The 144179-nt window shown below is 39.6% G+C and overlaps 1 protein-coding gene across 1 annotated transcript; it reads right to left on the bottom strand.

Moving 5' to 3' along the window:
* Positions 1-57472: 57472 nt before the first annotated feature.
* On the bottom strand, positions 57473-143319 carry LOC126259469 (serine/threonine-protein kinase VRK1-like). The gene is made up of 12 exons (XM_049956297.1): positions 143225-143319; positions 137809-137879; positions 115366-115597; positions 111724-111849; positions 104664-104860; positions 104351-104582; positions 100907-101086; positions 89462-89640; positions 78745-78839; positions 62817-63110; positions 61530-61789; positions 57473-58238 (listed from the first exon to the last, which is right to left on the bottom strand). Exons 3-12 carry the CDS (start codon positions 115550-115552, stop codon positions 58150-58152), a joined length of 1839 nt encoding a protein of 612 aa, XP_049812254.1. The 5' UTR covers positions 115553-115597; positions 137809-137879; positions 143225-143319; the 3' UTR covers positions 57473-58149.
* Between the last annotated feature and the right edge of the window lie 860 nt (positions 143320-144179).

The raw sequence follows: 144179 nt of genomic DNA, 5'->3' as shown, positions 1-144179 counted from the left end.
ATCTCTTTCAACTTCTTTTTCTTCCAAAAATTTTTGGCATTTAAGCTCCAAAAATTGATACAGAACTAAAGAAGTGAGCATGTGACTTCTGCGTGGTGGGTTGCCTTGCTGCATCTGCCACTCCATTACATGTAGGCATTTTACACTCATACTACTGATATTTAAAGTATTATACGGAGTGGTACATGTATACACATTTTTAGGTGGATGATGTCTGCCTTAATGTACTCCACAAAATTCATTCATAAAATCACAGCAGGATATCACACTTGCAGTCGAATTAAAGTTTTTTCACAACAGAAAATTCTTCTTACTTTTTGCATTTAAGCTGCTATTCAACTTGTTTAGCTGTTACTGATTCAATAAGGAAAGCACCATTCCAAGGCAGTTACACACTCTAGAACTTCTAGAATACAGAAAATTGATATGTTGTCAAATGTCCCGTCTTTCCTCCAATTATGGTGGATACATATTGATAAAGAGGTACCCTATTGCCATTCACTTTTGAAACTGCTTGTAATTGCTCTCTAATTGCTTGACAAGATCTCTTTGGTGATTGTAAGGCAGTTTCAACCAGTTGTTCACTTGACTCATTTTGAAGCATTTTTGGTTGTTAGGTACACCAGTGTTCCTTCCCAGATATAAGGAAATACATCTTGACTCAGTAGAACCCAGTACATGTGAGTTGCAGCATGTGTCCTTAGGCTTCCTGCTAACAATTGTTTCACCTCAAAAGCCACCTACACCACCTGCACATAGAATGACATGAAGTTCAGTAGTCTTTCATAGATGTTTATACTACTAAGGGACTTCAAAAGTTAAGTTACAGTGTGTGTGTTGGGGTTTATGGGCGCTCAACATCGAGGTCATCAGCGCCCGTTTAGTTACACATGTTTCACCACTCGTAAGACCTAGAACAACAAGAGTTATATGAGGTGTGTCAATAAAGAACCTGGACTCATATTGTAACTCTTTATTTAAAAAAACTTACACAACTGAAATGTTGTCACCTTCAATGCAGTCCCCTCCCCAATCCCTGCACTGCTCCCATATGAATCTTCCACTGTTGCAAGCAGTGCTGCAAGCCTTTTTCTGTTACACTGTTGAGGAGGCTTGTTGCTTTTTCCTTCACCGCATCCACAGACTTGAATGTGTTCCCTTTGAGTACAGACTTCAGTTTTCGGAAGAGAAAGAAGCTGCATGGTGCTAGGTCAAGTGAATACCGTAGATGTTCCATCACTGGAATGTTGTTTTTCACCAAAAACCTCTTCACAGACATTGCATTATGGGCTGGAGCATTGTCCTGATGAAGAATCTATGAGCAATTCTTCCACAGATCCGGTTTCCTTCATCACACACATTCACGGGGAGTCCTCAGAACAATTATATAATAAGCTTGATTGACAGTCTGATCTTCAGGCGCCCGATTGATGTACATAACCCATTGGATATTGAAGAAAACAATCATCACAGCTTTGAATTTTGATTCGTCCATGCGCACTTTCTTCTTCCTAGGGGAATGAGGCCTCTTCAAATGCTTCGATTGTCACTTAGTCTCTGCTCTTGTTGGAATATCCATGTTTCATAACAAACAATTAACTTGCTGAAGTAATAAGGGTCATTTTCAGTGTTTTCAAGTGAGTCAGCACAGCAGTCCACCTGATGCTGCTTTTGCTCATTTGTGAGGATTCTTGGTACCACTTTAGCATAAACCTTTGCCAGTACAGATTATCGTGCAAAATCTGTCTAATGGTTTCCTTATTTATGCACGCAAGTTCTGAAATCGTCCAAATGCTCAGGCTTCTCAAAAAATTCTACTGAACTTCTCTGTGGTCCTTTTAATTTTCAAAGTGGAAGGACGGCCCAATTTCTGGATCATCTTCAGTGTCTTCCCTAGCATCCTTGAACCTATTAACCCACTTGAACACTTGTGTACAAGATAGATACTGATCACCATAAACTTGTTTCAAAAAATTTTAAGTTTCTGTGGTGGATTTTCCATGTTTTGTAAGTAATGTGATTTTGACATGTTGTTCCACTTTAGAGCATGGAATATTCCACCAGATCAGGTCAGACACACAATCCATTTCTAAGAAGGCTCACAGCCAGACTAACTACCACAGTGGCGTGTAATTTAGTACGCATGTCAGGGACAGTCCCAAGGTTATTCCCCCACTCTTCTCTTTGTCATCAACAAAGCTGGAAATGTGCATAACAACCAGTCAAGACATAATTTTGCTGTGGCATGGCTAATAGGTGCATCATAGTGTAGGAGCAAAATTGTGCAGCAATTGGAAACATCAGTCAAAGTTGGAGTACATGGGACAGTACAATTCTTGTGGGCAAAACATCTAATTACACACCAATCCACTATGAAATTCTGGAAGCATATGGACCAAATGCAATGTCAGATCCAGATGTAGTGTAATGGTGCCAACAATTTGACCAGGGCCACACATACGTAGGTGATGCTGATTGGGAATGAAGGCCATCAACATCAACCACAGATTTTATGACAATGAGGACGTCCACCCTGGTTATTGAATGGCTCCATTGCGAAGGTGTGGATTTCTATCACCGAGGAACTGGACAATTGGTAGAATGTTTCGACCATTGTTCACAGAGACTATGTTCAAAAATAATGTAATGTATCTGTTTCACTTCAAAGTGTACTGCAGAACCCAATAAAAGTTGTTAGGCCCTCCACAATAATGTGTAACTTATTTTTTTGAAGCCACCTAGTATCATTCTTGCAATCTGGGTGGTCCAGCTGAGATTCCCTTTCCTTTTGATACACAATGTTCCACTTCCAAGCCACATAGCTCTTTCAGTCTGTTATTTAATACAGTCTCTGGTTTCTGAGCATTTGTAACTAAGAATTTTTGATATTTATATTGTCTTGTGAATCAGCTCTTTCTAGAGACACTTAATACCTGCTGAATAGGATAGTCACTTTTTAAGGAATTGAACATGTTCAATATTTTGGCAAGATTTTAATTATGTCTTTGTTGGTACAGTTTTCATAGGTGTATTTTATATTAACAATAATTTAATATCTGATAATTTTAATGAATTACACAAACTGCATTATAAACTGTTACAGACTTTTTATGTCTATCAACATATGACAATATCATATTCTCATGATAGAAATTCAAGTTACAATAAACTTTAACTTGATTGCTATACTGTAGTATAAGAGATGTCTCCCTTACAAATCACATGAAATCACTATGATAGAATAAATCTGCTTTACCAGCAATAAGCAGCCAGCCTTTTACAACAAATGTTCTTGCAGTTGCAGGCTTTGATAAGAAACCTCTCATGCAAAGTTGTTCAGCTTAGCTCACCACAAACTGTGATGACTGTATCACCATGTTCATTCACAAGCTCCACATGAAACAGAAGAATTATAATTTCATTAATAGCATAAGATATAATGTTAAATAAGATTTAAGTTAAATACACTACGTACTGTATTAATTACAAATGCTCCTTAATCTTGGTTTGTAACTGTCATCACTAAGGTTGGATGGACCTCAATGTGTGGTGCATTTATATGAGACACCACAATAATTAAAATATTTGCAGATGACTCATCTTTCTAAACCATTAGAAAGGGACTAACACTGAAGATAGTTTTCTTTTTTCGATTAGTCATAAGGTACTTACCTACTACGGTGTTTCACATTTATGAGAATATATTGGCAAATCTCTTCCAAACATCCTGTGAAGGCACTCTGAGTACAAGGGCACCTAACCACACCTACCTTTTTCCTGTTGCCCAGATATTATGTTAATGGATACCTCTTAAACACACTAACCTTGACACTGTATCACCATGCTGACTTAAGGGCCGGAATCCTGCAACACCTACCTGCTTGCTGTTTACCAAAAGCACGAGTATGCAATGCACTCTCTCCATCAAGTAAGTAAAGGGGTAAAACGAGTGCTTGTATTAAGGAAGGATTTTTATTGATGATCCAATCAAAACTGTTTTTGCTCTTGAAAGGAAACACTATTTAGTTGGAAGCAGGATGGCTTCCTGAAGCAGGATGGCTTCCTGAAGCAGTGCAAAGAACAAAGCACTTCCCCAATTACAATGCGCCTCACAGTAAAGAAAAGAGTCAAATCTTGGTCCTGCCATGCGAGTCTTACATACTACTTTTCAACTCGTAAAAGATCACCACATATAAGAGCACTTTAAAACATAACATTATTTATTGCAACAATGTGACCCTTAGTGATTTCAGTATGACTTCCAAAAAGACACAAACACCGACTGCTGGTGCACTGGAAACTTACTTGTGGGGTGAAGCAAGTTTTGAAGCTGTGTAGCCATCTCTAACACCAAGGGATCACATTACATTAGCTGCTGGAATTCTTTACCAATAGTGAATCTGTACCCTGTGTTTTACAACACGATAGAGTACAGAAGAGTATGGCAGCATCCCTGGAACTCTAGTAACAGTTCGCTACAAAATGCCTATCTTAGCTGTATCACTGTTTTCTTCAAGCACTCTTGTACAAACTTCTGTCAAGTGCCCTGTTGAACTTCCTCTCCCTGAAAAAAAGCCTCCAATCAATGAGGAGTAACCATTATTCTGAATAGATCTTTTTCTGTAAGTAAATATCGAGAATATAATAGAGGGAAACATTCCACGTGGGAAAAATATATCTAAAAACACAGATGATGTGACTTACCGAACGAAAGTGCTGGCAGGTCGATAGACACACAAACAAACACAAACATACACACAAAATTCAAGCTTTCGCAACAAACTGATGCCTCATCAGGAAAGAGGGAAGGAGAGGGAAAGACGAAAGGATGTGGGTTTTAAGGGAGAGGGTAAGGAGTCATTACAATCCCGGGAGCGGAAAGACTTACCTTAGGGGGAAAAAAAGGACAGGTATACACTCGCACACACACACATATCCATCCACATATACACAGACACAAGCAGACGTTTGTAAAGGCCTTTTTTCCCCCCAAGGTAAGTTTTTATGCTCCCGGGTGGAATGACTCCTTACCCTCTCCCTTAAAACCCACATCCTTTCGTCTTTCCCTCTCCTTCCCTCTTTCCTGATGAGGCAACAGTTTGTTGCGAAAGCTTGAATTTCGTGTGTATGTTTGTGTTTGTTTGTGTGTCTATCGACCTGCCAGCACTTTCGTTTGGTAAGTCACATCATCTGTGCTTTTAGATATATAAATATGGAGAATAATGAAGTTAATTTATGCACCAAGCCCACACCTCCTCCTTTCCAGCTCTAAGAAGAGTTCTTGTAAAATATATAAAAAAAGGGTATGCACTATTTTACATATTTTTGCTGCTCAGGAAAATAGACGGCCCCATTCTCACACAGATGGGAGTGTCAACATATGGAAACTGCCTCATAGCATAGGGAGTCTGTAGATTTACCACTCCACACTCCACTCCTGGGAGCTTCAGATGCAGAACATGACTGTCAGAGGCCTCACAATATATCCCCCTCCAGCAAGCATGGGCCTAAAGTAGGTCACTTTGGCTCTCAATGCTCTTGATATACCACACCCCTCTGATGCAAATTTTGAGCTAACATTAATCAATTACATAAAAACAAAACATTTGTTAATGATTTCCTCCTACATTATCTTTCATACATTAATTACTCCATAATTATTACCGAAGTGGAATGAGACAGGATGCAACACGGACTCCAGCTTGGTGCCACACTACACTCAGCGGAAATTCTTTTCAAGTTTTCCTTCACAAATTGACTTTATGATGCATTAAGTAAGTATGACTGACATTTGAGTGTAAAAAGGTCTAAGTTAAAAAAATGTTTCTGCATGACATTTGTTTACTGGCTTTACACATTATAAGACTGCTTTCTATTGTATAATGAGCATGTTACTTCTGCTTTAGTACATCTGCAGATTGTCCTGTAACATAGAGGGAAGATATGCAAAATATATCAGAACTTTTATCTGCAGGTGAGCATTGATACAAAACAAAACAAACTGAACATCTACATTTTCTCTGATGCTGAGATATTTAAAAATCAGTTAAATGGAACGTAAGATAGTTATAACTGACCAAGACACACTTAAACTTACACAGCATATACATCATTTACCTTCCTTTGACCATGGTTTCTTTTCACAAAAAATGTCTCAAGTTGGTGTAGTTGTCGTCAAAGGTCAAATGTACATCTTTCTCTTTCTGATTTATATGTAATAAAATTATTAAAATTATTGAAAAAATATATATGTTCTCCAATACGCACCTCTTGGTTACATATAGAAATTATTGTTATGGTATTGCTACTGTGGTAACAATCAACAACTAATTCCCTTTCTTCGTATCTTGGTAAGTAACCTTAGTAGCTTAGAGCTGCCTGAAAACTTAAAATTCTTCACATTATATTCTATGTTCAAAAATCAATGCAACAGGGTCTTTAAGATTGCACTATTACCACCTTGAAAATAACTTCGGCCTTCATTAGCCCTTCAGGCTGAGTTAGACAAGGCCAGGGGATATCTTGACAGGTTAAGGAGGGAGAAGGGTAAAGAGAGGTGGGAAGTGGCAACAGGCAACAGGAGGAACAGGCCTAGAACTTTGTCTGACAGCTTTATGGTGAATGTGGAAAATAGATTTGACCTGTTGCTTCAGTTAGAAGCTGGTGAGCCTCAAGCAGTTGCAGGTGTAGACAGGGCACAACAAACTTTCAGCAGCAAATTGAAAAGTAAGAATGTAGGGAAATCAGTAAAGAGAAAGAAAGTGTTGTTGTTAGGTAGTTCCCATGGAAGAGGTGTTGGCCAACTTTTGCAGGATGAACTAGGATCAGAATACCAGGTCACCAATTTTTTTAAACCTAGTGCTGGTCTGGAGCAGGTGACAGAGGATTTAGGATCACTTTGCAAAGATTTCACTAAGGAAGACACCGTGGTTATAGTGGGTGGGGCAGGTAACAGTATTGACAGAGATCCTGGGTACAGTATATAGTGTGACCTGGCGAAGATTGCATCAGCATTGAAGCATACTAGTGTTGAGTTTGTATCTGTTCTTGGGCGCCATGACCGACCTCATTTGAACTCTTCTGTCAAGAGAGTTAATTTGGAGCTGGAACGGCTGCTCATGTCGGGTGCAGGGTCACACATTGGTGTGGTTCATGTTGATTCTCTCAGTAGGTGGGATTATACTAGGCATGGCCTTCACCTCAACAGGAAGGGGAAGGGTAAATTGGCTGGGGAAATAGCAGGAAAGTTAAAGGGGGGATGCACTGTCATGAGTGGTAAAATACCAGTGGTTATAGGATTCAGAAAAGACCCTTTTTTAGGGTAGGGAGGACAGAAAGAAAGCAAATTTTAAGAGAGGTTAGAACTGAGACAAACCTTCAGTTTGAGAAAGAAATCAAAAAACATAATTCCAGCTTATTACATCAGCATAAACAGGCATTGGTTAAGAATTTTCAACTGTCAGCAGATATTTTAACTCCACCCAATTTTAACTCAGTCAATGAGAAATGTCAGCTATCTTTATTGCATCAAAATATTCGAGGACTGAGAAATAAAATTAATGAATTAACTATCTGCATAGATGAATTAGAGTCTTCAAACCCAGCTGACATAATCTGCCTCTCTGAACATCATGTGACCACTGGTATAGAACTTTTAAGTGTTACAGGGTTTAGGTTAACATCTCACTTTTGTAGATCAGAAATGGAGAAAGGAGGAGTTGCCACATTCATAGGAACTGTCATAAATTTAAGAACATAGACATTCATAAATTTTGCCTAGAACAGCATATGGAAGCATGTGCAACAGAATTAGAATTTCACAAAAAATCCTTCATAATATTAAGTGTATATCGAGCATCTGCAGGTAACTTTAATCTGTTTGTAAACCACCTTGAAGCTGTACTGGCCCATTTAACAACCAAAAACAAAGAAATAGTGGTTGCTGGTGATTTCAATGTAGATTTCCTTAAAGATTCTCCCAATAAGAACTTATTTGAGTTAGTAACACTATCATTCAATTTAATTCCCACTATAAAGTTCCCCACTAGGATAGCCACTTGCTCACAAACAGCCATTGATAATATCTTTATAGAAAAGTCCAAAGAACAAAATTATATTACAAAACCAATAGTCAATGGCCTCTCAAGACCATGGCATGCAGTTCCTTCTGTTAAATGTTAATACTGAACAGGATATAAAATCTGTTAAATCTGAGCTCAAGAGGGTAATCAGTAAGCCAAAAATTGATTATTTTAGGACACTCCTCAGAGACATTCACTGGACTGATGTTTACAGTGCTCATGGCATGAATGAAAAATATAACACTTTTGCTAATAAAGTGCTTACCTTATTCGAACACTGCTTTCCCCCAAAACTTACCAAGGTTAGAGCAAAGTCTACAAAGAAGCCATGGATTACTTGAGGAATAGGGGTATCTTGTAAAACAAAAAGAAAACTGTATCTGTCAATTTCCAATGTTGATGCTATAGCACATTATAAGAAATACTGCAAAATATTAAATACTGTAATACGGATGTCAAAGCAAATATATTACAAGGAAAAGATAGTCATATCAGATAACAAAATAAAGACAATATGGGATATAGTGAAGGAGGAGACCGGTAGAACCAGACATGAAGAGGAACAAATAGCATTAAGAGTAAATGATACGTTGGTGACAGATGTGTATAGTGTTGCAGAACTTTTTAACAAACATTTCATAACTGTTACTGAAAAGATGGGGTTGTCCGGTTTGGTAGATGCTGCTATGGATTACCTTAGACCAGACATTTCAAGTAACTTCCATAATATGAATTTGACCCTCACTACCCCAACAGAAATAATGTCCATCATAAAATCTTTAAAATCAAAAACATCTAGTGGGTATGATGAAATATCAACAAAGTTAATTAAAGAATGTGATTCTGAGCTAAGTAACATATTAAGCTATCTGTGTAACCAGTCGTTTATTAGTGTAATATTTCCTGAATGGCTGAAATATGCTGAAGTTAAGCCACTGTTTAAGAAGGGAGATAAAGAAATAGCATCAAATTTCCGTCCAATTTCACTGTTGCCAGCATTCTTAAAAGTTTTCGAAAAAGTAATGTACAGTCGTCATTATAACCATCTTATCTCAAATAACATACTGTCGGAAGTCACAGTTTGGATTTCTAAAAGGTTCTGATATTGAGAAGGCTATCTACACTTACAGTGAAAATGTGCTTAATTCATTAGACAAAAAATTGCAGGCAACTGGTATATTTTGTGATCTGTCAAAGGCATTTGACTGTGTAAATCACAATATCCTTTTAAGTAAACTAGAATATTATAGTATAACAGGAAATGCTGCAAAATGGTTTAAATCTTATATCTCTGGCAGGAAACAAAGGGTGTTATTAGGAAAGAGACATGTATCAAGCTATCAGGCATCATCCAACTGGGAACTAATTACATGTGGGGTCCCACAAGGTTTCATTTTGGGGCCCTTACTTTTTCTTGTGTATATCAATGACCTTTCATCAGTAACATTACCAGATGCCAAGTTTGTTTTGTTTGCCGATGATACAAACATTGCAATAAATAGCAAATCAAGTGTAGTCTTAGAAAGATCAGCCAATAAAATATTTGTGGACATTAATCACTGGTTCCTAGCCAATTCTTTGTCACTAAACTTTGAAAAAACACACTACATGCAGTTCAGAACTTGTAAGGGGTGTTCCAAGAGTATATGTCTAACATACGATGACAAGAAGATAGAAGAAGTGGACAGTGTTAAATTCTTGGGATTACAGCTTGATAATAAATTAAACTGGGAGGAGCACACCACAGAACTGCTGATACGTCTTAACAAATCTCTGTTTGCAATGCAAATTTTGTCAGACATAGGGGATATAAAAATGAAAAAGCTGGCATACTATGCTTACTTTCATTCCATAATGTCATATGGGATTATGTTTTGGGGTAATTCATCAAGCCAAGCTAAAGTTTTCCGGGCACAAAAACGTGCAGTGAGAGTTATATGTAGTGTGAACTCAAGAACATCCTGCAGAAGCCTGTTTAGGGAACTAGGGATACTAACTACTGCTTCCCAATGTATTTATTCCTTGATGAAATTTGTCATTAAAAATATATCACTTTTTCAAACCAACAGCTCAATTCATGGAATCAATACTAGAAATAAGAATAATCTTCACAAGGATTTAAAGTCACTTAGTCTTGTACAAAAAGGTGTGCATTATTCAGGAACACACATTTTCAATAACTTGCCAGCAGCCATAAAAAGCTTAACAACCAATGAAATTCAGTTTAAGAGAAGCCTAAAGGATTTATTGGTGGCCAACTCCTTCTACTCCATTGATGAATTTCTTAGTAAAACCAACTGATTTGTATATAAGTACAACATAACTTCTGCATAATTTCAGTGCAGTAATGTGTTCATTGAAAATTTGTGTCTGTGTGTGTGTTAGTATAATCTAACTTCTGCACCTCAGTGCAGTAATGTGTTCATTGTAAATAAGTATTACAGTAGTTGTATTTCCTTATAAATAAATAAAAAACTTTTTTTATTTTAAATTCAGTGCATTAGTATTTGTAAAATGACTCTTAGTGTTCATTAAAAATGACGATCATTCCACTTGGGACCTGTGGAATGGTACATTAGCTTATTTGTTTTAGTTGTAAATATTTGTCATGTATTGTTGTTTTTCTGACATGTTCCACATCCTGGAGGACCTCCTCACTACGGATCAATTGGAATGAAAGTAAATCTAATCTAATCTAAAATCTAATCTAAAATAAAAACACAATTGTCATTTCTCTCACTTGAGCTCTTCTAGCAACACGTAACACAGAAACACAACACTTTAATATGAATCATCATTTCTGATATTCACTGCACTGATTTACTTGCCTTTTCAACAGGGCCAGCAGTAAGGCTAGCTAATGTAACTTGCATAGGCTAATATAAGGCTTCAAGTAAATTACATTAAGTAAACCAAATGTTTTTCTTAGTGAGGATACACCAGTTGGCATGAATTAGGATACAGTGAGCTTTCTATGATGAATGGTCCATGGTGCACCTAAGAAAACTTTTTAATTTTTGCAGTGAACTTTCTCACCAGTTCTTTCATTTTGACTAAAATCAAATCATTCTGTTTAGATATTATAGCTTTATCTTTTTGTCATGTAATTTCCTTTGTCCTGCAGCTTTCTTTTTCATTCTACATAACGGTTTATGTTTGATTTGTACCACTGTTAAAGTTTGCAGTAATAGAAAATTTGCCTCCTCCACAATGATCGTCATACGCTTTCCTGCAAACATCAGTTAGAATCGAGTAAAACCCCTGACTTATGCCACAGATTATTTATAATTTCTGCATGTGTTCAAAAGTAATTAGCCCAATTTGAATTATGCTTACAACAATAGGACCTGCATACGCTGGTTCAGTTCCTTGTGTTAACTTCCTTGAGGAAAATAGAACAAAATGTAAAAATGTTTAACATTGCTTTCAAACAGAGCCATGAATTTTCTGGCAACTAACTGTGGTCTACAGTCTGATAAAAGTACCACTGGCAAGCCCACATACATGAAATAATCCTCCTTTAGTTCATCTACTAGTACCAACATTGTAGTCACCCTAATCAAATAAGATCTGACTTATTTTGAGTAAATTCCCAAGACAAAAAATATATAAAAACAACAGCCCCAGGAAACAGGTAAGAGATCAAAGAGATCATCCAAAATCAGCTATTTCAGTCCATGAGATACGACACTTTGCGTATCCCCTCGAATAGGTATGGATGTAGCTGTGGTTCTTTGACACAAGTAACAGAAAATTAGATGGGCACAGGAAGTCACCTTTTTCTGTATTCTACATTCTAAGTCATTGTATCCTTGTCTCACGCGGTTTGGTGATGCATTTCTGAACCCTGTAAAGCCCATAACTCTGGCGTATGTAAACTAAATGAGAATCCACATGCTGACTAGGAAAAACACAACATCCATCCTCCCCTATCAGCCTCCTCCTAAATAACATACCGTTATTCAAATTCTAATAGATTTTAACTTTTGGTTGTTCCTTTGAATCCAGCAGCTGTTTTATGAAATAAATATGTTCATCTGTGCTCCCTCCATAATTCCCTACAAACTTTGCATATCTCTGCTACAACTTACAAACTTTTTAAGTAATAAGGGTGTAACCTTGAGTTGATGGCTCCTCTATGCATAGGTTTTAGTACTGACGCAGAACCTTCTTTTATACGGTTTTTTATATCTGATGATTGCAGCAGCTGAAATACTGTAACAAATAAATTTTTTTTATAAATGATGGAGACTATTTATTAAGCTCCCTGTCAGGGCTGTTGTTCTGTTTTATCTCGACAAGGTATTTAAATTTACTAACAATTTTGGTATTGCCCGAGTGCATGAAATTTAGAGCATCTTTCATATTTGTCGTCTATTCTTTCTATGCATACAATATTTTAAGACTTTTTTTTTTTCTTTCTCATCCCACGTAAGTCTTCCCTGGCATGTGGTTCTGGGTGACTTTCCCCAAATCTACCTCTTTTCCTAGACCTCTCCAGTCCTTTTCCTTCATCTCTCTTCCTTCTGCCTGAAGGAGGAGCCACTGGCTCCAAAAGCTTTCCAATTACAACTGTCTTATGTGTGTGTTCTGCCACCGCTTGGTGAGTAGATTTTTTATCCATCCAATTAAATAATTTATCTAAAAACAAACATGACGTGACTTACCGAACGAAAGTGCTGGCATGTCGATAGACACACAAACAAACACAAACATACACACAAAATTCAAGACAAACATACACACAAAATTCAAGCTTTCGCAACAAACGGTTGCTTCATCAGGAAAGAGGGAAGGAGAGGGAAGGATGAAAGGATGTGGGTTTTAAGGGAGAGGGTAAGGAGTCATTCCAATTCCAGGAGTGGAAAGACTTACCTTAGGGGGAAAAAAGGAAAAAAGGACAGGTATACACTCACGCACACACACACATATCCATCCGCACATACACAGACACAAGCAGACATTTGTAAAGGCAAAGAGTTTGGGCAGAGATGTCAGTCGGGCGGAAGTAAAGAGGCAAAGATGTTGTTGAAAGACAGGTGAGGTATGAGCGGCGGCAAATTGAAATTAGCGGAGATTGAGGCCTGGCGGATAACGAGAAGAGAGGATATACTGAAGAGGAAGTTCCCATCTCCGGAGTTCGGATAGGTTGGTGTTAGTGGGAAGTATCCTGATAACCCGGACGGTGTAACACTGTGCCAAGATGTGCTGGCCGTGCACCAAGGCATGTTTAGCCACAGGGTGATCCTCATTACCAACAAACACTGTCTGCCTGTGTCCATTCATGCGAATGGACAGTTTGTTGCTGGTCATTCCCACATAGAAAGCTTCACAGTGTAGGCAGGTCACATGCCTTGGTGCACGGCCAGCACATCTTGGCACAGTGTTACACCGTCTGGGTTATCTGGATACTTCCCACTAACACCAACCTGTCAGAACTCCGGAGATGGGAACTTGCCCTTCAGTATATCCTCTCTTCTCGTTACCTACCAGGCCTCAACCTCCGCTAATTTCAAGTTGCCGTCGCTCATACCTCACCTGTCATTCAACAACATCTTTGCCTCTGTACTTTCGTCTCGACTGACATCTCTGCCCAAACTATTTGCCTTTACAAATGTCTGCTTGTGTCTGTGTAAGTGTGTGTGTGTGTGTGTGTGTGTGTGTGGGAGGGGGGGGGGGGTGCGTGCGTGCGTGCGCGAGAGAGAGAGAGAGAGAGAGAGAGAGAGAGAGAGTATACCTGTCCTTTTTCCCCCTAATGTAAGTCTTTCCGCTCCCGGGATTGGAGTGACTCCTTACCCTCTTCCTTAAAACCCACATCCTTTCATCTTTCCCTCTCCTTCCCTCTTTCCTGACGAAGCAACCGTTGGTTGCAAAAGCTTGAATTTTGTGTGTATGTTTGTGTGTCTATAGACATGCCAGCGCTTTCGTTCGGTAAGTCACATCATCTTTGTTTTTAGATATATTTTTCCCATGTGGAATCTTTCCCTCTGTTATATTCACGCAATTAAATAATTTTGTCAAAAACTGATTGTTTTCATTGTGATAATTACACCTGGAAGAGGTGTTTTGACTATCCATTGCTTAATTCGTCAATAGGCATTGTGTGTTAAAACAGCAGAACTCAGGAACATAATGAAAATTGTGGTGACGTGTGTACAACTTGTGTGGTATCACTGTCAGTTCAAACAACTTCTGAAAGATACAGCAAAGGTACGGTGGCGGCTCGTGATTATACATTCTGGATGTTCTCAAATTTTTAGATTCAGATAAATTTGAGAGTGTGCAATTAATAGCATCTGCTGTGTAACAGTTACGCTTATCAACAGCATTATACAAGTACAGCCACTACCAATAGTAATAATAATAATAGTGGCATCAGGATACGGTTGACATTATACCAATTATACTATCAACTACAGGAGTCATACCACACAAAATCCACCAGTACATCAACGCAATACAGCTACATCCAAACATATATATACAACTACAGAAATCTGTAATTATTGATACATGTTCAATTACCCGAAAGTTCCTAAATGCAATGTAGCATATACCGTACAGTTAAAAGGAAGTCACGCTTTATCAAGGTCCGCGTCACTTTCCGTTTTTAACCAGACATAACGTCTGAGAAAGGAAAGAATACTACTACTACTACTACTACTACTACTAATAATAATAATAATAATAATAATAATAACAATAGATAACACACACATTAAAATAGACAATCCACCAAACATAACAGACATGGAACACTTCTGGAGCAACATATGGTCAAACCCAGTACAACATAACAGGCATGCACGGTGGATACAAGCAGAAACAGACATATACAAGATGATACCACAAATGCCTGAAGTGATAATTTTGCAACATGAAGTCAGCAATTAATTCTACTCACAATTGGAAAGCCCCTGGAAAAGATAAAATAGCAAATTTCTGGCTAAAGAAGTTCACCTCAACACATTCACATCTAACTAAATTATTTAACAGTTACATTGCAGACCCATACACATTCCCTGATACACTTACACAAGGAATAACTTACCTGAAACCTAAAGATCGAGCAGACACAGCAAACCCAGCTAAATATCACCCCATAACATGCCTACCAACAATATACAAAATATTAACTTCAGTCATTACACAAAAATTAATGACACATACAACACAGAACAAAATTATAAATGAAGAACAAAAAGGCTGTTGCAAAGGAGCACGAGGATGTAAAGAGCAACTGATAATAGATGCAGAGGTGACATATCAAGCTAAAACTAAACAAAGGTCGCTATACTACGCATACATTGATTACCAAAAAGCTTTTGATAGCGTACCCCCTCATGGTTACTACAAATATTGGAAATATACAAAGTAGATCCTAAATTGATACAGTTCCTAAACATAGTAATGAAAAATTGGAAAACCACACTTAATATCCAAACAAATTCAAATAATATCACATCACAGCCAATACAGATTAAGCTTGGAATATACCATTAAGTCCTTTCTGGTTCTGCCTTGCTCTGAACCCACTATCCAACATGCTAAACAATACAAATTATGGATACAATATTACTGGAACATACCAACACAAAATCACACATTTGCTATACATGGATGATCTAAAACTACTGGCAGCAACAACTCAACCAATTACTAAAGATAACAGAAGTATTCAGCAATGATATAAATATGGCTTTTGGAACAGACAAATGTAAGAAAAATAGCATAGTCAAGGGAAAACACACTAAACAAGAAGATTACATATTGGATAACCACAGCGACTGCATAGAAGCGATAGAAAAAACAGATGCCTATAAATATCTAGGATACAGACAAAAAATAGGAATAGATAATACAAATACTAAAGAAGAACTAAAAGAAAAATATAGACAAAGACTAACAAAAATATTGAAAACAGAATTGACAGCAAGAAACAAGACAAAAGCTATAAATACTTATGCTATACAAATACTGACCTACTCATTTGGAGTAGTGAAATGGAGTAACACAGACCTAGAAGCACTCAATACACTTACACGATCACAATGCCACAAATATAGAATACATCACATACATTCAGCAACAGAAAGATTCACATTTAGCAGAAAGGAAGGAGGAAGGGGATTTATCGACATAAAAAACCTACATTATGGCCAGGTAGACAATTTAAGAAAATTTTTTATAGAACGAGCAGAAACTAGCAATATACACAAAGCAATCACTCATATAAATACATCGGCTACACCACTACAATTTCATAACCACCTCTACAACCCTTTAGATCACATAACATCAACAGATACGAAGAAAGTAAATTGGAAAAAGAAAACACTACATGGCAAGCATCCGTATCATCTAACATAGCCACACATCGATCAAGACGCATCCAACAAATGGCTAAGAAAAGGCAATATATACAGTGAGATGGAAGGATTCATGATTGCAATACATGATCAAACAATAAACACCACATATTACAGCAAGCATATTATTAAAGATCCGAATACCACAACAAATAAATGCAGACTTTGCAAACAACAAATAGAAACAGTAGATCACATCACAAGCGGATGTACAATACTAGCTAATACAGAATACCCCAGAAGACATGACAATGTAGCAAAAATAATACATCAACAGCTTGCCTTACAACATAAACTTACAAAACAACATGTTCCCACATACAAGTATGCACCACAAAATATACTGGAGAATGATGAATACAAATTATACTGTAACAGAACCATTATAACAGATAAAACAACACCACATAACAAACCTGACATCATACTCACCAATAAAAAGAAGAAATTAACACAACTAATCGAAATATCCATACTCAATACAACAAATGTACAAAAGAAAACAGGAGAAAAAATTGAAAAATACATCCAACTGGCTGAGGAAGTCAAGGACATGTGGCATCAGGATAAAGTCGACATTATACTAATTATACTATCATCTACAGGAGTCATACCACACAATATCCACCAGTACATCAATGCAATACAGCTACATCCAAACTTATATATACAACTACAGAAATCCATAATTATTGATACATGTTCAATTACCCGAAAGTTCCTAAATGCAATATAACATATACCGTACAGTTAAAAGGAAGTCACGCTTGATCAAGGTCCGCGTCACTTTCCATTTTCGACCAGACATAACGTCTGAGAAAATAAATAAATAATAATAATATGCATAACTTATGTGACAAAAGAAAGAATTGCTTTAGTGAAATTTTGTTTCTTATGTAATTAAGCATAGTTTAGGACAATAACAAAATAATGGGGAAGCTTCCGCAACTCACCATTTAACATTTTTGTGTAAGTGGTAGTTTCCGTGCATTTCCATTTCTTTGGACAAATGTACAAAATTCCTAACAGATGTATTAGTTCATGAATTTACTCCCAGGCTGAAAGTCAGATAATCTTACACTACACCCTAACAACAACTCGTGCTAACTGTACACTTCCTTGTTAAATGTTTGCTTGTAGTCATGCTTATTTGATTTTATCACTCTCTTAATCAAAGGATCCATTCTCGGAGGCCCTAGTTTCTTTGCAGCTAACTTTTCCTGGTAATTTACTTTTCTTTTCTCAGAATGAGATTTTCATTCTGCAGCAGGCTGTGCTGATATGAAATTTTCCTGGCAGATTAAAGCTCTGTGCTAGACCAAGACTCGAACTCGGGACCTTAGCCTTCCGCGGGCAAGTGCTCGGCTGACTGAGCTACACAAGCACAACTCATAACCCATCCTTACAGCTTTACTTTTCTGTTAGCATTTAAAATAGATTCAACATAATTCATGATTACACTGCACACGAAAGCCAATTCCCGCACGGTAAACAACCAACTCCAAATACAAAGTGCCATTTGTGGAAATGATTGCACTCAGGTAGTAATGTCTACCAACATGGTTATTTGACTAGAATACAAATGAGGCACTGAGATCCATGAGAGCCTAAAGCAGACTGCCGTCAATCCCACATTTAAGTGAATATCAAAGAACCAGTTATACTGCTTTTTGTGAAATTTCATATATACAATGTGGGCCCACAGCACAGATAAACCTGACTTACCATTAGATCAACAGATTTCAGAATCATGAATAAGTGCTATAATCTCACAATCAATGGGATGTGCTTTAGACCATTAGAATTCTCAGAGCCACAAATGGATTACTGTATGATGAAATTCATAACTTAATATATATTAACAGAAACAGACAAAATAGGTTTACTGTCAGTACAACTTTAACATCTAATTTTGCTACAGTATATAGTGAGTGAATTAGCGTATCTGAGGAGTGTGCTGTCATATAGCAGGATTTATGCCAAGCGAACATACATAAAAGCCTGCCACAGTGTGCTACCACCTGGTGGTACTGATGTAAACTTCTAGTTGAGTGGCAAGGGCTAGCTGTGCACATCGCGAACCGTGCACATTGCTTATCAATTCCATATGTATTTGGCTCATAAGGCAATTATGTCACCAGAGTTACGCATGCACAAAAGCTACTTAAAATGTGCAAAACTGAATGTGTGCTTGCAACCCTGATGCCAAGTTTCACAGAGTCTAGAGGAGCAGTAGTGCGGTAGATTTAAGAGCTGTATCTTTCAGATTGCAACTTCTATGTTACATTTAACAGCATTGAAAGAAAAATAACCAATAAATCTGCAAGGTGTCAGAAGTTGACATGTTCACATGCTCTTGTGCTCTCACACAGCAGCTGCCATTGCAGAGGAGTATAATAACCATTGGCAGCTGGAAGGGGTGGGAGAAGGGGGAGGGGCAGCAAGAGATGGCACTTGGCCCCCTGCTCATTGAATTAGGACTGTTGTTTTAGTCTTCAGTACAGAGACTGGTTTGATGCAGCTCTCCATGCTGCTCTATCCTGTGCAAGCTCCTTCATCTCCAAGAACCTACTGCAGCCTACATCCTTCTGAATCTGCTCCGTGTATTCATCTCTTGGCCTCCCTCTACAATTTTTACCCTCCACGCTGCCCTCCAATGCTAAATTGGTAATCCCTTGATGCCTCAGAACTTGTCCTAACAACCAATCCCTTCTTCTAGTCAAGTTGTGCACAAATTTCTCTTCTCCCCAACTCTATTCAATACCTCCTCATTAGTTATGTGATCTACCCATCTAATTTTCAGCATTCTTCTTTAGCACCACATTTCAAAAGCTTCTATTCTCTTCTGGTCTAAACTATTTATCATCCATATTTCACTTCCATACATGGCTACACTCCATACAAATACTTTCAGAAACGACTTCCTGACACTTAAATTTATACTCAATGTTAACAAATTTCTCTTCTTCAGAAACACTTTCCTTGCCACTGCCAGTCTACATTTTATATCCTCTCTACTTCGACCATCATCAGTTATTTTGCTCCCCAAATAGCAAAACTCCTTTATTACTTTAACTGTCTCATTTCCTAATCTAATTCCCTCAGTATCACCTGATGTAATTCGACTACACTCCATTATCCTCATTTTGCTTTTGTTGATGTTCATCTTATGTTCTACTTTCAAGACACTATCCATTCCATTCAACTGCTCTTCCAGGTCCTTTGCTGTCTCTGACAGAATTTCAATGTCATCGGCAAACCTCAAAGTTTTTATTTCTTCTCCATGGATTTTAATTCCTACTCTGAATTTTTCTTTCATTTCCTTTACTGCTTGCTCAATGTATAGATTGAATAACATCGGGGATAGGCTACAACCCTGTCTCACTCCCTTCTCAACCACTGCTTCCTTTTTGTGCCCCTCAACTCCAATAACAGCCATCTGGTTTCTGTACTAATTGTAAATAGCCTTTCGCTCCCTGTATTTGACACCAGCCACCTTCTGAAATAGAAAGAGAGTATTCCAGTCAACATTGTCAATAGCTTTCTCTAAGCCTACAAATGCTAGTTGCCTCATGTGTTCCAACATTTCTATGGAATCCAAACTTATCTTCCCCGAGGTCAGCTTCTATCACTTTTTCCATTCATCTGTAAAGAATTCGTGTTATTATTTTGTATATGTCAACACCTGCTTTCTTTGGGATTAGAATTATTGTACTCTTCTCGAAGTCTGAGGGTATTTCGCCTGTCTCATACATCTTGCTCACCAGATCGTATAGCTTTGTCAGGGCTGGCTGTCTGAAGTTCTATGGAATGTTGTCTACTCCCGGGGTGGAATGTTGTCTACTCCCGGGGCCTTGTTTCAACTTAGGTCTTTCAGTGCTCTGTCAAACTCTTCACACAGTCTCTTATCTCCAATTTCATCTTCATCTAAGTCCTCTTCCATTTCCATAATATTGCCCTCAAGTATACTGCCCTTGTATAGACCCTCTATATGCTCCTATGGAATGTTGTCTACTCCCGGGGTGGAATGTTGTCTACTCCCGGGGCCTTGTTTCAACTTAGGTCTTTCAGTGCTCTGTCAAACTCTTCACACAGTCTCTTATCTCCAATTTCATCTTCATCTAAGTCCTCTTCCATTTCCATAATATTGCCCTCAAGTATACTGCCCTTGTATAGACCCTCTATATGCTCCTTCCACGTTACTGCTTTCCCTTCTTTGCTTAGAACTGGGTTTCCATCTCATCTCTTTATATTCATAAAAGTGGTTCTATTTACTCCAAAGGTCTCTCTAATTTTCCTGTAGGCAGTATCTATCTTACCCCTAGTGATACATGCCTCTACATCCATACATTTGTCATCTAGCCATCCCTGCTTAGCCATATTGCACTTCCTGTCGATCTCATTTTTGAAACATTTGTATTCCTTTTTGCCTGCTTCATTTACTGCATTTTGATATTTTCCCCTTTCATCAATTAAATTCAATATTTCTTCTGTTACCCAAATATTTCTACTACTCCTCATTTTTTTTTACCTACTTGATCCTCTGCTGCCTTCACTATTTCATCTCTCAAAGCTACCCATTCTTCTTCTACTATATTTCTTTCCCCTGTTATTGTCAAACGTTCCCTAATGCTCTCTCTGAAACACTCTACAACCTCTGGTTCTGTCAGTTTATCCAGGTCCCATCTCCTTAAATTCCCACCTTCTTGTGGTTGCTGCAGTTTTAATCTACAGTTCATAACCAATAGATTGTGGTCAGTGTCCACATCTGCTCCTGGAAATGTCTTACAATTTAAAACCTGGTTCCTAAATCCCTGTCTTAGCATTATATAATCTCTCTGAAACCTTCCAGTATCTCCAGGCTTCTTCTATGTATACAACCTTCTTTCATGATTCTTGAACCAAGTGTTAGCTATGATTAAGTTACGCTCTGTGCAAAATTCTACCAGGCGGATTACTCTTTCATTTCTTACCCCAATTCCATATTCACCTACTGTGTTTCCTTCTCTTCCTCTTCCTACCAGGGAATTCCCGTCACCCATGACTATTAAATTTTTTATTCTCATTTCTTTTATCTCATCATACAATTCATCACACTCTTCGTCATCTGCGGAGCTAGTTGGCATATAAACTTGAACTACTGAGGTAGGTATGGGCTTCGTGTCTATCTTGGCTACAATAATGTGTTCACTTTGCTCTTTGCAGTAGATTACTCACACTAGCATTTTTTTATTCATTATTAAACCTACTCCTGCATTACCCCTATTTGATTTTGTAATTATAACCCTGATTTCACCTGACCAGAAATCTTATTCCTACTGCCACTAAACTTCACTAATTCCCACAATATCTATCTTTAACCTATCCATTACCCCTTTTTAAATTTTCTAACCTACCTGCCGGATTAAGGGATCTGACATTCCATGCTCCTTTACGTAGAACACCAGTTTTCTTTCTCCTGATAATGACATCCTCCTGAGTAGTCCCCACTCAGAGATCCAAATGGGGGACTATTTTACATCTGGAATATTTTACCCAAGAGGATGCCATCAACATTTAACCATACAGTAAAGCTGCATGATCTCAGGATAAATTACAGCTGTAGTTTCCCCTTGCTTTCAGCCGTTTGCAGTACCAACACAGCAAGGCCGTTTTGGTTTATCTTGCAAGGCCAGATCAGTCGATCATCCAGACTGTTGCCCCTGCCTACTGAAAAGGCTGCTGCCCTCTTCAGGAACCACACGTTTTTCTGGCCTCTCCGCAGATACCCTTCCGTCATGGTTGCACCTACGGTACAGCTATCTGTATTGCTGAGGCACGCAAGCCTCCCCACCAACGGCAAAGTCCATGGTTCATGCGGGGACTACAGTTTTTTATTCATTACAGAATTTTCATTTTCTTCTAGAAGTGATTTCCTGTGGTTCTAGTAAACATCCCATATTTCCCTTAGCCAACAGTAGCGCAACTGTGGCTTGTGGCATGAAAAACTCAAAACTGACCAAGTCATTGAAGTCCACTATGCCCAAGTGGAAGTGAAGAAATAATTATGCATACAAAGACAGTTCATTCTTGCAGATGAATATGACCCAGACATAGTGAACACCATATATAGCAAAATTAAAAAGAACATCAAGAAGAGAAATAAACTACAGGTACAGATGGCATCCAATAAGCTCAGTATGCCTACATGAAATACAAAGGCAGAACATCAGATAGAATGGAGCACATATTCTGGAGAATGGGCGTTAAAACTGTATTCAGGGAATCAAATAATCTAAAAACACAGGAAACTGGGGTCTACAAAATATCATGGTGTGACTGCGATAAAAAACCGTATTGGTCGGATGGACACGTCCTTTGCTTGAGATTTAAAGATCACACCTATGCCAGCAATAAAACAGCATTAGGCTTACATATACAAAAGGAGGGACATTATATCGTTAGCACTGATAAGTAACTACATATTTTACGTAATGTTGAAAAAAGTAAACAAACATTTTAGAAGAACTGAAGATTTATATTATACAATGCTAGGAAATCAATCAACTCCTCAGTGAGCAGAATGAGTTTGTGACTAATGCATATTTTAATGTAACTCTTCAGGCTTTCCCGGCGAGATCTTGACATGTGGAATAATCGGGTCTACTGCCGGATGTTTGTGTCGCTCTGGCACAATATTTCGGCCACGTAACTCGTTGCCTTCTTCAGGTGCTACCTGAGACTGCCGTGTTGGAGGATCTTGTCCAGTATTTATGCCCAGAGGGCGCTGGGTGCTCTCTTTGCCGTCTGCGCCCGCCTGGCGCTGCTTGTTATGTGTTGTCTCTTCCCCGGTGTTCCCTCGGACGTCCGCGCCCGACTTGGGCGCCATCTGTGGCAGCTCTCTGAGGCCTGTCCTGTGTCGGGCGTTCCATTCACGGTTCGCGCCTGCCAGGTGCAAACATCTACCCAGATAAGATAAAACACCTTACAGCCAGAAGAAGAGTGCCAACAAGCTGCAGCAGGGAACTGCCCAGGTCCCCAATTCTGTATTGTCTCTCCCAAGCGTATGTGCAGTGGCATAGATGTCTAGCAGGCTGAAGTGCAATGCATCAGGCATTGAGAATATGCACAATAAGAACCGATACTCTGTCTCATTTACATCTACATCACTACTCTGCAAATCACTTGAGTGCATAGAGGAGAGTTTTTCATAAAACCTTCAGATTATTTCTCTACTGTTCCATTCTCAAACAGTGTGTGGGAAAAATGAACATTTAAATTTTTCTGCATGAGCTATGTCAGTTTATTATAATGATGATTTCACCCTATGTGGGTTGGCAACAATAAAATATTTTCACATTCAGAGGAGAAAGTTTGTGGTTGATATTTTGTGAAGAATCTCACTGCAACGCAAAACACCTTTGTTTTAATGACTGTCACCCCAGCTCACTCACAGTATTTGTGATGCACTTCCTCTACATACGTACTCCACAAGCCACTGTATGGTGCATGGCAGGGGTACCTTGTGCCACTGTGAGTCACTTTCTTTCCTCTTCCACTTGCAGACAGAGTGATGGAAAAAGAACTGTTCATACATCTCCATACAAGCCTTAGTTTCTTGTTTCTCACCTTTGTGGTCCTTACACAAAATGTATGTTGGTGGCAGTAGAATCATTCTGCAGTAAGCTTCAAAAGCTAGTTCTCTAATTCTCAATAATGTTCCTCAACAAGAACCTTTTCTTCCATTCTGGGACTCCCATTTGAGTTGGCAAAACATCTCCATAACACTTGTGTGTTGTTCAGACATACTGGTAACAAATCTAGTACCCCACCTCTGAATTTCTTGAATGTCTCTTCAGTCTGACCTGATGCCGAACCAAAATACCCAAGCAGTACTCGAGAATAGGTTGCGCTACTGTTCTATATTTTGTTTCCTTTACAGATGAACCACACTTTCCTAAAATTCTCCCAATAAACTGAAGTTGACCATTCACCTTCCCTATACATACACACACAGGTATTTAAACAACATAACTGTGTCAAGCAGGACACTACTAATGCTGTATTAACATGATGGGTTTGTTTTTCCTACTCATCTGCATCCTCTAAATTTAGAGCTAGGTTCCATTCATCACACCAGTTAGAAATTTTATCTACATAATCTTGTATCCTCCTACAGTCACTGAATGATGACACCTTCCCATACACCAAGGCATAATCAGCAAACAGCTGTGGACTGCTGCTTACCCTGTTTGCCAGATCATTTATGTATACAGAAAATAATAGTGGTCCTAACAAATTTCCCTGGCACAATCCTGACAATACCCTTATCTCTGATGAACACTTGCCCATGAAGACAACATACTGGGTTCTGTTACTTAAGAAGTTTGAGCCATTCACATATTTGGGGACCTATTTGGTATGCTTTAACCTTTGTTAAAAAGTCTAGAGTGGGGTACCATGGCAATGGCTTCTCAGAAACTTAGAAATACAGAATCTGCATGTTGCCCTTCATTGATGTTTCACAACGCGTCATGTGAAGAAAGGGCAAGTTGAGTTTCACATGAGCCATGCTTCCTACGACCATTCTGATTCATGGACATAAACTTTTCAGTTTCTAAGAAATTTATTATATTCGAACTCAGAATACGTTCTTGAATTCTGCAGCAAACTGATGCTAAGGATACTGGTCTGTAATTTTGTGGGTCCGTTCTTGTATACAGGAGACACCTACGTTTTTTCCAGTCACTTGAGAATCTGCAGTGGGAAAGATTCGCAATACATTCAAGCGAAGCATGGGGCCAATGGCGCAGATTAGTCTTCATGAAACCAAATTGGGATTCTATCTAGACCTGGCAACTTATTTGTTTTCAACTCTTTCAGTTGTTTCTCTGCAAGGGATACTAATTACTATGTTGTCCATTGAGGACTCTGTATGATGGTCAAACAACAGTGCATTTGTACAATTCTCCTGCGTGAACAATTTCTTAAACATGGAATTTAAAACTTGGGCGTTCATTTTGCTATCTTCAACTGCACTAACAGACTTGTCAAAGAGTGACTGCATGGAAGCCTCGGACCCACTTCGTGGTTTTACATTCTCAGGTTCTCAGCCAGATCTTTTATTAAGGTATGACAGTTGTAGTAGTTGTATGCTTCATGCAGAGATCTTTTCACAGATGCATGACTCTCTACTAACTTTTGCCTGTCTTAATAATTTGCTTACTCAGCATTTTCTGAATTTCACTGATGAACCACAGCAGGCTTTTCCATCCTTAATCCGTTTGCTACACACATACTTGTCCAGAGCATGATTTACAATATGTTTAAACTTTTCCCATACTTCCTCTATGTTCATCATAGTTGTTGTTGTGGTCTTCAGTCCTGAGACTGGTTTGATGCAGCTCTCCATGCTACTCTATCCTGTGCAAGCTTCTTCATCTCCCAGTACCTAATGCAACCTACATCCTGCTTAGTGTATTCATCTCTTGGTCTCCCTCTACGATTTTTACCCTCCACGCTGCCCTCCAATGCTAAATTTGTGATCCCTTGATGCCTCAAAACATTTCCTACCAACCGATCCCTTCTTCTAGTCAAGTTGTGCCACAAACTTCTCTTCTCCCCAATCCTATTCAATACCTCCTCAGTAGTTACGTGATCTACCCACCTTATCTTCAGCATTCTTCTGTAGCACCACATTTCGAAAGCTTCTATTCTCTTCTTGTCCAAACTGGTTATCGTCCATGTTTCACTTCCATACATGGCTACACTCCATACAAATACTTTCAGAAACAACTTCCTGACACTTAAATCTATACTCGATGTTAACAAATTTCTCTTCTCAGAAACGATTTCCTTGCCATTGCCAGTCTACATTTTATATCCTCTCTGCTTCGACCATCATCAGTTATTTTACTCCCTAAATAGCAAAACTCCTTTACTACTTTAAGTGTCTCATTTCCTAATCTAATCCCCTCAGCACCACCCGATTTAATTTGACTACATTCCATTATCCTCGTTTTGCTTTTGTTGATGTTCATCTTATATCCTCCTTTCAAGACACTGTCCATTCCGTTCAACTGCTCTTCCAAGTCCTTTGCTGTCTCCGACAGAATTACAATGTCATCGGCGAACCTCAAAGTTTTTACTTCTTCTCCATGAATTTTAATACCTGCTCCGAATTTTTCTTTTGTATCCTTTACTGCTTGCTCAATATACAGATTGAATAACATCGGGGAGAGGCTGCAACCCTGTCTCACTCCTTTCCCAACCACTGCTTCCCTTTCATGCCCCTCGACTCTTATAACTGCCATCTGGTTTCTGTACAAATTGTAAATAGCCTTTCGCTCCCTGTATTTTACCCCTGCCACCTTCAGAATATGAAAGAGAGTATTCCAGTTAACATTGTCAAAAGCTTTCTCTAAGTCTACAAATGCTAGAAACGTAGGTTTGCCTTTTCTTAATCTTTCTTCTAAGATCACCTGACCAAAAGTCTTGTTCCTCCTGCCACCGAACTTCACTAATTCCCATTATATCTAACTTTAACCTATCCATTTCCCTTTTTAAATTTTCTAACCTACCTGCCCGATTAAGGGATCTGACATTCCACGCTCCGATCCGTAGAACGCGTTTTCTTTCTCCTGATAACGACGTCCTCTTGAGTAGTCCCCGCCCGGAGATCCGAATGGGGGACTATTTTACCTCCGGAATATTTTACCCAAGAGGACGCCATCATCATTTAATCATACAGTAAAGCTGCATGTCCTCGGGAAAATTTACGGCTGTAGTTTCCCCTTGCTTTCAGCCGTTCCCAGTACCAGCACAGCAAGGCCGTTTTGGTTAATGTTACAAGGCCAGATCAGTCAATCATCCAGACTGTTGCCCCTGCAACTACTGAAAAGGCTGCTGCCCCTCTTCAGGAACCACATGTTTGTCTGGCCTCTCAGCAGATACCCCTCCGTTGTGGTTGCACCTACGGTACGGCCATCTGTATCGCTGAGGCACGCAAGCCTCCCCACCAACGGCAAGGTCCATGGTTCATGGGGCATATTAAACATTATTATAGGACACACAATTTAAACTCAACCAGAATTTAAAAAAACTTGGTTAACCTCATCTTTTGCTAAAGGTGTTTGACACTTTGTACCTGGGCAGCAATTGTTTTAGTAAACATTTTTTTCATCTTATTTATACACATGCTCTGTCTGGACAGTTTTGCCATGATGACCATTTGTAATTCCAGGTATATCCTGACGACCCATAAATTACCTGAATAGGATGATGAAATGTGGGACATGCTACGGTGACACTTTCTGTATATGTGTCAGGGAGTAGACATGTTGCCAAATAAATATTCTTATTACTGTCACATGTAAATAGTACTGATATGAAATATAAAAAGTTCTGGGAGTAAAAGTCACTTATCCTGTAAAATATATCTTGCATGAAAATTCCAAATTAATGTTAACATTTTAATGTATGCTGTAAATTAGCAACAATTCAAAATGGCTTGTTTGTACAATGTGTAAGATTATTAGCTGACAAAATTGTTTACGTAACCCTGTAATTTATGATGCAAATAATTTGAACAAATCCATGAAATTATAATTATAATATTACATAATATTAGCAAAACCACTTATATAATATATTAAAAAGTTTTAAACCGAAAATGAGTTGATATCATTATTTAAGTACTTATGAATGCCACATATCATCTGATACGTTTGTTTAAACCACAGGCAAGATTCTTGTAAATTTAAATTTGTTGTGAAAAAGTCCTGCTATTGTAGCAGCATTACATCAGACAAGTTACATAAAGGTTCAGGAAAGCACTTTAAACTAGAAAAGTATCTGTATCAATAAAACTGAGGGGTTATTAATGGACAAGCATTCTACCAACAAATACCAATTGCAAAAGGTGGTAAATATTTTGTTACAATTCCATTTTTTAACATCCATGTGGAAAAGAGTGACATGTGGAAAATATCAGACAAATGTGCCAATTGTTGCACAGTCAGCTGTGAGTGGCCAGTGTGAAGAAGTGCACGTATGTCAATAACGTGTCACTATCCTCATGTAATGAATCAGAAGCGAGCGACATCGAAAAATCTTGTGTTCGAGACATTCGCCAAAATGTTTTGAAGAAAAGAAAGGTGATCACAAAGTTTTTCTGCACACTTTGACTCCCAAATAAAAATGACAATGCTTGGTAGGCTGCCGAACAGAAACAATTATTTCCTGGAAAAAAAAAAAAATCATCATCATCATGTGTGAAGAAATCTGCTACAAAATGACAAAGTGCAGAAATTCACACAAAGGCTAATATGAGGGTTGAAACCTTAACAGCGGCAACCATCCATTCACAGCTCCCACAAAATGGATAATTATTTCAAAGTTCCACTGACCCTCGAAGTAGTCACCGGCACTGTGCACAACCCGCTGCCAGCGATGCGGAAGTCGCAGGATAATCCCAGCACTGCCAGCCGTGCCGACAGTCGGAGCGGCGCGGTCCACCGCCCGACGAACCCGTAGCAGCTCTGAAGCGAATGCCGAGAAGCGCCTCCCTCAGCCCAGAAATCATACTGGGACTAAATTATTGCAATTCATTATGTAAGTGAGATGCTAACTACTGCTTGATTGCTCTTTCTAGGAGAAACACTTTCCTAGCCTTCTTAACTGATTTATTAACTTTCATAACGACACTCACTACGATACCATGATCTCTAATCCCTGTCTCTACACTGATGCCATCAATAAGGTGTGGCCTGTTTTTAGCTGCAGGACTGACTGTCTGCACCCCCTGAAATGAATACAAAGATGTCACAATCTATAATCTGTAGGTTAAAGTCACCTCCAACTAGTATGCATGATCTGGGTATTTATGCAATACTGACCGCTGACTTTCTTCAAATGACTCTAGAATTGTCACAGTGGAACCAAGAGGTCAGTAAAAAAAAATCCAATAATTAAGTTTGTTTCACCTACATCAGTTATAAGTGACCAGAGAACTTCATATCACACTCAATAGACAAAATGTTTTTTTCAGCTGTAGTGAACACTCCCTCTCCTATGTCCATTTAATCTGCCCTGATAAAATGTTCCATGACATGTTAAATGTCTCAGAGCTTTCTACTTTGTGTTTCAGCCAGCACTTGGTTCCAAGAATAATGTGAGAGTGAGAACTTTCCTGGAAGGCAGTAAATTCTTTGTTACAAATACGTCAACAACTTAGTGAAAATTTTGAAATTTGAAATGTCTTTACTGTGAATAATACATGATGTCCCTATCTGTGTACAGACTGGCAAGTGTTCATCAAAATATTTCAAACTACCGCATAACCTAGAAAAATCTCCATGTGCACTCCACAAGTAATCAGCCACCTGAGTAGCTACTTCCTTTGCGTTATGTACCCCTGAGGTATCAAGGTGTGCCCTACAATTCCTCACTCGATAACACATGTCTAGAAATTTGCAGTCACAATTGACACAGAGTCAACTGAAACCTTTGGTCGAGACCCTCCACTCAGCTCCAAACCAAAGGACCCCGAATATCAGCTCCAAACCAAAGGACCCCGAACAACTCTGGAAACAACGCTGCAAATCGCAAGCTCTGCCTTTACCCTGCAAGCGAAGCCAGCAATCTCCACCAGCTGCCTGTACGAACTGACGATGGGCTCAGAAATCTTGCAACAGGAATCATGAGCCCACAACTTGCAGACGACAGCACCCTGCAAATCTGAAACCCGCAAGAAAGGCCACCTCCACATGCCGGATGAGGCCCCTCTGGCAGACAAACCAAGCGCACATTGACTTTTTTTCTAGCCTATATTCCTAGGGGGTATAGCATGCCTAACACTGGAGTTCCTGATAACTAGCAAGCCCCTGCCCATGTGTGCCTGCTCTGACCCTGCTGAAGGAAAGGCCATCTGTTCACTCACAGGGTGAATACGTGAGGCCAGATATCCAGCCACTACACTGACCCTCCACCTCGAGAAATGTGAACTGAGGATGGAGTCACTGCTTCGGATACGCTAGGAGGTGCCTCGACACAGAGCATGTGTGTAAAACAAGTGACATGCCATATTCTCCGCCACTGTTACACCATGAGGCAGCAGCGTGAAGGCGGCTGACCATAGCCAAAACCACGTTCAACTGTTCGCAAACTGTTGCCATCTCCTCCCGTGTCCGCACACAGCATACACATTGTCCTACTTACCCTAGTGAGACTAAATGAAGAAGTAAACTAAAAACGCTGAGAGATACCTAGCTATGCAACTTGTTAGCCTCCTCACAAGTCACCAATAGACGCTCATACCTGAACAAACTGTGCAGCTGGCTGCTCAGAGGAAATAACAACTGAGCTAGAGGCTGCCTCAATTTTCACTAACAAAATGTGAGATTGGACTTCTTGAATACAAAAACATACACAAAATTTAAGCAATATACACTAATAAGAAAATCATGAAAAGCTTAATACGTAACTTTCTGCCCTGGAGATGAGTCATAGTTGACAGCTAGAGCTGGACTGAGTGGCTAAATAGGAAGAGAATAGGAGCAATACTAGATTAAAAAGAAAAATGAGCTGCCCTTCTTTGGGCTTTTTTGATACCATCAGTCATGTATGGTAATGATCCCATATCACACAGAAATATTCTAACAGAGGATGGAGAAGTACAGTGTGGGTGGTCTCTCTAGCAGACCTATTGCATCTTCTAAGTGTTCTGCCTGCCAATAGAAAGCAGTCTTAGGTTTGCGTTCCCCACAACATTATCTTTGTGATCGTTCCAATTTAAGTTACTTGTAATTGTAATCCATAAGCACTTAGTTGATTCACACCATTTAGATTTGTGTGATTTATCATGTAACTGAAATTTAGCAGATTCCTTTTAATACTTACATGGACAACTTCACACTTTTCGTTATTTAGAGTCAATTTCCACTTTTCACATCACACAGATATCTTGTCTAAATCATTTTGCAATTGGTTTTGACCACCTGATGACTTGTTAATTATAACATGATCTGCAAACTATCTGGGGGCCGGGGGGGGGGGGGGGGGGGAGAGGGTGCTCAGATTCTCTCTTAAATCGTTTATACACTGAAGTGCCAAAGAAACTGGTATAGGCATGTGTGTTCAAATACAGAGATATGTAAACAGGCAGAATACGGCACTGCAGTCAGCAACACCTATAAAAGACAAGTGTCTGGCGCAGTTGTTAGATTGGTTACTGCTGCTACAATCGCAGAGTATCAAGATGTGTTATACTCAGCATATGAGTGATGGGACACAGCATCTCAGAGGTAGTGATGAAGAGGGGGGGGGGGGGGGTCCTGTAAGACCATTTCGCAAGTGTATCATGAATATCAGGAACCTGGTAAAACATCAAATCTCTGACATCGCTGTGGCCCGAGAAGGATCCTGCAAGAATGGGACCAACGACAACAGGACAGAATCATAAAAAATGATGGAAGTGCAATCCTTCCGCAAATTGCTGCAGATTTCAATGCTGGGCCATCAACAAGTGTCAGCGTGTGAACCATTCAATGAAACATCATTGATATGTGCTTTTGGAGCTAAAGGCCTACTCATGTAACCTTGACGACTGCACGACACAAAACTTTATGCCTCGCCTGGGCCCGTCAACATCGATATTGGACTGTTGATGACTGGAAACATATTGCCTGGTCAGACAAGTCTTGTTTCAAATTGTATCAAGCAGATGGACATGTACGGGCATGGAAACAACCTCATGAATCCATGAGCCTTGCATGTCAGCAGGGGACCATTAAAGCTGACGGAGGCTCTGTAACGCTGTGGGACGTGTGCAGCTGGAGCAATACGGGATCCCTGATATGTCTGGATATGATTCTGACATGTGATATGTACATAAGCATCCTGTCTGGTCACCTGCATCCATTCATATCCATTATGCATTCTGACAGGCTTGGACAATTCCAGCAGGACACTGCAACACACCACATGTCCAGAATTGTTACAGAGTGGCTTCATGAATGCTCTTCTGAGTTTAAACACTTTCGCTGGTCACCAGACTTCCCAGACATGAACATTATTGAGCATGAAACTTCCTGGCAGATTAAAACTGTGTGCTGGACCAAGACTCGAACTCAAGACCTTTGCCTTTTGCAAGCAAGTGCTCTACCAGCTGATTTACCCAAGCACGACTCACGACTCATCCTCACAGCTGTGAAGTTTGGATGGTAGGAGACGAGGTATTGGTGGCATTAAAGTTGTGAGACGGGTCGTGAGTCGTGCCTGGGTAGCTCAGTCGATAGAGCACTTGCCTGCAAAAGGCAAAGGTCCCAAGTCCGAGTCTCTGTCTGGCACACAGTTTTAAACTGGCAGGAAGTTTCATGTCAGCACACACTCCACTGCAAAGTGAAAATTTCATTCTGATTATTGAGCATATCAGGGATGCCTTGCAATGTGCTGTTCAGAAGAGATCTCCACCTCCCTCGTACTCTTAAGGATTTATGGACAGCCTTGCAGGATTCATGGTGTCAATTCCTTCCAGCACTACTTCAAACATTAGTCGAGTGCATGCCATGTTGTGTTGCAGTATTTATGCCTGATCGTGGGGGCCCTACACAATTTTAGGCAGTTGTACCAGTTTCGTTGGCTCTTCAGTGTAGATCAGAAACAGCAGAGGGCCTTTAACACTTCCTTGGGGAATGGAAGTTGTTAACACTGTTTTACTCAATTTTCTGTCAATTAGTGTGTACTGTGACCTTGCCGACAGGAAATCACGAGTCTTGTAGCACAACTGAAGCGATACTCTGTAGGAACAAATGTCACAAGCCTTCTGGAAACCTAGGAATATGGAATAAATTTGAGATTACCTGTTGAGAGCACTCATTATTTCATGCCAATTAAAAAGCCAGTTATGTTTCACAAGAATGATATGTTCTGAACTTGTGCTGACTGTGTGTCAATAGACTGTTACCTTTGAGGTAATTCATGAAGTTCAAACATAGTGCACGTCTCAAAATTGTACTGTAAACCAGCGTCAGTGATATGGGTCTCTAATTAATCGGATTACTCCTATTTCCTTTCCCAAGTATTTGTGTGACCTGTGCAACTTTCCAGCCTTTTCGTATGGATCTTCCGTCAAGCACGCAGTTGTATATGATTGCTAAGTGTGGCACTTTTGTATAAGCGTACCTGAAAGGAACCTAAGTGATACAGCATCTGGACTGGAAGACTTGTTTTATTAAGGGATTTAAGCTGCTCTGCTACACTGTGAATATCTAGTTCTAAATTACTCCTGTTGGCAGCGGCTCTTGATTCCAATTCTGGAACATTTACTTCACCTTCTTTGGTGAAAGAATTTTGAAAAACTGTGTTTAATAACTCCACTTTAATGGCATTGCCATCAATAATACTACCATTGCATAGATGGCCAGAATCCCTTTAGATTTTATGTCAGATTTACGGACAGTTTTGTTGTGGAAGCTATTAAAAGCATCTCCCATTGAAGTCCTTGCCACTCCGATATTTTTTGTCCTTTTAAATTTGACATAGCGGTGTTCTGACCCATTTTGTGTACAATGGGGGATTAGTGCCAGCTTATCTTTATTTACTCAGTATAAATCTCACAGTTTCTGTAGATGCTCTTTCTTTGAATTTAAGCCACACCTGATCTATGCTTACCTAGTTGATTGTGAAAGACTGGAAAGTGTCTTTTAGGAAGGCATCAAAAAAGTATTTCTCTGCCTTTATAGACGTATATATTCTGGATTTACTTTTAGTGGATTTCAATGTCGCAGTGGTTAATCTCGCAACAACAATTTTGTGGTCATTAATTTGTAATGATGCTCCCTATTTGTTCAGTATTACGTGTTGCTAAGACATCAAGTATGTTTTCACAACCATTTAGAGTGGGCTCCTGAACTTATTACTCAAAATAATTTTTGGAGAAAGCAATTTGTACAGTTTCTGACTATGTTTTATACCTACCATAGGCTTTGAACATGTATTTTTGCCAGCATATTAAGGGTATACTGAAGTCAACATCAACTATAACTGTGTGAGTGGGATACCTATTCGAGATGATACTTAAGTTTTTTTTAACTGTTGAGCAACTGAATTATCTGAGTCAGGGAGTCAGTAAAATGGGCCAATTGTTAATTTAGCCCACTTGTCAAATATAATCTCTACTCATACTAAAACACAGGAAATATCTACTACAATTTTGCTACAAGATGCGAACATTATTGAGCATATGCATAACAACAACAAACACACTGCCAACAACAGTATTCAATCGAACCTTTCTGAACACAGTTAGGTTCTACCCAAAAATTTTGGCTCTATTTATCTCTGGCTTTAGCTAGATTTTGGAACCTATGACAATTTGAGCTTCAGCGCTTTCTGTTAGTGCTCGGAGCTCTGGTTCATTCCCAGCATAGCTACGACAATTTATAACAAATATTGGTTTTTGGTATGTCCGCCATTTTTCTAAAAAACGTGTAGTTCATTCCACATAGCCCTTGCTGCCTGTACAGCTGCTTCCTGTGTGCAGTGGATCCCTGACATAATGCAAGGAACCAAAAACCCCACCACCATATATAGTTGCAAGTCGAGACATCTGCAATCTACATGGTCACAAAACAGTCTGAACCTCTGATTCAGATAAAAAAAACACTCAGCTCTGTCCCACAAGTCTGAAATTGGTCCTGTCAATGATGCTACAGATGGTGAGTTCTGTCTTCATCTCACAAGAAAGCCTGACAGTCTTTACCAATTCAGCTAGCCACCCAAAACCAAAGAGAATCTCTTCCTATCTAAAGCGACACACATCATTAGTACGGGCATGGGCCACCACCTATTAGTTGGTTGCACCCTGTGATCCTCATGCGAACTGGAAGTACCCATTTCACATCTGGAATGACTCCTTTCAGTACGCATGCAGAATGCACCTCTAGATTTCTTAGCCTCCTTGGCAGCCCTATCCCTAAGGGGCTGCAATATGTGTGCCTGACATTGGACCTCCCAACTACCAGTAATCCCACCCTCTGTGAATGCCAAGATATAACAGGCTGAGAGACTTCCTCTGCAACAAGGTACGTGATTACATCTGTCTCAGGATCTTTGTCAGACACAGACGAACCATGTAGGCCCTTCAATCAGCCTCCCGCAGAATATCTTTCCTTGCCTGCCATGCTTAAACAACTTTGCACTTAACCACAGGAGAGGGGTCATCCTCAATGCAGGCAGCAACTGGGACATTCCCAGCTGTGGACAATCCGTGTACACGAGTGTCATGCTAGATGTACCTCAAATCCTCATGTCTGGCTCGACACAGTGTTGTCCACAGGCAACAGCCTCATGCTGCATGACCGAAGCCTGGAACTGTGAGCAAAGTGTCAACAACTCAGCTCACGTCTGAACATGGCAATCACAGTCCCTACCCAACTAAAGATGACTGAACTATAGAACAGACAGCAGCTAAAGTGCTGAGCTGTAGCTACTAGATATGCAAATACACTATGAAGTTAAGAATTTAGACTAAAATGCTCACAGTAAATTGTTGTGACCTAATTTGTTTTAAATAGGTTTTACTATCTTAACAACCTGTATTCTACTTTCATATTTTATGGATAACTGATTGAAATATTATTGTAAAATTCATCACATTTTTATGGTTTTCATGAGTGATGACTGCCTTACAGAGGACAAGCACATCTCTGCAAAGAGAAGGGAAGATAAAGTACACTCAGCTGTATGTACATAATTCCTTGATTTTCAATATTAAGTTTAGTTGGCAGCACATGAACATTTGTTCACCAAATGCCATCCACAGATATGAACCATATGTGCATTAATAGCACTTCACTTAGCTCATAAGTAGACCTAGTGAAAATATCCGTACTTTTTTCAGGTCTTAACACAGCTTTTCTTTTCTCTATTGTAGCATCTGAAGAGGAGATTTTAGGCCAAAACTGGTTATGATAGTGTCATAAAAAAGTGATTCTTTTAGTCTTATATGTGTATCAATATTGACCATTTTGTAGTACGAGTTTTATTCTGATACTCCTGTGGGTCACAGTGCAGCCTACCCCACCAGACTAGTTGGTGGGGGTTGTTAGCTATTGGACATTACTAACCCCAGTTTCTCCAAGCTCACGGAGCATCATGACGTGTCCCTATGTGAACCCCTGTTTGGTGGTCCAGTCCCAGCCGCGATGCAACATTCACTTGAGTAACAGCATGCAATCAAATCTGAGTTTATCTTGGGGAGTTTGTTGCTGAAACATTACCAATGGTTGAGCAGGCGTTTGTGAACAAAATGCCTGTGGAAACAGGAGTTTTATGATGAGACACTTTTTTTTTAAGACTGTGTATGCAAAATTAGTCCTAAAATTTTTAGCCATGACTACTAATCCAACACAATGCTTGTTTGTGGAGAACTTCTGGAATTGTGTAGGAATGATGGTTCTTTTTTTAGACAATGTTATAACAGCAGATTGGTCATGGGATTTTGAATTTCACCTCAATGAAGAGAGGTGTGCCATACCTTGCAGTCACACACCCCAAGATGATCTACACAAGGAGTTTCAAAATTAAGGCAATGTTCAGTCTTTTTTATGCTAGTGGTATTGTTTACCATGTTTTTGTACCTGCCAGAAAGATCCTCGATGCCTTTTATGTGCCAAAAAAAAAAAAAAAACTAATAATAATATAATGCTGCACACGTCAGACTACACACTGGCAGTTCCTGGTAGCTCTACTAAGACAATACACTCAGCTATGCTGCCTTCTTGGAGAGGGATTATCCAATCAAAAACGATGTGGCAATGCTGCTCCAGCCTCCTTACAGTCCTGCACTCGCTCCAGCAGACTTCTCTCCTCCCCCCCCCCCCTCACCCCTCTCCTCACCCTCTTAGTACCACAATACTGTCACAGAGAGGTAACCCATGAGGATACATGGCGTCTATGACATACTTTTGTACCATCAAACTTCCTCCAATCACCACCAGCCAAGAGATGAAGTCATACTCAATGGCTCCCACACCATGATTCCAGGAATAACACGACTCTCCAAATCATTTGGAAGTATGGGACCTCTCCTCAGGCTGCCACCATACAGGCCGACGATGATCATCTGGAGTAGTGCAGGACTGCAACTCACTGATGAACAAAACGCAACTCCATCAGCAGTCCATACTTCCCAGTCACAGCACCACTCCAAACACAGCTGTTCGTGTTGTAGTTTTAACGGCAGCTTGCACTTGGGACGGTAATTTCCTCGTCCGGCTGCTCCAAGCTGCTGACCAGTCATGTTGGAGGACTATGTTGTAGGAATTGCATTACTTAATCCTGGGTGGCAGACACAGGTGTAAAGGGCTTATGATCTGCTTGGTGCACAATACAGTGATCATACCTTGCAGAGGTTAGAACTGGTTGACTAGAATCTTGACAATAAGTACTCTTTACCTCACATTCCCATGCAGTCCAACATCAGGCTGCTGTCACATCTGAAAGCCTCTCAAATATAGATTCTGCATAATTCAACCAGCTAGCCAAATGGAGACCCGAACTGAGGTACCTTTTGAACTCTGTCAGGTGCTGATAACACTGTTGCAAACAAATAACATAAATGTGTTCTTCATGATGATCACTCACTATGCGAAGCTGTTCATGCCCCTTATACACCCTGCCAGGCCTAGTAACAGCACTGAACGTTGACAACAGTTACGTCGTCTAGTAAAAATTCTACATGTCACAAAGAACAGGAACTCTTAAATCATTTATGTACTCATCAATGATGCATGCATGTAAAAAGTTACAATGACATCTCACCATGTCTTGTAGGTGCTTCATTTTTTTTTGTCAGGCGATGTATGTATTTCAGTGATAATGGTTCAAAGAGAAAAGATCAGTTTATCACACAATTGTCATAACTTCCAAAAATAATTCCATTTATTTATGTATTTTCCAATGCATTTAAATTTAAGGTATTACACAGTCACATGATGAGTGAGAAGCTGGGCTGGTTTACACTTTCTAAATAGTGTTCCTCACCTTCAATCTAAGCATTGAAATCCATGTTAGCTGATTTTATCAGTCACAGAAGCGAAAATATTCATCTCGTGTGAGCATCCTTAATACGATGGTACAGGTAAGATGTCAGGATACAACTTGGTTCTGCAATAAAATCTGATCCTTTCACAAAGGGTCAGCATTAATGTATATTATATAATAATCAGAAGCAACATCTTAACAGGCATTCTGTAACAGACTGTTTTATATTTAATTCAGAATTTTCACATGCAGGGCAGCAATTTAAAAAGTCAATAATATAGTGTTATTCAACATAACAATACAAACACAACTGGGAAGAAATCAGCAATTCATAAACTTCATTTAAAGGTGTGGTTTATATATAGTCTATAATACTCTACGAAATACCAAAGTATGTTCACTTTTGCACCTGCAGCAGATATTTCAGTGATATTGTATCAACTAATACAGACAGTATCCACTGGTGTCCAAAATTAAAGCAAAAGCCACAATTTCCCTGTCCTGCATCTAATCCATGATATAATAATACAAACTGTCAACACATGTCAGTACAATTGTGCTCAGCACAGTAAGCGGCATTCCAGTCAATGGACAACCACCATCATTTTGGATTTGCTTCTTTGCTGGGTACATGTATGAAATATGAAGAGCACTCTAAGTAGACTAGGAATTGCAATGGACAATCACATCAGAATTGCTCTAGATTCCTCAAGATAACAAGCCTATCCAGAGAGCATATTGAGGAAATACAACTTGGTAATCAAAGGTCTCGCCATGCGTGATGATATAGTCTTCAGTCTGTAGACTGGTTTGATGCAGTGCTCCATGCCATGCACTAGAGCAGCATGTCTTCAGGAAATGATTATAGCTGTAGTATCCTCTTGCTTTCACCCATTATACAGTACCAACCAAGCAATGCCATGTTGGCTAATGTTAGAAGGCCAGACCAGTCAATCATTCAGACCACTGCCCCTGCAACTACTGGAAAGGCTGCTGTCCCTTCAGGAACCATATGTTAGTCAGGCCCCTCCACACATACTGTTCTGATATGGTTTCATCCACAGTACTCCTATCTGCATCACAGAAGCACACAAGCCACCCAACTTATATCTACACCAGTACTACCTAAGCCACCTTAAAGTATATTGTGAAGGATACTCATGGTATCACTATCATTTCCACCCTTCACTGTCTCATTCAAAAATGGCACGTGGTAAGAACGACTGCCACTATGTTTCTGTGTCTCCAATGTCCTCATTGTGATAATTTCACAAGACATATGTGGGAGGAAATAATATGGTGCTCGACTCATCTTAAAGTCTATGCTCTATGTATATAAGTAGCAAAGGCTATGTGATGCATAATGCCTCTTATAGCATCTGCCATGGATTTCTTCAGCATCTCTGCTGTGATCTTGCATTTATTAAACAATCCCACGGCAAAACATGCTACTCAATGGATGGATCTCTCTCTCTCTCTCTCTCTCTCTCTCTCTCTCTCTCTCTCTCTCTCCCCCCCTCCCTCCCCCCATTGATCCAACTTTTCAATCTTTTAAGATCCAAGAATGATGAGCAGTACTCAGATCACTGTGGAAATGTTAAGAAATTTATCATGTCATTATCTTTTTATGTTGTAATGTGCTTCTGGGAGCATCCATATGCTTTATTTTAATGTATCTTGTTTTAAGGTATACTTAGGTAGGCATAGATTTATTCATTGACGAGTCACCAATGTTTCAATCAAATGATTGTATATAATTATTTTCATCAAGGCAGCAACAACAGCAACCATTACGAAATTGTCTCGAATGAAAAACAGCCCACAGTTGCACTAAATTATGTTTATTTTAAACCTTGACCATGGTTTCTGTTATAATAATATAGCCTTCTTCAGAAGTCCTAAAAATGATCAAAGTAACATCTAGACCAGCGATACAATCCACACAAACTTCAGAATTACATAAGTGATAACATATTACTTACATACACACTAATAAATGAAAAATGTCTTAGCCCAGCGGCTGTATCAAGACTAATAAAATAACTTCAACAGACATAACCCTGTTTCAAACGTAAGTAGAATTACATATGGCACCATATGTTGTCCACCACCACTACTTCTGTTATACTGGATGCACGGTTGTCAAGTCACCCTGCACGCCACAGGTGGCCCTCACAACAGTGAGCTGCATCGCACTGTTTATCAGGCAACTAGTCAATACATACGACAATAAATTATGAAATTGTTAACGTTCTACCACACTAACGATCGTATGAAATAGTATTTCATCTATTGGACATTCGTATTAATAAGTATATGGTCCTTCATTTGCACATGTAGGCTTGTTATTAATTTATTGTCTTACGTACTGACTAGTTGGCTGATAAACGGTGCGATGTAGCTCACTGTAAGCGCCAACTGTGATGCACAGGGTGACTTGACGACCACGAGCCCAGTATAACAGAGGTAGTGGAGGAGGACGTACGGTGCCATATGTAATTTTACTTGTGTTTGAAACAGGCTTATGCCTGTTGAAGTTATTTTATTGGTCTTGACGCAGCCACTGGGCTAAGACGTATTTCATTTATTAGTGTGTATGTAAGTAATATGTTATCACCTACGCAATTCTGAAGTTAATGTGTAGACTGTATCACTGGTCTAGATGTTATTTTGATCATTTTTTAGGACTTCTGAAGAAGGCTATATTATTATAGCATAAGCCATAGTCAAGGTTTAAAATAAACATAATTTAGTGCAACGGAGGGCTGTTTTTCATTAGAGATGATTGTATCTAACATGTCATGTTAGAAAGATTCTATTCTATCAGTAAAAAAAAATGTTTTGCAAGTGACTTTCTTCATGGATGAATCATATTTTCTCATGATTCTTCCAACTATTATCAGCCTCAAATCTGCTTTCCTTGCAATTAGCGTACGTGATCATTCCACTTTAGGTCACACCAGATGTATTTGTAGGGTAGTTAATGATCCCCATCATTTATTGTCAATAGTGTAATCTAAACAATCATGACAGGAGAGAAGGAAAGTTGCTACTCACCATATAGCGGAGATGCTGAGTCGCGATAGATACAATAAAAAGATTCACACAATCATAGCTTTCGGCCATTAAGGTCTTTGTCAGCAGTACACACACACACACACACACACACACACACACACACACACACACACAAAGTGCAACTTGCACACACGTCTGCAATCTCAGGGAGCTGAAACTACACTGCCTGTGGGAGCCTTCAGTGCTGCACGTGCAGCCCACTATCCAGACTGCACTACCATCTTCCCCCATACCTCCCTGCCCTACACCTCTGTATCCCCACTACCCATCCTAGCAAAGGTCACTGTTCACTTGAGCTGCAGTCGGGCGTCAGCACCCAGAGACAACAGGGGGTGTGTGTGTGTGTGTGTGTGTGTGTGTGTGTGTGTGTGTGTCACTCAACACCACCTCTACATGGCAGCTCCCTCTCTTTTTCATATTACTGTTATACAATCCCAGTTTTTCCTTTGTTTGTATCTGAGAGAAATTTATTCAGCACTGGTCATATAAATAAACTGTTTCTTGCTAAACAGACCTAAAATTACAGTTACACAATTTTATCACCTGATGTCTGTTTAATGATTCTTTAAAATTCCATGTTTCCTTCAATGTATACCAGCATTGTTTGTAGTGTTACTGTTTTCAAGTAGAAGTTCTCACGTATGATGAAATCATAAAATGATTAGTGAGCGGTTTCTGGATACTTGTGATTAAGGGTGAGTGAAAACTTCGATGCTCATTCAAGGATAGTGAATTCTGAACTGTTGAAAGTACATATTAGCTAATAATATTCATTGGATGTATTACTGAATTCGCTTCTTTACTAAATCTCATTGTGGAAACTTATTTTTGAGGCAATGAAAGAGTAATGGGGAGCAGTGAAAGAAAATATAGATGGCAACTACAGGTACACTTAAAAATTAATCAGTCAAAATTAACATCAATCTGTATTCCACTTCTGGGATTAGCATCTTCTGCAGTACCAGACCTCTTTCTGCACAGAGTGAGGTGGCGCAGTGGTTAGCACACTGAACTCGCATTAGGGAGGATGATGGTTCAAACCTGCATCCAGCCATCCTGATTTAGATTTTCCATGAGTTTCCTAAAACTGCTTCAGGCAAATGCTGGGATGGTTCCTTGGAAAGGGCATGGCCAATTTCCTTTCCCATCCTTCCCTAATCCGAGCTCGTGCTCCACCTCTAATGACCTCATTGTTGATGAGACGTTAAACTCTTATCTCCTCCATTCTTTCTGCACTGTTCAAATATGTGGTTTCAGTGTTAAAATACCACATTTTACAACCGACTCCACTACTTTCTATACTGTTCAAGTATGACATTTCAATGTTAAAATACCACATTTTGGAAATTACAGTGAGGGCTTTCCACAATCTCCATGCCAGAAATGGATCCAGATTCACCATACCTGCTTTTAAAATCATATAGTGCAGGACACTCACAATGGGATGGATCCACAACAAGAAAATTTACCAAGAGGCAGCAATGAGTCACAAGCTTTGCAATGTCTTCAATCTTTTTATCACAACAACCCAATGCCTCAACTATGCAGTGAAATCAGTTAGTGTGGCAATAAAGCGTAAATAAATGCGAGTACAAATGCAGCCATTTTATATAACTCAACAATTTACCCACTTCATTATACTTTTTGCAACGATGTTGCTTTCACCTTTAAAAACCTTCTTTAAGCCTTTTCATGGTCATATCCACCAAAACTTGACAAAACCTCACTTTACTACAATGTAGAAGTTGCAAAGCTCAGTCTCAGTAAGGTTGGTTGTCTGTGAACAACTTGGCTGCTTGTAGTTGTGTACCCTAGAGGGAAGTGGAAATTGCCACTAATGGTATCCCATTTTGAAAAGTTCACCTACAAAGCCTTTTCCTGTTCAGCTTCATGAATGCACTTGACATTTTCCACAGTACCAAAAAGGCACGCCTTTCTAGGACGCACATTTCACCGAAAATGGATCACACTAGTCGAAGTGCATAGCTTTACATCCTTGGTACAAATAGTGTGTGATAGTTGACAAAAGGTATTATTTCTATTACATACACAATATAACTTTGCACTTTTCTATGAGAGAAGTAGTCTGTGGAGGCTGAATGACTTGGAACTGGTAAGGACTGTTTCCACTCATTGCCAACTTTACCTACAAAACAATACTGCACACCTTAGCAATATAGCATTGTAGTAGACACTGTGAATGCAGACTGTCTGTGGCATCATACGCAACCATTAAGCAAGGTCAAAGGAGATACGGTTACTATTTCTATCCTCCACTTGAACAGTTGTTGTCTGAAGCATCCACACTACCTGTGTGGGTATCCTTCATGTCAATCAGCCGATGTGAAAGTCTGGACAGGGGACCAGCTTCACAGGGTGTAATCCTTCCTTACCACCCAAAATCCCAAACCCCTCCCTGATTCACGTTCACTGATATCATTTTTGTGATCTGGACTGAGGGTGGGGACAACTTGTCCACACTCCTCTGGAATCCCAACACAGTCCTGAACCCCCAACAAGCCACTTTCTTCGATCTTGGCCTTCACCTCAAGGATGGGTAACACCATCTATATAAAACCTACGAACTACCAGCAACCCTCCACTTTAACAGCTGCCACCCAATCCATACAACCTTGCCTCCTGTGGCCATTACATCTGCAGTTTCGAGCAGTCCCTCTCCAAATATACCAAGGGTCTCACTGAGGCCTTCACAGACTGAAATTATCCTCCTAACCTTTTATAGAAACAGCTCTCCCGTGTCTTGTCTCTCCAGTCACCTTCCTACTCCCACATGCCCACTGTCCAGCCATGAAGGAGGACTCTTCTTGTAACTCAGTATGATCCAGGAATGGGGCATTTAAGTCACATTTTCCACCATGGTTTTGACTACCCCGCATTGCACCCTGAAATGAGGAATATCCTCTCCACCCCTCACACAATTGTACTGCACCATACACAACATCCTTGCCCATCCCTACTTCACCCTTGCTCCCAATCCTTGGCATCACAGCTCATATCCCTGCAATAGATCTAGATGTGACACCTTCCCACTACTACCAACTCCAGTCCTGTCACAAGGATCACTTACCCCATCAGAGGCAGGACTGCCTGTGAAAGCAGCCACATGGTGTACAAACTAAGTTGTAACCACTATGCCGATTTCAATGTGGACATTACAACTAACAAGATGTCTGTCTGCATGAATGGCCACCACCAAACTGTGGCCAAAAAACAGCTGGACCATCCAGTTGCAGAACATGCTGTCTGACACAAGTAGCTTCATTTTAATGACTGCTTCACAGGCTCTGCAATTTCTGAATTGTGGGAACACTCTACATGTCCTTTGTTTCCATAATCACCTGGTCTCAGCCTTCACTAGTCCATCCAGTTACCCCCTTCTCTGTTCCCGCTCCACCAATACACAAGCCTCCAAACCCATCAACACACCTACCAATCTTTTCTCCTTCCCAACTTCTCATCTTACCCAAACCCCCAGTGCAGCCTTCCAACACTGCATACAACAGCCCTATTCTGCTCCCAGCTTAATATTTTAGCCATCTTTTTCACTGTGCCTGTCTGCGACTGAAGGTCTCTCTATACGGTGAGTTGCAATCTATCCTTTGCATATTATTGAATATATTAAAGTGGGTGAGAGACTGCACCCTCATTGTACTCCTGTGTTAATTTCTATGGGTCTAGTTCTCTCTCTGTCTGTATTAATTAAAATTTTGTTATGTAAATACAAACTTTTTATCACTTGCATTAAATCTTTTATCGTGAAATCATCTTTGCATTATATTTTCCGGCATTTACCTATTCACTCTATCGAAAGCATCTTCATACTTTACAAATGCATCTCCAGTAAGAGGGCATGCCTTTTTATTATTTTTTTCTTACACTGTTATTTACTTGTGTATACATTTTACAGCCAATGTTCAACAGACCCATTCCTCTGTAATTTTCACAAACATTTTTGCTCCTTTCCTATAGACTGATATCACTTATGACACTATCATGATTTGGGTATCATCTTCCATTTCCACCACTAATTTAATAAATGCAACAGCCACAGTTTTTTCGTTAACCCTCCACATTGGCAAGTTTTGTGTTAATATTATCGAATTCCGCTGCTTTTCTGTATTGCATCTGCTTTAAAGGTTCCTGTATCTCCATCGATATAACATTGTCTATTTGATATATTTCATTATCTTGTTCCTTGCACAGGTCTATTTTCGTTAGTTCCATTTTATCATTGTTTTCTAGTCATAATCCTTGGTAGAGTTTTATATAAGTATCTGCCTATTATACGCAATCATGTAGACACTCTTCTTTTTTGTTATTTCAGTAGTTGATTACCCATACACTGTCAACCACAAAAGATCACTTTCAATGTTTGAATCCTTCTATCCCAGGATTCTTGTTTGGCTTCTCTCATTATTTTCGAAGTACAATTACATTTTCCTTTATACTGAGCTTTTGTTTCTTTTTTATTCTGCTGTAATGTAAACTTCCTGTTTCTCTTTAATTGCAATTGCCATATCTTCATTCCATATTTAACACCTTTTCTCCTCCAAAATTTCTTGTTCTTCCTTATTGCCTCTATCACTGTTTAGATCACACGATTTTTGTTTTCCCATTCTGTTTTTTATATTTTTTGCATAAATTTATTTTGTAAAAAATGCATGAGTCATGGTTGAAAGATTTCTTACACTGTATTGTTGTAAAAGGCAGACTTTAGAAACATTTCTGAGTTTACTCTTCATGATAGTTCATTTCTTCCACCTACTTATTGGATGGAAGAAACAAATTATTAAGAGCTGTGTGGAAAAAACTGTGGCAAATGTATTGCATGTTCTAAGGAGCCTGTTTTTGAAGAATTTTAGTCTGAAGCAGTATCATTGACACTTTTTCAACAAAATTGGACTGATTAATTTTTATGTAAATCTCATACATTTGCTTGTATCAAATTTGTGGAAATATTTGGGTTCTATTTTATGTTCCTGAGGCTGAATATCTTGTAGCCTTCTTTCAAAACCTGTACTTTGTTAAAAGGTATTTTAAATTTGTCTTAACAACTCTCAGACAAATGTGTATTTTTGTCAACAAATGCATTTTGTTTTATTACTGTGGATCATCATCATGGCCTGTAATGAAACATTTATATTTTGGCTTGCTTTTTAATCTAGAAACAATTTGTTAGTATGATTTTCACTCACATCAGTAAATATCATCTGCTTGCACATTTTTGAGGTAGTCACTTTTTTAGCAATGGTGGTTTTTGCCTACTAACACACTGCTTTGCAGCACTACACATCTCTTGATGAGGAATGTAACACAACTGTATTCTTGCACGCTTCTGCCAGAAGAGTGTGTGTGTATTTTTGTTGTGAGTATTGTTGCCAACAGTTTTCTTTTTCACTTAATCTGTTCTCTCTCTCTCTCTCTCTCTCTCTCTCTCTCTCTCTCTCTCTCTCTCTCTCTCTTTTTCCCCTGTGCTGTCATAAATGCCACAAGGGCAGTGTCAGTTCCCAACACAGAAATGTGAATATAAATGGTCTGATCAAAAAGTCCCAGAATATTCATAATTTCACACCAATGGTGCGCTGGAGTGAAATGCAGTTGGCATCTCTGCACACATCTACGTTTAATGTGTAACTGCCAGAAGTTTCACTACTGTATGTCAGTTATTCATCAGGATGTATTGAGTAGAATGTTGTGCTGCACAGTTCGTGAATTTTGAAGTGTGTAATGGATCTGGGAGATGTTATTTTTTTTTTACTGTATTTGTCGATACCAAATTGTAAATTTTTTTTTATACTTTTTGTCAGAATTTATTGTAATTTGCCTTATTATATGTTAATTTACTTATATTTTTGAGAGTGAAAGCATATTGATTACTATTAGTAAATGTATCGAAGAATAGCAAAGAGACTGATTACAAGTGGAAGCTTGTGATGTTGTGTAAAATATCTTTGACGCTGGAGTCGTCTTTGACTATAGTCAGTCGGCAGCTAACTCTTGGTGTGTCTTGACGGAAGAACAATGTGAAGGTCGCCATCATAAATAATTTTGAATTATGTTACTATTTTTTGTATTAACCATAAAAAAAGAAACTACATTTGAAGAAAAGGTATTTGAAACACCAAAATGAGGCAAACACGTTGAACCACGTCTTTTCTGCAGCTGACAAAGATGCATTGTGGAATCATACTTAGACAACTGAAGCCAAGACTAATATAGCCTTGCAAACGTCTAACAGAAAAGGTACTGTCACGAAATATGGCAAATTTAAGTAAATAAAAAATAGTGACCATATTTTCAACTTGTGTCTTAGCCGGAATACAATATTTCAAGTGGCACAGTTAGAGGAGCAATGCTTCTACATTAAATGTTGCTGAAACTCGAGAAAGCCTTTACAAAGACACACCAACTGATACAGGAAGCATATAGTGATGAGTGCTTAAGACATACTAGGTGCTACAAATGGTTCACACGGTTTAAAAATGGTTGGACAGAAGTTAAAGATGACCCTCGTTCATGATGCCCTCCAACGTCTACCAATTACAATCATGTCAGGAACGTCAATGAAACTGTGTGTGCCAAATGAACACTGGCTGTCTGAGAAAGTGCAAAAGAATGTAACATTTCAGTTGGATAAGGTCATGAAATCCTGACACAGCATCTTGCAATGCATCACGTTGCCACCAAGTTTGTCCCACGGCTTGTTAGTAGAGACCAGAAAGACCTTCGCCCCACAATCTGTGAAGAGCTTTTGGATCACACAAATGGGAATGAGGTGTTCCTTAAGAGAATCTTAACTGGTGATGAGACGTGGGCCTACGGTTATGATGCTGACACCAATGTTCAATCTTCACAACGGGTTGGGAAAAGTTCTCCAAGACCAAAAAAAATCTCGTCAAATCAGGTCAAATGTCAAAGCCATGTTCATAGTTTTCTTTGACTTTGAAGGATTAGTTCATCATGATTTTGTCCCACAGAGACACACTGTTAATTGATGGTACTATTGGTACATATTGCGATGCCTGTGAGAAAATGTGAGAAGGAAACAGTCTGAAATGTGGCAAGACAATTCACGGCTCTTGCATCACCATAACACACCTGCACATTCATCCCCGCTGGTGCCTGACTATTGCACAAAAAACCAAAATCACTGTGCTGCCTCATCCTCCATACTCTATAGACCAGGTCCCTGTGCACTTTTTTTTATTTCTAAAGTTGAAAACCCCATTAAAAGGATGAAGATCTGCAAAAACAGACAAAATAAAAGAAAATTCACAGACAGAACTTTGCGTGATTCAGCAAGCAGTGTACCACGACTGCTTCTTTAAGTGGAAACGGCATTGGGAGCAGTGTATCAATTGTGGAAGAGAGTACTCCGAAGGATATCATGCACAATTATTAAAAAATAAGCTTAGAAAAATTTTGTGGAGACGGTTACAGAATTTTCTGAGCAGACCCGGTATTAAGTGTAATGAAAGAGCTATGTACAACAACTCAACACATACACGTGTAAGACTAAGAAGAATGCAGTAAATAACAATAAACTGACCACTGAAAATGTTTTAGAATAAAGCGAAATATGGCTGGTCTTAATGAGACTTTTATTACAATTGCAAAAGACAGCGATTAACCTATACAACGTGTATATGTGCAACTGTCAAAAGAGAGACCGAAAAACGAAGACAAAATGTAAAATATGTTTCATTACAGACAACTGATTATTTTTTATACCAATAAAATGAAATACATCTGGTGACAAAAATATGCATTTTCTTGTCACTGAACAGAGAGATTTGATCTTTTACATGACAAAAGATCTTTTTCTAACATAACAATTAAATATGCACTCTTTGGGGAAAGCAATGAATGAATCCGCTCAATTTATTATATATTCGTCAGTCTATCATGAGGCTCACACCAATGAATCGGTAGCAAAACAGTTATACATAATTACAAATAACACCAGTGGTATATACATTTACCAGTGTTACTTAATGAATTAAAATACCTTCAATAATTATAAAGCAACTACAAATAATATTGTTACACAAATGAATTTAATTGCACTTTAATTCTGGAAATTTCCAATACCGTCATTTGTGCAGCTTGTAATACCATGGTCATACAACAAACAAATCTCGAAAGTAAGTATACTCCTTTATTGCGTACCTGACAATTTACTCATTATGTCGCACACATTATCTTCAGTCAAGACAAAAAATTTCAGTGAGCATTCAGAAATTCTTCTGTAAACTTAAGTGCTTAAGAATTCAGCATTTGTGCTTACCTTTTGGTCTCGTCCTCTATAGGAAATCCCGTTTTCAGATGAGCAGCAACATTTAACAAATGCCTTCACTAAACTTGCATGCTAAATAAAGTAAAACTCAATGTATTAAACATTCTTTTCCATATCTGCCACCAAACCTAAACAGCAATTTATCAATTCAATTATCACACAGCGCAACAGCTCAGTCACAGAAGCTTATGACGCTAATAGTCCACTCCACAAAGGAAAATTAGGGGAAAAATCTGTATAGTAAAAAATTTTTGTATAGTGGTAGGAGTCCCACGAACAACATAGTAAATGTCCTTACCGATAAGGTGTGAGATTGGGGTTGGGGAGAGGGGGAGGTATGTTTAAACATCACTTTTTACATGTTTTTCTTCAGTAATTATAAAACTACTTCTTCATGCTTCTAGTGAAAATGTTACCTGGATGAACTTAAACTACATTAAATTTCCTTCAAAGACAGTCATATTCATTGTTGGTATAGGAGTCACAGTTTCCACGTATTGGGGATGGTCATTCAGAATAGTGTTTTAATGGTATAAAATTAATGTTTGTTGTTAAATGAAGTGGGTTATGAACACACAATACCAATGCATTTTCCATAATGTGTAATATCAAGTGGTGGGGGGTTACTTTCTGCTCACCACAAAAAAAGATTAAATTTGTTTAACTTCTATTAACAACATATTTTTAGGTAGGTACTGATGTATAAGAATGGTACATAAACAGAAAATATCTTTTAGCACAATTTTAATATGCCAATGCCATCTCTGTAATGTTTATAGCGAGCGGAGGGGTACTTTATGATTGGGAAAAAAAAAAAGAGAGAGAGAGAGAGAGAGAGAGAAAATCACAAATTTTGCAAATTGTTGCTGATTTACAATCAAAACATACTTTATGAAAGCCAGAATGAGATTTTCACTCTGCAGCGGAGTGTGTGGAAGGCAGGCGACCAGGTACTGGCAGATCTGAAGTTGTGAGGACGGGGCACGAGTCATGCTCGGGTAGCTCAAATGGTAGAGCACTTGCCCATGAAAGGTGTAGGTCCAGAGTTCGAGTCTCGGTCCGTCACACAGTTTTAATCTGCCAGGAAGTTTCATAATTTATGAAGTTATATAGATGTATAAGAAGGGTCCTGAACTTAAAAATATGAGTATGACATCAGTTGCAAAAAGTCACATTCGCTAATAAGACTTAAATTCTCAGTTTAAGTTTTATTGAAAAATTTAAAACATTTACAGACTGATGGAAGAAATCATTACAAACAATAAATATTTCTTTGAACATTTTAACCCTTAACTATTCTAGTGAAATGCTGATTTGCTAATCCTCTAGTGTGGTCTCTGAGTATCCCAATAAGTTAAACAAAACTGTAATTTAAAGAAATTTTATTTTGAATTGACTTTCAGCACTGAATATCATAAACATTTTTATGCATTTGAGATATGATTACAAACAATTTTGGCACACTGAAAATCTGTGATTCGGACAAACATGTTTTGAGTATTTTTCACACACTATTTTGGTTTCCTTGTCCGCATTTCTTGCACACATGTAGCATCTTTCTTTCCTCATGGGTTGTGGCTCTGAATATGTTGAAGCAAGAGGAGTACCACAAAGTTTAACAACAACATCTCTCAGTTCACGAGAAAGGGGTAGGACATCTCAGCATTGTATATGGGGTTTTACTAAATCCATTCCAAGCCTCTGTAGCAATTCTCTTCTTTTTAAACCATCAGTTTGCTTAAGTTGTTTGGTGCACTGAAGTAAAACAGCAGCATTGACAGCTACTATGTTTCAAATGGCATAAAGTACATACATTGGTCATTACATTGGCCATCTGCGTGTTCGCCATGATACCGAATATTTAGCGCACATTTGGTCCAGTTCGTCCACTCCTTTTGTGGTATTGTAATCAATGATTATTTCAGGTTCTCGCTTTTGAGTCCTAATTTTGTGATTGTGAGACATAGATGAAAGCAACACAACAGCTCAAGCTTTCAGAGGAACATAAGAACAAATTGTCTTTCCTTCGTTATGCCCAAATAATGCAGATTCTATTGGGCGTTTTGTGTTTGCTTTGAACTCTTCTGAGATCTGCAGTTTATTTAGCTTTAGAGTGCCTAAGACAGTCAACTTTTTGGCTTTCAGTTGATCAAAGAGTTAAAGTTACATGAACCAACTGTCTACTGTCACATTTCTATTGCTTCACTCAATTGGTGTTATTAATTTCAAAACATCCTCTGTTGGAATTGATAATATACTTTCATTTGTCCCTTTGCCTGTGACGACAAATGCAATGCATAAATAGAATTTTGACGAATCACAAAGGCACATAACTTTGAGGCCAATTTTGGCTGGCTTCTTAGGCATATATATGCGAAATTTGCCCTACCACCAAATGATACTAACATTTCATCGATTGTCATGTTCGCTCCTGGAGTATAATACTTCTATAAAGATTTCCCAGACATTTCTACTAGTTGCAAGTCTGTCATCAGCCTTCCTAGCACCTCTTGTAGCAGCACAATTGAAACACAAATAAGAGAGAATGAATAAAAATCTACGAAGCTCGTAGTGGCTTGAAACACATCATGACCAGTTCCATCATTAGCATAACATCCAACAACATTTTTGTGATTAGATTTTTCGTTACTCCAGATAAATAAAGCAGACCTAGAAATACTCTCAGTCCTATTATATCTAGCGATTTTATGAATACTGGTTGAGAAGCTCTGTATTTGTTTGACTTGTCATTTATCTTGATGTTTGTATTGGTGAGTATTAGCTGTAATAAATCTTCAGTAATGAACAATTCCCAAGCAGATAATATTTCAGTTGAATCAAGCAGTTTTGCTTCACATCAAGTGCCCAGAAGGTGACTGACTATATTGTGAGCACAGGTACGAGTTTTAGGAGCAGCTTTTTTTGACCACTTGCAGCACAGCTTTTTTCCAAAAAATTGTCGGAAGGAAGGCCTAATACACATCTCTTCATCTGATTCTTCACAAGTACTTTCTGATGTAATTTCAGAGGTGGAATCGTGGTCACTTAGTATAAATTCATCCTCATCTGCTGTGCTCTTCTTATTATATTGCAAAAATGCAGGATCATTCACTACTCTTTCCAATTCGTCATCTGTTAATGACTACGATGATGCCTTTCTGAAAAATAATGCATACATACACATATAACATTAAAAATTGACGTTATCACTGAAATTTTGCTCTTTTTGAAGTACTCTTAAGACTTCAGTCACGTAAAACATTAGTTGAGATATAATGAAAAACAACTTACATTAATACTCTTGTGGGGTATTCTTGACACCTCTTTCTCTTTATCTTACAAAATATTACTGAACACACCGCATCCAACATTCCACGTTAAACGGCATCACTTCACTGCTGTTCCGGTCACATACTATGTATTGTATTCATATCACCTCGGGTTCTACAGGACCCCACTACAGCAGTTAAGGGTTAAAATAAAATATACACGTTTAGGTTATGATACTTTCAAAAAGATGGGCACAAAGTAACAACACCCCCACGGTATTGTCAGGGTTAAATATGTGTACCACATCTTAGGGCAGAAGACCTATATTAAAGGATAAATTGTGTTCCTGGATTGTAACAGGGAGGGGGTCGGAATGTGAGGCGTGAGGAAAGGTGTCGCCAGATTGTGTTCACATGTTTCCCTCCTTCATAGGTCAATGAACTGGAGATCGAGCAGGTGATTTCTCTCTCCAACTACCTCAGTATGTAACAAGAAACAACTGCAGAGTGTTTCACATAGTTACACTGACCCTCCATGCCATGTCTTATGAATCACTGGTGTCACAGTTTGCAGACATGCCTGAAGGTGTTTCTTTTCCACAAAATACTTTACCACTACATTGAATGCAAGCACAAGTTATTAATAACACTACTAACATAAGACATTCAAACGGACAGAATCTACATAAATCTCTGCTCACTATTCTACACTGCCAGAGGGGAAATTAATTCTTAGTCACCCTATACGGCAGTTGTGTTCTTCCAGGAAAGGTGAATTTCTTCACCACAAGTGCTGCCCACTTGTCAGTTTACAGACAGACTGTATCTCTCCAGCATTCCCTGTTATTTTTTTTTAATGTAATTAGACAATATAACTTCACTGAGCTCATGTTTATATAGTGAGGTTATTTTCAATGTATTGAGTGAGTACTTATTCATAGCACTTAAGTGAGTTTTTATGTAAAATTCATTCCTGTAAACAGAGGGTGAGAATTGTTTAATTTGTAAGAGTGAAGTTGTGAGTGATCTATGCAGTGCTGGTTGAAAATGGACTGAAAAGGAAAATGTGACACCTTCCTGCTGTCTGTAATTGATAATGTGCTGTAAGGCTGTGTGATTATGTTGTAGACCCTTGCTGGAGAACTGATGAATGACCAGAAAGTTACTCATTTCCCTCATCATTAACTGGGTCACTGGTAGATTGCACAAATCTTTTCCATACAGGAACTGCTGGCACTTTTAAGAGGCGGCTGCACTGAGAGGAGCCACTTACTACACATACACAATATATTTTCCAACATGGGTGTTAAATGTCTGATGGAATGAGGCTGAACATGTTCAAGTATAGAGCAGTAATCTGCTGTACTGCATTGCTTGACTTACACTTAAATATCTCAAGTTCTGTAACACCCAGGTGACCACCTCCTAATCCAGATGGAGACAATCTAAGCCTCTGGACCTCTTCAGATATTGGGAGGGATGATGCTGAGGTGATGCGAGGGCTGATGCTGTGGTGATGCATTTGACACTTCTCACACGGTGAAAAATGTTCTGGAAAATGAAAGTGTAGACAATGAAGTGGATCTCAGTTATACAGATCTGCAATTATCCGTATTGTCAACTGGGAGCAAATGTTTTTTAGTAATCTAGTCCATGTGTGCACAGGCAAGTCGCGCTGGCACTACCAGCCTGCACCCTGTGTGATCTCTGCCTCATGCGATCATGCGAAAGAGTGGTGTAGTCACTTAAAAGCAAACTAATTATTGATTCATTAAAAAAAAAAAATAGCCCTTAAGCAACATTAAGAAGAATACCGATTCAGTTTTGACATACACTTGCAAACTTGATAATCAGGATACGAGTAAACCTATAAGTGATGAAGAAACCAAAAAATGGACATTTGAAAGAAGCTTTGTATTGTTGGTTTTTACAAAAATGATCACCTAACATTCCGTATTAACCACTGAAAATGTACCTTTAAGATAACCATGCGCAAGTAATATAGGTTGTCTTTCTAGAATTAACAATACAAAAACCGCTTTTCTTCATTTGTTCAGTTATCCAGATTTTCAACGATCTGAATAACTTGCGATGACAATTACTCCCGATAATCGAGTCTTCACTGTACATATTTCCAGCTTGTTACACTTGGGACAGGCTATTCAGAGAGGTAAAGTTGACAGCTCCAACTGTTGAGCTTTTTTGCATAACAGATTGTGTAACAACTGTGAATAAATACTCACCTAATGAGCTCAAAATAACTCCACTACATAAACATGAGCTCAGTGTAGTTATTTTGTTTACTCTTACGAGAGAACTGGACAGGAAACGGTGGGGAGGTATAGTCAGTCTGTAAACAGAAAGGGCAAGTTGCCGTTCCGATAAGAACACTACATGTGCCAAACAGCATGACTAAAAATCGATTTCCTCTCTAAAACTGTGAACAGTGCACAGAGATTCACATAGATTCTACCCATATGCATTTCTTGTGTTACTGTTATTGGTAACTCATACCTACATCCCGTGTAATGCTAACACATTTTGTAGGAAATATACATCCCCTGGGCATACCTGTGCTCTGTGTCAACAGTGATTCACAAGACGCACTGTGGAGAGTCAGTGTAACTTTGCGAAGCACCATGGAGTTTCTTCCAGTGACGTAGTGGGGGTAGAGAGTGGGTAATCACCTGCTCAGTTTTCAATTTGCAGACATATGAAGGAGGGAAGAGCATGAACAAAATCCAGTGAGCTACCTTCCCCAAGCCCTTCTACCCCACAAATCCCCTCCTCCTCTACCCTGTTACAATCTCAGAACACAATTTATCCCTCAATGTGGTTCTACTGCACTTAGATTGGCATACACATTTAATATTTGTTGTTAAATCACTTCATTTAACAACAAACATCAATTTCTTACCATTAAAAGAACATTATTAATAATTTGGGATTTTTCTATTCCCTGCAATGTGGAAACAATGAGTTGTATACCAAAAATGAATAGGAATAGGGCTAGTTTTATAGGAAATTTAATGTAGTTTAAGCTTGTGGTGGGAAACATTTTTGCTACAAGCCATAGTTTTTTGGTTATTTTAGGAAAGAAACTTTAAAAAGTGTGACGTCACATCCTGTTAAGTCATCGTTCATGACAGTATCTCCTACCACTGTACAAAAATCTGCAACTACACAAATTTTATCCCTTAGTTGACGTTTTTGATCTTCATTGACTGGGCTATAAATGACCGGTAAAAAAAAATTGTATGTACAGATAAAAAAAGAAGAGCTGAACGTAAAGGTATAAACTTTGTAATGCATTTTCGGTCTACAAATATCTGTATACATATGAATCATACTTTCTGAGTGAGATGAACAAAATGTTTTGAGAACATTAAAAACATGCCGCAGGTATGCAAACAAATATTATGTTAACAGAATCTTCCATCGATTCTTGGCAGAACAACATTATAATAAATGAAAAGCACCTGTTTGGTTTTGTTCTACAATATTAATTTTATTGTTAACCGGTTTTCGGCTTACAAGGCCATCTTCAGACATTTAATACTCAATAAATGTCTGAAGATGGCCTTGTAAGCCGAAAACCCGCTAACAATAAAAGTAATATTGTAGAACAAAAGCAAACTGGTGCTTTTCATTTACCAAACAAATATTTTTGAAATGAATCATTTTTTTCTAATTATGCACGGAAATGGTGAAACTCAAATGAGGTATCTTTTGAGAACAACAAAACATACTGATTTCTACTGTAGGTAACAACGAAGATGTTAAGACTATGAAACTGCCACGAACTTCATTCAAAGTATTACACCAAAGAGCAAAATTCTCTTGTGTTCATGGATTAATGTACAAGAACACTGCTGTTTATTAAACGAATATTTTAAAAAATATGGCTAAGACACAGAGCACATAACTGGTTTACAGATTGTAGAATGGAAATGAAATCATTATGTTTCTACATTGATATCCAACTTTGACATTTTAGGACAAGACTCCAGCTACCTACCTATTTTGTAAAACACATCCTGAGATATACAAACCAGACTGAACTGTATTCTCATCTGTATACAAGGTATATTACTAAATGAAAACTGTAAATTTCTCAGAAAATATGGTAATGTGACTTCAAATAAAGAGAAAACACAACGGAAGCTATTTCATCCCTTTAGCCTCACTTCAGTGTAATTTCAACATATATCTAGCTTTCTCTTCAAGAAATGAGACAGTAAAGAACATTTTATATGAAATATAGGAAAGTGTCATGGGCATAGAGACACTGGGTAAATACTATCAAGTAAAATAAAGAACTTAAGTACAGTAATATATTATTAAATGTAAAATTTATTCTGAATATATTAGACAAAAAAGTAAATTTATTACTTAGTCCACAATTTAACTATTTAGCTAACATAAAGCTTACAGAACACACAATAAAATGCAGCAGTCATGAATTCTTTTCCTTTTTGATGCCACAGTTTTTGTTACAGTATATTGCACAGAATGCCTCCAGATTCCTGCATTTCTGTAATGCAAGCAACCCAGGAATATAAAAATCAGGACGCAGTAGAGCGAAAGAGCATTTAATGCCAGAATACTGTTTTACATGATAAATTACACAACTGAATATACAACAGCGCGCACTGGTGTATGCGTGTGAACGTATGCGTGCTGGTCTTGAAATTTCCTAGTTTTAGATTTGTACAATAAAAAAAGCCCCCTAACCCCCCCCCCCCCAAACACACACACACACACACACACACACACACACACACACACACACAGAGTTATGTCAAGTTTAACAGCGCATTTGGTTAAAGTCCAAAATGCTGCTGAAAATCTCACTCGGATCACTCACTCATTTGTCCATCATATAGTACACATATTTCAAAACTAGTGACACTTTATAATGTATGTAAATATCCATATCACATACCACATTCACAACACACAGTAGTCAATGGAGTGCTATCAACAATCAGTTTTTTTTATAAAAAACTGGACTACATAAGTAATGAACCATTTCTTAACACACGGGGACGTATAGGCAGTCTGCTTCTCTTCTGTGATATATTGAACAGTTTCTTCTCACCTACAGAAAAAAAGAAGAGTACACATATATCATTGACATTGTGGAAGGTAAAACAAAAACCCAAAATAGCAATTTACCAATAAACACTGATTTTTTTTTGTTTTGTTTCCCCAAATCAGGTATGAAATGACTACTCAGTTGTGTATAAAATAGGTGGCATCTGTACACCTTCAAAAGAAGTCCTTTTAGGGGTATCAAACAATATTGTCCCTATTCCCATTTATGATGATGATGGTGGTGGTGGTGGTGGTGGTGGTGGTGATCATGCTGGATGTGGGGCACTCTACCATTCTCTTTTCTGTTTGCTGATAAACAATTCAAAACAGGATAAAATTCAAGATGAGGGAAAAATTGGTGGAAAAGTTTTGTTACTTGTGTCTTTATAAAGGAAGAGGTTATCTTAAGACACACATAAATTGTCACATCCAGCACCACAGAAGTGCATGCTGTAATGAACCAATGTTTCACAGATGGAATACAGTAATAACTCCATATGGGTCAATGACCTGGTATAAGTCTTTCAACTGGATGCCACTAGGAGAGTTCTTTGTTCGTAACCTATCCTGGCAGTCTTGCAGTCTTACCACAGAATTAGGACCCACAGTTTAACAGGGAATCTGAATCATGAGGGGTTCCTGGTGAATCTTCAACTCATTGAGAGATGATGTCTATGTTAACAGTGAACAAACGTTTCCATAGATCGATCTGAATTTCATCCTGCAATCTCTGTTTTCAGGCAAGTGCTTTACGATTAGACCATCAGGCCTGACAAATATAGTAATCATATTTGTGTGTCTGCTTGTCAATCTGTGCCTCCTATACAAACCATTTTTAAAGAAGAAAGGTCAATATTCTCTCTCTCTCTCTCTCTCTCTCTCTCTCTCTCTCTCTCTCTCTCTCTCACACACACACACACACACACACACAAAATAATCCTCTTCAAAACAAAATACTGTTCCCAATTGATCTTTTGTGATCTGTTCTGCAATTGGCGTACCAAATCACCAACTTCTTTTTTAAATTTCCTATTATTATCACACCACTTACAAAATATGTGCTAATCGCTTGGGAGCTATGGTGATACTGGAGGTAACAAACAGAAATTTAAAGAATTTTTTTCATCTCTAATGAATTTTTGTTGTGAAAGTGTAAGGTATTTTAAAATTATGTTGCAATCAGTATGAACCAAATTTTAACTTTCTGAAGCTTACAACATAGGGAGTATATGACAAAATATTTAGCATTTGTCACGAACTTCTGCTGCAACATACTTCAGATGTATGGGGTGCGCGAGGGGAGGGGCAAACTGATTTATGAAATGTAAGAAAGCAAAATTTTAAGTCATGGATGAAGATTCATGAATAGCCCTTGCTTGCTGACTGACTGAGGGGGAACAGTAAGAATAGTTGACATTGGCAATGGAGGAAGGAGAAAAAGAACATTTCTAACATTTCAAATTTGCTATTTATGCAGTGATAAATTTACACATGAAAAAGAAACAAAACATATGAAAGAAATTACACACTGCAAGATACAGTTTCAGCTCAAAGCACAACCATCTGACACAGGATGTGGGGAGCAGGGGGTTATGCAACACTGCACAAGTGAGGCAACCTGTAGGAGATGACAGGAGTGAGGGTGGTGTAGAACAACCAGCAGAGATGATGATGGTAGAGTTGACAGAGGGGTTGGGAGGGAGGCTGTGGTGGGGGAGGAGGGGGTGGGGGAGATTCAATCAGGATAGACTGGTGCGCAAGTGCTGCAGGCAGCACTTTGTGTTATTGAAAATATATGAAGCAGCGCACGAGGTCTCTCCAAAAAATTCTGGAACTTTGTCCACAAAATTTTTCTACACTTATCTTTTACTTATTGTGCATGGTCTCCTTCGAAACATTCTCCTCCACAGATGATACACCACTCCCACCACCATTTTCACTTCCTGAAGCAGTCTTGGTATACCGTTTGCTGGATCGTGTGGACCGCCGTCTGTGAATTTTCTTTTATCTTGTCTATCATTGCAAATCTCTGTCCTTTCAAGGGGTTTTCAACTTTGCAAATAAAAAGTCACAAAGGGCCAGGTCTGGAGAGTAAAGAGGATGAGGCAGCACAGTGATTTCATTTTTTGTGCAATAGTCATGCACCAAGAGGAATGAATGACTCAAGAGCCATGGGACGAACTTGGCGGCAACACGATGCATTCCAAGATTCTGTTTACGGATTTCATTATATGATCCAACTGAAATATTACATTGTTCTGCAATGTCTCAGATAGTCAGTCTTCAATTAGCATGCACAGTTTCGTTGATGTTCCTGACTTGAGCGTTGTCAGTAGATGTCGAAGGGCGTCCCCTGAATGAGGGTCATCTTTAACTGCCGTCCGACCATTCTTAAACCATGTGAACCATTCGTAACACCTGAACCATTCGTAACACCAAGTAAGGCTTAAGCACTCATCACCGTAAACTTCCAGTGTCATTTTGTTTGTCTCAATTAAGGTAATATTGAGTTTCAGCAAAATTTAATGCAGACGCTTTGCTCCTGTAGTTTTGCCATCTCTAAATTCCCAAACTGTGCGACACAACGTTCTACTCAATACAGCAATGAACAATAACTAACAGGCATACACCAGTGAAACTTCCAGCAGTTACACATTAAACATGTGTGTACAGGGATGTGAACAGCATTTCACTCCAATGCACTACTGGTACGAAATTACGAATGTTCCAGAAATTTTTGAACAGACCTCTTATTAATGCTTTAAGAAGATTACAAATTATGAAGATATTTGTTAAGGCTTAGTAGCTATTTATAAACTCAAAGAGGTCAAATGGAGCCGTATGTGGCATACAGTTACAACAAGGTATTGTATGCATTCAAAGTACAGTGTAACCACAACATTTCTTGTCAAGCCTTGGTGACATTTCTACAACAATCTAAAAGGCATCATCCAGCTCCAAAAGACTTCTCTGTTCCACAGTTTTGGGAAAAAGACTATCTGTTTACATTTTCTCTGACTGCAGCCCACTTACAAAAGACTTATTAAAAACCTGTCCCAGGGGGCATATCTTTTGTCTTCCCCAGAAGTTTGAGATTCAGACTACTGTATATATTTGAAGATTGTGCTTTGAGATAAGGTGTAGGAAGTGATAAGGCAAACAGGAATTTGCATCTTAAATTTTTATGCTGCCTCTATTATGGCAAAAATTTTCAAAAACAACTCTATACCATTCACCAATAAAGGGCATAGGTTGGAGACAGTAATCACAACACTTTTACATACAAGAAACTCACCATTACAATTCCCGTCAACTAAAGACAGGCTGTACACTGCCTTCCTCTTCTTCTTATTCTTCTCATTTGACTTGCAGGAACTGGAAGCTGCTCTCGATCGTGTTACTCGCATACATTCTGTGCTTTCATCTGAGTCACTTGAAGCTCTCATTCTCTCAATCTCTTGTTGCTGCAACTCTTCTCGCCTCCTTAACACTTGTTCCATTGCTGGTGTTAAAGCAAATGGATATACTGACTCTTCTGATGGACTGCTACAGCGGCTGTAGAAATGAATTGTTAATGACAACTAACTTTCTACCATAACCATAATGTTAACCAAAAAGAGAAAGTTTCAACTCAGTTATTTTTAACTGCACTGATCTCAAGTATCTATTAAACAGGTCAGTTTCTCTAAACCATCACTGAGAAACAAATGACAAAATTTGTATTTCCACATGCAGACTTCTGGAATTCCCTATGTTTTATGGCCAATGCTAATCTGAATTGTATTTCTGTCCCCATCTATTTATATTTTACTAATTGCCAGAAGCTACTTCTGTTTCTAACAGCTTTATACCGTCTGTACATATTATCCTATAAAACTACATTGTATGTTTCTAATCATTTCTTTGTGACGCAAATCAAATCAGAGTTTAATGTTAGCATTTCACTAACATCCTTCATAAATACAGGATGCCCAAATCAACTGAATTTACAAAGTACTTCAGTACCTTTAACAGCCTCAGTCACAAAAATTAGACAGTATCAACTTTTCTACTGTAATTACAGCTATGTTCTGTTCTACTGCAATACAAATAAAAACAGTACTAAGAGAACTGTAGTAACATATTCTAAATTTTGTGTCGGTAAAACTGGCATAAAAGGCTGTTTTAGATAGATAAAGTAAATACTGTACACTCATCCTCAATATTTAACTTATTATCAATATGAGTGTTTAAAAAAATCCCTCACTCCCCCCCTCCCGCCCTCCCCCCCCCCCCACCACCACCACCACCACCACCACCACCACCACCACACAAGCAACTACACAAACAAATCATTTAATGGCAAAGTGTTAGCCAAATGGCTCTAAGCACTATGGGACTTAACATCTGAGGTCATCAGTTTCCTAGTCTTAGAACTACTGAAACGTAACTAACCTAAGGACATCACACAAATCCATGCCCGAGACAGAATTCGAACCTGCGACCGTAGCAGCAGCGCAGTTCCGGACTGAAGCGTCTAGAACCGCTCGGCCACAGTGGCCAGCCAAAGTGTTAGCCCTTTGAAGTAAAGCATTCAACTTACCTATCACTTCGGTTTTTCCTAAGCACTCCAGTTACTTGCGATGAAGTTCTTTCTTGCATTCTTGCCATTACCTCAAGCATAGCTGGTGTTGGAATACCTGGGTCTTCAGTCTTGATTGACACCTGCTGGTCAAATGGATCAGGATGCCTAACTTTAGGAACTTCAAGTTTTGTCACATTGTTCATGTTTTTGCGAGCTATCTGTGGTTTCTTCTCTGGATGTGAAGAAAGGATTTTCTCCCAGAAAAACTGATGAGATCGTAAAACAGGTGCTGCAGTTGAATTTCGGGTCATTCTGCAAGAAAAATATTTTTCTAGTCATTTTTAATCAAACACAAAGTGTTATGTGAAATGACCATATACATACGAAAAATCAAATCAGATTGCAAATAAATTAAAGTACTAGCACCTAACAGTTAGACCCATAACAACAAAATCTGGCTCAAGCAGTGGCTAATGCCACTACTTTCACAAATGCAACATGACAGTTGTTTCAAAGATGAACAATCTGTCAAGGTTCTTAAATGTAAATTGAAAAAGAAATTAGGGAGGGGGGGGGGAGGGAGGGAGAGAGGGAGAGAGAGAGAGAGAGAGGGAGGGAGAGAGAGAGAGAGAGAGAGAGAGAGAGAGAGAGAGAGAGGAAGGAAACTACCCATAAAATGAGGCATAAAAGGAGGATACAAAGATGTCCAAAGATAGTATAAGAAACACAGGAGAATCATGTGGAAACACTAGTGTTACATGTATACTGACATCATCAACCAGATACAAAATATATGCTACAGAGCTCCCCCAGCACGTTGGCACTCACAATAATGTTTGGTACATTATAGTTTAAATGATGTCTATACACTTTTCTGTTACTTCTACAACAAAAATTGTTTTTTTAAATAATGTTGACAGGATTAAACAATCTACAGCAAAGTTTCACAACCACCTAAGCAAGTGGGTGCACATGCACTGCTCTCTCTCTCTCTCTCTCTCTCACACACACACACACACACACACACACACACACACGAATGATGATGAAACTGTACTATGGGACAATGTGATTAATGGCTACATTTTTTACTAGTACTGTACTGCTTAACAGATCGTTTCATAATTACACGCTTCTAGCCTACAACCCAGGTAGCAAAACCCCCATGCATAACTGCAGAGGTCCTCTGCACAAACACACACCTTACCACACAGTTAACTCCCAGCAGTGCATACAAACTAGTTCTATGAGCATATTGACCATGTTTCACAACAAATAATTCTATGATATTTCCATGACACTTTTCTACATTAAAGATGAACAGTGTTAAAAATATGCTGTAATATATAAAACTGACAAACACATAGAAAGAATGCTGGTTGCCCTCATGCTTGATAATGTTTTTAATGTTGAATTAACATAACTTTACGTAAAAACATATAAAGTATACTTAATATTTTGTTATCATCCCCATATCTTTGTGGGGAAAAAAGATTTCTAGATTTCAATAAATTAGGAAAAAGGAGGTCATTTAAACATTTTTTATTTATAGACTATCACCCACACCCATTCAGTAAGTCTTATTTACAAAAATGGACAAAATCCTTTTCCTTTCCCCTAATTGTCCTGTGGTGCAGTGCATATTACCATAACTGCAGCAGGGAGGTGTCACATGTTTATAAACAGTACTAGTGTGACTGACTACACCATGTAAAAGTTAGGACCTAATTGGCAAGCTCAAGCTAAAAGTAGCTTTCTAAGTAAACCGCCAAAAGGATACAAAAGTGTCAGTAAGTTGCGTACTATGCATGGGTAAGTGTTTCTGAGAGAGACCGGTCAGGGATTGGCTAAATGATAGAAGACACTTGACCAAGTTGGCAGATAAAACAAGTGGGATGGAACCAATGTCAGCTTTTACTTAGACAGCAAGCTTGGCAATTACACTGTCAGAAACACAAATTGCAAAACCAAGGAGGAGTTGTGCGAAATTAAAGAAGGTAAAAAGTTGGTGTGCATGTTTCTAAACCTGAAAGATAGTGTCTATTATAATTTCATGACAGTTGAATAAGAGTAGTGCTAGTAGCTATACTGTAAGGAAGCAAATCGGGTGTGCTTTACATACACGCTGTAATGATCATGAGCATTAGTTACCTATACGATTGGACATGGCGAGCTGAAATTAGTCAAGAATGCCTTTAAAGCAACAAAAATGCCATTAACATCTCACTGAGTTTGAACGAGGTCATGTAATAGGACTACGAGACACTGGATGTTCCTTCTGCTTTTACTGCAGAGAAATTTGGCAGGAATGTAGCCACTGTACACGATTCCTGACATCAGTAGTCACAACAATGTATGGTCACAAGAAGACCGGGCTCCAGGTGGCCATGTCGCACTACCGAGAGGAAAGACCTTGGCGTTCAGTGTATGGCTCTGGCGCACCATACTGCGTCAGCATCAGCAATTTGAGCAGCAGTTGGCACCACAGTGACACAACAAACTGTTACAAATCAGTTACTTCAAGGTCATCTCTGAGGCAGATGCCCTGTGGCATGCATTCCACTGATCCCAAACCACCACCATTTGCGACTTCTACTATGTTGTGCAAGAACTCACTGGATGCCAGGAGTTATGGTCTGAAGTGCGATTCTGTATGACAGGAGGAGCACTCTCATGGTTATCCCCTTGCACCATGACTGCAAATTTGTATGTCAATCCGGTGATTTGACTTGTTGTGCTGCCATTCATTAACAGTATTGCAGAAGGTGTTTTCCAACAGAGTAATTCTTGCCCACAAACTGCTGTTGTAAATCAACATGCTCTACAGAGTGTCAACATGTTGCCTTGTCCTGTTCAGTGAACAGATCTGCTTCTAATTGAGAACATATAGGACATTGTCGGACAACAACTTTAACGCCAATGCAACAAGCATTAGCCACCCACTTATTGACCAATCAAGTGCAATAGGCATGAGATTCCATCCTAGAAACTGACATACAGCACCTGTACAACACAACGCATGCACATTTGCATACTTGCATTCAACATTCTAGTGGTTACACCAGTTATTAATGTACCAGCATTTCAAATTTTCAACAGCTTATCTCGCACTTACATTAACCTGTAATACTGCAATGTTAATCATTTAATATGTTACCTACACAAATGTATTCCTGAAATTTCATTATTCTGCATTCTTAGTGCTGCAATTTTTTCGATCAGTGTGTTTCTGATTCACAAAGAACAGTTCAATTATGTGAAAGACGATTTATGGGAAATTGATGGCTGGAGTCAGTACAGTTTTACATCTAATAGACAGCACTCCAGAGGAATTACAGTAATTACACCATTTGACAGATGCCACCACAACAGAGCACTCCAAATGACGCAAGCACACCGAAGCAATGAGAAAAAAGCTGCAAGAAGCCTGACTGAATCTTACACCAACTATTGACAGATGTGAAAGACCATCAACAATCACATCTGTAATCCGAGAGTGCACATAGAAGAAGTTATATGGAGTTTCTGACAACAGTCAAACTGTAATGCAGATAACAGGAGATAGCACCAGTTATTCAAGAACAGATGCCCAAGGCTTTCACCCCAATCTCTCTCGCCAGGCAAACCTGTCTTGCAAGTTGAAATCAGACACCTCAGAGTTATGCCACAGACTTCTCAGCAATCCCCAAGCAACTGACTCTACTGCCAAGAATAATGTCACAGTATAAAACAGATATTTTGGGAAGGTAAAATAATACGTGGAAGTTTCCTTAATGGTGTGCTTCTGGATGTACTGCCAAACTGTTTCCGTATAAGGCACAATATTTTGAGAACCGACACATCCGTCTTCTTCACGAGCTGCAAGTCTTGGTGTTATGCGTACTTGTTGCCTGAACACCTACCACAATGAACTATTATTGTGTCTTATTATTTTCCCATGCCACTTCGTCTTCTATTTCTCTCTTTCTCACAGCATGCTTTATCCCATCTTACCATGTAATCTTCAGTTTTCCTCTTCTTCTTCTTCTCCTCCTCCTCTCCTAAGGACAGTACATCAAGATCTTCTTCAGCCATCTGTCATTTGCACTGTACGTCCATACCTTGTGATTTGCCGTTCTCTCTGTGATTCTTTCTTATGACTGGGTAATTTCCCTGATCATTTTATTTCTCACATGGTCTCACTGAGATATTCTGCACAATATTCTGGGAAAGACCATTTCTACAACTCTCAATTTGTTTTTATTTTTCCCATTCAGCCCCAGCATTCACATCCATAGGTCGTTACAGGCTCTACAATACTTCTATGGAGCATCATCTTTACTTTCCAACTTACCTTAGAACACCATAACAAGAAGGTTTAGCTTCTGCATTGCTGCACTTCTGTGGGCTATTCGTTGCTGTATTTACCAATTACTTCTCTCCTGAAAGGATGCTACCCAAATGTTTGATTTTTTTTTTTTTTTACATCTCTTGATATGCTGGCCCACTAGTGGTGGGTTTCCTACTTTTTGTCCACTGCATAGGAATCCAGTCTCTTGAAAATTTTCTTTTAATCCTCACTTATTATATTATACTATCTTAGCATAAAGCACCACTACCCAATCATCTACGAAGTACAAGGCATACAAATATGAATCTATTTTTTTTTCAACTGTCTATTCCTCCTCATTTCCTACTCCACAGGTCTAAGACTTTCTGGATATGTATTTTGAACTATGTAGGAGATACCCAGCATTCCTGTTTTTAATCCTTTTCTTACAGGGCCTCACAGATATTCTGTGCGATCTTCTGAGACAGATTGTTTCTTTTGTAATCCTGAAAGGCAGTAAAAAAATTTTATTCCCCACTCTGATTATACATGCTGTAAACTTCTACAGATTGCATATACTACTAACACGTCTTTTCGATCTCGTTCCCCTCAGAACTTTAAACTTTCTTGAGCAGCACTGTGCCATAAGCCTTCTGGAGATCTATGGACACCAAATGCCTATTCAAATTCCTTTCCAGTCTCCTTGCTATTAGTTTAGAAAATAAAAAGGTTGTCATCACATTTTTACTATCTTTCTTATGAATTTGACTGCTTGTCGTTGTGGTCTTCAGTCCTGAGACTGGTTTGATGCAGCTCTCAATGCTACTCTATCCTGTGCAAGCTTCTTCATCTCCCAGCACTTACTGCAACCCACATCCTTCTGAATCTGCTTGGTGTATTCATCTCTTGGCCTCCCTCTACGATTTTTACCCTCCACGCTGCCCTCCAATGCTAAATTTGTGATCCCTTGATGCCTCAGAACATGCCCAACCAACCGGTCCCTTCTTCTTGTCAAGTTGTGCCACAAACTCCTCTTCTCCCCTATTCTACTCAATACCTCCTCATTAGTTACGTGATCTACCCATATAACCTTCGGCATTCTTCTGTAGCACCACATTTCGAAAGCTTCTACTCTCTTCTTGTCCAAACTATTTATCATCCACATTTCACTTCCATACATGGCTACACTCCATACAAATACTTTCAGAAATGACTTCCTGACACTTAAAGTTATACTCGATGTTAACAAATTTCTCTTCTTTAGAAACGCTTTCCTTGCCATTGCCAGAATACATTTTATATCCTCTCTACTTTGACCATCATCAGTTATTTTGCTCCCCAAATAGCAAAACACCTTTACTACCTCATTTCCTAATCTAATTCCCTCAGCATCACCCGACTTAATTCGACTACATTCCATTATCCTCGTTTTGCTTTTGTTGATATTCATCTGATACCCTCCTTTCAAGACACTGCCCATTCCGTTCAACTGCTCTTCCAAGTCCTTTGCTGCCTCTGACAGAATTACAATGTGATCGGAGAACCTCAACATTTTTATTTCTTCTCCATGGATTTTAATACCTATTCCAAATTATTCTTTTGTTTCCCTTACTGCTTGCTCAATATACAGTCTGAATAACATCGGGGAGAGGCTACAACCCTGTCTCACTCCTTTCCCAACCACTGCTTCCCTTTCATGCCCCTCGACTCCTATAACTGCCATCTGGTTTCTGTACAAATTGTAAATAGCCTTTCGCTCCCTGTATTTTATCCCTGCCACCTTTAGAATTTGAAAGAGAGTATTCCAGTCAACATTGTCAAAAGCTTTCTCTAAGTCTACAAATGCTAGAAACGTAGGTTTGCCTTTCCTTAATCTTTCTTCTAAGATAAGGCGTAAGGTCAGTATTGCTTCACGTGTTCCAACATTTCTACGGAATCCAAACTGATCTTCCCCAAGGTCGGCTTCTACCAGTTTTTCCATTCGTCTGTAAAGAATTCGCGTTAGTATTTTGCAGCTGTGACCTATTAAACTGATATTCGGTAATTTTCACATCTGTCGACACCTGCCTTCTTTGGGATTGGAATTATCATATTCTTCTTGAAGTCTGTGGGTATTTCGCCTGTCCCATACATCTTGCTCAGCAGATGGTAGAGTTTTGTCATGACTGGCTCTCCCACGGCCGTCAGTAGTTCTAATGGAATTTTGTCTACTCCCGGGGCCTTGTTTCGACTCAGGTCTTTCAATGCTCTGTCAAACTCTTCACGCAGTATTGCATCTCTCATTTCATCTCCATCTACATCCTCCTCCATTTCCATAATATTGACCTCAAGTACATTGCCCCTGTATAGACCCTCTATATACTCCTTCCACCTTTCTGCTTTCCCCTCTTTGCTTAGAACTGAGTTTCCATCTGAGCTCTTGATATTCATAGATGTGGTTCTCTTTTCTCCAAAGGTCTCTCTAATTTTCCTGTAGGCAGTATCTACCTTACCCCTAGTGAGATAAGCCTCTACATCCTTACATTTGTCCTCTAGCCATCCCTGCTTAGCCATTTTGCACTTCCTGTCGATCTCATTTTTGAGACGTTTGTATTCCTTTTTGCCTGCTTCATTTACTGCATTTTTATATTTTCTCCTTTCATCAATTAAATTCAATATTTCTTCTGTTACCCAAGGATTTCTACTAACCCAAGGATTTCTACTAGCCCTCATCTTTTTACCTACTTGATCGTCTGCTGCCTTCACTACTTCATTCCTCAAAGCTACCCATTCTTCTTCTACTGTATTTCTTTCTCCCATTCTTGTCAATTGTTCCCTTATGCTCTCCCTCAAACTCTCTACAACCTCTGGTTTAGTCAGTTTATCAAGGTCCCATCTCCTTAATTTCCCACCTTTTTGCAATTTCTTCAGTTTTAATCTACAGTTCATAACCAATATACTGTGGTCAGAGTCCACATCTGCCCCTGGAAATGTCTTGCAATTTAAAACCTGGTTCCTAAATCTCTGTCTTGCCATTATATAATCTATCTGATACCTTTTAGTATCTCCAGGGTTCCTCCATGTATACAACCCTCTATCATGATTCTTGAACCAAGTGTTAGCTATGATTAATTTATGCTCTGTGCAAAATTCTACCAGACGGCTTCCTCTTTCAATTTCTTATCCCCAACCCATATTCACCTATGTTTCCTTCTCTCCCTTTTCCTACTCTCGAATTCCAGTCACCCATGACTATTAAAGTTTCATCTCCCTGAATAATTTCTTTTATCTCGTCATACATTTCATCAATTTCTTCATCTTCAGAGCTAGTTGGCATATAAACTTGTACAACTGTAGTAGGCATGGGCTTTGTGTCTATCTTGGCCACAATAATGCGTTCACTATGCTGTTTGTAGTGGCTTACCCGCACTCCAATTTTTTTTTTTTTTTCATTATTAAACCTACTCCTGCATTACCCCTTTTTCATTTTGTATTTATAACCCTGTATTCACCTGACCAAAAGTCTTGTTCCTCCTGACACCGAACTTCACTAATGCCCACTATATCTAACTTCAACCTATCCATTTCCATTTTTAAATTTTCTAACCTACCTGCCCAATTAAGGGGATCTGACATTCCACGCTCCGATCCATAGAACGCCAGTTTTCTTTCTCCTGATAATGACGTCGTCCTAAGTAGTCCCCGCCTTGAGATCCGAATGGGGGACTATTTTACCTACGGAATATTTTACCCAAGAGGACGCCATCATCATTTAACCATACAGCAAAGCTGCATTCCCTCTGGAAAAATTACGGCTGTAGTTTTCCCTTGCTTTCAGCCGTTTGCAGTACAACAACAGCAAGGCCATTTTGGTTAGTGTTACAAGGCCAGATCAGTCAATCATCCAGACTGTTGCCCCTGCAAATACTGAAAAGGCTGCTGCCCCTCTTCAAGAACCACACGTTTGTCTGGCCTCTCAACAGATTCCCATCCGTTGTGGCTGCACCTACAGTACAGCCATCTGTATCGCTGAGGCACGCAAGCCTCCCCACCAACGGCAAGGTCCATGGTTCATGGGGAGAGGGGAGGGGGGAATTTGACTTAGATACACCAAATTCCACTCCTTGGGCACTTCTTCCTCCTTTAATATGCATGCCTTAAAAAACTTACTCAAACATTTCCATAACACATTCAGACCATATTTCATTAATTCTATTTACATGTTTCCTGGTTGGGAAATTCTTTCGACTTCTGCTGTAGTACTGAGTCTATATTTCCCACAGATAATTTATTCTTGCAGTCCAGTTCTATATCCCCATACCCGAAGTTCTCTTTTCCGTTTGCTGTATCGAAATTATTTTTCCTATTATCTCCCCTTAAAACTCTTCACTGTCTTCCATGCTTCTAGTAACTTTCTTGACTGTCATTCACATCTGCATAGTTAGATGTGCAAACACATTATGTTTTTTTTGTTTTAGATACTCTGAACTAATTGGTTTGTTAATAAGCTCATGGCGTTTCTCCATAAGTTTAATAAACACAACAGATACACATAACAGAAACTTTATTCGTCAATAATATATTCTTCTTCACTATTTACACCAGTCTGCCAATTGCCAGGGTAACTTTTAAATTCAATGATTGTAAGAAATCACATGGTTTTGAGGCAAAGAACTCATTGAGCCATGTTTGGTGCGCATTTTCATCCGGAAAGAAGTTCCTTCAAAGTTGTTGGGTAGAGAGCATTAGAGATGAAAATCTGAGGGTGCAAGATCAGGTGAATAAGGTGTGTGTGGAATGACACACACCCGTGTCACTGATCCACCAGATGCATAACATTGTCTTTTGTGGATGCACGCAGATCTTTGTCCAGTAATGATACATGATAGGGATTAGTCTGTGTTGTTCACATGCCACTCACCAATTTTTGTGATTTTGGCTTGGAGGATGTGGTACCAAGTCACCCGATTTCTGAACCTTCCCCATTACATGAAAATCTCTCACAATGGTGGAATGATTGCAGTTCATCAAATTTGCCAGCTCTTGAATACACGGACATGGATCAATGTGGATTAAATGATCTTCATCAAACCGTGAATGTTTTCCTGAATGTGGAGAGTCAATACTGTCAAAATGAACCTCCTTAAAACAAGAAAACCATTTTCTTGCCTTGCTCTCAGCAATGGCTACATCCCCACACATGTCGCTAATGATTATGGCTGCTGGCATCCCTCACTGAACTCAAACAGAAGAATGGGTTGGAAATTTCTCCACTAGGCAATCCACTCACTATCTCCAAATGATGAAATGTAAACTCAAATAGCAACAGTGAACTAAACATAAAAAATGACAGTCGATAAACCCACAGCAACCAGAATACCAACATGCAAAACAAAAATTCTCAAACTTATGCACAAACCTAATAAATTAGTTTAGATGTAATGCCAGCAAATTAACTATCTAAGTTTGTTCCCAGTTTTCATTTTTAAATTGATTTCAGAATAGTTAAATTGAAGCTTTTGTTGTCTGTTTAATAGTAACAGGATATGAAGTAGTTCACACACACACACACACACACACACACACACACACACACACACACACACACACACACACCTTCATACAAACTGGGAGCTAAGGCACTTACAGATTAGGTAGGCACCAATTTTAACATGTGATGCAATTGCAAGAAACTAACTAATAGGAATAGCCAAATATGTGACACACACAGAGAATTAGAATGATAATTAGTACAAATGAAATATTTCTGCACAGAGTCATTCTTAATGTCAGGTTGACAATGATCAAATGTCCATAAAAATCAATAGCAATACCAACCTGTAAAACAAAGTATGTGAACAGAAAAAACCATTTACACAATAATTCAGTTCATGTATCTGGATGTCATGGCTTCCATAATATCAGTAAAACTTTTGAAGTACATTGTGGTAGCATTCACATGTATCATTTATCAAATCAGATCACATGGATGTATTTATTGAACTAAAAGTTTTAACTGAAATACCACAACCACAAAGACAAAACATAATTGAAATACTTTGAAATATTTAAGACAAAATGCAAAGTTACACACAAATCATGTAATTGAATTGCTAGGTCTTTACAGAGTGAGTAGTAGTGTCGCAACAGCCAATTGATCATTATGTGATGCCCAATATCAACATCAAAATATTGTCAATAAAACTTTATTTATTTCATCTTCAAGCATTTTGCACGCTATCGATGTTAATAATCTACACAAATTGAGTAATATGTATCACTGCATACAATAATAAAGAAAACAGTTAAAGCACGTAAACTTGCATACAGACACACGATGAATGTAAGTTAGAAATGTAGATATTTCTTTGCACAATCAAAAAATTTCTCTTGGCATAGAAAACTTTGTTCTTAAGCCAATTTTGTAGAAGATTTCCAAGAGAGTTTAATAAGGTGGTGTGTGCTTCTGGCAGCAGTGCATTGTACAGTTATGGATAGCTACTGTGGGTTTTGCTTAGTCTTGTAACGAACTGGGCAATCTTTTCCTTGTAACATGTATTGCAGCAATGAAATGATTGCCTTAATCTGTGACACTATGCAACAAAGTATAAATAACGATGGTACTGTGCTAACATCCAGTTTCTTGGGGGAAGGGGGGGGGGGATGTGGCCTGCAAGATTCATTAAGATACCTTGTTTATGAAGATACCTGATACACATCTGAGTCTTTTCTGCCACACAAAAAAACTCATTTTGCCCCAGTGGAGCTGCCAAAGCACCATGTTCTCTCTCTCTCTCTCTCTCTCTCTCTCTCTCTCTCTCTCTCTCTCTCACACACACACACACACACACACACACACACACACACACTCACTCACTCACTCCAAGTTTATGTAACAGGTACATGACTCTTCAGAATTTAGTGCATATAGAACTGTGAGGAGCTTCCAGATTAATTTAGAATCCAAGTATACACCAAGAAATTTAACGGACATACAATCATTGTTGGTATTGCATGTAAAAATTACATTTTCAATCTTATTTTGATTTGCAGAGAATTCACTGTCGTTAAACCAGTTTCTAGAAATTCTTAGGTTGGCTTGGCTTTGTTTTTTTAGATCCTCTATGTTGTTTCAGTTACAATGAAAGTGGTTATCATCGGCACCCAGAACAGATTTACATAGTATGATACTTGGTAGGTCATTAATATAGATTATACACAATAACAGTCCCAGTATGAAAGCTTGAGGAATGCCTCTTCAAACATCTAGGGCTCATAACACTGAAGTGTACTTTTTGCTTCCTACTATCAAGATACGATTCTATAAGGGCGAGTTCTGTATCTCGAATGCCATAGCACGTCAGGTTATCTATTAGAATCTAATACCTCACAGAGTCAAATGCCTTACTTAGGTCAATCAATAGGGCATCAACAGATAATTTTGCATCAAAGGCACTGAGAATTGTCAAAACATTTTAAACTGCTGTCAGTGTAGATGAAGTTTCCCTGGAGCCATACTGTGTGTGTCAGTGTTCCATAGCAGGTGAAATGTTTGTAAATTTGTTGGTGCATGCAATGTTCAACTATTTTCGAGAATACTGGTACAAGAGAAATATGACGATGGTTATCAATGAATCGCTTGTCTCCTTTTCTATGCACAGGGATAACTAATGTTAACTGTAAGGAAGCCGGAAAAGAACAGCTCATAAAAATCCAGTTTATTAGTGCACAGAGCAGTTGTAGAATAATGTCCACTAACATTTTAATAACAAAATTTGACACATCATTCATGTCTTCTGATTCTGAATAGCTGAATTTTGCTACAGTTACTGCAACATTAGTGACAGGAATTTGTTCCTTACTTGAATGAGGATGATGCAGGTTTGTTGTGGGATATGTATAACTGTTTTTCCTTCCTAAATGGTTATAAATCCCCAATTTGTAGTTTCCATTTTGTTGAGTTGGGTGTCCTTTGTTGCCAGAATTAACTAAGAAGTCATTCAGTTCATTGGGTGTACACTGGTATCATCAGAAGTGGTTCCATTAGCATTGCTCTCTTCTGCTTTGATGATTCTCCATGCAGCCTTGCATTTGTTTCTTTACTCTGAATATACTTATCATTGGCCATTCACTTCTGTCTTATAATTTCTCATCTGTACCTTTTCTTTAGTTGAACATACTGAAGTATATCTTATTCACTGTTCTTTGATATGTTACAAAATTTGATAAACCATGTTCTTAATTTTCTGAGGTCAGGTGTGAACCATCGATGTAAACTTCTACAATTACTTTCGCTTGGTTTCCCCTTGTGTCTTTTTAATACAAGGGCGAGTCAAATGAAAACCTTAAATAATATTTTTTAAATATTATTTATTGTGCAGAACTGGTACAAAGTTGTGTAATGTAATATCTCTTTATATTCGATGAATTATTCTGATACAATTCTACCCTTGAATGACGTTTACAAATTTTCTATCTTCATACTCGCAGAATCCATGCGCAAAATAGTTTCATACAATAGCTATGCCATGAGCGCATAATCATTCTTTGTAGTACTCTCTCTGGGGGTGGTTAGAAAAAAAAAAGCTTCCGAGATTGTCTTCGTGCCGATTAGCCTGAGCTTTGTTTGAGGAACTGTAATCTGATTATTGAGATTTATGACAGAAGATAACTGATACGAAATAGTACGATTAAAAGGGATATATATTGTCTGCTTGTGTCTGTATGTGTGGATGGATATGTGTGTGTGTGCGAGTGTATACCTGTCCTTTTTTCCCCCTAAGGTAAGTCTTTCCGCTCCCGGGATTGGAATGACTCCTTACCCTCTCCCTTAAAACCCACATCCTTTCATCTTTCCCTCTCCTTCCCTCTTTCCTGACGAAGCAACCGTTGGTTGCGAAAGCTAGTATTTTGTGTGTATATTTGTGTTTGTTTGTGTGTCTATCGACCTGCCAGCGCTTTTGTTTGGTAAGTCTCATCATCTTTCTTTTTAGATATATTTTTTCCACGTGGAATGTTTCCCTCTGTTTGTATATATATATATATATATGTATATATATATATATATATATATATATATATATATATATATATATATATATATATATATATATATATATATATTGCTCCTTCATACAAAAGGTGTGTATTTGACATTTGAGAATTAATGATATTCATCGATATATTGCGTAGTTGTTAATCAGAAGGGAACTTCCCAAAGACTGGATACGAACCTGCATTTAATAATCCAAGAGCTCCATTACTTTTTCAGAAGGTTAAACTTCATCAAAGCCAAATATCCGCTTGATCTGAGGTTTCCCGACTGATTATACAACACTCCCAAAATTACGAGGCATTTTATTTGTACAGATTAGCAGACTGCCGCAAAGCACGAGCCACCAGAGAAGAAGAATCATCGCCTGATTTCATTCTAACAAGTAAAATTTCTGAATCATTTTGAGTGAATGAGCTATGACTGTGTTTCATATTATGAATGACTGATTGCTCGAACGAATTGAGAGCCACATAATCACGTAGATAGGAGGAAAAATTACAGTCACTTTTCAACATAATCTCCCCCACGCTCAATGCAAGTCCTCCAGCACTTACAAAGTGCATAAATTCCTTTAGAAAAAAATTCTTTTGATAGTCCACGCAACCACTCGTGCACCGTGTGACATACCTCTTCATCAGAACTTATCTGTAAACATGCTGCAATGTCATTCAGTGTCACTCGGCAGTTTTCCTTCACTATGGCTTCAACTGCTGCAATGTTCTGTGGAGTCACAACTCATTGTGCCTGACCTGGAGAGGAGTATCTTCCACTGAAGTCACAGCACTTGCGAACTTCCTACTCCATTCGTAGAATTGCTGCTGTGACAAACATTCATCACCGTACTGAACCTTCATTCGTCGATGAATTTCGATAGGTTTCACACCTTCACTATGCAAAAACCGAATAACAGAACAGTGTTCTTCCCTGGTGCAAGTCGCAAGTGGGCAGCCATCTTTATACAGATACTGAGACGGTATGTGTGCATCTGCACTGTGCTGCCACCTACAGGCAATTCTGCGCGCTGTTTATAGCACGCTTACCAACTTACAGAATAATGGCGCGGAATTTCCATTTGTTATTACAAATTTAAGGTTTTCATTTGACTCACCCTCATACATCAGGACAGCACTGATTAATAATATTAGAAACAAGACTGGCAAGGTGTCAAAAGCTTCATAAACATTTGAAAACTGAGACAGGGCATTGGACCATTCTATAACACACAGCTGTGATCTGAAAGCATTGATATGAGAATCATTAACAATTCTAACATATTTGAGTTGTTCACATTGCTCTGTGCGATTTTTGTCAGCAATTTTAAACATGTCCCTTCATGATCTGATTGATACATGGTATTAAAAAGCCCTATTTTAAAAATTTTTCTTTCTGTACTTGTTGTAACATGGTCCAGACATGATAGCTGTCTTGTTATTTGTGCAAAACACATTGGGTGACATGAGGACATTAAGCAAATATTAAGTGGATCTTAGGCCATTTCCCCTCATCCGAGAAGCTGAACACTGGGCTGGTACTTAAGTCTCAGTTACACAATTCACATACCTTTCAAAAAGGTTAACACACTTTCTCATTGGATAACACTAGACACAGACAGAAGAAATACATGAATTCTGTCCCTGGGGGAAGGCTTGGCAGCAAGAAGAGCATCCAGACACCCTCTACCAGTAGCATTGCCAAATTGAGATTCACGTACTGATTCTACGAAGACACAGGATAAGGCAAGGAAAAAGAATAGTTTAGTTGCAAACAAAATGTGGCTGAGTTACTGTTATTTGTCATACAGACATACGTATACAATTAACAACAATATATACATACAAATGAAGTCCAAAAGGAGTACGTAAGAGCTCTGTCTCAACTGACCTTACAGAGTGATGTCAAGAGAGAGTATCAACTGCAAAGTTGTTAGAGTGGCAACATCTCTTGGGACATTCCCCTACAGCATGGCCAATAGTCTGCTCTGGAACTTCACAGTCATTTAATGATGTGCCTGAGGAGCTACAAAGTCACACAATGGCGTGTCCAGGAGTTCCCACTTGTACGTGAAGGAGTTAGTTCTTGTGTGTGTACTATATCAAGTAAATTTAACACTTCTGTGACAAATTGCAGGAAGCAATGATTGTCCATACCTGCCAGTCAATATTAGTCAAGCGATACCTTCGGGTTCACTACATTTTTCCTCTAGAAAATGTGAAATGTCAAATTTCCCTGTACACTACTGAATGAGTCTTAAAAAAGAATGAAGTTACAGTAAGTGGAAAGAGATGGGGAGGCAGCTGAAACGGGACTAATACACCAACTCATCACTATCTGCCCTTGCACAAACATATCTAACAGTAAGTTGGATCAAACTAAGTTATTTCCTCCACCATGAAATATTTATTACACTCTTTTCTTGAGCTGCTGACTTAGAATGCTTTAATGTATATCCTTCAATAGAGTGCTTATATCAATCACATTTTCATAAATTTTGCATGTCCTATTTATATGAACAACAGTAACAATCCACACAACAATAGAATACACAATTTCATGTAAGACTACTATCCGCTCCATAGCAAGAATTATACTTCAACATTACATACCTGTTGAAATTATGAGCAACACATGGTTGTCTGTAAATGTTTCTGAACGGCTTCTTTGGTTTAAAACCAATGTTTTCTGGTTCTTCAAAAGAGCACTGCAACAAACATTTGTAACTATAAAACACATGCAGTTGCAATCACACTTTGCTATCTCAGTAATTAGCCTTTTTATTTTATACGTCTGAATTCACTTCTGAATAGAATAAAAAGCTTCGCAAGTGTTCCACTGAGCACAAGGATTGGATTGAAGGCCACTCAAAGGGTATGTACAAGTATTTAGGCATCATGATACAAAAGCTCCAAAGTTGAAACTATAATGAAAAAAATAATGTGAATACAGCCTAAAAGGAGTAAAAATTATCACTGCAGGTAATCAGAAACAAATTCATTCATACATCATATAAAGAGAGACTTCAGGTATTCTAGATTACTTTATACAGCGATTCAAAATTATGTTAACAATTAGTATGCTAATATACAGGGTGGTCCATTGATTGTGACCGGGCCAATATCTCATGAAATAAGCGTCAAACAAAAAAACTACAAACAACGGAACTTGTCTAGCCTGAAGGGGAAAACCAGATGGCGCTATGATTGGCCTGCTAGATGGCACTGCCATAGGTCAAACGGATATCAACTGCAATTTTTTAAACAGGAACCCCCATTTTTTATTACATATTCGTGTAGTACATAAAGAAATACGAATGTTTTAGTTGGACCACTTTTTTCACTTTGTGATAGATGGTGCTGTAACAGTCACAAACGTATGGCTCACAATTTTAGACGAACAGTTAGAACAGGTAGGTTTTTTAAATTAAAATACAGAACATAGGTATGTTTGAACATTTTATTTCGGTTGTTCCAATGTGATATATGTTCCTTTGTGAACTTATCATTTCTGAGAACGCATGTTGTTACAGCGTGATTACCTGGTAAATACCACATTAATGCAATAAATGCTCAAAATGATGTCCGTCAACCTCAATGCATGTGGCAATACGTGTAACGACATTCCTCTCGACAGTGAGTAGTTCGCCTTCCGTAATGTTCGCACATGCATTGACAATGCGCTGACGCATGTTGTCAGGCGTTGTCGGTGGATCACGATAGCAAATATCCAACTTTCCCCACAGAAAGAAATCCGGGGACGTCAGATCCAGTGAACGTGCGGGCCATGATATGGTGCTTTGACGACCAATCCACCTGTCATGAAATATGCTATTCAATATCGCTTCAACCGCACGCGAGCTATGTGCCGGACATCCATCATGTTGGAAGTACATCGCCATTCTGTCATGCAGTGAAACATCTTGTAGTAACATCAGTAGAACATTACATAGGAAATCAGCATATATTGCACCATTTAGATTGCCATCGATAAAATGGGGGCCAATTATCCTTCCTCCATAATGCCACACCATACATTAACCCGCCAAGGTCACTGATGTTCCATTTGTCGCAGCCATCATGGATTTTCTGTTGCCCAATAGTGCATATTGTGCCAGTTTAAGTTACCGCTGTTGGTGAATGACGCTTCGTCGCTAAATAGAATGCGTACAAAAAATCTGTCATTGTCCCGTAATTTCTCTTGTGCCCAGTGGCAGAACTGTACACGACATTCAAAGTCGTCACCATGCAATTCCTGGTGCATAGAAATATGGTACGGGTGCAACTGATGTTGATGTAGCATTCTCAACACTGACGTTTTTGAGATTCCCGATTCTCGTGCAATTTTTCTGCTACTGATGTGCGGATTAGCTGCGACAGCAGCTAAAACACCTAATTGGGCATCATCATTTGTTGCAGGTCGTGGTTGTCGTTTCACATGTGGCTGAACACTTCCTGTTTCCTTAAATAACGTAACTATCCGGCGAACGGTCCGGACACTTGGATGATGTCGTCCAGGATACCGAGCAGCAAACATAGCACATGCCCATTGGGCATTTTGATCACAATAGCCATACATCACAATAGCCATACATCACAATAGCCATACATCACAATAGCCATACATCACAATAGCCATACATCACAATAGCCATACATCACAATAGCCATACATCACAATAGCCATACATCACAATAGCCATACATCACAAAAGCCATACATCACAAAAGCCATACATCATCACGATATTGACCTTCTCCGCAATTGGTAAACAGCCCATTTTAACACCGGTAATGTATCATGAAGCAAATACCGTCTGCACTGGCGCAATGTTACGTGATACCACGTACTTACACGTTTGTGACTATACAGCGCCATCTATCACAAAGCAAAAAAAGTGGTCCAAATAAAACATTCATATTCCTTTACGTACTACATGAATATATAATAAAAAATGGGGGTTCGTATTTTTAAAAAAAACGCAGTTGATATCCGTTTGACCTACGGCAGTGCCATCTAGCGGGCAAGCCATAGCACCATCTGGTTTCCCTCTTCAAGCTAGACAAGTTTCGTTCGTTGTAGTTTTTTCGTTTGACGCTTATTTCATGAGATATTTGGCCCAGTCACGATAAATGGACAATATTTTGTTTGAAACATTAGATAAAAACAGCATGTGTGGGCGCGTGTATACCTGTCCTTTTTCCCCCCTAAGGTAAGTCTTTCTGCTCCCGGGATTGGAGTGACTCCTTACCCTCTCCCTTAAAACCCACATCCTTTTGTCTTTCCCTCTCCTTCCCTCTTTCCTGATGATGCAACGTTGGGTTGCAAAAGCTTGAAATTTGTTTGTGTATTTGTGTGTTTTTCGCCGGCCGTAGTGGTCGTGCGGTTCTAGGCACTACAGTCTGGAGCCGAGCGACTGCTACGGTCGCAGGTTCAAATCCTGCCTCGGGCATGGATGTGTGTGATGTCCTTAGGTTAGTTAGGTTTAATTAGTTCTAAGTTCTAGGCGACTGATGACCTTAGAAGTTAAGTCCCATAGTGCTCAGAGCCATTTGAACCATTCAGAGCCATTTGTGTGTTTTTCATTGTGTATCAACATACTATCGCTTTCTCGTTTGATAAGTTAACAGCATCTTTGTTTTTTATATATATTTTCCCACGTGGAATGTTTCCCTCTATTATATATAATGAGAAAAGCAGCTACTCTGAAACAAGCCACTGCCCTTCCTCTAATCCCACTCAGATGCTGTTTTTATCTAATGTTTCAAACAAAATATTTATATAACTTTACACATACTGCTATCCATTCTATATATACATGCAAAGCAATATCTGTTTAATACAGATTTACATGGAATTTATCGTAAGTTCAAATATTCTGATACTCTGTAGGAGTAGCCGATGAGGTATTATTTTACTTTCTTTTTCAACATATGGAAATTTTCAGTTTCCCTTCTGATGTCTACAGGCAACTTGTTATGGACTCTTGCAACAGTATACAAAACTCTATTCCGAACCCTTGACTGGGACATGTAGTCTACATGGATTTTAATTTTATCTCTGCTATTGTATATGTGTGATGTCTGTTCTTTCGAACACGTATTATAGACAAGTGCTTTCTTCCACCTACCAAACTCAGTTTTTTGTTAGAGTGATCTATAGTAGTCAGTCAGTCAGTCAGTCAGTCAGTCTCATGAGTCATTTTGCACGACATATCATAATGAAGTGGAATTAGTCATTTTACATTCACATTGAAAATTAACGTGTAAATATGGTTACACATTGAATAATCATAATTTTTAAAAAATAATTTACAGATGTGACTTAGTAATTCCTATCCACCACATTTTACACATTACAATAATACAAATTCTTCTACAGAATAGGAGTTATCAAGGAGAAAATTTATCTGTTTGCTTTACATTTTACTTTGCAGCCTGCCAGATATTTTATGTCACTAGGTAAGTGATCAAAAATTTTAGCTGCATCACTGTGTGCCCCTTTTGTGGAGTAATGACTATCATCTTTCCTTCTGCTATTGTATTTGTTTACATTATTGTTCCTTTTGAACTGCAGTGGATTATTTACAACAAACTTCATGAGGGAATATGCCGTGAAGCTGTAATCAGAGTGCCCAACTCGAACATATGTCTATAATATGTTCGAGGGTTAGCTCCACTTATTATTCTTACAGCATGTTTTTGAGCAATTAAGACTTTCTTTCTTCAAGAGTAGTTACCCTAGAACATTATTCCATATGACATTACTGAATGAAAATACTGATCTGTCTGTTCCCAAGATTTGCAATGATTCTAAGTGTAAATGTAGCTGAACCAAGTTGTTTTAGGAATTGCAAAATGTGCTATTTCCAGTTTTAATTTTCATCAATATGGACACCTAATAATTCTGAAGTTTGCACCCTATTTATTATTTCCTCACCACGGGTTACACTTACTACTACTGTAGTACCCCCTTGCAAAACTGAATACGTTGTCTTTTTTAAACTGAGCTGAGGACATTAGCAGAAAACCAGTAAAAGTACTTTTACAAATACTGCTTACCATTTCTTTCTCTTTGTACGCTTGGATTGATTACAATACTAGTATCATCTGCAATGTTAACTAATTCTGCTTGTATATTACACGGAAGATCAATTACATAAATGAGGAAAACTAATGGACCTAATAAGCCTCGGGGGGAATCCCATGTGAGATTTCTTTCCAGTCAGAATAATATCCCCGGATTACATATGCTGATTCCTTTTTTTTGTGTGTTTTGTTGAATATGACATAATCCACTGGCTGGTTATACCATAAATCCCACAAACTTCAATTTATCCAGTAGAATAGTGTGATACAAACAGTGAAGTGCCTTAGATAGGTCATTATCCAGTAGAATAGTGTGATACAAACAGTGAAGTGCCTTAGATAGGTCACAGGAAATATCAACTGGCTCTATCTTATTATTTAAATATTATTACAATTATTTTAGCAGATTATGGTTATGATGTGAGCAAACTCAGCTGAAAATTAAGTACAGAATCCTATAATTCCGTTTCACTCACTGTAACTGTAGTAGCCACCAGAAAGATCGCGGGAGGCGCACATTGGCACGGCGCGTCACGGGCGGTAGTTGCCGCAAGTAGTCCCGTCCACCAGAGGGCACGCGAGAATTCAGACGCGACCTCTGCCGGCGTAACAACAAGAACAACAACAACAACTCCAGCAGCACGGGCCGTGCCCAGTCAGTCAACATCGGGCATGCCTAGGACACAGTCCCGGTCTACGCTAAGTGAAGTGCGACGTAAACGTGAACAGTGTTACTACACAATTGGCGACGAGTAGGGTCGTTCTTTCGCGTGTTGCGTCGTTGTTCCGGTTTCGCAGTTTCTCCACGGCATGGAGGATTTGGTGCGAGTTTTGGTTGCGCAGCAGACGGAACTCATGGCCACCATGAAACAAGTGCTTCCGGCGTTGCTCTCCACGCCGTCTGCTCCGGCGCAGTTCCCTCCTCCTTTTCCCCCCTATGACGAGACGGCGGAGGATTGGGACGCATATGACCATCGCCTTCGGCAGCATTTCCAGGCGTTTCATGTTGCCGAGGCGGAGGTATGTCGTGCTCTCTTCTTGTCTTGGATATCTCCCTTGCTGTATCAAGTTTTGCGGCAGCTAGCGCCGTTGCAGGAACCCTCGTCCTTGTCTTTTGACGCATTGTGTTCGTTGCTGTCTTCATATTATCGCCGCCGCACGCATGTTGTGGCGGCTAGGGTCTAGTTCTATCAATGCAAGAAACAGCCCCATCAGTCTTACCGGGCGTGGGCCGCTACCCTGCACGGTCTTAGTCGCAAGTGTCATTTTGTCACGGAGCAGTCGCGAGAGTCGTATGCCCACGTTATGGTACGCGACGTCATTGTTCGTTCGGCCCCTGATAGGGAGGTCCGGCAACGGGCCCTGCAGTTAGAAGACCCTTCCCTCGAGGAAGTTCTGTCCATTGCTCAATCGTATGAAGTCTCTCACGCGGCAGGTCAACAGCTGGAAGTGTGGTGCGACGTCGCGGAGGTTCAGGGTGGCGCGGCCGCATCCACTGTGTCCGGGGTGGACGACGTGCGAGCGGTACAATCCGGCCGTTACGGCCGCTCCCGCACGGCGCGTAAACAGAATTCCGGCCGCCGGCCCCTGTTGCCGTCCTGTGCGTCTTGCTATATACATCACGATCGGTCAGAGTGCCCCCAGCGTTGGGCCGTTTGTCGCAAATGTAATAAAAAAGGTCACATTGCTAAAGTTTGCCGCTCAGCCTCAAAGGCATCGAAGGAAGCAAGTACAGAGGACATGGACGTTGACATTCAGGAAGTTTCATCGGGCCAGGCTCCCGTCGCATCGGCCCACAAACTCTTTATCGAGGTGTTGGTTCGGTCGCGCTGGTTACAACTGCAAGTAGATACGGGGGCGGCAGTTTCGTTGTTGAATGCACAAACTTATTCCGACCTTGGATCGCCCCCGTTGGCGCCAGTTTACGGGCGTCTACGCGGTTATGGTAAACAGTTCATTCCCCTACTGGGTCAATTCACTACCGATGTGACTTACAAATCAGTCACTCGGCCTATTACTTTTATTGTTGTCAGTGATGCGAGCTCCGCTAACCTTTTTGGCCTGGATGTCTTTCAGGCTTTCGGTTTTTCTATTGCTGACACCATGCAGTTGGTCTCCGAAGACGTTCCCTATCACTCATTGGAATCTTTGATCTCAGACTTTCCAGATATTTTTGAGGAGGGCCTGGGGCGTGTTTCCGATTTTGAAGCTCACTTAACGTTGAAGGCGTCGGCTCGCCCGCGTTTTCTACGCGTGAGACAGATCTCCTTGGCTCTCCGCCCTCAGGTAAAGGAAGAGCTAGACCTGCTGACAGCCCTAGGTGTCGTTCTTCCCGTTTCTTCCAGTGAGTGGGCTTCGCCCCTCGTTATTGTCAAGAAGCCCTCAGGAAACTTACGTCTTTGTGGCGATTTAAAGGCCACCATTAATTCCCAATTGGTGGTGGACACCTATCCTTTGCCTCGTGCTGATGAATTGTTCTCCGCCGTGGCGGGTGGCCAATATTTTTCGAAAATCGATCTGTCGGAGGCTTATCATCAGATACCTCTTGATGAGGAGTCCAAACGGCTGGCGGTCGTCAACACCCCGTTTGGCCTTTACCAATACCAGCGGTTGGCTTTTGGAATATCCAGTGCCCGGCGATATTCCAGCGTTATCTTGAGCATGTCACGTCGACAATCCCTCATTGTATTAATTACCTGGATGACATAATTGTCACAGGCCGCAGCACGAAGGAACACTTGCACAACCTTCGCACCCTCTTTCTCAAATTCAGGTCTGTGGGCTTGCGTTGCAACCTGCATAAGTCAACCTTCTTCCAACCGTCCATTGAGTATGTGGGCTACACCATATCTCGGCATGGCATACAGCCACTACGAAGTTTGGTCCAAGGTATCGTCAACCTTCCTCGGCCCACTTCGCTGAAGGAGTTACAAGCTTTTTTAGGCAAGATAGCCTATTACCACCGGTTCATTCCCAGGGCTTCCACTATAGCCCACCCCCTGTACTGCCTTCTGCACAAGGGTGTTCCTTTTGATTGGTCGCCTGCATGCGAGCGAGCGTTCACTTCGTTGAAGGGCCTCCTCACTTCAGCCCCTTGTTTGGCTACTTTTGATCCCCGTAAGCCGTTGGTCCTGGCTACAGATGCTTCGCAGTATGGGGTGGGGGCGGTACTGGCCCATCGCAACGCAGACGGTTCCGAGTAACCACTGGCGTTTGCGTCTAAAACGCTTAGTCCCGCGCAGGCCCATTACTCTCAGGTGGCAAAAGAGGCTTTGGCCATTGTCTACGCTGTTACCAAGTTTCACCCTTTCTTGTACGGCACGAAGTTTCAGTTAATCACTGACCATAAGCCGTTAATATCGTTATTTGGCCCCACCTCTCAGATTCCGGATAGGGCGGCCCACAGACTACAGCGCTGGGCCTTGTTCCTCTCTAAGTACCATTATGACATTCATTTTCGCCCTACAGGACAGCATGCCAACGCCGACGCTCTTTCCCGTCTTCCGGTGGGCCCGGATCCTACGTTTGATCGAGAGGAGATTATGTGTTTTCATTTGGATGTGGCATCCCGCCAAGCAGTTGATGGCTTTCCGATCACTAGTTCTCGAGTCGCCAGGGAAACGGCGGCTGACCCGGTTCTCCGGCAAGTAGTTCGCCTCATTCAGCAGAGGTGGTCCTCCCGCCCTCCAGGCCGGGCCTCGGACCCTCTTCGTAATTATTTTCTTCTACGAGACCGCCTCTCGGTCTTGGAAGGAGTTCTCCTTCTGGCTACCGATGATACAGCTCCTCGCGTGGTTGTTCCTGCAGGTTTACGAAAGGAGGTCCTCACGTTATTACATGCGGGGCACTGGGGTGTTTCCCATACTAAAACCTTGGCTCGCAGACATGTGTACTGGCCCGGTATTGACAGAGAAATTGAGCACTTGGTGGCTGCCTGTTCCCAGTGTGCGAGCCAACAAGCATCTCCCAGGGCAGCGTTCTCTTCATGGCCGCCGGCAACACAAGCATGGGAACGTGTTCACATCGATTTTGCGGGCCTGTTTCTCAATGGCTTTTGGCTCATTGTCATTGATGCTTATTCCCGATTCCCATATGTGGTTCGCTGCTCCTCAACCACTTCAGAAGTTGCAATCCAGGCACTAGCAAAAATCTTTTCTGTGGAAGGTCTGCCAATCACCCTGGTCTCAGACAATGGACCGCAGTTTATTTCGCAGACCTTCCAGGATTTTTGTAGGCACTTCGGTATTCGGCACGTTTGCTCTCCCCCCTTCCATCCACAATCGAATGGGGAAGCTGAGCGCATGGTGCGCACATTTAAGACGCAGATGAAAAAGTATGTGCACGAATTTCCTGCAGAGGAAGCCTTGACGTTTTTCTTGACGGCATACCGGACCACACCAATGGGTGACCGCAGCCCCGCAGAGCTCCTCCATGGGCGTCAACCTAGGACTCTGCTGCACCTCCTCCGGCCTGGTCCTCGCCAGTCTTCACAAAACGAAGTACCTGGCTTTCCACTGGGTATGTCGGTCTGGGCCCGTGGGTTTGGTCGCAATCCACGTTGGATACCGGCGGTGGTCCTGCGCCGAAATGGCCGCCGGCTCTATACCTTGCAGGCGGGGGATCGGGTGGTACGTCGTCACCAAAATCAGCTACGTCCACGTTCGGGCACCCACCCTCCGACCTCTCGGACACCGGCTTCCCCATTGCCGGCACCTGTATTGGTTTCACAGGGGACGTTACCTCCTCTCCCCGCTGTGACTCTGCCGCACTGAGATGGTTCTCAGCCTTGGCAGCCTCCAGTAGCTCCAGCACCGGCATCGCCATCATTCGAGATGCCCCAGCGAGAGCCGGCCCCCCTAGCAGGTTCAGTTTCTCAGGGGGCTAGTTCACCTGTGGTTGTCCCTTCCCCTTCGTCCCCACCACTGGGTCTTGCCCCTCCCGAGGTGGAACGGGATCCGGAGTTCGACAGCTTGTCACCCGTTCTGTCCCGAGCTCCGATTGTGGGACGACGGGGGCCTCTTCGTGTGGGTCACTTCCAGCCGTATTCGAAGGTTCCAGCTCGAGGGTTGGCAGATCCCCTCAACTCCAGCCATCCAATGGATGTGGAGGTCATCACTCCTGCCCGACGCTCCACCTTCCGACGCAGTGGATCACAGTGGCTTCACCCCCCGAAGGAGGAGGAGTGTAGTAGCCACCAGAAAGATCGCGGGAGGCGCACATTGGCACGGCGCGTCACGGGCGGTAGTTGCCGCAAGTAGTCCCGTCCACCAGAGGGCACGCGAGAATTCGGACGCGACCTCTGCCGGCGTAACAACAAGAACAACAACAACAACTCCAGCAGCACGGGCCGTGCCCAGTCAGTCAACATCGGGCATGCCTAGGACACAGTCCCGGTCTACGCTAAGTGAAGTGCGACGTAAACGTGAACAGTGTTACTACAGTAACCATTTAGGCTATGTTTTACACCTATTATGCAGTAATCTATTTCTTCTCCAGTTTGTTTACAATGGTTGTATCCCATGAAAGGTCCCTCCCACCATGAACTGTTGTTCCCAGTATTTATTTATCAACTGCACGGTCAACTGTTCTTTCAAACTTCAGTCACAGTTCTTCTGAATGCTCTTCTCCAGAGCTAAATGTTTGTAACTGCTTACTGACATATGACACTACAACATTTTTAGTTTGGTGAACATACAAAGCCTTCTACTTTTTTAGTTGCCTTTTTACATTGATAATCACTGTTGTTTCAACTGCCTATTGGTAACTGCTATCAGTTTCAATGTAGCTGATTTGTCTCAAGTCCATTTGTTGCTATTCAATCGCGTATTTTTCCATCTTAAGTGAGGTTCCAAACCATGTGTGTTACATAGTTCTCAGAGAACACATTCAGTAATATTTTGCAGTACTACTTTTAATACCCACCACTTATGAAACCTTAATTTTCCCTTTGACTGTTTGATGATTCAAGTTTCCTCCTATGATGACTGTATAAACTGAAAGCTTATGTACTAGTAAATTTACACACACACACACACACACACACACACACACACACACACACACACACACACAGAGAGAGAGAGAGAGAGAGAGAGAGAGAGAGAGAGAGAGAGAGAGAGAGAGAGAGAGAGAGAATTTTTACAGAAACAATTTTTCAAAGAAAACGAACTGACTTGAGGATGAGTAACGATAACTGTGAAATTCATGGCATATTAATAAATATCATAGACAAATAAGTTACCTTTTTCTTTTTGACCTGTTTCATCCTAGGAGAAACAGATAACCCAAATTCCAGTTTCCCATCATCCACATACCCCGCATCTGTAATGCCTTTACGCAACAGCTTTCGGCAATAACTGTAGTCAGGACGTGTGTCAAACTCCAGACTTGCAACGTATTTTAGATACTGACTTATAACAGCTGAAACAGTAAAGTAGTACATGTTAACTGATTATATTTTCTTATAAGTTAAAGTAAAAAAGCACATGTAAAAAATACTTCACAGGAAAATACCAACACTAGGGCGATTTCATCTCAAATCATACAGGTCATGAGTGAATGTGTCACATCACTATTTCAAAGTTTGTTGAAAAAATATATATATGTTGAAGTTTACATAATACCTCTCCAAAACTACAATATTTTGACTTTCTGATCTGTTAAAACATTACAGACCTCTCTAATGGGAGTATTTGTGAAAATGTAATAACAAAAGGGAAAACTGAAAAACTGTAATAAAGAAACCAGAAGTGATAAGAGATCTGAATTTATTTTCAATAAATATTCAGTTCCCAAAACTGTGAGACATGATTAATACATAAACACTTCTGATCTTTTTCATTTTTTGGAAAAATAAACTATGGAAATTTGTAGTTTTTTGTGAATTTCAAAATTATGTTTCGAAAATACGAAGTCACAGGATGTTAACTGTCTTGAGAAATGATAAAAGTGGAAAGACTGCTAACTGTCAGCTATGACATTAATGCATGAACTTCTTAAACTGTCGAGATATTTGTACATAAAGATGAAAGAATCTTAAATTTTTTGGTTATTTAGAAATTATTTTCTCCAAAACCCCCATCATAAATACTCTAAAAATTTCACGATACATTAGTTGGTCATTGTACTTAGGGAATGTACAATCAGAGTGGGCTATATTGTCTGTACGAAATGTGAGAAATTTTTTTAGGTAGAGCTAGCTTTATGGTATTTCTGTATCAAAATAATTACTTTACAACATTATAAATGAGTAGGAAAGCAATTCACAATTTTGTTCTAAAACATTTTATAATAAAAATGAGAATAGAATATTTATACCCATTTTTCTTTTTGTGATAATACAAATTGTAACAATATTATGAAAAGGAAAGTTGCTACTCACCATATAGCAGAGATGCTGAGTCGCAGATGGGCACAACTGTGACAGTCTTTATGTTGTGCCTATCTGCAACTCAGCATTTCTGCTGTATGGTGAGTAGTAACTTTCCTTTTCATAATATTGTTACATTCCATCCTGGATTTTCCATTATTTGACATTCACAAATTATTATTGTTTTCTGTCATGATTTTACTTCTTCATGACTTTCCATGAATTAAAATTGCGTAAAATGTAACAATCAACACTAAACTATTGAAAAGAGGTTATTTGTATTTTTTTCATCTGCTTCTCATTTAACTCTTATAGCTGAGATGAATTTGCATACGGACAAGGATGATCCAACTAGAGCACTACTTGGGAAATGGGAACAGCACACCGACCTTTTGATGATGGCCAATTGTAAGCATTAGCAAGACCATGGGGTGTCATAAAGGAGACAGAACTGTCTTGCAGTTCATGAGACACATTTGTTATCTGTCCCACCCACCACTGATTGTCATACACACAAGAAATGAAGTGGCTAACTACAAAGTCTTCTAATGTATACTGTGGTCCCTGAATTTCACACGGAGTAACATGTTGCATTTTGTAGAGAACCATTCTTGTAATGTACATGCTACTCCGGGATGCAAACCGTAGGCTTCATAAAAAGACCACTTTTCTCTCTTTTTTAAATGGAATTCCCTTAATGTACTTTCATTTAGAATTAAGAGTTTCATGTTTGTTACCAATGTTGATATGGTGTATACAAATCCAGTAGCATCTCTTATAGCATCAACAGCTTCATGCTGAAAATTAAATCTTGTTGCAAGATGTTTATAGATACCTCCTACCCCTTCACATGCACTTTTTCCATGATCGCTTGCTGAAAATATCCATTTTTTGTCTTAATTCGTGTACTATAGTGTTGACCAAGCTCATATAATGCTGAAAGCAGTTTTTAAAATGAGATGTTGCACCCTCAGTCACATACACATGCTTAGGAAATGCATGGCCTCCAGATGCTGTGTCATCAATTATCATGCTGACAGCATAGGGTGCATTGCACTGTGAGATCATCACAGACAATAGCAAAGCACTGTCATGTTCCAAGGAAATGAGCAACACATGTGAAGATTGACATCTGTGATGTGTGCCAGTGGTAACTTTGAATTTCGTTCTGCAAAGCAATAGATCAGTTCTCAGCAAAGTCAAAATGAAGAACTAATGTGTCAGTATTCTGGGATGTGGCTGATTTTACTTGTGCTATGACCTGTCTCTGAATCCTCCGGATATGATGGTGAGCTATTCCTTTCATGACCCAATGCCCCTCTCACCTCCGCAATGAACTTCTCTGGCTCTAATATCTTCTTCACCAACCTTCCTCCCTCCCACAATGCATAGGTTAAATCTCTGTCAGTATCCTGAAGGTGTAATGCTTCAACAGTAATCACTTCAGCATCAGGACACATTGCACACTCCTGCAATGAACATTTATCTAGCAGCTCTTGACTTCTTTCCTGTGACACTGCTTATTGCAAAACGAAGTTTCAAATTAGTGCAGTAAATACATGTGCATACTTCCTTCACTGGCTGGAATTTTACCCATTTTGGTCATAAAGAGTAAAATTTTGTGAGACCTGTTTTTAAATTCAGGTTCTCCTTTTTCATTAGGAGATATGCTTCTATTATTGATCTTCTCATATATCTTCTCATCTTTCTTTTTCACTAACAGAGATAACAACAACCTGGTTAGGACTTTGCCTGCTGCAATCTTTGCCATCACTTAGATAATTTTCCAGAGCAGTAGACGCATATCATTTTCCAACGGATGCCCACAGCAATTATCTGAGCATGCCCAAATACCTTGCTCATTTTTTATTTTACAAGCCTTTGAGGAGGTGGATATGTATTTCTGTACCTGCTGCTTAAATTAGTTACCTTGTATCAGTCACTGGATCTTTTCAGCATACTTGTCTGCTGAGATAGCAGTATTTAGGTTTAAAAACCACACATCACATTTCATGCACATATCACTATCTTCAGGTTCTGCACCAAGTGCATCTACATTATACACTTCACAAAGTTTTGAAGATGATGTTTGTGTAACACTTTTTTCAATTTATTCCAATTTTCTTTTTACATGCTGTTTTCTTCTTGTGCTTATTATCTTTCCTGGATGTTTAAGAGGGGATATAGTGGGGGCTACAGCAGAAATGCTAACATTCAATGCATTAACTTCTCACCCAGGAATATGAACATCTGCACTATCTTCTTCAGTTTCACATTTGGGTGATGGTGATCGTTCAGGTGGGTTGTCACTAAATTTCTTCTTGTTGTGAGTGTAGCAATTCATGCACAAACAATGTGATGCTAATACTGTTACATGAGGACCCAGATATTTCTGCAATACCTTTTACTGTTTTAAGAGTTATTTACAAATACACATTTTACAAAAAGGCCGTACTATTTACAAAAATTAAGTTAAAACGAAAATACTTTATTTCTTAACACTTATGTCATAGAGGTCTAATACGTATTTTTTTTTACAGTGAAATTCATGACCACGAGTTGCCATGACCTGTATGATTTGAGACGAAATCACCCATTAGCACAATGAATTAACTTAAATCAAAGGCTATGTCACTGCTTATGATCTTTCCAAAACCCTCTCTATTTACATGCTCAAACTGATCTTCATACAGTATATACTTTAATTTATTGCATAGTACTTCTTCCAAAAGTTTACCATACTTTTTTTCAGTCAGTTCAACAGGAAAATAAGGGATGAAAGGACACTGCTAAATCCAAGTAACAAGGTACCTCAATATATATTTTTCACAGCAAAATTACTGAGTCCCAAAGATTTCTCTAAGAACACACACATTTTTACAGTACCGTTAAGAGCTGAATGACAAAATTTGTTATTTGGAAATTTTTTGGAGAGTATTTGCTACAATTGGCATTTATTTCTAAAATTATTTGGAACCTGTGTGTGAAATGTCTAATTTTAAGACTAAATACAATAACTGGCATCAAATATTGTGTGGTGTCAGGAATTTGTAATGCATTTCCACATGAGAGTAAGAAGTTCATCCCATGTTAAAATGTAATGTGGTTAAGCATCACCATCACAAACCAACAATGAGACAAAGATATTGGTTTTATTGTATCCAGTACTTTTCCATGTTGTCCAACTGACTGGGAAAAATCAAACAAGCTAGTCGTCAACAAGATCTCCAAATCACAAACTGACACCTGAAAGTAATTTTTCGTCTGCAGTTGTGGACTTTTCCTACACTTAAGCTTTGAACAGAAAAGCGCCACTATGAAATCCAATGCTGAACGATGAAGTTATTGAGACAAGAGGAATATAATATAAATACTGAGGTCCTAGTCATATTATTTACTATTTATTCTTTGAAATCTGTGCAATAGTATGGAAGTGTTGTATTTTGAAACCTGCAAGACTGGAAAAACTGAATAACCTGTCCTACAAGATCTGGCATTCAACCTAACATATAAATAATCACAATCGAATCCAATAATTTGATGTTTGCACATCTTACTGTCTGACATCTTCAATCAAGAAAGGACTTTTTTAATATGCCACAGTTACTGCACTGCATCAAATTAAGATATGCAGAGGTAAACACATCACACAAACTATGTGTATGGTTGATTATGGCTTATACTTTGCAGTGAATGAAATGCACATAAGACATCAAAATTTTATTTAAAATTTAGAGCAAAATGATATGTAATTTCATTCTCTAGTTACTGGGTTTTATATGCAAAGGACAAGCACACGTGACATGTCCATTTACATGCTTGTGCCTCGTGAATCCTGTGGTTATTTTATATCATAAAACAATTCCAGATATCGAATGAGGTTTTCTGCAAATGACAGCACACAGGGAGGCACATATACTATATGATAAATGCTCGAAACTACTTTTTTCACCGAGCCATCGAAGTAACTCATCCACAGATGTCCATAGCACTGTAGGAAAACCCAAGTGGTGCATGTGTACATGTCCACACAGCACCTGGAGAACAGTGTAGCAGGGCATGTACACACACCAACAGCAGTGAAAGGGTCAAATATGCCCATCAACACACTATTAAACCCCTTACAGTAATTGTGCATATTCTCATCTCTTGATTTTTGCAATATACATTCATTCGGCTAAATACAACCCACACTGCTTTTGTGCACTTGCTACCCATTCGTATTGTCGGCACAACATGACAATACTCTTCCCACTGGAAATGTGATACCATTACAGAAAGTTCTAGAAGCCAAGGCTCACCAAGTCAATATCTGTCCTACATACTGTGTTACTAAGGTCATGAGATCTGATGTCATAAAAGTCACAAAGTCTACAATGTGCAAGGAATTTTGTTGTTTGTTCACTGAAGCATCGAAGCTATCAGTTTTGCTTTTGTGGTGTTATGGTCTGCAAACAAAGACAGCTTACAATTCAGCAAAAGCTCACAACCACCCACCACATGTAAGACAATCTTAACATAAGAATTTCATAAATGAGGAAGAATCACGATCTAGTGCGCAGCTTATTCAAAATGAAACAAGCTTTATTAAATTCCAAAGCCAATGATTACTCTGGATCCAAATTTGCATGTCTACATTCGTTGACATGGAAATATTCTTTGAAAGGGTTTCAAGTAACTCCTATAAGCAAGTACATACTATGTGAGAAGGTTTGTGAAACTGCGTTGAAGATTAAAACTAAAATTTTCTTTGCACTGAACAGCTGGCTGGGGGAAAGGGGGGGGGGGGGGGGGGAAGGAGAGATGTCACTTCTTAGCGAGGATACACATATGCAGAAATTGTAAGATATTTGAAAACATTACATTTCCATGGGTGATACAGTGACATTTTCAACATTGATGAGACTCGTTTCTTTTATAATATAATGTATTTACATGAGTATGAGATGACCCTGAATACATGAAGAACTCCTTTTTTAAGAAGCTCCTTCAGAAAAAAGGATTTTTTAAACTTATTCTGATTAACCAAGATTACAAACTTTTACTGACTTGAGCAACTGTTACTATAAGACCAATCCTAATCTTAAGCCATTTACTGGTTGTCTATGTTTTGATAATAGAAGAAGAATTAATATAACAAGAAACTTTTTGTATTAATTTTTATCTTCACTGCCTCCTTTGTTTAGCCTATGTTCTGTGGTACCATGTTTTATAGCCGTCGTCGTCGTCATCATCATCACAAACTGCAGTTTAAACATGGTAGATGTTCATAAAAAGCCAAAGCATGCAGTATAGATTTCCATGGTTTGCAGCAACATGAAATTTGTTGCTCATTCACCACTCCCCTCTCAACATTCATCGTTCTCAACTAAACTGGTGTCACTGCCCTAAGGTCTTCCTTAGTGTTGTGCTTGAGCAACAGTGAAACATGGGCATCTATATATTCTAGGGTGCGGGACATATGTAACAGCAACAACTAATACATAAATAAAAAGACTGCAATCACGACTGAATCCAATTCTTGAACTTTCACTGGTCTAATACCATCTGTTGGTAATATCACCTCAATGATTCTTTCTGCTGTAATTTATTCTTGCGATAACAATTGAAGTCAATTTAATGTGATGTGTTTCATTTGTTAGACATTTAATTCTGGATTTTTTTCTTCCTCGTTTCATCTGAATTTACCCCCTTGTTCCAAAGCTGATTAAAAGCTGGTAATTTTTCTCCCCAGTATTCTAACACATGAAAAGCTATCAAATTTTCATTTGCAACACACCTTTTAAATCATTAATTTTTCATAACCAAATAAAACACTAACTTTGGTTCAGAATCAATGTTACCTTTACTTACAAAGCAGCATAAACGTATGTGTGCAGTATCCATACCTGTATTTGACCTTCTATTTGCAGAGTTTTAGATAGCTGTAGTGCACAGTTCAAAGTTTCTCATGTATCTAGTACTGTGAGTCAAATGTCACGTGACCAACTGAACAAGATCAACATTGTATCAAGTGCTTCTATGTATCAGAAAATCTTGATCCTATTCAAATGGAAGTATTGTTTGCTAAACTCTACCCTTCAGAACTCTTCAAAATAAATTTGTGCGAAACCTCAATAGCCAAAGCTTCATCTGTAAATGCAAGACAACCTCGATATTTATCTATTAAACACTGTCAAAATGTTTATTTCGGCAGCAATAGTTAAATCTGCGAATATAAGATGACCCCGTATTTTTCAAATGACGAATTTGGCAAAAAACCTTGTCTTACAATCAAGTAAATAAAGTACTTCCTGTAGAAACATAACCTATTAAAGTTAAATCGTATTTATTCTTCTGTCTCAGTTGCAAATTTTAAATTAGATTACATGTTTCAATCACTCTGGATCACCTTCAGATCTAAGTAGCTGTGTAAGCATACTGTCTTGTCTACTCAGAACCACTATTTCATCTCAGAACCGTTACTTGAAGTAGTGGTTCTGAGTAGACAAGACAGGTTGCTGACACAACTTCTTAGATCTGAAGATGATCCAGAGTGATCAAAATATGTAATCTAATTAAAAATGTGCAACGGAGACAGAAAAATACATGAAAATTGTCTTAAATACCTAGACAGTTGCTGAATCTCTCAAGACGATTATGTCTACTACAGTGATATTCCATTAAGTTATAATAATTCTATGGAAGTGAAAGGAAGTAAAGAAAGGATGATCACACTGTCGTGTGTAAATAGTGATGGAAGGGAAAAGTTGCTTCCACTAATAAAAGGAAAATTTAACACTCCCATGGGGTTCAAAAACATAAATATATTCTCTTGTATCTACAAGTATAACAGCATTGCCTGGATGACACCACACATCAGAGATTTTTCAGGCACTTATATACCGAGATAGGTGCAAAAAAAAAAAAAAGTGGGGGGGGGGGGAGAATTGTACCTATTATTGACCGATTCCCTATACAGCCTTCAGAAACACTGCTTCTGAGTAACGTAAATGTTGTATTCCTTCCTCTAAACTGTACAAGTCATCAGCAACCTCTGGACATAATACACTTCAACAAAGTCAGACTCTGAGTAACAACTGCGCAGAAGTCAAATTTCATTCACTTAGAGAAAGGTAATGATGAGTCTCAGAATTCTACAGACTACGAATATGTTCTTTGTTACCTGGAATTCTGTAACATAACAGACTGTTATATGGTTTCACAAAGAGCAGCTATTGTCTGAGGCCACATTATTCCAGAAAAAGAATGGAATAGGACCACAGATATTTCTGAAAATTTGACATTCCAGGACTTTCTTATGATGATGATGATGATGATGATGATGATGATGATCTGCCTTCCACTGTCAAAATGAAAGTAAGTGAGATGTGTGAAATTTTTGTGAAGGAACACTGTGATGGAAGAGCCAAAAGTGATGCTGGTAGCAAACAACAACAACAACAACAAGCACAAGCACAAGCACAAGCACCAACTTTCATTGTTGCTGAACAAGAACCTGATACCATTAGGAGTTTCTTTTCCTCCTTTAATGTTAGATGAATCAATTCTAACTAATACCAACCAACTGGAGTGACAACTTCTTTCACTACAATACAATGGAAGGATAAACAATTGTAAATTTGCAGCCTAAGATATTGGTAATTTTGTAATTAAATACTACTTCTATCACCTAAACAAGTTTCAATTATGATTTTGGGTCCATCTTTCCTCGTACTCGGGCAAAACTCTAATTTAAGAAAAATTCCTGTTTAGTGAACTTACACTTAGGTCCCCACGGATTCATTAAAAAGGGTGTTCACTGTATGTGCAACAACCAGATACACAACAGCTCTAAGCACACAAATTGGAACCGAGTCTAAAAACATCTGTTCTCTTACGTAAGACAGCTGATGTACATTGTACTGAGGGCACTCATACATTGTTTTCCAAATACTGTGCACGTTAACTACTACAAATGCTTCAGAAAGTTCAATAACTATGTTTCACTAAATTCTGTAATCTGTAGTTGAGATACTGTCAAAGTAACAGACACTCTTCTCTAACTTTTGAACAGTTCTTTTTCAGCAGTGAAACAATAAAAAGCACACATTAAGTTATGACATTCACTTTGCACACACACACACACACACACACACACACACACACACACACAGAGAGAGAGAGAGAGAGAGAGAGAGAGAGAGAGAGAGAGAGAGAGAATTGCCAAGGAAACTAGTATAGGCATGCTTATTCAAATACAGAGATATGTAAACACGCAGAATACGGCACTGCTTTCGACAACACCTATGTAAGCCAATAAGTGTCTGGTACAGCTGATAGATACTTAAGTTGAGTCTGAATGTGGTGTTATAGTCGGCACACAAGGGATGGGACACACTCTCTGAGGAAGCGATGAAGAGGGAATTTTCCAATACTACAATCTCACGAGTGTACCGTGAGTATCAGGAATCCTGTAAAACATCAAATCTTCAACATTGCTGCGACCAGAAAAAGATCCTGCAAGAACAAGACCTACAACGACTGAAGAGAATCATTCAACATGACAGGAGTTTAACCCTTCCGCAAATTGCTGCAGATTTCAATGCTGGGCCATCAACAAGTGTCAGCGTGTGAACCATTCAACAAAACATCATCGATATGGGCTTTCGGAACCGAAGGCCCACTCGTGTACCCTTGATGACTGCACGACACAAAGCTTTATGCCTCACATGGGCCAGACGACACTGACATTGGACTGTTGATGACTGGAAACATATTGTATGGTTGGATGAGTCATTTCAAATTGTATCAAGCAGACAGACATGTAAGGCTATGGACACAACCTCATGAATACATGGACCCTACATGTCAGCAGGGGACTATTCAAGTTGGTGGAGGCTCTGTAATGGTGTGCGGCATGTGCAGTTGAAGTAATACGGGACCCTGATACGTCTACATATTACTCCGACAGGTGACCTGTACATAAGCATCCTGTCTGATCACCTGCATGTGCAGTTGAAGTAATACGGGACCCTGATACGTCTACATATTACTCCGACAGGTGACCTGTACATAAGCATCCTGTCTGATCACCTGCATCTAGTCATGTCTATTATGCATTCCAACAGACATGGGCAATTTCAGCAGGACAATGCAACACCCCACATGACCAGAATTGATACAGAGTGGCTCCAGGAACCCTCTTCTGAGTTTAAACACTTCCACTGACCACCAAACTCCCCAGACATGAACATTATTGAGCGTATCTGGGATGCCTTACAACGTTTTGTTCAGAAGAGATCTTCACCCCCTCATACTCATACGGATTTATGGATACCCCTGCTGGATTCATGGTGTCAATTCCCTCCAGCACTACTTCAGACATTAGTTGAGTCCATGCCAAGTCATGCTGCAGTGCTTCTGCGTACTCATGGGAGACCTACATGATATTAGGCAGGAGTACCAGTTTCATAGGCTCTTCAGTGCATATCAGCTGCAGTGTAACACATTCTATTTATTTTTGAGGTTGAATACACAGTGAAGTGCAGTTAAGAAACTTCAGTCTTATGTACAACACACACACACACACACACACACACACACACACACACACACACACACACACACACACAACTTCAATGTGTAATATTTGCTTCCTAATAAAAGCTTGAGCAATCAACACTTCGACACTCTATGTCCACTTTGTTAAAATAAAAAAATAAGTAACCAAAACCCCTACATTTGGCCAAGTTATTTATATGGAAAAGAATCATACAAGATACAAACTACTCTGTACTGAACTTCATATCTTACATCACCATCTACTAGTAGGGAAATAATTTTTTAAACACTTTTTAATTTTGTCAGATTCAATTTGCAAAGAATATTGTATAATTCAAGCCTCTAATTCTGTGTCAACATGCAAAATAAATGTAGACTGTAATGTTTAAAATCCATTTCATAACTAACTTACTTACTTACTTACTTACTTACTGGTCGTACCAGACTCGAGAGTCCATTACCGCAGCAACGTATAAAATCCATTTCATAAACTACATAAAATACAAGTGGCTTCTGTAAATGTATGAAATATGCCTACAATACAAGTTGAACCACGATTATAAATCTTTTAGGGAGGTAACTCAAAATTAATAGTGAAGACTACGTAACAATTTTAAGTTTTGTGAACCTGATGTAACACACATTATTGATTACGACTGAGGTGGCAATAACTGCCGTGATAATCATTTTTTAATGTCAACAAAGGTCGAAGATTATTTTTATACCTCAGTAAAACTGACAGATGCTCCACCGATAAAATAAGATTACAGATACCTGGAGCGTCTCCATTTGGAAAGCAGCACTTCATCAATAGTGGAATATTTGACATGAATGCTTTTTTCTGTTCATGAACATAATCTGGATCAGCCTGTTCATCTTCCCAAGGTAACTTGCTACAAAGCCACTGTAATAAATTGTAGCCCAGAATTTCAAGATCCCCTCTTCTTGAGTGTGCTTCAAACAAAAACAATGTCATGTGAAATTAGTTACTTCACCTGAAAACATGCATATATAAAATAATGTCATAAGCAGCAGCATTACTGTATCAGAACTGGTAGTTTCATTGATATCAGGTTTAGACTTATTTATCACGACACTGTCTTTGAAATATTTTATGTGCAACCTTACTCTGCACCACAATAAATGAGCACACCTATTTTCAGCTACTGGCAATGACTTCCTTTTGTATAAGTGACATACACAATGATTTGTGTGGAATTATCCTGGAACATAGTCCCCAAAACAATTACATAAGAAAGTTTACTATGGAAGTATCTTAAATCCACTGGCAATATTGATACAATCCACATAAGTTAGGAATCAGTAACAACAATATTTTGACTGGAGAAGTGATAAGCAAGATTTATTTGTAAACATAACACAACTGTCACCATAAGAGGAACAACAGATGGGGAGGGGCGGCTGTTGCAAAAATGAGGGACAGAGAGGGTGAGAGATGGAGAAGGGGAGGGGGAGGGGAGGGGAGGGGAGGGGAAGGGGGAGAGGGATGGAAAAGGAGAGGGATGGAGAAGGAGAGGGATGGAGAAGGAGAGGGATGGAGAAGGAGAGGGTGAGGCAAAGGCAGGGGCAAGGGGCGAGGGTGAGAGGGAGGGAGAGAGGGAGAGAGGGAGAGAGGGAGGGAGAGAGGGAGGGAGAGAGGGAGGGAGAGAGGGAGGGAGAGAGGGAGGGAGAGAGGGAGGGAGGGAGGGAGGGAGGGAGGGAGGGAGGGAGGGAGGGAGGGAGAGGGTAGAGGGGGAGGGTAGAGGGGGCGCTGTGGGACAGAGCGGGGGGGGTACTGTGGGACAGAGGGGGGGGGGTACTGTGGGACAGAGGGGGGGCGCTGTGGGACTGAGGGGGGGGGGGGCACTGTGTGACAATGGGGAGGACAATGGGGAGGACAGTGGGGAGGGTGCGGTGTGGCAGGTGGGGGCTGGGGGGGGGGTTGTGGTACGGTGGGCAGTCGGGGGGGGATGCGTTGGGACAGAGGGTGGGTGCGCTTGGACAGTGGGGGCGACAGTGGGAAAGACGGGGTGTTCCGTGGGACAGTGGGGGGAGTGCGGTGCCACAGTGGGGAGAGGGGGGAGTGCGGTGCCACAGTGGGGAGAGGGGCGGGTGCGGTGCGACATTGCGGGGTGCCGTGTGGAAGGGGGAGATGGGGAGGGGTAGGGTGAGAGGGAAGGAGGCAAAGGCAGGGGCAGAGGGAAGGGGGCAGAGGGAAGGAGGCAAAGGCAGGGGCAGAGGGAAGGGGGCAGAGGGAAGGAGGCAAAGGCAGGGGCAGAGGGAAGGGGGCAGAGGGAAGGAGGCAAAGGCAGGGGCAGAGGGAAGGGGGCAGAGGGAAGGAGGCAAAGGCAGGGGCAGAGGGAAGGGGGCAGAGGGAAGGAGGCAAAGGCAGGGGCAGAGGGAAGGGGGCAGAGGGAAGGAGGCAAAGGCAGGGGCAGAGGGAAGGAGGCAAAGGCAGGGACAGAGGGAAGGAGGCAGAGGGAAGGAGGCAAAGGCAGGGACAGAGGGAAGGAGGCAGAGGGAAGGAGGCAAAGGCAGGGACAGAGGGAAGGAGGCAGAGGGAAGGAGGCAAAGGCAGGGACAGAGGGAAGGAGGCAAAGGCAGGGACAGAGGGAAGGGGGCAGAGGGAAGGAGGCAAAGGCAGGGGCAGAGGGAAGGGGGCAGAGGGAAGGAGGCAAAGGCAGGGGCAGAGGGAAGGGGGCAGAGGGAAGGAGGCAAAGGCAGGGGCAGAGGGAAGGGGGCAGAGGGAAGGAGGCAAAGGCAGGGGCAGAGGGAAGGAGGCAGAGGGAAGGAGGCAAAGGCAGGGGCAGAGGGAAGGAGGCAAAGGCAGGGGCAGAGGGAAGGAGGCAAAGGCAGGGGCAGAGGGAAGGAGGCAAAGGCAGGGGCAGAGGGAAGGAGGCAAAGGCAGGGGCAGAGGGAAGGAGGCAAAGGCAGGGGCAGAGGGAAGGAGGCAAAGGCAGGGGCAGAGGGAAGGAGGCAAAGGCAGGGGCAGAGGGGGGCGGCGGGGCAGAGGGGGGCGGCGGGGCAGAGGGGGGCGGCGGGGCAGAGGGGGGCGGCGGGGCAGAGGGGGGCGGCGGGGCAGAGGGGGGCGGCGGGGCAGAGGGGGGCGGCGGGGCAGAGGGGGGCGGCGGGGCAGAGGGGGGCGGCGGGGCAGAGGGGGGCGGCGGGGCAGATGGGGGCGGCGGGGCAGAGGGGGGCGGCGGGGCAGAGGGGGGCGGCGGGGCAGAGGGGGGCGGCGGGGCAGAGGGGGGCGGCGGGGCAGAGGGGGGCGGCGGGGCAGAGGGGGGCGGCGGGGCAGAGGGGGGCGGCGGGGCAGAGGGGGGCGGCGGGGCAGAGGGGGGCGGCGGGGCAGAGGGGGGCGGCGGGGCAGAGGGGGGCGGCGGGGCAGAGGGGGGCGGCGGGGCAGAGGGGGGCGGCGGGGCAGAGGGGGGCGGCGGGGCAGAGGGGGGCGGCGGGGCAGAGGGGGGCGGCGGGGCAGAGGGGGGCGGCGGGGCAGAGGGGGGCGGCGGGGCAGAGGGGGGCGGCGGGGCAGAGGGGGGCGGCGGGGCAGAGGGGGGCGGCGGGGCAGAGGGGGGCGGCGGGGCAGAGGGGGGCGGCGGGGCAGAGGGGGGCGGCGGGGCAGAGGGGGGCGGCGGGGCAGAGGGGGGCGGCGGGGCAGAGGGGGGCGGCGGGGCAGAGGGGGGCGGCGGGGCAGAGGGGGGCGGCGGGGCAGAGGGGGGCGGCGGGGCAGAGGGGGCGGCGGGGCAGAGGGGGGCGGCGGGGCGGGAGAGGTGTGTGGCGGGGGGAGAGGTGTGTGGCGGGGTGGGAGAGGTGTGTGGCGGGGCGGGAGAGGTGTGTGGCGGGGCGGGAGAGGTGTGTGGCGGGGCGGGAGAGAGGCGGGGCGGGAGAGAGGTGGGGCGGGAGAGAGGGTGGTGGGAAATAATGATCGAATTAATTGTTACATGGCACAGAAAAGCTGTTATGTGACAAGATAAAGTAAAAAGTGTCCCCTATTTGTCAAATTATGTATTTTGAATCAATAAAAAAGAAGGGGTGGGACAGAGGGGTGCAGGAAAGAGGGGGGTGTGGGAAGGAGAGGGGGGAGTTCTACTCTTACTAATACAGAGTCCACATAAGGACATAGCATCTGTCAGGTGCAGCAGAATTTTGCAGACTACTTTCAAATATGTCATCCAAAATTATTTTACTTGAACTTGAAAAAGAAAACTGGTAACCTACCTCCAATGTGAGCATCTCTGCTTGTATATTCGATTGTGCCATTATGTGCTTTGCGCAGATCAGAATGATATTCTTTATGCCTGCCATCTCGCCCCATGTAACGACAAGCAAGACCAAAATCGAGTAAGTACACATTATTTGTTGTACCATGTCTATGACCAATGAGCAGATTCGAACCTTTAATATCAGCATGAATGTAGCCTTGGCTGTGGATGTATTCAAGAACATCTAACTGTAAGAAAGAATTAAGATGCTCAGTATATTATTTACAAGGCTAAGAGTAGTTAAAGACTACAGATATTGCTGAACTTACTATCTGGATGCCCAGGTACAAAACAGTCTTTAAATGAAACTTCCTCTTGTACTTCAAAAACAATTTGTTCAAATCCAATCCAAATCGTTCCAAAACAAGGAATCTATATCTATCACCTTTATACATATGTGATCCTGCACCCACATAAGGAGACATTCCTAGATGCTGAAGCCTCTTTCTTCTTTGCCACTCCAGAACTGTGCAAAGAAATAAGTATTGTCACATAGCATCATTATTATGTTGCTCCTTGCTTCATTAATGAAACAATTACAAATAATTCCCATTATATACATATTCTCTACATAAATGAAACATCTAATAAGACACACATGTTAGAACTTAATTCCACGAAAATTTTATGAATTAAAGTCGGCTCTCTGTTTCAATTTTTCATTTCATTTCATATACATAAATTGGAATCCAAATTTTTTAGTATCACTTGTTGTTTTAGGTGTTTCTCATATTCTCCGCGTTCTTGACACTTTTTTTCACAACTGTCTTTCTTCTCTGCCCTGTCAACAGCTGTTCATATGCTAGCAGTTGGATTAAAAAAACAGGACTGAACAAACACACATGTAACTGCACAAACAACCATTATACAAATTTATAATTACACAATCCAGATTTTACATGCAGTTCTGTTCAGAACTTGCAATATAAACACTGTGAATGATTCAGCCATACAAAACCAATATTGTAGTGAAATATATTTCACCATGTTAAAGTTTAACAAACTGTCCTATATAAATACCTCAGCTTTGCACCAGAGATTAATTTTGCAGTGTCTTTACAACCCTTTACTTTCTGCAAAGGAGGTTTTCGGTGGGAATAATTTACAAATATTACACTTCAAAATTATTTAACTTATTTTCTGTACAGTTCAATTACAAACAAATTTGTATTTGCATGTATTTGTATCCAACAGGTCACTCTAGTAAGAAACGTGTAAAAGCTATTATTTCTCCATAGTTGAGTTTCACTCACTTTTCGAAAGCTTGTAGGGTACATAATGTTTTCTTAAAATTTTAGCTTAATAAAAATGACTGTATCAATCTGATTTTTGGTGGGGAGCAACAGTAGTCTACACAGATCTAAGCAGAGGCTGTGCTCACAAAAAAGAAGTGAACAAGGAGTGTGGACATAAGAATGGTGTGCACTTCCTTTACTTCATGTGAACACAGCCCCAAAATCTAACCCAAAGTTAAAATAGCAACTGCAAAATATGTATCTTCATTAATTTCTTCTATGACTGACATTACACACACAAGGGGGGCCAAATACAATGCAATAATGATGACCATACAGCAGAAAGCAAGCTTACAGAAAACACATTACAGAAAACACATTACAGAAAACACATTACAGATTACAGAAAACACATTACAGAAAACACATTACAGAAAACACATTACAGAAAACACATTACAGAAAACCCATGCCCACAGACGGCAGTCACTGGTATTTAAGAACAAAGTAACCCACGAGCAAAAGACGTTCTGAGCACAAAGGAGTATAAGGAACATAAATAAGAGAGAACATCCTACAAAAAAAAATATGAAAATCCACTGCAACTACAGATAAAGTCAGCCAGCAAACCAAGCATAGACAAACTTGCTTCATAGTCAGCACTGCTATATTTCATTGTTCACCCCCTGCCCCCCCCCCCTCCCAAAAAAAATTGTTTTATGCAAAACATCAGTGCCAAAGTGGAAAATTCTAATGAAACATGCTTGCAGACATCACAGTGGAAGGATGCATCGCACAAGAAAACCCTACAATCAGCAATGTTTTAACTGAATAAAATTAAACATGTATCATGACAAAAATCAAACATGGTATCTGCAGCTGTTCTATAACTTAATTTGAAACTGGTACTAAATACACACAAATGAAAAATCTGACCAATATTCCTGAAATATCAGTGTGCCGAGGAGGTAATATGATTTAATGTATTTACCCTAGCCCCCCTACAAAGACCACTTCCTTTACCAATTCTTTACCAACTGACATCTGCTTGTCACTGCTACTGGCAACTTACTTTATGTTGCCAATACCCCCCAATACCCCCAACCACTTCCGACCATCTTGGCAGCACTTACCATTTTTCCCATACTTTGGTTAACTAACAAAACCTTTTTTTTAATTTTTAAACAATGGGTCACTATACAGAGTGGCTAGACAGTGTTTATACCCAAATTAAATGTGTGTAACAGTGTAAGCTGGTAAGATATTTGAAGTTTGAACCTTTCATGCTGATCACTGATTTGGTTACAATGCTCCTCACATGAATTGCAATGTGGTTGTTATGTGACTGCCACATGACTGCCTGGGGAGGAGAAAAATGTCTGTGGATTGGCCAGTTCATTGTTTGCCTCTCCATGTTTGGTGCAGATGCCAGTGACTTCACTATAGAGGAGCACTCAGTGATAACTGTGTGCATCAGGTGACAGGTAACTTTGATAAATGGTTGAATACGGAGCCACCAAGCTGTTGGACTTTGACCATAGGGGAGAGGAAAGCCTTTTCCCTGGAAGTGTTTCAGACACCTCCCACTCTGGCCATCCATCAACCGGGAGGGAAATGTGTCAAAATTAGAGCATTAGCGACACGTTAACCCTGCAAGTCAACCAGAAAGTGTGCCACAGAACTTGAAATTGAAAGAGGCACAATGCAACTCCACAGGAAAATGGACTTAGATCTGCAAGCATTCCAGCCAACAAGCATCAATGAACTACTGGGCAAAGACGAACAGCCGGAGGTTTATCAAGCTGTGCAGGGATAATTGCCATGCACATACAGACATTTTGGACAAATAACTGTGTTATTAAAGATAAAATGAGACAACTGTGCTTGTAGAGGGACACAATGTCCATCCTGTATTCTTCACATAACTATTAGTACTTTAAAGACAGAACTTGCAAACAAATCTATAGTACTGCCATGGTCATTGCCATGACACTCTTCTATGCCAACATGTTATGGACCATCTACAGATATCTTTAATAGACACTTATAACTCTAAATCCCCATCTAGTGTAAGTCCATTAAGGCCAATATTAAGATTCCTCCAAAATATCGAAACACACTTCCAATTGTTTCAGCTGAGCCTCACTGCTGAATGTTGAGCACGTCAGTCATGCTTTCTTAGGAATCAGTTCACATTCAACCTGCCAATCACCCAGAATAGCTCCATATGAACTGTTGGGTTAAATGTTCAAAATCCAAACTTGCTCACCCACACACATTTGCCAGCAGTGGAAATAGCATCTGCAACGATTAATAGTTCCTACCTCAATATGCTGAAGATTTTTCTGAGCCTGTTGCAGACAAAAACCACCCCATTACGTCAACTGAAAACAAATCTTCCACACCCCATGCCCATGCACACCCACTGATTACCAAACAAAAGGAGTAACCTCTTTATCACACAATATTGTGCTGGACCAAACACTGGAAACTCCAGGTAGGAATATCACCAATACAGGAAAAGACAAATTGCTATTTACTGTAAAGAAGACATGTCAAGTAGCAAACACTTACTTAAAGCTTTTGGCCACAGCCTTCATCAGTGAAACACACACACACACACACACACACACACACACAAAAGCAAGCATACCTCATGCACATACTATCGCCAATTCCAGCATTTCATGCCAGAATGCAACTATCACGTAGGATGCAAGCAGATGTCTGGAGAGGGTGGGGAAGGGAAACGGATAGTAATTTCCTGCTGGGGAAAGAAAGAGATGAACACTGCCTGGTGGAGTATGCAGGGACTGGACTGTCAACAGGCAGAGCATCAGCAGGTTGTGTGGTAGGGAGGCGGGGAAAAAAGGAGAGGAGAAGGGAAAGATGGGCAGATGTATTGGCAGAGGGCTGCACATACGGGTGGGAGAGGAGAATGGAAAAAAGATGATAGGACAGATGGGATGGAAACTGTTGGATGGAGGGTGTGGGGACAATACATTACCATAGGTTGTGGCTGGGATAATTACAGAAGCGGAGAACATGCTGTAAGGGAAACCCCATCTGCGCAGTTTAGAAAAGCTGGTGCTGGAGGCAAGGATCCGGATGGCTCACGTAGTGAACCCACCATTGGAATTAAGTGTGTTATTTTCAGCTGCATGTTGTGCCACAAGTTGGTGTACTTTGTTCTTGGCCACATTTTAGCGGTATTCTTTCATCCTGGTGGACAGCTGGTTGGTAGTCATCCAATATAAGAAGGTGTGCAATGATTGCAGCAGAGATGGTAAATGACCTGGCTGCTTTCACAGGTGGCCCAGCCCCTGATGGGGTAATGCCTGTTTCCAACTTGACGTGTCTTCTTTACAGTAAGTAGACATCTGTCTTTTCCTACACTGTTAATATCATACTGGTCTTTAATAACAGAAAAACTTTCTCTTACAGATTTAAATACCTCTCTACGTGTAATGAAATTAGAAATATCCTACCAATTATCTCCTCCCACCTCTCACACAGGAATACAGTCACCCCAACCTACACAATATGCTCTCAACACCCTAATGAATGGATCTTATTCCTGTGGAAAAACTAACTGCAAGACCTGTTCCACATCTCTTGCCAGCACCTCATATTCCTGCCCTGTCACTGGAATTTCCTATCTCACTGGAGACAATAGTAATCACATCAATCAACTCTTTTGTGGGTCAGTTGCGCACCATACTATTGCAGTATGGCCACAAGCCAACGATGAACCAAACATGGTCACAACTAACCTGTAACTAAGGGCACACTGCACCACACATCTGTTGCTTCTTAATTGACGCAATATGGATGCTGCCAAAGCTTACGATTTTCTGGATTACACACTTGGGAACAGGTCCTTTAACATTACACGTTTTGTCTCCCTCTCATAGATTCAATCATCTCAAATTGTTGTCGTACACCTCTAATTCCCCTTTCCTTCCACCTGCACCCATACCATTTTATCTTCCCGTTTGAATACCATACATACTCCTAAGTACTTTTATCTTCTTATAGTCCCTTCATTTTACTTTTACATACTCGACATTATCTCCAACCCTTAGTAAAAGGTTCTGTGCCAGCTTAGGAATGATGCACTGCTGTTTTGGGGGACTCAAAATGATGCCTTCATATTTCATTTTCTTAGGGAAGAAAAATGCTAAATCAAAGCCAGGCATGTTGCAAGGCAGGAGCTGGATCAAATGCTCTAGAAATTCTCAAGTTCAGCTGGTAACCATCTTTCTCTACATGGCTGTCTTATTAAGCATCTCCTGTTTTCAATTAGGTACGATCTATCTTCATTTAAAGATCTTCAGAGATTTCTAGAGTCTCTGACTTCAGCATCCACCTTGCAACACACATCTGGCTCTTTTTGCTTTATGCTAGCTGCAGGCCAGTAGTATGTACTTAATATACAGGGTGGAGAAAAATTGTGTCACGAAATTTTAACCCTGGATGGCCGATGCCAGTAGGAACCAAAACTAATAGTGTTGTGTAGGTCAACAATGCACAATTTTTAAACTACAGAAACTTGGTGCCACATGCTCTGATTGGCCACTTGTTTGCCCTGTTTCCAGATGCTCTGCATGCACGATCAAATGTAACAATATTATGAAAAAGGATAGTTGCTACTCACCATATAGCAGAGATGGCGAGTCGCAGATAGGCACAATAAAAAGCCTGTCAGAATGTGTGTGTGTGTGTGTGTGTGTGTGTGTGTGTGTGTGTGTGTGTGTGTGTGTGTGTGCGCGCGCGCGCGCGTTTGTATTTGACAAAGGCCTTATGGGCCAAAGGTTACTTTCCGACAGTCCTTTTGTTATGTCTATCTGCAACTCAGCATCTCCACTATATGGAAGTAGCAATTATCCTTTTCATAATATTGTTATAAAAGAAAGTTTTATGGAAATGGTGGACTGTCAGCCAAGCTGATAGAAGAATTGAAGCTGGGAAACAGAGCTATTCTATCCAAACAATCCCAAACTTTAAACCAGCTGGGGAGGTTCACCACACACATTTTTAAGGTTACTTACTAAATCTTTACCCAAGCAACGTAATGAATTGAATTAAGTTATTTTTAACATAATATTCAGGAAACCAACATTAAAATGAGGAGTCTTACTATGCACTGAACACTTTTGAGCTGTTGCCTTTCGACTCCCCAATACAATTAATGGAGCAATACCTACTCCCCATGAACTGGAGGAAAGAGGACTGCTTCATTTGTTACAAAGAGCAACTAATGCAACTACATTTGCCCAGAACTGTGCGTCTAACCTAGCCCCATACAAATGAAGTGCAGGGGGTGCCACAGTAATGGTGTAAAAATTTTTGACAAGTGTATCTATCTCCTTACTTTAAGTCAGCCTTCTTGGCTGGACCCCCCCCCCCCCCTCCCCCCAGGTGATTGCTCACAACACACACAGTTTTTGGAGCATCACCTGTGACCAGCTTTGTGAAAGAAGCGGCAACACTTTCTGCTCGAACCATTTCTGCTCATTTTGCACAACAATGTGCGGCCGCATACAATGCAAGCTGTTGCTGCTCTCTTTGGTCGATGGAACTAGGAAGTACTGTACCATCCATCATGCTCTCTGGACTTAAGTTCTTGTGACTGTGATTAGATTCCAAAGATGAAGGAACCACTTTGTGGCATTTGCTTCAGAACTGTTCCAGAGATTCGACACACAGCAGACTGTTCCATTTGCACCATCAACAGAACATACTCTGCTAACAGTATACTATGCCTTCCACATTGCTGGCAACAGGTTCTACACAATGATGGTGACTACTCCGAAGGACAGGAACAGGCGCAAACATGTAGCTCTTTTGAATCAGTTGTGAATAGATAGTTACCACTATTTAAGTTCCAACCCTCACATTATCAAAGACTGCACATTTTGTGTACAATATGCAAGTTAGTCTAAAAGTGAACAACAATCAAAGGACACTAAATACTACTGATAAACTATTCAAATATTATGAACAATGGGCTCATTAACTGAGAACAACAATAGAGTTCCAGAAGCAAGACGACAAAATGCAAAAAGCAATACAAGCAAAAGTAAGTACTTACTCATCTCAGGTTTTGCAGCTCTTATATAAAAGTTCATTTCCACAAAAAGTGGTCCATTTTTATGTGGTTCTACTTTCACAACATGTTCCACATCTGTACCAACTGCCCTGCCGATTTCATGGGAAGCTACACAGCACATAAACAAACGAAAATATCAAATATGAAATTCACTTTCTAAAACATTTGCAAATGTTAGGAACATTTCAGTGTGCATACGGACACTGAGTGGACCATAACATTGCTGCACATTCACATAAAGTTACTAATTTCTTTCAGACAAAAAGAAGTGTGATGCAGCTCTCAACATTAAATATTTTTTGAAAGGGTGAAAGTGAGTAGTTACTTGCAGCCATCACATTAAGGATCTGAAAAGCTTTAGCACAAATTTAACATTCTTAGTACATACATACTGAAAGGGTACTGCTTCGGTTTTCGCTCCTGAAACAAAGTTATAGATTTTGGAGTCAATCAAATACAAAAGCTTTGGTAGATTTACTGCCTAAGCATAAATAAATTACTGTGCTGTATGACAAACACATCCCCACAACAAGGAAAAGTCTATTAGTTTTGACAAATAGTGTGTACTCAAGAGAACACTACTCTGCAAGGTTGTTTCCCTTCTAGTTACAAAATATACAAGAAAAGCTTCACTTTGTTACAGTCCTAACCAATATACAACCAATGAGTTTACATACCATAAAGAAAAGCAACATGACATGTCCTAAATTCAATTGCTAAGTACAAATTTTTGCAAGACATCACTTTTTGGGTCATTTGCTGATACATACAACAGTAAATACATGAAACTTTCACACCAGAATGGCAATTACTGAATATATGAATGCTGTGGGAATTGAAGTTTGATAACTGTGATTATGAATAAAATTCTACAAGAAACTGTGCTGAAGGAACAAGGGATAGGATGCAAGGAGAACATATGAGCACAAGTATTGGACCAACATTGGAAAAAAAAACATTCTTGGGCAATTCCAGATACTGTACCTGTCATATGGCTCTTGTGATATAACCATATATCCCTGCTAAAATGAATACACTGTATAAAAGTAGCTACCTAAAGTGTTTTAAAAAATCAAAACACTAAATTTTTGGTAACTGACAGACTACAGATCCAAGGGTCTGGGGGTTGATCCCCAGTTGGCTTAGGATGTTTTCTGTCAATTATCACTTCTTTCACTTCTGGCATCAATTTTTGATGTGTAAATTCCCAAGTTGCACAATGGTTCAGAGTCCATATGAAACTGTGGGTCACTATATAACTGAGCAGGTAAGTCAGTTCAAAAGTCATAGGAAGGCAAGGGCATAACACCTCCAATAATAACATACCTAGTAAAGCACTTCAAACCAACCTTCAGGTTGAGAACAGCTTTACTTTCAAGTACTGAATAAATCCCAATGGGTAAGGTGCCTTGTTGGGTTGCTCATGTGTGGGAGTGAATAAATAAAAAGACCTCTTATAATACATTTGTTTTATTATCATAAAGAACATACAATTAAACACACACACACACACAACCAACAACTATATAACTTGCATTACACAATAGTTTCCTTATCTCTGCATAAATATCTATCAACAAAATATTCAGTTTGTTGATTTACAGAATGATAACAATTAAGTGATTAGCTATACCATAAAATTCCACGAGAAGTGTGCCCAAAGCATAAGTTTATCAGTCCATACATAAAAAAATCCTTGTGGTCCTTTGAGTGACAATTCCTTTCATTGAAGCATTTCCATAACCCTTAAAATACACACTTTTACCCATCTATTTTATATTTGGCTATGGTGATTAATTTTGTGACAGTTAGGACATATTCACGAGTGATCTGTATTCAACATTAACAACAAACTGGGAGTAAAAGAAGTACTGCTTGAAATTAATGACAACTAGTTGCTTTAAGTATGAATTTACAGTCAAAGAATGTGTGTACATTTTTAATTGTGAAACAATAAGTATTTGTAGTAGTAATATTACTACATCTTCCACATACGTAGGCCTCCAAAGACAATGACAAAATGAGGTATTTGAGGGAAAAAGCCAATGTTAAATCATTACAATTTCACAATTAAGCTTGAAAAAATTTGCACCTCTGAAACATTTTAACACACCAAGATGACTGTACAATATTTTCAGGAAATCACTATCAACCCTCCCCCTCTGAAAGAGTTTCTTTTATAGAGCTGGATATTCAAATATATTTAAAGTGATATGAAATTGGCTCCAGTCTTAGTTAACAAATGCTACCAGTTTGTGTTTAGTGAAATGTATGGAAAATAGAGTTTGCTGGGAAAAAAACTAGAAATTCATGCTGTGCTAAAGCGAAAACAAATTGTGCATACTGAATTCCAAAGATTTCCTTGTATTTGGCGAACCAAGTAAAATGATCGGAATGGAATATTTCATCAAATTTAATGTAAATAAAAATGCACATATACTAATAATATTACAATTTGGTTGTAGTTTAGTACACTGAATGAATTTCTTAACATGTACGAGAACACATCAATACTTTAATATCAGCAATATAGCTGTGTTTAGAAGTCCAAGATGATCATGCATTGTGAAATTGGCAGAATGCTCTGCACACAATAGAAACTGGATTTGATTTACTTACATCACAGCTCTGGTGCTAAACTTGATTTCTTAACCTTTTCGAGATGGTACCTGAAGATAGAAACATACTGCATGCTGTTGCCGGAGTAACACTTCCAATGCCTCTCAGATTGGTATTTTTGTACTATACTTACATATGAATTGGGAGTAATGTTACACTAAACTATTTAGAGATGATTGTAGCCATTCTAAAATCATCTACTTATTGAATATAATTACAAGATAAACTTGAACTGATACATATTTTCTTCATAGTGTAACACTACCTTGTAATTCCCAGATACATATTTCAACTTGCATCACTAGCTTCCAAAGTCTCTGTGCTATTTACTAAAATTCATACTAAATTTAACTGTAGAGAGTATATAGCTTGCCTCTCATCTTCCATACTATAACTACCACAGTGCAAATCTCACTGAAGGCATCACTGTAGAGGTGGGGATGGTGAGACGCACACACAAGGAAATGATTATGTCTGCTTACAAGTAGCAGCAGACACAGGTAGTGGTGAGGAGGACAACTTCCAGCATGTTGCCAAGCTTTATGAAGTTTTGTTCAGACATCAATTGATAACACAGCATCACCACTGAAAAGTCTGTCACAGTATGGAGGGGAGTATTTATAGCTGTTCAGAACTATTCACAGCAAGGCATTATGAGGAAGACTAATGTTACTGGTTACTGAGGGTTTGGGGGGGAGGGACGGGCAATGCAGAGAATAGTTAAAAACTGGACTGTGTTCCACTATTAGGTGCTGTATTATTATAATACTACTACTACTACTACTACTACTACTACTACTACTACTACTACCACTACCACCACCAACAACAACAAAAACAACGACGACAATGAAATAACAACAATAACACAAACTCCAACTAATACAAACGAGAAGAGTAAATTAAAGAAGACAGAGCTCCAGCTTCACTGTAATGTGATAGTATTGGAAATATTTTACGCCTATAACTAATGCTCACATACAAAAATTGATTTCCATTACTTACCCAGGTATATTTCACCAAAACCTCCAACACCTATTGATCTTCCAAGTCTCCAACGTTTTCCTAACACATCTGTGAGGATCTCCCCCTCTCTTATTGGATCAGGCAATTTATTACCGTTAGAAGCTATTCTCTTTTTGGGAGGCTCAATTTCCGGAGCTAAAATTGCATCTGACATCCGGCGACGCATTGCGCTCACAGGAAAACAGAATTTTGTAGCAATTCAGAATGGCAACTGTGGAAGATCATATCATTAAGTATGAAACTTAATTTAAAAGAGAGTAAGTAGTTTTACAACTGAAATGCACTAAGATTAAAACCCTTACAGTAAAAACGTACTTTTCATAATGCACAGTACCAATGGGGAAGGAGGGGGGGGGGTGCTTTGTGCCCACCAAAAAATTTTTACAATTCAATTTTTTTTACAATTTTTATCGACTTTTAGCAGCAATATATTGTATAAAGAGCTACTGATGTGAACTAAAAGCCCAGAAATTTTAAATTTCTTTTAGCACACTACACAAAAAAGTATTTTGAATTTTTCATTTTTTTTGTCATTTAAATTTCTTTAGACTTATTTTCTTGAGCAGTATTTCCTTGCACTGATAGTAACAGTCATTACAAATTTATAAAGTCTTCATACTTTGAACATGTACCAGTTTTCTTGCTGTGTTTACTGCATGTATCTCTTACAGCTTCACAGATCATTCCTGTTTTGTCCACTTTATTGTACTTTACTGCTTTTGACTGGCTTTCATGACAACATAAATGACATCGTCCCCTCCCTCCATTAGCTTCCTTCGCAACGAACTTCTGCTTGATATTCCACCCCAGAATACCTCCCATGGCTGAAACCACACACTTCTGGAGTCTTCTATTATACATAGTCCTTCCTTCACTGTATGGTTTCGTGAGCTGTAGTCCAAGTTCTTGAATAGTAAGCCGTTGCTTATTAGATTTTGTCTTATCCCACAATGGGGAGTTGAGCAGAAACAATGTATAGCCATTTAATACTGCTATGTCCACAAGAGTACAGAAAATTGATAGCAGCCATCTTCTTGTAGCCCTCTTAATAGAAAATTTTGTCACCATTTGATTTTGAGATGTCTCAGTTCTTATGGTATATACTTCCTATTAACTTGTAATGTTCCCACAAGAGTCAGCTTGTGATTCCTCCAAAATCTTTGACCAAATCAACTGAACTGTAATATATGTCTGTGGTGCCAACGCACCCTGAAATATTTATAGGAACAACCAGACATTTCACTACAACTGAAGTTGAATTTGGTTGTTGTGGACTATCATTTTTTCTCCCTGCATACTACTCCATGCTGAGAGCATATCTGGTTTTAAAAGAGTTTGAGCATTCACACAAGCATACCACACTTTCCCAGTTTTTCCTTGATGAAGACCTTGAAGGGACATCTGCCACGCAACAAAGGCAACATTTCATCAATAATGGTGTCCACCCCAGCAGAATAATATTTTGAGAGTAGTTCAATCATTTCCTCAAATACGTCTCATACTGCAGCGAATTTGTCATGTTCCCTACACTCATTTTGTGTGTCTGTCATCAAATCTTACTATTTTACTAAGATGATGGAAGCTAGTTCTATTCATAGTAGCAGTATAAGCAAATCTTCCTGAGGTGTTGGACCATACATCAAGACTACATGACTGACTCTTGCTCTCCTTCCCCATAATACGTAACCCGACATATGCCATTAATTCAAGTCAGCCTGTTTTGAGTAAATTGTCTCAATGCTTCTCCATTGGTATGCTTTATTATGGTGACAATTTCTGGAGAACAAATCTTTTCAAATGATTCTATTATTGTTCCTACTTTACCTTCTTTTCTTATGCCTTCTCACTCTTTCACTATGTTTTGTGCTACACGCCTTGCAGTACGATGAGGCCTGAATGTAAAAACTTTTCCAGTCTTGTCAGTGACCTCACCAGCTGTGTTATCATTCTCTGCAGGTGCACAGAGTTCCTCTTCCGAGTGTCTCTATACCATCACTGTCCAAATACTCACATACAACACATTCCTCTTCAGTTTCACTCACCAAATTCAATTTCCAAATCTGCAGATTCTTCTAAAATTTCTAATACTTCTCTCTCAGTATGATAGCGATGGTACATTTTCAATCACAGTTGTCTTTAAAACTGGACAAAATGGCACTGAATAAGAAGGAACAAGAAACAATCAGAAATCATACAGAAACAAATTGTTATTGAGATTATTGTTACCACGCACACAGAGAAATTCAATGCACTGAGGTACTAAACTGCCAAAATGTTATATTTATGGAATAAGACAATCATTGTCAAATCACATCTACTGCTAAGGAGGTACACTTAAATTAACAGATTAAGTTTAACAGAAAAATTTACACATTTATAAAATCTGGTATAGGAAATAATAAAAAACCACACACATTTTATAAGAATTTTAAAATATGAAATATCAATCTAAATTACAACATTTACATAAGGTGGGCACAAAGTAGCACCCTCCCCCCTGATACAGCAGGGGATCAATTGAAAGTTTTGCTTAGTTGGTTTCTAGATGTTAATACAATAATTTGTCACAGTGGCACAACTCATGAGTAGAAAACTGCAATACTGTTGACTGCCAGTGCCAGTACTGGATCAAATGAACACATCCAACAGTCATGCAGAAATGAAAACAATTTGTAGGAGGAAGGGGGACTGCAGGTGGGGGAAGAGGGGGAGGAAGCTTATTCAACAGCAACAACATGGGGTCTTACTATGCCAGATGCATAAATTTACTACACAGATAGTTCTGTGAAACTTTTCAAATCCATATTAATGAACTTTATATCACTATCCTCCCTTCAAAGCAATCAGGTGGCATTTGAAAAGCAGTTTCATTAAAAATCAAAGAATATAAAAGTACAAACTTTCTTCACATAACAAAACCAATCAAATGGATAAATTATTGTAAATACTTTTTTGATATAACAAATACACAATTAAATATAAAGGTTATACACAAAGTGTAGAGTTTACAATATGATATGCTGCCACACAAAAAAGACGAAGTATGGGCAAAATATAAAAATTAACTTTTGGTCTGTGCAGCACATCTGCTGTGCACTGTGTTAAAATACCTTCACCTTCCAAATGTTCCCAGTTATTTTACAATTACAAAATGAACCTTTTTACTCTCCAACAGAGTATACACTGTTTCTTAACTTTCCTGTAGATTAGAACTGAGTGCCAGAACAAGAGAAATTCAAAAAGAGGCATTTTGTTGGAAATACTCTTACCAATTGAGTTTTCCAAGCAGGGCCATGATCTGATCTCACACCTTCACCTTCACTTCTCTCAGCACCTCAATCCCTATTAAGAAATTTCTCATAAGCCCAACTGTATACCTTGCCAGACTAGCACTCCCGAAAGAAATGTTTGAGGTTGGAGTCTCGATATAGCACACAGTATTCCATTACTGAGTGCAATTTCATACAGTAAATTATCAATCCAATTTCAGCAGATTATAACTTTGGTAACCAATTTGCAACACAGCATGAAAAACTCAGTTATGAGAACAAGTCCCGATATGTATAGAGACAAGTTCATTAAGCCCTTTAGTAGTTTTCACAACAACTGATGAAGGAAATAATTTTGGTAGATCTAAGGATGTACAGCAAAACAACATTTAAAAGTTGAAGCATATGTCTCAAACACAAACAGCAATCCTACAATTTACCTAAAACTTTAATTACACTCTGTCCTCCTGTCTTCCATTGTTCTTTACCCTTCTGAATGCCTCTTGTTAATGAAAACAGTAACTCCAAATCCCAAGTAACTGACATAATGGCAATAGATGAAGGTAATGTTATATTTTAATATAATAGAGGGAAACATTCCACGTGGGAAATATATATATATATATATATATATATATATATATATATATATATATAAAAACAAAGATGATGTGACTTACCAAATGAAGGTGCTGGCAGGTCGACAGACACACAAACATACACACAAAATTCAAGCTTTCGCAACAAACGGTTGCTTCATCAGGAAAGAGGGAAGGAGAGGGAAGGACGAAAGGATGTGGGTTTTAAGGGAGAGGGTAAGGCGTCATTCCAAACCCAGGAGCGGAAAGACTTACCTTAGGGGGAAAAAAGGACAGGTATACACTCGCACACACACACATATCCATCCGCACATACACAGACACAAGCAGACATTTGTAAAGGCAAAGAGTTTGGGCAATGACGTCAGTCGGGCGGAAGTAAAGAGGCAAAGATGTTGTTGAAAGACAGGTGAGGTATGAGCGGCAGCAAATTGAAATTAGCGGAGATTGAGGCCTGGCGGATAACGAGAAGAGAGGATATACTGAAGAGCAAGTTCCCATCTCCCGAGTTCGGATAGGTTGGTGTTAGTGGGAAGTATCCAGATAACCCGGACGGTGTAACACTGTGCCAAGATGTGCTGGCCGTGCACCAAGGCATGTTTAGCCACAGGGTGATCCTCATTACCAACAAACACTGTCTGCCTGTGTCCATTCATGTGAATGGACAGTTTGTTGCTGGTTATTCCCACATAGAAAGCTTCACAGTGTAGGCAGGTCAGTTGGTAAATCACATGGGTGCTTTCAAACGTGGCTCTGCCTTTGATCGTGTACACCTTCCGGGTTACAGGACTGGAGTAGGTGGTGGTGGGAGGGTGCATGGGACAGGTTTTACACCGGGGGCGGTTACAAGGGTAGGAGCCAGAGGGTAGGGAAGATGGTTTGGGGATTTCATAGGGATGAACTAAGAGGTTACGCAGGTTAGGTGGACGGCGGAAAGACACTCTTGGTGGAGTGGGGAGGATTTCATGAAGGATAGATCTCATTTCAGGGCAGGATTTGAGGAAGTCGTATCCCTGTTGGAGAGCCACATTCAGAGTCTGATCCAGTCCCGGAAAGTATCCTGTCACAAGTGGGGCACTTTTGGGGTGGTTCTGTGCGAGGTTCTGGGTTTGAGGAGATGAGGAAGTGGCTCTGGTTAATTGCTTCTGTACCAGGAGTTCTTCTTCACTGTGAGTCCAGATCATGAAGATGTCATCAATAAATCTGTACCAAACCTTGGGTTGGCAGGCCTGGGTAACCAAGAAGGCTTCCTCTAAGCGACCCATGAATAGGTTGGCGTACGAGGGGGCCATCCTGATGCCCATGGCTGTTCCCTTTAATTGTTGGTATGTCTGGCCCTCGAAAGTGAAGAAGTTGTGGGTCAGGATGAAGCTGGCTAAGGTAATGAGGAAAGAGGTTTTTGGTAGGGTGGCAGGTGATCGGCGTGAAAGGAAGTGCTCCATCGCAGCGAGGCCCTGGACGTGCAGAATATTTGTGTATAAGGAAGTGGCATCAATGGTTACAAGGATGGTTTCCGGGGGTAACAGACTGGGTAGGGATTCCAGGCGTTCAATAAAGTGGTTGGTGTCTTTGATGAAGGATGGGAGACTGCATGTGATGGGTTGAAGGTGTTGATCTACGTAGGCAGAGATACGTTCTGTGGGGGCCTGGTAGCCAGCTACAATGGGACAGCCGGGATGATTGGGTTTGTGAATTTTAGGAAGAAGGTAGAAGGTAGGGGTGCGGGGTGTAGGTGGGGTCAGAAGGTTGATGGAGTCAGGTGAAAGGTTTTGTAAGGGGCCTAAGGTTCTGAGGATTCCTTGAAGCTCCGCCTGGACATCAGGAATGAGATTACCTTCGCAAACTTCGTATGTAGTGTTATCTGAAAGCTGACGCAGTCCCTCAGCCACATACTCCCGACGATCAAGTACCACGGTTGTGGAACCCTTGTCCGCCGGAAGAATGACGATGGATCGGTCAGCCTTCAGATCACGGATAGCCTGGGCTTCAGCAGTGGTGACGTTGGGAGAAGGATTAAGGTTTTTTAAGAAGGATTGAGAGGCAAGGCTGGAAGTCAGAAATTCCTGGAAAGTTTGGAGAGGGTGATTTTGAGGAAGAGGAGGTGGGTCCCGCTGTGACAGAGGACGGAACTGTTCCAGGCAGGGTTCAATTTGGATGGTGTCTTGGGGAGTTGGACCATTAGGAGTAGGATTAGGATCATTTTTCTTCGTGGCCTCGTACGCCAACCTATTCGTGGGTCGCTTAGAGGAAGCCTTCTTGGCTACCTAGGCCTGCCAACCCAAGGTTTGGTACAGATTTATTGATGACATCTTCATGATCTGGACTCACAGTGAAGAACTCCAGAATTTCCTCTCCAACCTCAACTCCTTTGGTTCCATCAGATTCACCTGGTCCTACTCCAAATCCCATGCCACTTCCCTTGACGTTGACCTCCACCTGTCCAATGGCCAGCTTCACACGTCCGTCCACATCAAACCCACCAACAAGCAACAGTACCTACATTATGACAGCTGCCACCCATTCCACATCAAACGGTCCCTTCCCTACAGCCTAGGTCTTCGTAGCAAACTAATCTGCTCCAGTCCGGAATCCCTGAACCATTACACCAACAACCTGAAAACAGCTTTCGCATCCCGCAACTACCCTCCCGACCTGATACAGAAGCAATTAACCAGAGCCACTTCCTCATCTCCTCAAACCCAGAACCTCGCACAGAACCACCCCAAAAGTGCCCCACTTGTGACAGGATGCTTTCCGGGACTGGACCAGACTCTGAATGTGGCTCTCCAGCAGGGATACGACTTCCTCAAATCCTGCCCTGAAATGAGATCCATCCTTCATGAAATCCTCCCCACTCCACCAAGAGTGTCTTTCCGCCGTCCACCTAACCTGCGTAACTTCTTAGTTCATCCCTATGAAATCCCCAAACCACCTTCCCTACCCTCTGGCTCCTACCCTTGTAACCACCCCCAATGTAAAACCTGCCCCACGCACCCTCCCACCACCACCTACTCCAGTCCTGTAACCCGGAAGGTGTACACGATCAAAGGCAGAGCCACGTGTGAAAGCACCCATGTGATTTACCAACTGACCTGCCTACACTGTGAAGCTTTCTACGTGGGAATGACCAGCAACAAACTGTCCATTCGCATGAATGGACACAGGCAGACAGTGTTTGTTGGTAATGAGGATCACCCTGTGGCTAAACATGCCTTGGTGCACGGCCAGCACATCTTGGCACAGTGTTACACCGTCCGGGTTATCTGGATACTTCCCACTAACACCAACCTATCCGAACTCCGGAGATGGGAACTTGCTCTTCAGTATATCCTCTCTTCTCGTTATCCGCCAGGCCTCAATCTCCGCTAATTTCAATTTGCCGGCACTCATACCTCACCTGTCTTTCAACAACATCTTTGCCTCTTTACTTCCGCCCGACTGACATCTCTGCCCAAACTCTTTGCCTTTACAAATGTCTGCTTGTGTCTGTGTATGTGCGGATGGATATGTGTGTGTGTGCGTGAGTGTATACCTGTCCTTTTTTCCTTTTTTCCGCCTAAGGTAAGTCTTTCCGCTCCTGGAATTGGAATGACTCCTTACCCTCTCCCTTAAAGCCCACATCCTTTCATCCTTCCCTCTTTCCTGATGAAGCAACCGTTTGTTGCGAAAGCTTGAATTTTGTGTGTCTATCGACCTGCCAGCACTTTCGTTCGGTAAGTCACATCATATATATATATATATATATATATATATATATATATATATATATATATATATATATATATATATATATATAACAGAGGGAAACATTCCACGTGGAAAAAATATATCTAAAAAGAAAGATGATGAGACTTACCAAACAAAAGCGCTGGCAGGTCGATAGGCACACAAAAAAAACACAAATATACACACAAAATTCTAGCTTTCGCAACCAACGGTTGCTTCGTCAGGAAAGAGGGAAGGAGAGGGAAAGATGAAAGGATGTGGGTTTTAAGGGAGAGGGTAAGGAGTCATTCCAATCCCGGGAGCGGAAAGACTTACCTTAGGGGGAAAAAAGGACGGGTATACACTCGCGCACACACACACACATATCCATCCACACATATACAGACACAAGCAGACATATTTAAAGACCAAAATATGTCTGCTTGTGTCTGTATATGTGTGGATGGATATGTGTGTGTGTGCGCGCGCGCGCGCGCGCGCGAGTGTATACCCGTCCTTTTTTCCCCCTAAGGTAAGTCTTTCCGCTCCCGGGATATATATGGTTATAATAGAGGGAAACATTCCATGTAGGAAAAATCTGCTTGTGTCTGTATATGTGTGGATGGATATGTGTGTATGTGCGAGTGTATACCCGTCCTTTTTTCCCCCTAAGGTAAGTCTTCCCGCTCCCGGGATTGGAATGACTCCTTACCCTCTCCCTTAAAACCCACATCCTTTCGTCTTTCCCTCTCCTTCCCTCTTTCCTGATGAGGCAACAGTTTGTTGCGAAAGCTTGAATTCTGTGTGTATGTTTGTGTGTCTGTCGACCTGCCAGCACTTTCATTTGGTAAGTCACATCATCTTTGTTTTTAGATATATTTTTCCCACGTGGAATGTTTCCCTCTATTATATGCTCCTGAATTTATGCTTTGCCTTTGGTACCTCATCCTGACTAAGCAGAACCATAAATTGTTCAGACAGATAAACAAGGCTGGATTATTTATAAACAAGACCTGTTCTGAGTGTATTGTTCGAGCGAGTGTGCTCTGACTTCTGTGAGGTACAGGTGGGAAATATCTGTAGTGGGGAATGTGTGTGATAGGTCTTCACAGAAGGTTATGTTAGTATTATTCACACTGTATGTGCAAGTTCACATATGACTATGTAACAAGTAATTACCAAATTTATTATTCAGGCAGAAATAATGTAGAGATTAAAAGCACTGACTGGTAATGAGACACCTGAGAGGTTTCAAATGTGCCCAAGAGTTCAAGAAAGATTGTAAATGATTTCTGATGAGTCAGAATCATTATCTGTGAATGAATATTACAGACAAGAATTTTATCATCATTTGTTATCCCACTGAAAACAGCAGACCTGGCGGCTTCCAAAATTGCTTCTCAGGTTGGATTAAGTTATAGGAATTGTCAAGTCAGCATTGCAAAGAAACTAAGCCACCGTAAAGTGTGCTTCTAGTGGCTTCTTAAAGTTTCAATTGAAAAACAAAACATAAAACATCTGTGTGTGTAAAAAGCACTCAGCAATGACTGCAGATGAAGGAGTTGCCTTTTTGAATCTTATCTTCTGTAATAAGGCTCACAGATCATCATATGTAATATGCACAAGCCAAAACAAGGCACTAAGGAATGAGAAAGGAATGGTGACTACACTCCAGTGAAAGCAGACAAATGTTAACTGACTATGATGCTTGGGACTTTGAGAGGAATGGAATCTTGCATACTGAGTAACAGCACAAGCATCATATCAGCAACTCAGCATATTACTGGGACCTGAGAAAACAGGCAAGAAGATTGGAATTTTGTATCATCAAAAAGTCATTGTATACTAAGCATACACTCAGACTGCAGAAGGAAATAGGCCATATCCTTTAAAAGGAACTATGCTGGTATTTGCCTAAAAGTATTTGAGAAATATCCGAAAATCCCAGTAACGGTGGAAAGGTGGCGATACAAACTACCCTCCTCCAAAACACAAGTACAGTGACTTACCTCTGCACCACCTCAAGAGGTGTCAAAAACTTTAAGAAAAAGAGAGGGACACCATTTTATCGAGGGACACCATTTTATCAGCCCTTTAAAGTCCAGACTTTAACCTGAGTTTCACTGTTTTTAACTGCCCCCGGAGACATTGGAAAGTATACAGCCTAGAACATTCATGCACAACTGGATGGTGACATGACATCACTCTTCTTATGATGATTATATATATATATATATATATATATATATATATATATATATATATCCCCCTTCACCAACTTTCCCTTTTCAACCGCTTCACCTTCTCTCCGCCCCTCCCTTTCTCCCTCTTCATCTCCACCTCTCTCCCATCCCCACCCCTCTCTCCCCCTTCCACAATGTCTTTTAGCTGTACCCATTGGATGCTTCTTATCTTGTTGTGCAGCAGCAGATTCATCTGTCAGAAGATCCACCTCTTTCCCACTACTCACTACTTGCATCCTTCCCTACACTCTCAATAATAGAATGTTAACAATTAGTCTCTCTCTCTCTCTCTCTCTCTCTCTCTCTCTCTCTCTCTGTGTGTGTGTGTGTGTGTGTGTGTGTGTGTGTGTGTGTGTGTGTGTGTGTGTGTGTGTGTCCTTAGGCTACAAATAAAGCTACTGCTCAAAAACTAGTGTGAATGCTGTCTTGTATTATGTTTCTTTGCTTCACACATTAAACTCTTTTTATTTGCCACATGAATACTAACATTTACATAATACACAAGATGGGGAAAAATTAGTATTATAGTTGCATGTAAAAAAGGAGCACATATACATAACTGTACAAATAATATACTGAAACACACTAGCAGCACATTGAAAAATTGTCAAATCAAGTATTCAAAGTTTCAAGCATTTTCTTTTTCAAAAAAAGTGTCATACAGAAGATAGGGAAAGTAAAGGATGGTAAAGGAACAATCACTTTTTAGAATAAGTTAAGATTTCAGATAATTACTATTAAAACAATATGACAATATTTTAAGCTTAAAATGTGTGTAGATAAGAAGAAGAATGAGGCAAAGTTACTGGTCTAGGAGTAGTGTCTTCATTTAGTAATCAAAATGTCCTCAGTGACAGGTTCGAAACCCACCACCACTTAAATTTTGAACAAAAATCATTAGCAATGGTAGTCGAAGGCTTCCAACACAAGAAGTCGTTCCGTTCAGCCAAAGGCCCTGTCAAAGACGGTGGAGGAGCAAACAGAGGTTCAGGGCACTTCCTTGCCCTTGGTTGGGAAACTGCCCATAAAGGCAGAAGAATCAGCGGTGATAAACAGCACAAGGATGCAGAAGGCAACGGAAGTCACTGCATTAAAGAAACATGATGTGCACCCACAGGACAGGCATGTAACTGAAAAAGTGTCACAATGATCTCTCCATTGGCAAAAGGTTCAGACTAGCCCTCCATTCAGATCTCTGAATAACCAACATTCTATGAGTCGGGGCATGGAATGCCAGATTTTGAACATGGTAGGGAAGCTAGAAAATCTGAGAAGGGAAATGCTAACACTCATTCTAGAGGTAGTGAGAGTCAGTGAAGTAGAATGGAAAGAAGACAAGGATATCTGGTCAGATAAGTATATGGTAATAACAGCAGCAGAAAACAGTACAATAGAGTATGATTCTTTATTAATAGGAAAGTAGGGCAGAGAGCGCATGAGAGCGAACAGCTGGGTGACAGGTTGTTCTCATCAGAATTGATTAACATCGACAAAGATAGTTCCGGTACATATGCCAACGTCGCAAGCCAAAGATGAAGAGAGAGAGAAAGTACATGAGGATATTGAACAGATGATCCAATACATAAAGGGAGACGAAAATCTAATAGTCATAGCGGAGTGGAGAGCAGTTAAAGGGGAAGGAGTAGAAGAAAGGGTTACACAAGAACATGAGCTTGGTACTAGGAATGAGAGAGGATAGAGACTAATTGAGTTCTGAAATAAATTTCTGCTAGTAATATTGAATAATCTGTTCAAGAATTACAAGAGGAGGAGGAGTTATACTTGGAAAAGGCTAGGGGATACAGGAAGATTTCATTTAGATCACATAGTGGTCAGGCAGAGATCACAATTTAGTAGCGACGATGAGAAGGCTGAAGTTTAAGAGACTAGTCAGGAAGAATCAATATGCAAAGAAGTGGAATATGGAAGTACTAAGGAATGAAGAGATATGATTGAAGTTCTCTGAGGCTACAGATAATGTAATGAGGAACAGCTCAGAAGGCAGTTCAGAGGAACAGACAGACATCTTTAAAAAGGACAACTGCAGAAGTTGGAAAGAAAAACATAGACACAATGAAGGTAATTTTGATGAATCCATGGATAACAGAAGAAATATTTTAGTTCATCGATGTAAGAAGTACAAAAATGTTCAGGGAAATTCAGGAATACAGAAATGCAATTTGCTTTGGAATGAAATAAATAGTAAGTGCAGGGAACCTAAGCCGAAATGACTGCATGAAAAATGCAAAGAAATCGAAAAAGAAATGATTGTCAAAAGCAATAACTAGGCATCCAGGGAAAAGAACCCTCAGTGAAATTAAAAGCAAGGGTGGTAACAATAAGACTGCAATGGGAATTCCGCTGTTAAATGCACATTGTCCGATGATCTGACAGAAGAGGAAACAGGAGTCGATATACAAGAGGTTGGGGATCCAGTATTAGGATCAGAACTTAAAGGGCTTTGGAAGACTTACAGTCAAATAAGGCAGAAATAATAGATATAATTCCATCAAAATTTCTAAAGAGATTGGGATAAGTGGCAATGAAGTGTCTATTCACGCAGGTGTATAGAATGTGAGAATTAGGTGATACACCATCAGACTTTCATGAAAATATCATTCACAAAGTTCCGAAGATTGAAGAGTTGACAAGTGCATGAATTATTGCACAATCAGCTTAACAGCTCATGCATCCAAGTTGCTGACAAGAGTCACGTACAGAAGAATCGAAAATACAGTTGAGGATGTGTTAGATGACAATCAGTTTGGCTTTAGGAAAGGTAAAGGCACCAAGGAGGCAATTCTGAGATTGTGGTTGATAATGGAAGCAAGACTAAAGAAAAATCACAACATGTTAACAGGATTCATCAACTTGGAAAACGTGTTAGACACTATAAAATGGTGCAAGTTGTTCAAAATTCTGTGAAAAACATGGGTAAGCTATATGGAAATACAGGTAATATACAATACGTACAAGAGCCAAGAGGGAACAAAGAGTGGCACAACAGGAATGAATCACTCAGATTAATACGAATGGAAGACAGGGATATAGTCTTTCACCTACTGTTCAATCTCTGCATCATCAAAGAAGTGACTGAGGAAATTGAAAGAATGGTTCATGGACGAATTACAGACTAGATTAGATTTACTTTCATTCCAATTGATCCACAGTGAGGAGGTCCTCTAGGATGTAGAACATGTCAAAAAAACAACAATACATGACAAATATTTACAACTCAAACAAATAAGCTAATGTACCATTCCACAGGTCCCAAGTGGCATGGTCGTCATTTTTTAATGAACGCTATATGAAAGAATCATTTTACAATTACTAATGCACTGTGTTTAAAATAATTTTTTTATTTGTTTATAAGGTAATAAACGTGCAATACAACTACTAAGTACTTATTTACAATGAACACATTACTGCACTGAAATTGTGCACAAGTTATATACACGCACAAATCAGTTGGTTCTACTGAGAAATTCATCAATGGAGTAGGAGTTGGCCACCAATAAATCCTTTAGGCTTCTCTTAAAGTGAATTTCATTGGTTGTTAAGCTTTTTATGGCTGCTGGCAAGGTATTGGAAATACATGTTCCTGAATAATGCACACCTTTTTGTATAAGACTAAGTGACTTTAAATCTTTGTGAAGATTATTCTTATTTCTATTATTGATTCCATGAATTGAGCTGTTGGTTTGAAAAAAGTGATATATTTTTAATGACAAATTTCATTATGAAATAAATATATTGGGAAGCAGTAGTTAGTATCCCTAGTTCTCTGAACACGCTTCTGCAGGATGTTCTTGAGTTCACACCACATATAACTCTTACTGCGTGTTTTTGTGCCCGGAAAACTTTAGCTCGGTTTGATGAATTACCCCACAAAATAATCCCATAGGACATTATGGAATGAAAGTAAGCATAGTATGCCAGCTTTTTCATTTTTATATCCCCTATGTCTGACAATTCGCATTGCAAATAGAGATTTAAGACGCTTCAGCAGTTCTGTGGTGTGCTCCTCCCAGTTGAATTTATTATCAAGCTGTAATCCCAAGAATTTAACACTGTCCACTTCTTCTATCTGCTTTTCATCGTATGTTAGGCATATACTCGTGGAACACCCCTTACAAGTTCTGAACTGCATGTAGTGTGTTTTTTCAAAGTTTAGTGACAAACCATGAACCATGGACCTTGCCGTTGGTGGGGAGGCTTGCGTGCTTCAGCGATACAGATGGCCGTACCGTAAGTGCAACCACAACGGAGGGGTATCTGTTGAGAGGCCAGACAAACGTGTGGTTCCTGAAGAGGTGCAGCAGCCTTTTCAGTAGTTGCAGGGGCAACGGTCTGGATGATTGACTCATCTGGCCTTGCAACATTAACCAAAACGGACTTGCTGTGCTGGTACTGCAAATGGCTGAAAGCAAGGGGAAACTACAGCCGCAATTTTTCCCGAGGGCATGCAGCTTTACTGTATGGTTAAATGATGATGGCGTCCTCTTGGGTAAAATATTCCGGAGGTAAAATAGTCCCCCATTCGGATCTCGGGGCGGGGACTACTCAGGACGACGACGTTATCAGGAGAAAGAAAACTGGCGTTCTATGGATCGGAGCATGGAATGTCAGATCCCTTAATCGGGCAGGTAGGTTAGAAAATTTAAAAATGGAAATGGATAGGTTGAAGTTAGATATAGTGGGAATTAGTGAAGTTCGGTGGCAGGAGGAACAAGACTTTTGGTCAGGTGATTACAGGGTTATAAATACAAAATCAAATAGGGGTAATGCAGGAGTAGGTTTAATAATGAATAAAAAATAGGAGTGCGGGTTAGCTACTACAAACAGCATAGTGAACGCATTATTGTGGCCAAGATAGACACAAAGCCCATGCCTACTACAGTAGTACAAGTTTATATGCCAACTGGCTCTGCAGATGATGAAGAAATTGATGAAACGTATGATGAGATAAAAGAAATTATTCAGGTAGTCAAGTGAGACGAAAATTTAATAGTCATGGGTGACTGGAATTCGAGAGTAGGAAAAGGGAGAGAAGGAAACATAGTGGGTGAATATGGATTGGGGGAGAGAAATGAAACAGGAAGCCGTCCGGTAGAATTTTGCACAGAGCATAACTTAATTATAGCTAACACTTGGTTCAAGAATCATAAAAGAAGGCTGTATACACGGAAGAATCCTGGAGATACTAGAAGGTATCAGATAGATTATGTAATGATATGGCAGAGATTTAGGAACCAGGTTTTAAATTGTAAGGCATTTCCAGGGGCAGATGTGGACTCTGACCACAATCTATTGGTTATGAACTGTAGATTAAAACTGAAGAAACTGCAAAAAGGTGGGAATTTAAGGAGATGGGACCTGGATAAACTGACTAAACCAGAGGTTGTACAGAGTTTCGGGGAGAGCATAAGGGAACAATTGACAGGAATGGGGGAAAGAAATACAGTAGAAGAAGAATGGGTAGCTCTGAGGGATGAAGTAGTGAAGGCAGCAGAGCATTCAGTAGGTAAAAAGACTAGGACTAGTAGAAATCCTGGGGCATCAGAAGAAATATTGAATTTAATTGATGAAAGGAGAAAATATAAAATTGCAGTAAGTGAAGCAGGCAAAAAGGAATACAAACGTCTCAAAAATGAAATCGATAGGACGTGCAAAATGGCTAAGCAGGGATGGCTAAAGGACAAATGTATGGATGTAGAGGCTTATCTCACTAGGGGTAAGATAGATACTGCCTACAGGAAAATTAAAGAGACCTTTGGAGAAAAGAGAACCATTTGTGTGAATATCAAGAGCTCAGATGGAAACCCAGTTCTAAGCAAAGAAGGGAAAGCAGAAAGATGGAAGGAGTATATAGAGGGTCTATACAAGGGTGATGTACTTGAGGACAATATTATGGAAATGGAAGAGGATGTAGATGAAGATGAAATGGGAGATAAGATACTGCGTGAAGAGTTTGACAGAGCACTGAAAGACCTGAGTTGAAACAAGGCCCCAGGAGTAGACAACATTCCATTAGAACTACTGATGGCCTTGGGAGAGCCAGTCCTGACAAAACTCTACCAGCTGGTGAGCAAGATGTATGATACGGGCGAAATACCCTCAGACTTCAAGAAGAATATAATAATTCCAATCCCAAAGAAAGCAGGTGTTTTACCGAACCATCAGTTTAATAAGTTACGGCTGCAAAATACTAACGCGAATTCTTTACAGACGAACGGAAAAACTGGTAGAAGCCGACCTTGGGGAAGATAAGTTTGGATTCCGTAGAAATGTTGGAACACGTGAGGCAATACTGACCCTATGACTTATCTTAGAAAATAGATTAAAGAAAGGCAAACCTACATTTCTAGCATTTGTAGACTTAGAGAAAGCTTTTGACAATGTTGACTGGAATACTCTTCTTCAAATTCTGAAGGTGGCAGGGGTAAAATACAGGGAGCGAAAGGCTATTTACAATTTGTACAGAAACCAGATGGCAGTTACAAGAGTCAAGGGGCATGAAAGGGAAGCAGTGGTTGGGAAGGGAGTAAGAGAGGGTTGTAGCCTGTCCCAGATGTTATTCAATCTGTATATTGAGCAAGCAGTGAAGGAAACAAAAGAAAAATTCGGAGTAGGTATTAAAGTCCATGGAGAAGAAATAAAATCTTTGAGGTTCACCAATGACATTGTAATTCTGTCAGAGACAGCAAAAGACTTTGAAGAGCAGTTGAACGGAATGGACAGTGTCTTGAAAGGAGGATATAAGATGAACATCAACAAAAGCAAAACGAGGATAATGGAATGTAGTCAAATTAAGTCGGGTGATGCTGAGGGAATTAGATTAGGAAATGAGACACTTAAAGTAGTAAAGGAGTTTTGCTATTTCGGGAGCAAAACAACTGATGATGGTCGAAGTAGAGAGGATATAAAATGTAGACTGGCAATGGCAAGCAAAGCGTTTCTGAAGAAGAGAAATTTGTTAACATCGAGTATAGATTTAAGCATCAGGAAGTCGTTTCTGAAAGTATTTGTATGGAGTGTAGCCATGTATGGAAGTGAAACATGGACGATAAATAGTTTGGACAAGAAGAGAATAGAAGCTTTCGAAATGTGGTGTTACAGAAGAATGCTGAAGATTAGATGGGTAGATCACATAACTAATGAGGAGGTATTGAATAGAATTGGGGAGAAGAGGAGTTTGTGGCACAACTTGACTAGAAGAAGGGGCCGGTTGGTAGGACATGTTCTGAGGCATCAAGGGATCACAAATTTAGCATTGGAGGGCAGCATGGAGGGTAAAAATCGTAGAGGGAGACCAAGAGATGAATACACTAAGCAGATTCAGAAGGATGTAGGTTGCAGTAAGTACTGGGAGATGAAGAAGCTTGCACAGGATAGAGTGGCATGGAGAGCTGCATCAAACCAGTCTCAGGACTGAAGACAACAACAACAACAACAACAACAACAACAGTGACGAAGAATTGGCTAGGAACCAGTGATTAATGTCCCCAAGTATTTTATTAGTTGACCTTTCTAAGACTACACTTGATTTGCTATTTATTGCAATTTTTGTATCATCAGCAAACAAAACGAACTTGGCTTCTGGTAATGTTACTGATGACAGGTCACTGATATACACAAGGAAAAGGGCCCTAAAATGGAACCTTGTGGGACACCACACGTAATTAGTTCCCAGTTGGATGATGCCTGATAGCTTGATACATGTCTCTTTCCTAATAACACCCTTTGTTTCCTGCCAGAGATATAAGATTTGAACCATTTTGCAGCATTTCCTGTTATACTATAATATTCTAATTTACTTAAAAGGATATTGTGATTTACACAGTCAAATGCCTTTGATAGATCACAAAATATACCAGTTGCCTGCAATTTTTTGTCTAATGAATTAAGCACGTTTTCACTGTAAGTGTAGATAGCCTTCTCAATATCAGAACCCTTTACAAATCCGAACTGTGACTTTGACATTAGATTATTTGAGTTAAGATGGTTATAAAGCCAATTGTACATTACTTTTTCTAAAATTTTTGAGAATGCTGGCAAAAGTGAAATTGGACAGAAATTTGATGCTATTTCTTTATCTCCCTTCTTAAACAGTGGCTTAACTTCAGCATATTTCAACCATTCAGGAAATATTCCACTGATAAATGACTGGTTATACAGATAGCTTAATATGTTACTTAACTCAGAATCACATTCTTTAATTAACTTTGTTGATATTTCATCATGCCCACTAGATGTTTTTGATTTTAAAGATTTTATGATGGATATTATTTCTGCTGGGGTAGTGAGGGTCAAATTCATATTATGGAAATTACTTGAATTGTCTGGTCTGAAGTATTCCATAGCAGCATCTACAGAACCTGACAATCCCATCTTGTCAGTAACAGTTATAAAATGTTTGTTAGAAAGTTCTGCAACACTATACATGTCTGTCACCAATGTATCATTTACTCTTAATGCTATTTGTCCCTCTTCATGTCTGGTTCTACCGGTCTCCTCCTTCACTATATCCCATATAGTCTTTATTTTGTTTTCTGATATGACTATATTTTCCTTGTAATATATTTGCTTTGATATCCGTATTACAGTCTTTAATATTTTGCAGTATTTCTTGTAATGTGCTATAGCATCAACATCGGAACTTTTTCGGATTGGCACATACAGTTTTCTTTTTGTTTTACAAGAAACCCGTATTCCTTGAGTAATCCACGACTTCTTTGTAGACTTTACTCTGACCTTGGTAAGTTTACGGGGAAAACCGTGTTCGAATGAGGTAAGCACTTTATTAGCAAAAGTGTTATATTTTTCATTCAATTTAAGGTGAAAGGATATCAATGATACATTCACTGATGACACTGCTATCCCCAGTGAAAGTGAAAAAGAATTATAGGATCTGCTGAATGGAATGAACTGTTTAATGAGAACAGAATATGGATTGAGAGTAAATCAGCAAAAGATGAAGGTAATTAGAAACAGCAGAAATAAGAACAGTGAGAAACTTCACATCAGGAATGGTGATCATGAAGTAGATGAAGTTAAGGAATTCTGTTACCTGAGTACCACAATAACAAATGACAGATGAGCAAGGAGGGCATAAAAAGCAGATTAGCACTGGCAAAAATGGACATTCCTGGCCATGAAAAGTTTATTAGTGTCAAACACAGGCCTTCATTTGAGGAACATATATCTGATAATATATGCTGAGGCACGGCATTGTATGGTGGTGCAACATAGACTGTGTGAAAACCAGAAACAAAGATAACAGAAGAATTTGGGATGTGGTGCTACAGAAGAATGTTGAGAAGTACGTGGACTGATGAGGTAAGGACTGTGGAGATTCTCTGAAGAATTGGCGAGGAAAGGAATGTATGGAAAACACTGATAAGGAAAAGGGACAAGTTGGCATGACATCTGTTAAGACTTCACGGAATGGCTTCCATGTTACTATAGGGAGCTGAAGAGTGTAAAAACTGTAGAGGAAAACAGACTGGAATGCATCCAGCAGTCAACTGAGAATGTAGGTTGCAAATGCTACTCTGAGATTGAAAAGTTGGCACAGGCGAGGAATTTGTGGTGGGTCGCATCAAACCAATCAGAAGACTTAAAAAAAAAAAAAAAAAAAAAAAAAAAAATTCTAATTTGATTAGATGGACTGATGCAGCCTGCAAATAATGTAGGTGCGCATTTCTTATCATCATTTGACCTCCGATACAGGAATGCTAAATACAAATGGATGTAACTTAGCATCTTGTTACTACATACCTATTCATCCCGTTACTACATACCTATTCCAGATATATAATGTAATTCCTTGCCATTTCATAGTGTTTTCCCTGTATCTTTCATACCATCATGGTCAACTAGTGACATTTACTATTAGGGTATGTGACAAAAATGACTGGAAAACTACAAGGATGAAAAATGAAAAGGGATTCAGGAATTCAAGAAAAGTTTGCAAAATACAGACTGGAAAGCTGACAAAACACCCCTTGTGTGAAAAATATAAATCCTGGAAGATTAATAGGCTATTCAGAAAACCTGTTTTCCTATAATCTAACCAGAGGAAACAGATCAAATGCATCTAAACTCTGGGTTACTAATGGAATCACAATATCAAATAGATTTAAGAGAAGATTACTTTCCATCACGGGACACTGAGGATGACAGGGTTCAATCAATTTACAAAGTGCTATGTAAAATTTTAAGCAATGGCATCAGAACATCAAAATTTATGTAGAGGGTGATTATAAATCAATATCGGGGTTTTAATGCTTTATAATATTTATTATATTAAACTTACAGTTATAAATGATGTCAAATGAAAGAGCAACTCAAACAGTTTCACCAAGAACCTTATAAATGTTCAATGAGAGGACCATTTGTCACATGGCACACATCAAGTCTAGAGCTGAGTTCTTCCCAAGCGTTGATAAGTGTGTTTTCAGTGATTGTAGCAACAGCTGCTTCAATCCAGTTTCTTAATTCAGGGAGGTCTGCTGGTAGCGGAGGCACATACACATGATCCTTGATGAAGCCCCCAAAGGAAAAAATCGCACGGTGTTAGGTCAGGTGAATGTGGAGGCCATGCAAAGCAAGCCCTGTCACTGGGCCCCTTGCATTTAGGAGGAACTCGACTGTAGACTTGATGTGTGCCATGTGACAAATGGTGCTCACATTGAACATTTATACGGTTCTTGGTAAAACTGTTTGAGTTGCTCTTTCATTTGCATATCATTTATAACTGTAAATTTAATCAGGTAATAAATATTAGAAAGTGTTAAAACCCCGATATTCATTTATTAACACCCTGTATTTTCAAGAGAAAATAAGTTCCTCCCTCAACAAGATAATGATTGTTTGGAATAAAATGAAAAGGAGACAGGAGAAACAAATCAAGAAAATTAAGAAGTTTCATGAAAGGTAGATAATGAAATGTAAAAAAAAGTCCCAAAACTGCAGATACCTTTAATAACAGTTTTATGGCAGAGCAGATAATTTTACTTTCAAAACTTCCTTAATAGGTATTGTATAAACCTTAATAAATAGCCTATAGTTTCTACAAAAAGCCTTCCAAAACAAGTTGTTTTGAATTGAAGTGCTTCCTACATTTCCAAAAGAAATTTTTATTATTATACATTGTCTTAAATATATGTTTCAGTGGTTACTAAGGGTGAAATCAGTCATAAAATAATGATATGTTCTCAGCTGAACTTAGCAATACACTGACATACTTATGTAATGAATTTTCCCGTAACAGTTCTATCCCAGAGACAAAAATATCCCAGAGCCACTTCGCAAAACAGGGTAACAAAGGATCAGTAAAAAATAATTGACCCATCACATTACTGTCAATATTTTCAAAAATTTCTGAGAAGATGCCTCTACAAGAATTTAGATGAGTTAGTATTAGTCCAGATACGAGACTGATAGACGGGTATAAAATATATCACTTTAAATGTCATGCAGATAATGTGGTGGAGTTTTGAGACTGAGGGCAACTTCTCCTCCAACACTGAAGACTATCTTCAAATTAACTCTTAAATTTAATGCTTTATGTTGTTTCATAGTTAGAATTAGCACTGTAATCCAACAGTTTTTTCACAATGTTAAGTCGATGAACTGAACTGCAGTTCAATGCACATCTTTGACTTCTTTCTAGATTTCAGGCACTATGTAGGATCAATGGAATATGGCTAATCATGAATAATAAACCACCAATAAGGGAAGAGAGAGAACACAGGTTTGAATTCTGAAGTCTATAAATAATTGTTATTCCAATTTCAATGTGTACTTGTCTTCTGACCCAGGATTTTATCCATTATTTCTATCTACCTTTATTCAGTCACTATACAGCTTTCCTATTTCTTGCCCACTTATCTCACAATCAACTGTTTACACATTAAAAAGCATCTTCTGTTTCTACACTGTCATTCCAGTTCCACACAGTTTTGTTTGAATCTGATAAATAGTAATATTTTATTGGACAGTCTTTGAACATAATAATTTATCTTAATCTATAAGTAACTGTTTCAAATTATCAGCAAACTTAATAGAAAACACTGTCTCCTGTTTTATGAATTTGTGACTGCTTTCACTGCAATTCCTCTCAACCTCACTACTTCCCACAAAACATGTCTAAATCTGATGCAAGCCATGTCATTACAGTTAAAATTATTTCACATTTTCCTCAATTTCCGAGCATATACACATTCATATTTATTAAAAAATTTAATAGAAAAGGAGTAGTTAACTCCAATGTACCAAGCACACTTAGTATCAGTAACCAAGCTTTTGAATATAGCTTGTGCTCAATATTGAGCTCCTGTCCTTTGAGCTGTTTCCTCAATTCATTCTTATATCCTCCCTTATTTCCAATTTGCAACTCTTATACAATTACTCAGTTTTTCTCATTTTGTACCACAGTGGTTACCACACCAATAGTCTATGTATATAGATCTTTAGCCGTATTACATCACACAGTCCACATTTTTTCTTATACGCTGCAAAATATCTCCCACAGCATAAAATGCATTAATATAATACAGGGTAAACAACAGAAATATCTGGTAACATGAAATGGTAATTTACCTTGCAAAGACAACTACATTAACTCTAGACTCTTCAGATCTGTCTCGATACTTGAATGGTCCTAAAGCCACCTGAAACATTAAAAAAAAAATTTCAACTGGAATCAAATTATGGCAATGTCACATTACATGATTCATACAGACACACATATTGCGAAGTGAGTTGTCAACAGGAACTTACTTAATTGGAATTTATAGCATACACAGCATGTTACATAGCAGGCATAATGGTGTGGCAGAAATAATCAGCTAAATTATTGGAAATATTAAGCATAAAGGTCTAATTAGACATGGTTATCAATCAAGATATTATGTAACTAGTTATAAACTATGTAACAATGCAGAACTGTGTAAAAACACAAATGGAGGGACACTGTACATAGAATACAAGGAACACTCTAATGACTTTACTTAAATTTCTGTATACAAGCAATGAAAATGTATGGCACCACAGTCAACATAAAAACAAACTAATTTCCAAAAGGTAAAAGAATAGTTCAAACATCTCTAAAAACTGGTTTTATTTAGCAGTGAATTCGACAGCAAAATATTGCATCAAAATTTCTTTTATATTTGGCATGACAGCTTCACAAATCAGCCAAAATTTGTCTATCTGTCAAAAATACACACCAATTGCCACACCTATATTGCCATACAGTTCCATATTTTGAGTTTTAAAGGAACACACATCATTTGAGAATTTGTTCCAAATTTTCTAATGACATTCCTGTATGATATGTATATTTAAACTACTGTCCTACAATATTAACCAGAATGTTGTATAGATCTTTATTTTCTTTTAATTGGGTTGTTGGCTCCATGTGTAAATACATAACTACAGATTTTCATTTTCTGGTACTGAAGACTTCAATCCTTGGTAAAGCATATATGCCCACACTTTGGCAGCAGCTGGGATTGGATTCCACACTAAACACAGCTTTGACCGTAACGGTCTTGGTGAGCCAGTTTACTTGCACCATTTGGTCATTGCACTGTCTCAAGTACCATATAAACTAATAAATCAAACTGTTCAACATAAATTGCCTGTAACAAACTATCCGTAAGTCTGTTTAGGTAGTGACATCAATAGAATGTATGACTGAATTCATGTTCCTACAAAAATGTGCACAACATACGTAAATATAAGATTTCATAAATCACCGAGTTCAGAATACACTCAAAAATGTATTGTTTGTTTTTCCCCAGCATGAATTTATTGCTCGACTATTTGGAATACGTTTATCAGCCACAACATCCTTTTCAGATAGGTATACATGAAAACAATTAACTACTAAAGGTACAGTTGCAGAGAGCTCATCTACACAGGCTATTTTTCACGGTCAGAAAATATATTGTTTATTGTTGTTTGCTTTCTTGGAAGTCAAGTGCTCTCATTCTCAAATACTGGAGGAATGTAGTCCTGGTATTTGCATGCCATGGTTTACATTGCCTCAAAACAGTTTCATGTTGCATTGATCATTTTGCACAATAGATTGTAATGATGTGGGAAGAGTCATTTTACATTCACATTGCAAATTAATTCATACATATGGTTACATTCTGAACATGTCTAATTTCCTTTCTTTGCTTTCATAAAGAAAGGAAAACAAAGGTTCTATCTACCACCTTTTTACACATTATAGTAATAGAAATTCTTCTCTGGAATAGGAGCTGTCAGAGAGAAACTTTCTGGTGTGTGTGTGTGTGTGTGTGTGTGTGTGTGTGTGTGTGTGTGTGTCCCTTCCAAATTTTGCTTCGCAGCCTGTCAGATACAACTAGGTAAGTGATTAAAAACTTTTGTCGCAGCATTGTGCTCCCCTTTTTCTACTAAAGACAAAGACCATAATGTGGGGTAATTATGTACAGCATTGTTCCTTTTGAACTATAGTGGATTACCTGCAACAAACTCCATGAGGGGATAAATATACTATGAAGCAGTAGTCAGCATGTCCAACTGAAACAGATGCCTACAATATGATCGTGGGCAAGTACCACACATTATTCTTACAGCATGTTTTGGCGTAAGAGTTGTTACCCCAGAACATTATTCCATATGACTTTACTGAATGAAAATAAGCAAACCATGTCAACTTATTGATTTGTCTCTTCCCAAGATTTGCAATGATTGTAAGTGCAAATGTGGCTGAACTAAGTTGTTTTAGCAGTTCCAAAAAGTGCTGCTTCTAATTTAAATTCTAATCAATAAGGACACAAGAATTTTGAAGTTTCCACCATATTATTTCCTCACTGTGTGTTACTCTTATCACTGGTGTAGTACCCCTAGATGTGCAGAAATGAATATGTTGTCTCCTTTGAAAATAGAGTGAGAGACCACTCGTAGAAAACCAATCGATAATACCTTTAAGAATTTTGTTTACTATCTCTTCTGTTTCTGTACGTATATTTGGATTGATCAATAGTAGTGTCACCTGCAAAAAGAACTTAATTCTGCTTCTTGTATATTACACAGAAGATCTTTTACATATATGAGGAGCAACAGTTGACCCAAGATTAAGGTTTGGAGAACCCCTTTGCTCCCCAGTTAGAATAATGTCCCCAGACTAGATTGGTTAATTTACTAAGTACAACTTTCTGCATTCTTTTGGTCAGATATGACCGTATCCATTGGTTGATTATGCCATCAATCCCATAAAACTTCAATTTACCTAGGAAAATACAGCACATCACATTCAAACGCCTTAGATACGTCACAGAAAACACCAAGCCAGCCTATTTTATTATTTAATGCTTATAAAATCTGGCTAGTGAACATGTAAATAGCATTCTCAGTAGAGCAACCCTTCTGGACCCCGAATTGTGATTTGCTCAGGACATAAGGCACTCTTATTTATCCTGACAGTGCATCATGAACAGAGAGAGCTTTTGTTACTGGGTGAACAGTTATTTTCTCACACTGAGCTTCATCAAAAGGAAATATTGTCAATTAGGGTCCTACTGTCTTTATCAAACTGTTTGGAAAGTTAACTAATGAGATCAAATTGTAGGATCTACGTTAAAGTTTCCATATCATTTTTGCTATCAGAATCCTTTAGAAAATTTACATTGAAGTCACCAAAGACTTAACAGCTTGCTGCTGTCTGACAAATAGCGCAATTAAGAACCCAGATTTCTCAAACAGTTCAGAATTTCTCAGTTGGAATATATATACATTTACAATTAACAGTGATCTGCTCTGTCTTAAATCCTTTTCCCATGTTAGTTGTGCATGAGTAATATGCTACAGTGTAATCTTTTATATGTAACTTATCTAAACTTGGGGTTACTTTGTGTTCAGACAGGCAAAGGATGTCATCTTTTCAGAGCTATCTATATTTTTAAAACGGATAAGAAGCTCTTCTGCCTTATTACTCAATCCTACAATAATTTGATGAAATAAAACAACCTTGCTTTTCTGTATATTTGTATCATTTTGAGAGGAGCTTCTACTATTTTCACTTCTTTCTGGACAGGGTGCCTGAATCCAGATTCTAGTGCCTCTCCGACACCAGCAACCAGAGAGATACACAGTTTCTATCTGTAATACATACTTGTCTTTTGGAGTTAAACTTTTAACGTAACATTATACCTCTTTATGATTAGAGTATAACAGCAATTTAAATTTTTAAATTCAGTCAATAAATATATTGCAAATTGAAAGTCAAATTACTGCTGCCCCTGGATGCTGTAACGTGGCAACCTACAAATGGACTTTGGTTAATTTGTCCTAGGTTAGTCACTTAGTGATATTGATCTACAAAATCAGCTACCACTTTGTCAAATCAAATTCCCTGGAGCAACAAGATGGCATTATTACACAATCCTCACTTTCCAAAAATTCTAAAACCAATTAAATGAAAGTGACCTGCAGCTGGTTGGTGCTCATTTACCACCACCTAGAGGTAGATAAAAATGTTATTGCTCATTTAGTCCAGTTAAAAAACTGGCAAAATCTCAAAAGCGGCTCCAGCCCTGCTAAACACCTGCATACACAATTCTATATAGAGCCTAACAAGCACTCATATGTTCCTGGGTTTATGTATTTTTATCCTAACTGCAACATTATATGGTTAAGTCTGTAGCATATGTGGTCACTTTCATACTAATGCCTTACACCAGAAATTTCATGAAAGAGCTGATAATGTCATTTCAACTATTCCATTAGATGGCACTGCCTTCTTGCTAATAAAGTAAACTGGCTAGCTCATACAACAAACACACGAGTATAGAGTGACATCAAAAGCAGTTTTGGCTGAAGTCAACTTTCGGTCACTTGAAAGCTAATCTCTTCTTAGTACTCAGATACTGTCCATATTCATTTCTAATACTTATTCTGTGACAAAACTGCAGTGTACTCCATTTTTGGTCCCGGGCACACACAACCGGTAGTCCACTATTTTTCGTTTCTTCCTCTCTAATGAGGATGGTTGCTTTTTAAAATTCATGTCAGTCAATAGAGTCAGTGCTATTCATAAAGGATCACATCCCTAAGAGTGATCCGGCACTTTTTCTCCAGTATTTCTATTTCTGTGGTTGTCTTCAATTTGTTTTTTTATGCGTATGTAGTGCTGGCCAAACTAATACCACTTATGGCGAGTTTTGTGCTACTATCCAATGGCAAAGGTAAATTAAGACTTTTCTCATAAAATACTGTTTTATGTAAACCCCAATCTATATCGTACGAAATAAACGTGCATAATCGATCATTAAAAACTTTTGCAGTATGCCTTTGTTAAAGAAGAAAAAAAAGAAGAAAAAAAGGCAATACAGAACAGACACTTAAATTTTTTTCTGCCTATTAACACTAACAACACTTTAAAGCAGATCTGTTTTTCCACGTATACAAAAAAAACTTGAAACAGTAGCTTACAAATTAGATTGTTTCTACGATTCACTACTCCCAAATGTTTTCTGAAGTTTGCTAAATACAGAGCGTCGGTGCCGTAAAATTTATGGAACGATTCAATACTGCAAACTAAATTATACCTATACGTTTACTGTAGTTTACTAAATACAGATTGAAAATTGCGTATATTTATGGGGCACTAGACATTCAAACTATTTACACGACGCAAGCAACAAGCAGGCCCTAATGAAATCAATTTATTCAACAGTTCCATACACCGCCTGCGCAGGATAGCGAAAGCAGCCACAGTGGAATGACAAAATGGCAGTAACTTTCTCCTTGATCTACGTGACATCTTCGATAATTTGGATATAATATAACCAGGCTACTTGAAGTTGCAAGTGTTTAAAAGAACAAACTGTAAATGCTGACACGAAATACTTAGGTATAAATTCCAAAACCGTTTTGACACTTCGACTGTCAACACCAACATACGCAAATCTAACATAATCACAGTAAAATATAGGTACTATTAAAATAATCTTATTTGAAAACAAATATATCTTTTTCTTACCGGAACACTGACAGCATTACTACACTTAAAATTTAAATACAGCATTGATCAAAATTCTACCATAAAACACACAGCCATATTTAATGACCTTGATTTTGCCAAAGATGTCGTTTACTCAATCACTGTCCGACAGTCTCATTCGATGACTAACTATCGATTGTAGAAGTTATTAATTTTATTTTTATATTACACGGTCTTTCGTACTATTGAGAGATAAAGATGTGATAAAGCACGATCGAGAAATAGGCTAACTACAGTGTAACATGGGTGTGCACTGTACGATGGCAATTTATTCACCAACTAGTTATGCGGTCAAGTTGGCAACGCAAATCGAACTTGTGGGTTATTTTTGCGCGCGAAAGTTGCGATATTCAGTTGATTTCGGTCTCAGCTGAGGCAACGTCGATTGTAAACATGTGTGCGAAAAGTTGAAAATGTCAGAATTACGATCTTTTGGACACTGACTCTAGTGGTCATCGTTATGGTCTTCAAGAAATTTTTGGAAAACAGAGTTGATATTGGTACATCTAATGAAAATGTTAGTGGCAAACAGTTTACCAGCTTAAAAACAAAGTGTCAAGGTAGCACGATATCCTTATCTTAAAGTCAGTTCAATTAAGATTCAGATTTGTATTGTTTGGTCAGTAAGAAATATGTGTTTAGGAAAATGATTAGAACAACAATGTCAGTTTTCAATTTCCAAACTGCTGCATGCAGATTGGTGTAACAGTTAAGACAGAAGTATGACGCTCTTACAAAGAAACAACGCAATATTATGCCTAGCAAATGTAGTAGCGGTTGCAGACTGGTGGTGCTTGCTACATAGAAAATAAATCTCGTATGTGAAATAATAAAGTTCTAACGCAATTTAAGGTACGCTAACATATCTGCCATCTAATACAAAGAGCTGGGTGACACATGATGGTGTAGCTACTGTGATTATTATAATTTGTTG

Source organism: Schistocerca nitens, chromosome 5 (assembly GCF_023898315.1).
Source record: "Schistocerca nitens isolate TAMUIC-IGC-003100 chromosome 5, iqSchNite1.1, whole genome shotgun sequence".
NCBI classification, from domain to species: Eukaryota; Metazoa; Arthropoda; class Insecta; order Orthoptera; family Acrididae; genus Schistocerca; species Schistocerca nitens.
Note: the sequence above shows the minus strand (reverse complement) of the source record. Positions and strands in the feature narration are given on the sequence as shown.

Bases quoted from the DNA above. Each gene is read 5' to 3' on its own strand.
- LOC126259469 (XM_049956297.1), bottom strand. From the start codon at position 115,552: ATGCGTCGCCGGATGTCAGATGCAATTTTAGCTCCGGAAATTGAGCCT. The intron at 111,850-115,365 runs GTAAGTAATGGA...TGTGCTGTGTAG, and splicing joins TTTTGGTGAAATATACCTGG to CTTCCCATGAAATCGGCAGG. The intron at 89,641-100,906 runs GTATCTGTAATC...TTACTGTTTCAG, and splicing joins TCCAAATGGAGACGCTCCAG to CTGTTATAAGTCAGTATCTA.